The sequence below is a fragment of the Lynx canadensis genome, chromosome F1, assembly GCF_007474595.2.
Source record: "Lynx canadensis isolate LIC74 chromosome F1, mLynCan4.pri.v2, whole genome shotgun sequence".
NCBI lineage: Eukaryota > Metazoa > Chordata > Mammalia > Carnivora > Felidae > Lynx > Lynx canadensis.
Window position 1 is genome coordinate 13,163,188 of NC_044319.2, and position 144,179 is coordinate 13,307,366.

At 40.5% G+C, this 144,179-nt stretch overlaps 1 protein-coding gene and 1 pseudogene across 1 annotated transcript; one reads left to right on the top strand and one right to left on the bottom strand.

Moving 5' to 3' along the window:
- Positions 1 to 25,990: 25,990 nt before the first annotated feature.
- MROH9 (maestro heat like repeat family member 9) lies at positions 25,991 to 106,384 on the top strand. Its single transcript, XM_030303177.1, has 20 exons — positions 25,991 to 26,017; positions 33,331 to 33,410; positions 48,821 to 48,956; positions 49,517 to 49,603; positions 52,009 to 52,113; positions 65,913 to 66,048; positions 71,713 to 71,837; positions 74,013 to 74,162; positions 77,952 to 78,106; positions 80,693 to 80,858; positions 82,012 to 82,154; positions 83,152 to 83,289; positions 85,311 to 85,431; positions 91,887 to 92,024; positions 94,524 to 94,700; positions 97,338 to 97,490; positions 97,592 to 97,708; positions 98,296 to 98,398; positions 104,479 to 104,541; positions 106,098 to 106,384. The coding sequence occupies exons 1-20, from the start codon at positions 25,991 to 25,993 to the stop codon at positions 106,382 to 106,384; spliced, it is 2,607 nt and encodes an 868-aa protein (XP_030159037.1).
- Positions 106,385 to 125,923: 19,539 nt separating this feature from the next.
- LOC115505535 lies at positions 125,924 to 127,104 on the bottom strand (annotated as a pseudogene).
- Positions 127,105 to 144,179: the final 17,075 nt, after the last annotated feature.

Below are 144,179 nucleotides of genomic sequence, written 5' to 3' on the forward strand. Positions count from 1 at the left end.
GCTTTGTGCATCTTCCCATTTTGTTACACAGACTATTAAAAGGACACACACTAGCTTTGTTTTATTTTTCTTTTACTGTGAGTGTATGGTGGTGAAAAATACAGTGCTTGTTGGAACAGCGTGGGGTCCCTGTATTGATTATGTTAAAGGACAAGCAGTCTTATCTACCAATGCTTTTGACCATAAATACATTATTATGAAGATCATTTTGACCTCATGGACCCCCTGATAGGCTCTCAGAGGCCAACAAATCACCCGCTGATGACACTGAAAACTGCTGCCATATAGCATATAGATTCTGACAGACTATAATCTGAAGTAAAAAAAAAAAGGAATAAAGACTAGAGGAGAGGCGAGGAAGAAAAGGCTCTTAAAAAGAGCTTGATTCCTACTTGGGTTCTATCAAAAGTAACCTTTAATGGAAGACAGAAGAGAGTATCTTCAGGGCAGGCTACAAACTGATCCTATAGTTAAGCGGTAAATGAAGAAAGGAAATGTAAATAGATAAAAATCAAATACAAAATGAGAAATTACATTAAATACAATAAAAGCATTTTGCATCTGAAATGTGAAAAATACATTTGGAATTTCTACCATGGGAAGAAATTGGATGTGACAATTCTTAGTCAATCTAGGAATGACTTTAAGTTTTTGTAGAGTATTCAAGAACGATCATTCCTTTTTTGTAGAATTTCACATTAGCATTTCAAAGAACTGTAAAATCTTTGCCTTCAATTTACCAGCATTGGATAGCAACTCTATTGTTAACCTCATAATTGGGGGGAAATTTCCACCAAAGTAATGTAACAGATAAAGCCAAGTTAGGTGCAAATATAGCTAGTTTGATACAATAGGTGTGTGGGCCAACCGGATAGCACAGTTTTGCACATCGATGTATCAAATATTCATCAAGAAAACTTGGTTTTGAAAAGAATTCTCAGATGAACCTTTGTCAGGCAGGTAATCACTTCCTATTTCTTTAAACGTTTACTGGTTGTCTTTTCTAAGCATAAAACTAAAGCCTTTTCCTTATAGAACACGTAGAAAGTGTTTTACATTTTTTCTGGGGGCAAAGGGGGAAAAGGGGGTGAGGAAAGACAATAGAAAAATCATCCTTAATGCCACGTTACCATTTTGTAACTTATGGGATTTTTTTAAGAGGAAAATACATATTCACTATAAAAAAATTTGTGAAAATTTAAAATTTACTAATAAAAGTTGGCATAAAGAAATAGGAATCATTAAAAAAAATGGAAACCACTGTTAACACTTCCCTCTCTCTTTGCCTCCCTCTCATTAAACCAGTTAAGCAGTTAAGCAGTCTGAACTCAGTAGAAATAAAAGCACAAAAGTGTTTTATATTTTTTCCTCATTATTGCCTTTAATGAGGCTAGGTTGCAGCTTTATTTCCTATCTCATGCTGATATACAGGAGACGACACAAAGCTTTACCATTTTAATCTCACAGCCGGTACGGACTTCAGAGCCTCCTGCCCCCCCCCCCCCCCCCCCCCCCCCCCCCCCCGAGCTCCAGCCCTTGGGCCTGGACTCTACTGGAGAGAGTCATGCCTCCTTCACCATTTTCCACTCCTTCCCAACTACAGTTATTGCTAACATTCATTCACTGTGTTTTTGTCCTTTTTGCTTGTTCTTTGTCCATGTGAAAAGGTTAACGTTATCTAAGTATTTTTTTATGTTTTAAAAAATTTTGTCATGGGGGTGCCTGGGTGGCTCAGTCAATCGACTTTGGCTCAGGTCATGATCTCACAGTTCATGAATTCAAGTCCCGTGTGGGGCTCTGTGCTAACAGCTTGGAGCCTAGAGCTGCTTCAGATTCTGTATCTCTCTCTCTCTGCTCCTCACCCACTTGCTCTCTGTCTCTTTAAAAAATAAACAAACATTAAAAAAACCCTTTTTTTAATTCTTTGAGCATAATTTTAATGCCTGCATATTAAACTGTCATATGGTTATTTGATACCTTTCCATTATTGTTGTATTCAATTTGTTTTTATAAATATGATTTCCATACATCAGATTCTTTTTAAACACGCATGCTTCATGTGTGTTGAAACCCCATAGCGTCCTTCTGTAAACCACCCCTACCCTACAGAATTCCAATGTGGCTGCAAAGGTTTTAGTTGAGTGTTGTGTAAAAAAGAATTTGGCTGGTGTTTATCCCTGTCTGTCCTGGGAGGCAGCCTCCAAACACTTAGAATTTCCTTAGTGAGAGGAGTGTCTTGTTATTCATAATGGACCCCTGAGTTTACGCTACCAAGGTGACTCACGGTGGGCCTCTAGATGGTTTCTGGCCATGCCAGAACTGTCACCAGACAGTTACAGGAAGGGAAGAGGGGCTGGAGATCTAGTTCAATCACATGATCAATGATTCAATTAATCATGCCTATGTAATGAAACCCCAATAAAATTCTGGACACAGAAACTCAACTGAGCTTCCTTGTTGGTGATACACATCAATGTAGGGAGACACTCCTATAAGATTCAATGCAGCAGAGACATCGAGAGTGATATGCAGTGCAACTGTCACCAGTGAGACCCCAAGACCTGGCCTCTACTGCCCACCTGCTTGTACTCACTAACCTTTGTCTCACATTTTCCCCCTAAGCTCTCCTTTCGAGCTTTCCCCTTAACTCAAACAAATAAAACCTGAGGGGCACCTGGGCGGCTCAGTCGGTTAAGCATCCAACTTTGGCTCAGGTCATGATCTCGGGGTTCGTGAGTTCAAGCCCCGCATCGGGCTCTGTGCTGACAGCTCGGAGCTTGGAGCCTGCTTCGGATTCTGTGTCTCCTTCTCTCTCTGGCCGTTCCCCTCTTGAGCTCTGTCTGTCTGTCTGTCTGTCTCTCTCTCTCTCTCTCAAAAATAAAGAAACGTTAAAAAAATTTTAAAAACATACACAAATCAAATCTGAAAACCAACCCCCAGTCGATGGCGACTGCCCTGACAAGACCTCTTGCAGGCACAGACCACCCAGACTGGTTGAGCTAACCTGACTCACACTTGCCTAGATGGACCATGGAATGACCTCTGGCATGACCTACAATTACCTTTACCTCATTATAATACTAAAATCTCTGCCCAAGGAGGAGCCTCAGCCTCATTTACATAACATACAATGTATATCTAAGCATGTTTGGTTAAGGCACATATGCCCACTTCTACATAGGATGACAAGGCTTCCTTATCTAAATATTCATCCTAACCCTAAACAAAAGAAACCCATTCACCCTCTCTTGGAGAGTCACAACTTTGGAAGCCATTCCCTGTGATCTCCTTACTGACTGCAAATACAAGTTTACTTTGTGCGACAACTCAACCTGGTACAGTTTCCGACACCAAGGAGTGAACTCATGTTGGCTCTGTTACACAACATGTCTGTTCTGTTAGATATACTAATTATGAAGATCTTGGCCAAGCTTAGCCAGAACAATTTTAAGTAGGTAGAGTTTAAAAAAAAAAAACAACAGGTTGAGAAGCATTTGAGAATCAAAGTATGGATAGTAGGAGTATGAGTCAATTTTCCTAGAATGTTAGCTGAAGGGGAGAAGGTAGAATGGTAGAGACAGAGGTTTAAGGAAGGGAATTTGAATGGAGGGCCATGCATGCTTATATGCTGACTGGAAGGAAACAATTGAGAAAGAATACAAAAGGGAGAGGATGCTTGATGAATCAAATTTCATTAGGATAGAGTCCCCGTAGTTAAATTGGTTAAGCAAAGGAAGTAGGACAACACTTCTCTGAGATAGCAAATGCTTCTCTAGAAGTGTTCATCAGATTGCGTTTATTCACTGCCATTAAGAAGGTTGCTTAATCCAGTCCAGGAGAATATAACTCAATGCCTGGCTATAAGAGCTGCTCCAGTGAGTTATTGTAAAAGACAACTTCAGCTGCCTCTATTTTGACCTCATCTTTTCTAATTTCTTCTTTCCAGCTTGTCCCTTGACTCAGGCAGAAGACCCCGAGGGCAAAGCATTCCAATGGGAAACAAAACTACTCCCTGCCCTGAGCCAGCAAGATGCCACCAATGACTGACTTCAAGGCAGTGACTGATTTGACTTTCGTTGCCTACCTGCAGGCACTCACCCACCTTTGCCCCGCATTTTCTTATATAAACCTGGAAGAATTTTCAGCACGTTGGAGAGTCTTTGAGCCTGTAGCCGGCTATCTTCCTGGTGTTGGCCTCATTGAAATAAATTCTTTTTTCACCAGCCCTTGTTTCTCAGCCTTTGGATTTTTTCAGGGGTGAGCGGGCAAGCCTGGTCTGTTGGTAACCCCAGGAGTCAGGAGCTCTTGCACCCCAGAGCCCCCACTACAATTTTAGTTGTTACCGACAGCCCACTCAGTCAGATGAGGTGATGTGTGCATCGTCCTAAGCCTGGAATCTGTCAACATGTCCAGGACAGTTCTGGTTGTCTCTCCCCACCAAACTAATTCCAAGCTGCTTCAGGCCACCAGGACCTTCTGGTTTCCTTTGTTGAGTTCTACTGAGCATGGGGAGCAGTAAAGCAAATTATCCAGCCGAGACCTATTCGCCCTGTGAAGCTGAATTCTAATAATTTTCCTAGGGAATGTCACTTCGTTGTGTGCTATCTGGGATAGGAAGGATTAGGAACTCATTCTCTTGGTACATGGAATCATGTTTTAAAGACCCACTGGAAATAGTTTTGGAAAACACTGTGATGAGTTAAGTGTAAATGAATCAGAAGCATAAGGATTGGCTTTCCCTGGAAGCATAAATGGGCTGAAAAATGAAGGGAGGGAAAAACGTCCACCAGAGGTCCTTAAGAAACCATTGGAATGTGTTGCCAAAAAATGACAACCTGTTTTTCCAATACCCAAATGCCATTTGAATTCTCTGTCTGCCTTTCCTTCTCAGGTACCTGACAAAAAGTGTTTGATAGTCAGCTGCTTTCCTCTACCCTGAAGTATGACTTTATTCATTCAATTAACTAGGTCCAGTCTTTCTTCCCATTATGCAAACCACAGGGGCACCTAGAATAAGGCAGAGGGAGGCAGGCAATACTCTGGAAGTACTGAACCTCTGATGAGCCTTTGCTCACCGGCTTCTCAAAGGGCCAGGGCAAGATGATGTTACCGCCCAAAGTTAACAGGAGGAAGCTTCCATCCGTGATAAAGCCTGCTTTTCTTGAGGTAAGGGGGTGCACGGTGTGCCTTTTGCCTGCCGGTTCACTGGTACCATTCATCCTGTTGAGAATAAGATCCTTCCTTTCCTAGATGCCATAATCATGGGAAAAAGAACAGTTGCTTTCTGAGCTTGAGGAACTAAGTGTATCCGTTGGCTTTGGTGACATAACAAACTGCACAAAACATGGTAGCTTAAAAGACCAAAGATTTATTATTTTTCAATATTGATGGTTTCTCAATCCTTTGGGTTGCCTGTGAGATTCTCCAGGTCTGGGATGGCTCAGCTGAGGCTTGATGGTCTAGGATGGTTTCACTTACATCTCCGGGTTGTGGGTAATGTCTATCGTCTAGTCTATTACGTACATGGGGCATCCCGTGATTTTTTTTTATATGGGGAACAGTTTTTGACCCACATATTTTTTCTTTAATCTTTATGTCATTAGATTCATGCTGTGCACAGTTTCGTATTCTGATTTTATTTACTAAAAAATTACATTGTTAGAGTTTCCTTTATCTTGAAAAATTCTCCAAAACAAAATTTTAATAGCTGCACAGTATTCTTTGGTTTTAGGTATGCCTCATAATTGAGTTAACCATATTTCTTTTGTTGAGACTTACATTATTCCTATGTTTCACTGTATAAATAACACTGCAACGAAAGCCTCTGTAAACAAGATTTTGAATGTGTCTCTATCTCTCTTAGATCTTCTGAAGTGGGATTTTTGTGATATCACAAAGTAGGAACTCTTCCAAGGGTCTGGATTTATGTCTCCTAGTTTTGTGATAGGAGGTCCAACCATGTCCCCACAGCATTGAATGACAGCATCCCATGCTGCTGGGGACACACGTTTTGATAAGCAAAAAAAGATGGGGAGAGCTATGTAGTCATTTTCATCATTTTGATTATTGGTTGGTTTGAACACTTAGAATATATTTACTGGCCTTTTCTTTTTCAGTAAATTGTATCTTCATGACCTTTGAATTTTTTTTAAAGTTTATTTATTTTTGAGACAGAGAGAGAGAGAGAGAGAGAGACAGAGAGACAGAGAGACAGAGCATGCAGGGGAGGGGCAGAGAAAGAGGGAGAGAGAGAATCCCAAGCAGGTTCTGCGCCGTCAGCAAAGAGCTTGATGTGGGGCTCAATCCCACGAACTGTGAGATCGTGACCTGAACTGAAATCAAGAGTCAGACTTGTAAACGACTGAGCCACCCAGGTGCCCCTCCATTATTTTTAGACTCAGATCTTTTTCTATTCAGGTCAGAAATTTGCTCATATTTTCTGCTGTGATTTTTTTAAAGCATTCATCTCTTTTTTTTTTTTTAACGTTTTATTTTATTTTTGGGACAGAGAGAGACAGAGCATGAACGGGGGAGGGGCAGAGAGAGAGGGAGACACAGAATCCGAAACAGGCTCCAAGCTGTCAGCTCAGAGCCCGACGCGGGGCTCGAACTCACGGACCGCGAGATCGTGACCTGAGCCGAAGTCGGCCATTCAACCGACTGAGCCACCCAGGCGCCCCAGCATTCATCTCTTTAATCCAACTTAAATTTCTGTTGCTGTCCCCTGAATAACCAGTTTTTCCTATACTCTCTGTTGTCTAATCCATACCTTCTCCAGAGCCTTGTAATGCATCCTATGTCATTAAAAAAAATTATCATATCCAATTGTCCACTCAGCATCTCTACTTGAACATCTGCATAATGAACGTATAAAACAGGCCTCCTTTTCTTCTATACCATCCTTGCTCCCGTCCCTCCCAGGCTTCCCTGTTTTACATAATGGCGCATACATTCTTCTATTTGCTCATGACTTCTCTCTTCCTCTCACACCAGCACATCTACTCCATTCAGCTAATGCAGAAGCCCTACATTGAAAACAGTCAGAATCCAACCACTCTTCCTACCAACACTGCTTCCACTCTGCTCCAGCCCCATCACCTCTTGCCTAAGTTATTACAGCCATCTCTTACCTGCTCTGTGTAATTTTGCATTAGGCTAACTTCAAGAGTGTTCTCCAAACAGCATCAGAAAGGTATGTTACATCTGTCCTTCCTCTGCCCAAAGCTCCCAATGGCTTGCCCTTCCCAATGGCATACAATGGTGAGGTCCTTACCCTAGCCTGTGGCATCCCCCTCTTACCTCTCCTAATGCTTGACCTGTCTCTCACCTCTGTCCAACTATAGTGGTCTCCTCGCTGGTCTTTGAGCAGTGCAAGCATGTTCTGGCCTTAGAGCATTTATACTTGTGCTCTCCTCTACCAGAAGTGCCCCTTGGCCAGGTAGATGCATGGCTCTCACTGTCACTCCCTGTAGGCCTTTGCGTAAATATCATTTTCTCACTGAAGCATTTGCTATCCACACTCTTTAAAATTGCAAACTACACTCACTCCTCTTATGCCCCAAATTTCTGCCTCTGATTTTACCTTGTTTTACTTTGTAACACTTAGAACTAGATGGCATACTACCATTTGTATTCATTTACTTGTTTATTGTCCATTTCCCCACACTAGAAGGAGACCATGAGAGCAATAAAGTTTCTTTGTTTCGCTGGTAAATCTTCAGTCTCTATGTTTTTGTATTCATAATCCCATCAAAGTGTTCTTTGAGGGTTTCATTCCTTAATGCTCAGGGGGGAAAAAAACAACTCCAGGTGTTTAAGTAGATCATAGTTTTTAGAGTCATTTTTTGTTTGTTTGTTTTTACTGAATGTAGATGAGTTTCTATGTTTTCTATCTACTTTCGAAATTTGGTAGTATAAAAGGTGAGAAAAATTATTATGTAATGTTCTGTGCCCTACATTTTACCAAAAGTCTTTTAAAAATAAACACTTGGTGTTAGAATATTACAGATTTTTCATATTTAAAGACTTCCACGGGAGAATCTTGTCCTTTTGCAACACTTCTCAAATTTTGCTGTATAATAGGATATAACAAATTGTGTGTTATAATTGTTTATGGACTTTCCTCTTTTTTTCCCATTTCCCGTCACAAGAATTTCATTCTAAATTCAATAATCTGTTCTAAGAATTACCATGTCTAAATGAAAATGTTGTATAACTAGTTGCCCCACCCTCCTCCCAAATTTCCACATCTCTAGAAGGAGAACTTACAAAATTAGGGCCTATGATTTGGGTAATTTTCTTCAGTGCAAAGGTGGGAAGGGGAGTTCTTGTTTTGTTTTGTTTTACCAAAACTTGGCATAATTATTTGCTGTAGTCTTGAAGAAGTTTTTTATTAATTAAAAGCCAAGTTTAAAATGATTAAATAAGGGGCACCTGGGCGGCTCAGTCGGTTAAGTGTCTGACTTCGGCTCAGGTCATGATCTCAGCTTGTGAGTTCAAGCCCCATGTCGGGCTCTGTGTTGACAGCTCAGAGCCTGGAGCCTGCTTCGGATTCTGTGTCTGTCTCTCTCTGCCTCTCCCCTGCTTTCTCTCTCTCTCTCTCTCTCTCAAAATAAACAAGCATTTAATTTTTTTTTGATTTTAAAAAAGTAAATAAAATTGCTAAATGAAATAAGACACACAGTAGAACTGAGCTCTAATGCACATGCCATGGCTGGTGCCAACCTGCTGCTTTCCAGTTGGGTTTTCCATTAGGTATGGTTTTCCACTAGCCATATTTTTAGCCTCACATATTAACTATTCCTATAATTAAATGCTAGGTAATAAAAGAATCAGAACAGTCTCTGCTCATCTTAACCATGCCCTTTCTATTTTGAAACACAACCAAAAAAAAAAAAAAAAAAAAAAGAAAGAAAGAAAGAAAGGAAAATAAAGAGCAAAGGTGGGGGGTGGAACATGGGAGGAGAAAACAAGAAAGTTTCTTTGGGACACTTTAGTTTATAAACATAGGAAAGGTGAACTTTTGAAAGTTTTCATTAATAAGAAACCAATTTCCCCCTCCCATACACAACTGCCTTCCTGCTCCTTCAAAAAAAATTTTTTTTAACCTTTATTCATTTTCGAGAGACAGACTAAGTGCGAGTGGGGGAGGGGCAGAAAGAGAGAGGGAGACACAGAATCCGAAGCAGGATCCGGTCTCTGAGCTGTCAGCACAGGGCCCGATGTGGGGCTCGAACCCACAAACCATGAGGTCATGACCTGAGCCAAAGTCAGATGCTTAACCGACTGAGCCACCCGGGTGCCCCAAGCCTTCCTGCTCCTTCAAATGTCCACCAGTCAACCCAAAAAGTAGTGTTTCTCCAGCTCCTCAGTTGTAGTTTGAGACTTACCATGAAGTAGTATCAAAATGTATTTGATCAAAAATCTGTGAATAATTTTCTAACAAATCTGTGTTACCATAGATGTGTAATATAAAATCACAACTGTGAAAACTGTTACTTTGGAAAAAGAAGCCATGAATCTAAGACTGAGTGGTTGCTTAAAACTTCTCCCAGTAATAATGCTTGGTACTTACTCATTTATCTATTCAAACAGATCATCAGTAATGACACCAAATATGCAAGTGAGATTTATGAAAGAATAATTTTAAACTAAGGAACTTTTCTCCACCTTTTATCCACAAATTGGGAAAACACTTTTGTTGTTCAGTTGGTGACTTTATCAGCAAAAGCGTTCCTAAAATTAAATCTCACTTAGTTGTGTGTTTCTATCGGTTAGAACTTTGTTTGTGTGTGACAAAAACTTAAAACAGAAGGTTGGAAGTTTGTTTGTTTATGAATATGGCCCAGAGGTGGACAGTGCAAGGCTATCAAGTCAGTCCCGTGATCACCGAGGCTCTCGGCACAGGGCTTTCATCTCATTGTCCAGTCTGCAATTACCATGCAGACAATAGGAAAGAGGAAAAAGAAAACAAAGAAAATCTCTCCATTTACTGATGCCTCCAAGAATTTGCATGTGGACCATGATAAGGGCGGTGGGGAAATGTAGTCCTTATTCCAAGCAGCCATGTATTCAGCTTAAATTTGGGGATTCTGTTATTATAGAAGAAGAAAATGCCACACCATTTGATACGTTAAAGGAAAGAAAAGTATATAAATGAAACTGTTAAAGAAAATAAGGTATACAAAAAAAACTGAGGAAGAATGGCCAGCCAGAAATTCTTCTACCTTGGGAAGTGTGCAATTACATGTTTTTAGTAGGAACCTCTGAATATCTCCAAAGCACTGTTCAAAGAAAGAAATTTTACTGCCCTCCTCATTTCTCCTTGTTTCCCACCCTGTCCAACCCATGTTAGGGGTTGGAGGAGGAATTCAACGAGAAAGAGAAGAACCTTACCTTACCCCTTCATGGAGGTGGCCAGACCAACACCAGCCCTAGCCTGGGGAGGAGAAAGCTGTGATTTTGATTGAAATAAGTTCTTAAACAAAATTGGACATTTTTTAAAGTTTATTTATTTATTTTGAAAGAGGAGAGGGGCAGAGAGAGAGAGAGAGGGAGAGAGAGAATCCCAACCAGGCTTTGTGCTATCAGCACAGAGCCTGATGTGGGCCTTAAACCCCCAAACTGTGAGATCATGACCTGAGCCAAAATCAAGAGTCAGACATTTAACTGACTGAGCCACTGAGAAGCCCCCAAATTGGACAGTCTTAATTACTAAGTTGTGACAGTAAAAGTGATTATACGAGAGATCAGAAATGTCACAGATGCACCTGGGGATTTTATCCAGGATCAGGGAAAGAGCTTTTCTTCTGAATAAAGTTTAAAAGAACAATGAGAAATAAAAGCAAAGATCATTCGTGATTATATCCTGTGAGCATTGCTTGTACAAAGCAGTGGTTGCAAGAACTCCCTCGCAGGATTTTTCATGAAGAATGTAAGAAAGTTGCAGAGAACAAGGCTTAGAGAGGCACTAAATAAATGTTGGTTTCCTTCCCTTGATTCTTATTATTCCTTCCACAACTATGCATTGAATTCATACTACTTGCCAATTATGGTTTTCAGAATAAAAACATAGGAGGGGGAAAACATCAGAGCGAACAGTAGAAGTGGATTTGAAAAAGAAGAATCTTTATCTCACATCTCTGGTCTAAAAAGAATTCAATCACTTCTTGTCTAAAGAGAATTCGATGTATCTGCCTCATTACCACCTGGGAGAAGCTGTTGGAATTTTAGACGCAATTCCCAGGAGGGACTCCAGCATTTGAAGCTTGGAATTTTAACTTCATTTTATTAACAGTCATCCTATAACATATCTGTTGAGTTGTGAGCTCATATAGTTATTTTTCGGTTAAAAGGTAATGCCAACCCAAATGGGTCCACACACAGATATGAAAGAAAGAGTCTGAAACCATTTCCTAGGGGTATTGGGCTAGAGAGAGGCCTCTTTCCATTTTCTCACCTGAAGGTATAAATTTCAGTTTTCTCCATTAACATGGTGAATTTCACTTGCCTGTTCTGCTTTCCCAGTTACAATGGCCAGTGCCTACAAGTTTTATCTTTAGTGACATCTAGTGGTTACATATTATAATGCGAACATCTCAGCTTTGATCCTTTACGGGGCTGAAATCACGGGCCAAGAGGAGTTAGGCTTGGGATTTGTTTTTCACCTTTAACCTCCTTGTCAAGTAGTCGGGTGGGAAAAATGTCTTTGTATCATGGAAATTCAGATTCTCCCACTTCCGACTGGCAAAATAGAATGTTTGTGCCCCCACATCATTGATAGAATGTCAAATATCTCTGGAAGAGAGGTACTATGTTCTTTCAAGTGGCAATTATAAAGCAACTTCCTTTCCTACTTTAGGAAACTATGAAGGTGTTACAAATTAACACTATGGAGAAAAGTAGAAAAGCAATGCCAAAATTTTCCATTCCCTTTCCCTGGTTGGAGCAGAGACATGCTATGGAGATTTTTAGAGAGGAAGAAATCCAATGATTCACATTTTTCTGTCTGGTTTGAACTTGTAATTATTTAAAAGCAAAACGAAAACCAGAATTTGGCATTCCAGATTTGAAAGCTATTTCAAAATCATTTTATAACAGATCCAATTGTGGTTCGACTGAAATTTATTTTACTCTTGTCTTTTGTTTTCTCTCAACCCATAGATTACAAAAAATTGGGCAGAGTTAAATGAATTCCCAGAGAACAGAGGAATCTAATCCATTATGACTTTCTTCTTTCTTCCTAACTTGTACGTAGAAAAAAAGCACAAAAAAAAATATAGCATACACTCATGTGTCCCCATTTTCTTTAATAAAATAAAGAAAATATTATGGGAAAAGTTGGTCTTATTTTTTTCCTTCATTCCAATCCCATTCCCCATCACTATCATGCATATGGTATTTATTCTCCTAGCCAATGTTTTGTAGAAACAATTTTCTCTCTATATATGCACCCATCAAAAATATTATTCAGTGTGTGTTTTAATTATATAAATATTATTGTACTGTAGGTATCATTCTATACTTTGTTTTTTATAGCTATTCATGTATGGATATATAATCTTAGTCCTTTATTTGAACTGCTGAATTCCATTGTATAAAGAGATCACAATTTATCTGTCCATTCTCTTTACTGTAAGAAATTTTTTTCCCCAACAGTATTTTTTTTTCCTATTGGAAACAATACTGTGCAGGTACTTTTGTAATGGTGGAGTAAGGACTTCTAAAACTCTGTTCATCCATAAAAGAGATGAGGACACTGGCAAAATTGTCAAAATCAACTTCTTTTCAGAATTTGGGGAACCAGTCAAAGGTTTGCAATCATCTAAGGACTATTTACTAAAAAAAAAAAAAAAAAAAAAAAAAAAAAAAGGATGAAAATCCACAACATTAAAACCACAGTAGCTGTGAAAATTAGGAGCCCAGACGCTGCTAGAAAGGGCAGTATAGCTTCCCTTTAATTCCTCCAAATAACCACCCCTGTTTGATTTGTTTGTTGTCCCCTTGAAAAATACCATTTACCATTTACAGGGCTTATCTTTACCTGACTCAGGCTCCTTCAGTACATCTCTATATTTATAGCAGTAAGTGCATATATTAAGGAAGAAAAAAGGGGACACCTTGGTGGCTCGGTTGAATGTTCGACTCTTGATTTCAACTCAGGTCGTGATCCCAGGATCTTGAGATCGAGCCCTGCATCAGGCTCCACACTGAGCATGGAACCTGCTTAAGATTCTGTCTGTCTGTCTGTCTCTCTCTCTCTCTCTAAAATTAAAAAAAAAATAGGGGTGCCCGGGTAGCTCAGTCAAGCATCTAACTCTTGACTTCGGCTCAGGTCATGATCTCATGACTCAGGAGTTTGAGCCCTCTGTTGGGCTTTGTGCTGTGTGGAGCCTGTTTGGGATTCTGTCTCCCTCTCTCTCAAAAATAAATAAATAAACATTTTTTTAAAAAAATAAAATAAAAAATAAATAAATTTAAAAATAAAGAATGCAAAAGGATCTCAAATCAACAACAAACTTTCTACTTTAAAAACTAGAGAAAAAAAAAAAAGCAAACTTAATCCAAAGCTAACAGAAGTAAAGAAACAAAGATTAGGGTGAACATAAATGAAATAGAGATGGTGGGGAGGGAAGGAAATTAATTGAAACCCAAACTTGGCTATTTGAAAAGATAGCAAAATCATAAACCATTGGCTATATTGCCCAAGAAAAAAGGGAAAACCTGAAATGGCTAAAATCAATGGTAAGAAGCCATTACTATCAACCTTCTAGAAATCAAAAGGATTATAAGGGAACACTCTGAACAAATGCATGACAACAAACTAAATAACATAGATGTAATGGACAGATCTCCAGAGAGACACAAACTATCAAAACTTCTCAAGAAGTAGAAAAAAATTAGATTGGATATAATTATAACAAGAGATTAAATTATTAATCAAAAACTTTCCTGCAAAGAAAAATCTCAAGAACAGACGGCTTTCCTGGTGAACTCTACCAAGTGTTTAAAGACAGATCAACATCAATTCTTTATAAACTCTTCTTAAAAAACAAAAACAAAAAACAAGAAGATTGAACATTGTCCAATTCATTCTGTGAGCCCAGCATTACTCTGAAAGCAACGCCAGACAAAGGTATCTCAAGAAAATAAAACTACAGATCACTAACTCTTATAAACATAGATGTAAAAATCCTCAACAAAAGAGTAGCAAACTGAACCTGGTGACGTATAAAAAGGATTATATCCCATGATCAAGTGGAATTTATTTTATAAATGCAATGGTGATTTGTCATCCAAAAATTAATTAATGCAAAACACCATGTTAATATGATAAAGGACAAAAACCTTATGAGCACCTCAATAGATGCAGAAAAACATTTGACAAAACTTAATATCCTTTCATGATAAAAAATACTTAACAAACTAAGGTTAGAAGGGGGGCTTCCTCAACCTAATAAAAAGAATCTATGAAAACCCACAGCTGACACCATACTTAGTGGTGAAAAATTGAATTCCCTCACTACTTCTATCTATACCTACAAGTCAACACTGTACTGGAGGTTTTAGCCGGGGTAATTAGACAAAAAAAAGAAGAGGCATCCAGATTGGAAGGAAAAAAGTAAAACTCTTTTCACTTGCAGATAAAAAAAAATCTTGTATATAAAAATCACTTGTATTTTTACACATTAGCAGTGAACAATCCAAAAATGACATTAAGAAAAATCAATTTCCTTCAGAATCACATTAAAAAGTATAAACGGTTAGGCGCAAATTTAACTAGAGAAATGCAAGAAAACCACAAAACAATGTGAGATAAATAAATGGAAAGACACATGTTCATGTATCAGAACTTAATATCATTAAGATGGCAACATTCCTCAAATTGATCTACAGATTTGATGCAATCTTTACCAAAATGCCCACTGTATTCATTGTAGGAACTGACAAGTTGATCCTAAAATGCATATAGAAATGGAAGCGACCCAGAATGGCCAGTACAATCTTGAAAAAGGAGATCAAGTTTGGATGACACACACTTAGTGATTTTAAAGCTTACTGAAAAGCTACTGAAAAGTAAGTGATTTTAAAAGTAAAAGTGATTTTGAAGTAAAGTAAAAAAAAAAAATTAAAGTGATTTTAAAGCTTACTGAAAAGCTACTGAAAAGTCGCTTACTGAAAAGCTTACTGAAAAGTAATCAAGACAGTACTGACATAGGATAGGCATATAGACAGATCAATGGGATAGAACCAAGTCCAGAAATAAATAAACCCTTACCATTTAGTCAGTTTGTTTCCAATAAGAATGCCAAGACAATTCAATACAGAAAAAAATAGTCTTTTTAAGAAATGGTAGAGATTGGGGCACCTGGGTAGCTCAGTCAGTTAAGTGTCCTACTTCGGCTCAGTGGGTTTGAGCCCCGCATCAGGCTCTGTGCTGACAGCTCAGAGCCTGGAACCTGCTTTGGATTCTGTCTCCTTCTGCTCCTCCCCCACTCATGCTCTGTCTCTCTCTGTCTCTCAATAAATAAATAAATGTTTTAAAAAAATTAAAAAAAAGAAATGGTAGAGATAAGTAGGTATTGCACATGCAAAGAATAAACTCCTATTTTTACATCATATACTAAAACTAACTCAAAATGCATCAAACACCTAAATGTAAGACCTAAAACTGTAAAACTCTTGGAAGAAAATATAGGTTTAAATCTTAGAGTGTAGTTGGTTTAAGCAATTTTTTCTTAGATCTGACATCAAAAACACAATCAAGAAAAGAAAAAATACAGATAAATTGGAATTTATTAAAATTAGAAACTGTGCTACAATGGACCCTTCAAGAATTCACAGAATGGGGGAAAATATTTGCAAATCATATATCTGGTAAGTGTCTCGTACCCAGAGTATCTGGAAAATCACTTACAACTCAACAATAAGAAGACAAATATAACTCAATTTAAAAATAGGCAAAGGTCTTACATAGACTCATCTCCAAGGAAGATACACAAATAGCTAATTAGTAGATAAAAACATGCACAAAGGAGATACAAATCAAAATTACAGTGAGATATACCACTTCACACCCACAGGGATGGCTATAATAATAATTTAAAAAGAAGATATTAAGTGTTGGCAAGCATATGGGGAAATTGGAACCCTCAGACATTGCGGATGAGTTTCTGAAATGGTGAAGCCACTTTGGAAAGCAGCTTGGTAGTTCTTCAGAAATTAAAAATAAAGCTACCATATGAACCAGCAACTTTCCTTCTCCAGTATATACCCAAGAGAAATAAAAACATAGGCTCACACAAAACTCTGTACATGAATGTTCATAACAGCATTATTCATAATAGCCAAAAAGTAAAAAAACAATCCAAATCTACATTAACTGGCAAATGGATAAACAAATGTGGCCTATCTATACCCTGGAATATTGGTCAGCCATACAAAGGAATGTAGTACCCATGCAGGCCACAACATGGATGCATTTTGAAAACATTATGCTAAGTGAATGAAGCCAGTCACAAAAAGCTATACGTTGTAGGATTCCATTTATATGAAACGTCCAGAATAGGCAAATCCATGGAGACAAAAAATAGATTAGTGACAGCCAGGTGTTAGGGGAAGGAGACAGTGAGTAACTTCAAATTGGCACAGGGTTTCTCTTGGGATTAATGAAAATATTCTAAAATTGGATAGGGACACATAGTTGCCCAACTCTGTAAATATATTTAAAACTACTGAATTGCAAACTTTTAGAAAATGAATTTTACGGAGTGGGAATTGTATCTTTATTTTTACTTATTTGTTGTGAAATGCTATCTTATTATGTACATTCCAGTGACTTCAAGGCAGCTTAAGCATCCCTTAATATTTATTCATTAGTTTTCCTCTTCTGTGAATTTTTATCCATATTCTTTGCCTGGCTTCTGTTGGGCTGGTGGTGTGCAAAACTACCTTTCAGTGCTGGTGATGTATGAACCAGAAGCTTCCCTCTACAGCAGTGACAAGTAAGCATTAGTGGCCACTTGGACATGTCAGTACTTTCGAGAGGGAACCACATCCATTCCACAATGGAATCTCTGAAACACATGGTTACCATGACAAATGACAACATCTCAAAGGATTCCTTTAGTTGACAGAGTGTTTTACTTTTGGCTAAGAGGTAAAGTACTTGAGTTTCTTTTCACTACTGTGCCTCATCACCAATAACAGAGAGGTTACACACAAGTAAGTAATTTTTCTCCTATTAACCCTTCAGTCAGTCAAAAGCCTGTCTTCTTTCTCAGGTGACCACTTTCCTTAGTTTGTATTGTTAAAAGAAACAAGTACGGATACATGAGGATGTACCTCACCATCTACCCTCTTCTAAAGTTCTTACCAAATTTGACGATTGGAAGAGTTCATCTTTGTTCATTGATCTCCTGACTTCATGTCTATCATCTTTTCCACCATCTGCCCACATCTCTTCTGCCTTGCAGGCATTTGAGCTCCTGTGTTAGCTGATGGCCATCTAAACCACCTATTGGCTGGCACCCACAAAATGTGGACTCAACCCAAGCACCCAAAGTCTAAAATTGAATTCCCATCCAGAAAACCTTTCATTTTCCTCAATGAAGCTGGACTTCAAGGAATCAGGAAACAAATCCATCAGGTGGTGAAAAGCCCGTGAGACTAATCAGTGTACACATCAGTTTAAGAAACGCTAATCACAATTTATTAAAATAAACCAGACACAGGGCGCCTGGGTGGCGCAGTCGGTTAAGCGTCCGACTTCAGCCAGGTCACGATCTCGCGGTCCGTGAGTTCGAGCCCCGCGTCGGGCTCTGGGCTGATGGCTCAGAGCCTGGAGCCTGTTTCCGATTCTGTGTCTCCCTCTCTCTCTGCCCCTCCCCCGTTCATGCTCTGTCTCTCTCTGTCCCAAAAATAAATAAACGTTGAAAAAAAAAATTAAAAAAAAAATAAATAAATAAAATAAACCAGACACACATAGAAGCATAGAATAACAAAAATCGGATCAGGGAGAAAATCCTAGATCTGTCCTAAAATTTATTCATAAATTTAAAATTTATGTATTTAATCCCATGAGAATTTTAAAGAGTGAATTTTTCCCAAAGCGAAATCTTTGGTGGGATAGACTAGGCACATTCATTTAGTAAGATGCAAAGTGTTTGGAAATGACAATGCAAACACTCAACAAATGAAAAAAGAGCTAAACCGTGAGCACATACAACATTTCGGGGATGAGGCTTTTGTTCCCATGTTTGGATCCAGACATGCCTCCCTGGGAATGGATAACCTTTGGTTCTGGTTTTGAACCAAGGATAAGTGGTGAAGCTGAACTAAGCAAGGAGTCAGAAAGATAAGCCCTAGTGCAGAGAGGGCTCAGGATGGATACGAGATATTCCGTAGTAGCTTTAAAGCTGACAGGATCAAATAGCTGGGGAAGAATAAGGCTGAAAGAGCAAATTTACACACACACAATTTTGGGTCAGGAAGAGAATTCCTCCACATGAAGGTTCAACAAACATTTGATCAGAGGATAGTTCATCTCATTCGATACTGAGTAATGATTACAAAGGAATCAAAGAAAGATTTTACAAGAAAAAAAGCAGGAAAGTAATATAAAAATAAATGACAAATAATTTTAGAAAAATATTTTCAAAGAGCAGATGACAAAGACTTTACAATTCAATGAAACAATTTTATATATAAAATGTGAGGATAAAATAGAGATATAAGAATTCAAGGAAGAATAGTGCAGCTCAGAAAAGAAATGGAGGAGAGAAATATTCTACAAAAACAAAGGGCATGTCGGAAACAGTACAAAGAAAATAAACATTGCTGCGAACATGATAAGGAGCAGGAAGGACAAATTGAAGTCACCTAGAAAGACTTTTTAAAAGACATTTTTGGGGTGCCTGGGTGGCTCAGTCGGTTAAGCGCCTGACTTCAGCTCAGGTCATGATCTCACGGTTCGTGGGTTTGAGGCCCACATCGGGCTCTGTGTTGGCAGTTCAGAGCCTGGAGCCTGCTTTGGATTCTGTCTCTCCTTCTGTCTCTGCCCCTCTCCCACTCACACTCTGTCTCTCAAAAATAAAGAAACAGTAAAAAAAAAAAAATTTTTTTTAAGACATCATGTGTAAGCACAATTGGTATCACCAAAGAAGAGAACTAAAATAACAGAAGAAAGTATTTAAATACAAATTTTAGTAAAACTTTCCATGAACGTATAGATTGAAAACCAGGCTACGTCCCCAGAAAAATTAACTCAAGACAATCAATGGTGAGTTATAGCCATTGAAAATGGCTGATTGAAATCACATCGAAAATGGTGATTTTCAAAGGTAAATAAAAGATGCTTTGGAAATCCAAGAAAAGGAAAAACGCTCAATTAATCTATTCAATGCTAGAGGACTCTGGAGCTGAGCCTCTAAAATCCTTGAGGAAGATGCTGTGGCCCAACAATGTTGTGACTCAGCCAGACTTTAATTCAGAGTGAATGTAACAAACATTTTTTAACATGGAAGAACTCACGTGATTCCCCTCCTCAATAGACTAACAGAAAATGAACTTTAACCCAACTAGAGATGAATGGGCAAAGTATGGCCGATGACAGTGGATCTAGCTCAATGTAGGGCTAAGACAATGAAGGAAAATGAAGATTATTATTTCAGAACTGAATATAAATATTATAAACTTTGAAAATATAGAAATGATATAACTAATAACATAAAAATTAGAAAACAAAAGGGAAGGTAATGTCAGGACATTGATTTCTTCATTATTAAAGCTTAGGGATTAATAAGTTATCAAGGACAGTCAACCCTTGAACAAGACAGGGGTCAGGGGCATCAAACTCTGTGCCAGTCAAAAACCTGCATATAATGTTTGATTCCCCAAAAACCTAACTACTGATAGCCTACTGTTGACTGGAAGCCTTACTGATAACATACATTTATAGTACTCTATGGTATACACTGAAAAAAATCCACATATAAATGGGCCCATACAGTTCAAACTCCTGTTGTTCAAGGGTCCACTGTAATATAAACAGAAAAGCATAAAGGTTTCACTAAGTAATCAGCTAAAATTATATGGAGAATGAGGGAGGGGAGGAAATAAAAATTCATTGTTGATTTCAAAAATTTCATCTTGGCTTACAGTTGGGACTCGACAGATTCGCTCTAAAGTTTTGAAGAATAAATACATTACAAAAAGTCATATTAATCATAATCACAAGAGGAATATAAGCCTTTCGTATTAAAGAAACACACAAACACATCACATTATACACACACACACACACACAAAGTAAGGGAGAAAATACCAAATCATAAAGGATTTAAAGGTAGCTACAACAAAAGCAGAACTTAAAAATAGGACAAAAGTAAAAACCCAAATCCATTATGTAAATACATCAAAACTCACCTATAAGAAGAAAAGAATCTGGGGCACCTGGGTGGCTCAGTCGGTTGGGCGTCCGACCTCGGCTCAGGTCATGATCTCACGGCTTGTGAGTTTGAGCCCCACATCAGGCTCTGTGCTGACAGCTCGCAGCCTGGAGCCTGCTTCAGATTCTGTGTCTCCCTCTCTCTTCTGCCCCTCCCCTGCTCATGCTCTGTCTGTCTCTCTCTCAAAAATATATAAACATTCAAAAAAAATTAAAAAAAAAAGAAGGAAAGAATCTGGCTGAATTACAAATAAAACCCAGAAATATGCTACATACTAGAGACATTTATAAAACAAAAGATCTCAAAATGGTTGTAAATAAAAAGATGGAAAAAAAGCATTCCAGGAAAATGTACACAAATAATTGTGACAGCAAATTAGGAGTTGAGATCTTAATCCAGATAACTTGAATTCCACACTTGGAAATAAATGCCTGGCTTGCTCAGTCCATTAAGCCTCCAACCCTTGATTTTGGCTCAGGTCTTGATTTCACTGTCTTGAGATCAAGCCCCACGTTGGGCTCCACACTGGGCCTGGAGCCTACTTGGGATTCTCGCTCTCTCTCCCTCTCTCTCTCTCTGCTACTTCCCCACTCAAGCTCTCTCTTTCTCTCTCTCTCAAAAAAAAAAAAAAAAAGACTTTAAAACATTAAATGTATTTTTAAGCAGCACTTAATGAGAAAATGTATAATCCATAATGAAGACAAAATAATTATAAAAATCTATATAAGAAGAATTTTAAGATGCCCCCCAATATTCCTGTCTCTCAGTATCCATGCTTTGAATAAATCCCTCCCCCATGAAGCTGGAAAGGTAAGGCAGGATGTGGGCTGCTCTCTGCCTGTGATGAGATATGACAATGTTCCATAATATGGCAAAAGGGATTTTACAGATGCAATAAAGGTTATTAGGCAGCTGACTTTGAGTTGATCAAAATGGGTGTTGCCCTAGTGGGCCTGGTGCAAGTTTGGGTCTAAACGTGGGAGACGGAAGTCAGAGATTGGAGTGAGAGAAGGTCTTGCCCACGTGGCAAGGGATGGCCTCTAGGAGCTGAAAGGTGCACTCAGACACAGCCAGCAAGAGAGTGGCCCTCCAATCTTAACGGTCTCAAGGAACTGATTTCTGCCAAACACCCAAATGACCTAGGGGAGGATCCTGTGCCTCAAATGAGATTGCAGTCCCTGCCGACACCTCAACTCCAGCTATGTGAGACCCTAAGCAGAGCTTAAACCTTCTGACCTGTAGAAATCGTCAAACAGTAAATGGATGGTTTTTTAAGCCATTAAGCTTGTAGTAATTTGTTACACAGCAAAAGAAAATAAATACAATGTGCATTCCGTATAACATAGTAGCATGAAAACGATAAAGCAATGGAAAATAATACACGTATTCCTGAAATCTACTGAAATTCCTGAAATTTAACTACAACTACAAATCACCAAGCACAAAAAAAAGTCTTACAGGAAATCAAATAGTGTGCAAAAGATACAATCTCACCTACATGAAGTTCAAGAAAAGGCAAAACTAATCCTCTGATGTTAGCTGTCAGAATAGTGGTTATCTCGGGCTGGAGGGGGGGACAGGGAGGGTGCGAGGGAGAAGGGTTCCCACTGAAAAGGGCACAAGGGTACCCTTTCAGACACTGGAAATGTTTTACACCTTCATGGTTACATGGTTGTATAAATATGTAAGAAGTCATTGAGCTGTACTCTTAAGATTTTATGCACTTTGTGTATATTACCCCTTAATAAAAGTACCTTTGGGCAAAAAAAAATGATAGAGCAAAACAAAACTATAAGAACGTTACTAGTTCATATACTAACACAAAACACTCTTTTGCAGTACTATTAGAAGAATTTAATTCACCTTTGTCAGCATGACATCAAAGATTCAGAAAGCAAGTAAGAATTTAGGATACAGCAAAGACAAAGGTAAATATGTATATGTATGTGTATGTTGTGTGAGAGAGATCTGTATATCAGTCTCTATCCATTAAAAACAGAGAATGTATTTTTTTTCCCAGTGAGCACAAAAGGTCTATTCACAAAAGATCACCCTGTTAGGTTAGAAATCTCTGCATAAGTTCCAAAATGTAGAAATAGCGAAAATACTTTCTGATCACAAGGCAAAACATTAGAAAGTAATAACAAACTTATGAGACTAAGCAAAGACGAAAACAAAAAACAACCTACCATTTTGCCATCTGTCCTACTCTATTTTGAACAATTCTTGGGTCAACGAGGAAATTAATACGGAAATTGCAGAATGTTGGTAACACATCGCAGGACCTACAGCACACAGCCAAAACTGCAAACAGAAAAAGATCCATAACCTTAAATATTTAGACTACCAGAAAGAATGAAAGTAATTGAATCATATATCCAAAGCAAGAAGTTAGAAAATAAATAAGTAAGTAAGTAAATAAATCCAAAAAAGGCAGTCAAAAAAGAAGGCATACATTCAAGGGATACAAGAGAGCTGATGCATAGGGGCACTTGTACCCCAATGTTTATAGCAGCACTCTCAACAATAGCCAAATTATGGAAAGAGCCGAAATGTCCATCAACTGACGAATGGATAAAGAAATTGTGGTTTATATACACAACGGAGTACTACACAGCAATGAGAAAGAATAAAATATGGCCTTTTGTAGCAACATGGATGGAACTGGAGAGTGTTACGTTAAGTGAAATAAGTCCTACAGAGAAAGACAGATACCATATGTTTTCACTCTTATGTGGATCCTGAGAAACTTAACAGAAGTCCATGGGGGAGGGGAAGGAAAAAAAAAGAGGTTAGAGAGGGAGGGAGCCAAAGCATAAGAGACTCTTAAAAACTGAGAACAAACTGAGGGTTGATGGGGGGTGGGAGGGAGGGGAAAGTGGGTGATGGGTATTGAAGAGGGCACCTTTTGGAATGAGCACTGGGCGTTGTATGGAAACCAATTTGACAGTAAATTTCGTATTTAAAAACAAAACAAAAACAAACAAAAAAAAGAAGGCATACATAAAGACAAGGCTGAATTCCTGAATTTGATGAGAGGAATAAGAAGACTACTAAGCTCAAATTTTGATACCTTCTCATGATGAAGAGGACACTTCACTTGAGTGACATTCTTTCCTAAAAACCCAGTCTTATTATGAGGAAAACACCCGACAAATGCAAGTCAAGGGACAGTCTGCAAAATACCTGACTAGTCCTTTTCAAAACTGTCAAGGTCGTGAACAAGGGAAAGTTGCAAAAACAGTTACAGGTCAGAGGAAACTAAGGCAGCAGGATGACTGAATGCAGTGGGATCCTGGAATGGGAAAAATGGGTGAAATCCACATGAACTCTATAGTTTAGTTAATAGAACCGTACTAATATTAATTTCTTAGCTTTGACAAATGTGCCATGGTAACGTACAATGCTAACATTAGGGGAAGCTGCGTGAGGGGTATATGAGATCTCTTACTAGCTTTGCAAATTTTCTGAAAATCTAAAATTATTCCAAAAAAAAAAATCTAAAGAACTTCAGAAGACCTGGAAAATCTAGGCAGAGCAATTAAAATGGAAGAAGTAAGAATAATTACCAAAGGGCTATCTCCTCAAACAAACAAAAGTATCCCAGGTCCTAAAGTTTCTATAAAAGAATTTTCCAAATATTTCAGTAACTGATAAACTCCAATCTAACTCGTCATTCTGATAACATAGAGAAATTTAAAGAGCATTCACATTATTGTCCATGGAGTGAGTAAATAAAAAATAATATATTTTTCCTTTGTAATGTATTATTTCTATTTTTAAAAATACTGGATGATGAGGTACCTGGGTGGCTCAGTGGGTTCAGCATCTGACTCTTGATTTTGGCTCAGGTCATGACCTCATGGTTAGTGAGATTGAGCCTCGAGTCGGGCTCTGTGCTGACAGTGCGGAGCCTGCTTGGGATTCTGTCTGTCTCTCTCTCTCTGACCTTCCTCCGCTAATACTCTTGCTCTCTCTTTCAAAATAAATAAACTAAAAAAAATTTTTTTTAAATAAAAATACTGGATGGTTATGTGCAGAAATGGCAAATAGTGGTAGAAATTTTTGTCTCATTCTTTATTTCAATGAGAATGCTTCTAATCATTTCCTTATTATATCTGGTCCTAGCTTTTGTGCTTATATATCACATTGAGAAATTAACCACATATCTACTTTATTAAGAACTGTTATCAAGAAGAGGCTTACAAAACAGGGCGCTTGCGTGGCTCAGTCAGTTAAGCATCTGACTCTTGATTTCGTCTCAGGTCATGATCTCTGGGTACATGAGTTCGAGCCCCGCATCGGGCTCTGTGCTGACAGTGCAGAGCCTGCTTGGGATTCTCCCTCTCTCCCCATCCCCCTTTCCCCTCCCTCACTCGTGCTGTCTCTGACTCTCTCAAAATAAATTAATAAACTTAAAAAAAGAATATGCTTACAATTTTATCAGATTTTTTTGCCTCCACAAAAATTATTATGTAAATTTTCTTCTTTTTAAAGCAATTAATGTTAATAATTGTGTTATGAGCTCTCTTTTATTGAACCATCCCTGCACGTTTGGAATAAATACCACTTGGTTATAGCTTATTATTCTTTTAATGTGTCTCTGTATTCTGTCTGCTAACCTTTTTACTAAGTGTTGTTCAGTATCTGAAGTTTTAGTGTGCGCGTGTGTGGGTGTGTGTGCATACTATCCTTGATGGGCTTTGCCATCAAGATCATACTAGCCTCAAATTTGGGGATACATCCCGCTAAGATGATAAGAGATTAAGTTGATTCCCTTTTAACTAGTCTCCTTCTTCTCCCTGACTAGTAACCGGTCTCCAGTGTCTACGGTCCATCGTGAAATGGCATCGCCTGGTAAGTGAGATTCTCGAAGACATTAATGTAACTGAAATCTCCCGGGTAAATAAAAATAAAGTAAAACAAAATAACTTGTTCACTGTCTCTATTACAAGGGTATCATAATTCGTGTTTAAAATACATGTATCTGGGGGGCGCCTGGGTGGCGCAGTCGGTTAAGCGTCCGACTTCAGCCAGGTCACGATCTCGCGGTCCGGGAGTTCGAGCCCCGCGTCGGGCTCTGGGCTGACGGCTCGGAGCCTGGAGCCCGTTTCCGATTCTGTGTCTCCCTCTCTCTCTGCCCCTCCCCCGTTCATGCTCTGTCTCTCTCTGTCCCAAAAATAAATAAACGTTGAAAAAAAAAATTAAAAAAAAAAAATAAAATACATGTATCTGGGGCAAGGAAAGAGGCAGTTTGATTGAAAACTGGCTTTAGTTTTTTCTTCCCTGAAGAATCACATTCTTGCTTACCCTCATGTGCCCCCTGGAAATGACTTTCAACACTAATTCAAAAGGATGAAAGTTTTGACTCACCATCCCACTGTTTTCCCCACTTGCCCACCCCCCATCTCCTAAATGATCTCCTACAACAGCCTCATATCCTTCCTTCCGTCATCACTGTGAAACCCCTTCCCACCAAACTCGATCAGAAGTGATGCCATGAGCAGACAGAAAAAGAAAACTGTTTTTCCCAATTCACAGCCATGACCTGGAGAAATGAAGACAAGAAGGTGAGGGGAGCCATGAGAGAGGGAACCCCTCCCCTGCTCCAATCATAGGGAGAACAGCTAACACGTCCACAGCATTTATAACACGGTAGTCATGCTCCAATGGCTTTAAATAACTAAGTCATTTAATCCTTGTGACAGCCCTCCACGGTGAGTACTATTGCTATCCCCTCCTGGCAACTGAAGAGACAGGGCAGCAAGTGACCCGCCCATTTAGCTGCCAAGCGGCAGAGCCAGGATACAAACTCATGGAGTGAGCTCCAGGGTCTCTGGAGTCACAGTAGGAATTAGTGAGACAGCTTCAAGAACATGGTCCTACAAAGGTGAAAACTGCACTACAATTCAGGCCTTACTTTGTTTTCAGGAGCAGGGTCTCTGTTTCTCTTAGCTGTGGAACGATCAAGTCCAGAAATCAAATTGTGACATAGACTTAGGTTGGAAATAGTCGAATACAGGAAACAAAAGAAAAAGAAAAACATGGTCAGATGGCCCATAGGATATAAAACAGAAACTTGTTTGACATGGGCGTCGGGGTTTGAGCCTAAATTGAGTTCCTGCTAGGCTTCAAGCACGTCTGGACCACTCCCATTGAGACAGAACTAACAAATGAAAGAGCCTGCAGGAAAAGAGCACATCTCATGTGAAGAGATTATCAAGGTGTGGTTCAAGGGTAAGCAGATGGTGGAGAGGAGAGGAGAGGCTCTCACCGAGGTAGCTGCTGAGTCCTAGGACGATGGGGCTGCTATGAGAGAGAAAAGCAACAAGCAGCCGGAAATGATGATAGTAAATGAGGTTGCCTGTGGCTCTTGCTCTAAAGCAAGAGCCCCTTTTGTGCGACCCCGATTCTCTTGATAACGGCTACCAGCAGCCTTGGGAGCCTATCAGCAAGGATTAGCAGCAGCATCAATGCCTTTGACCAGAGGGCGGCAACAGCCTCAGCAGCATGTTTTGGCTTCCACAGGGATAGGCGATGTCATCATAGCAAGTCAGCAATAAAGGAGTTATCACACTTTAAAACTACTAAAGATAGCTGAACTATATAAACCAAAATCTTTCTGTCTCTAATTAGACAAATCTATCCCCTTATTTCTCTTTTTCAAAAATATATCAGCTAATTTTACTCATTTGTACTTCCAGATGGACTTTGGAATATACTTGTCAAATTTCTCCCAGAATTTCTTTGGCATTTTGATTAGAATTGCACTAAAATTACAGATTAATCTACAGAGAATTTACTTCTTTAAATTACTCTCTTGTCATCTGGCACATGTATGTTTCTTTCCCCTTACTTGAATCTTCAGTAAAGTTTTTTTCTTCGTGTAGACCTTGGACATTTCTTAACCATTTATTTTGGGGTATTTTATAGACTGTACGGTTATTGAGTGTAGATTATATGATTGGCAAATATTTTCTGTCAGTACATTGATTGTCTTATCTTTTCCTTAATGGTATCTTTTGAAGAGCAAAAGGCTTTAGCATTAATCAAGTCTAATTTATCGTTTTTCTCCTTTTATTGACTGTGTTTTGCAGCCATATCAAAGAAAACTGTCCCTGAACCAAAAATGACAAAAATGTTATCCTATTTTTCTTCTAAAGGTTTTACAGTTCTGGCTTTTACATTTAGATCTATCATCCATTTTGAGTTCTTTTTGTGTAGGCATGAGGTAAAAATATCAATATGTATTTTTACATATGAATCTCTGTTGTCCCACTCTTCTGTTTCACGTCCCGCATTGTTGCAAAACAACGTGACCTGCATAATTTCTATCTCTGGGAACTTAAAGAGATTTTCTTTGTGAAGTGGATATACGATAAATTTTCGATGTTCTTCTAGTTTTATGGAAGTAGGACACTCTTATTTTTAAAAATGAGAATAATCAGAGACCCGCACCCTCTTGAGCTGTCGGAGTTGATGCGAACGTGATGGTTTTCATGATCTGTTTTACTCAGTTTCTTTTTTTATATTACATACCACGTAATATCTATTACAAGTTCTAAGGGTTTAAAAGATGGCATTAAAGAGGTGGGAGGGGAAGAAAGCAGGAAGTTATATCAGCAGACTTCTATCAGGTACTGATACAGATATCTGTGAACATAGGGCTGCACAGTGGGCCGCCACCGGCAAGTTTGAGAATTGCATGAATGAAGTCACGTTGAGATTTGGACCCAAAACAACACTTTGACTAACAAGTACCAAGTAGATACGGGACACACTAACTTGGTTATGATATCCATGTATACTTAAGCTTAAAAATAAAGTTCCTCTTTTTGCAGGCCCCAGTCAAGAAAGTGGAAATCCTTCCCATTTAGGAAGTCAGGGATAGTTGGGTCTCTGGGTCTGTAGACACCCTTTGATTTTACAGGCATGCTGTAACTTTTGAGTTACCTCAAGAGAGTGCACTCTGGTGGCCTTTACTAATGCAGTTCAGCAGAAACGCTCACTGCTCTGTTTGGGGAAGAGGAATCAGAGAAAGCACAGAAGTCTACCTGAAAAAAATGATAAAAAGAAAGGTCTGAGGTCTCCAGGCACGCAATGTCAAGGTTTCTTCAGTGAGTATTAATCTTTTTATAAATTTTTTTTCTTAATTTTTGACAGAGAGACAGAGACAGAATGCAAGTGGGGAGGGGCAGAGAGAGACAGGGAGACACAGAATCCGCAACAGGTTCCAGGCTCTGAGCTGTCAGCACAGAGCCCAACACAGGGCTCAAACTCACGATCTGTGAGATCATGACCTGAGCCGAAGTCAGAGCTTAACCGACTGAGCCACCCAGGTGCCCCAATGAGTCTTAATCGTTTACACCAGAATCAGTCAAAAGGCAGGTACACATGGTTTTGATTTTGCCTCAATAATATAGACTTGCTTTTTTGAGCCTCATGTGTTGACTTTGGTCTTATAGAAAGGAAAAGTAACCTTTGGCCAGTAGTGCCTTTTTCTTTGTTCGTTTGTGTCTGAGGATAGCTGAGGATCTCAGATCCAAATGTGAGACCCGCACTGAATGCTCAGCATAGAGAACCCGCCAATGTGAGGATCGACACAACTTTGCACCGAACTCTTCCACCCAAGTCTCCAGTGGCCTTTGTGGCTCCAAATCCTAAAGATGTTTTTCCGTCTTTTTCTTTTGGGACCTTTAAGCACTGTCACCAGTGACTATGTATCTCTTAAATCTCTCTTATTTCCTCTGCCGACACCGGAACCAACCCTCTTCTATTATAGTCTCTCTCCTGAGTAACATGAGCCTTAACTGTTCTCCTTGTAATCAGTTTACCTTGTTCAATCAAGCGGCCTTGTGACCTTGTCCCCCTTTTGATTAAATGACTACGTCTCCCCCCCCCCCCCACACACACACACCCACTTGTTCTTAAAGATGAGTAGCAAATCTTTAGGCCTCACAAGAGGACTTGCTGTGATCTGGCCTCTCTGGGCCCATGACTTAGCACGCTTTGCTCTGGCCAGAAGGCCTTCTTTCGTGTCCTGTAACACAGTGGTTCTCAATTCCGGCTTCATATTACAATTATATATGGGGCTTCAGAAACAAAAACAAAAAACTATTGCTAGGGCCATACCTCCAGAGATCTGGATTCACTGGTGTGGGGTGAGTTCTAGGCATGTGGATCTTTTGAAGGTATCCGAAGATGATTTTAAGGCTCAGCCAGGGTTGAGAGCTACTTCTCGAAAGCATTAAACCCTTTCTCAATGCATGGATATTCATGCCCACAATTCAGATTCCTCATCTCTCTGCACTTTAGTATTTTGCTTTTGTCAAAGAAAGAGACATTCTAGGGAGCTAGAGATGAAGGAAAAGGTGCAGACTCACATTATATTCTAGAGGACCAAGTCCTCTTGGATCCCTTTGGCCATTGCAATGTTAATGGTTGGAATGGAACCAAATGGTTCCCTTTGAGCATTCCCAGGATTGCTTGAGAATTACTAGAAGGGAGTTCAAATTCCCTCAGAATAATGATTATTATGATAATACCATTTGCCCTCGGGCTAAGGTGGCATCAGAAACACATAATGTCTGTGATTTGAAACATCTGAGGCTTAAGGAACTAGTCAAACTGGCACGACTCCAATTTTTCTGGCCAAGAATGACAACAGATATTGAACAAAAATGTCAGTGATATAAGATATATATAAAAAGCAGATGGTCAGCTTAAAGAAGAAAGCCAAAATAATAAATATGGAAGCTTAAGTCCTACCAGGCTGGTCCTAGAAGCTAGTATTATGAAATATATTACAAAGTATAGATTTCCAGGATTGGGACCATCTTATCATTTACTGTGGGTTTCCAGTGAAGAGCCATAGTGATGAAGGAGTAATTGAAAATGAGATGAAAGAGAACTTATCCATATAACAGAAGTTAAAGCCAGAATGATAGTCCTAACTCCCCAGAGGTGGCCCTGAGAAATTTCGGGGAACTCCGGTGAGCATGTTATGTAGTCTGAATAATAACAAAGAGCCTAACTGGGGAAAGCAGGTAAAATTCCTGGCCAATTCCTATAACTTCCTAGGTTCACACCAGTTCAGAACCCACGTATAGATGTTAGACAAACCTATTGCTTACTGAGATGCGCACTGGCTTTGGGTATTACATTAATATCAGTGGTACCTATAGCACAGGCAAAAGCATGTTCACGAGAAGGACGGGGTGTGCTGTAACTCAGTTAATCAACAACAGTGTGATGTGAAGGTAATGTGAGCAGAACAATAACCTGGTGATGGAGTTGTAGTAACAAATTTGGCTCCACGAAAATAAAGAGAAGCTGGCTGACAGATGGGGAACAGAAGTCTGTGTTATTACAGATCAACTAATTGACAATGTATTACTGTGAAGCAAGCTCCAGGGTTGAGTGGAAATAGTTCACTTAAAAAGTGCTGCTCAGGGGCGCCTGGGTGGCGCAGTCGGTTAAGCGTCCGACTTCAGCCAGGTCACGATCTCGCGGTCCGTGAGTTCGAGCCCCGCGTCAGGCTCTGGGCTGATGGCTCGGAGCCTGGAGCCTGTTTCCGATTCTGTGTCTCCCTCTCTCTCTGCCCCTCCCCCATTCATGCTCTGTCTCTCTCTGTCCCAAAAATAAATAAACGTTGAAAAAAAAAAAAAAGTGCTGCTCAATCCTGGATGTACTTCAGAATCACCTGGAAGCCTTGCTGTGTGTGTGTGTGTGTGTGTGTGTGTGTGTGTGTGTGTGTGCGCGTGCGTGTGTGATCTTGAATACAGACCTCTTAAATCTCTGGAGGTGTGGCCCAGGAATCAAAATTGGTTATTTTTCAGGCCCTGAGTGTACAGCCAGGGTTGAGAACCACGGATTTCAATTTGAAGTGTTACAAATTGATTTCCAAGGACTAACACCCAATTAGAACTTTGTCTATGAGGAAAGTTCCCAGTGAGGCAATAGTCCCAGAAGAACATTGCTTATATAGTGACAGAACATGCTATTAGTCACTGCCCAGAGAAATACTAGTGTATTTCTGGCCAAATTGAAAGAAAACAGTGCCAAGGACAAAAATGTCTAATTTCAAACTAGACAAACCACCATTTATAGTTCCCATGTCACAGTGAGAGTTGTCTGCCATGTAGGTTTTATGTTCTCTACGTAATGATAATGTGATATGCTAATAAACAACATAGCAAAGACTTATTCTCTTAAGATTGAATAAAATCACATTTGGTGTTGTTAGGAATCAACGATAGGTATGGATATAAATATTTTAGAGAAAGAAGAATAAGTCTTTTACACCACTCGGTCTCAGCACAGCCCAGGGAGGGGGGTGTTAGAAAGTGTTCAGGGTGCTGTTACCCAGGAAGGTCATGGCAGGATACTTGTGCCTAGTGGGGAAATGCCAGTTTTTAGTTCCAATCCCAAACAGGAAGTTTCTTAAATGTCTTAGTTCTGGCTGATTTAACAAGATTCCATGGACTGAGTGGCTTAAACAGCGGAGGTGTCTCACAGTTCTAGAGTCTGGGAAAGCCAAGATCAGAATATGGTAGATTTGGGGCACCTGGGGGGTTTCGTCGGTTGAGCGTCTGACTTAGGCTCAGGTCTTGATCTTGCAGTTGACGAGTTGGAGCCCTGCAGCCGGCTCTGCGCTGACAGCTCAGAGCCTGGAGCCTATTTCAGATTCTGTGTCTCCCTCTCTCTCTGCCCCTCCCCTGCTCATGTTCTCTCTCTCTGTCTCAAAATTAAATAAACATTAAAAACAATTTTTTAAAAAACAATACAACAGATTTAATGTCTGAGTGAGGTTGGTCCCCCCTGGTTTTCAGAGGGCCACCTCCCCGCATCCTCACGTGGCAGAAAGAGAGAGAAAGTGAGCTCTTTTGGATCTCTCTTATAAGGGCACGGATCCCATCTTGGAGTCCTACTCTCATGACTTCATCTGAGCCTCATTATCTCCCAAAGGCCCATTTCCAAATACCATCGCATTGGGGATTCGAGTTTCAACATATGGTCTTGGAGGGGACACAAACTTGCAGTCCATAACATGGACTTCACAGGCATATAGCCCTATCTACTGGATTAATTCTGACATCCCACAAAGGTAAGACACAGACCCCACAGGGTACTCAATACTGGAGTCAGAGGAGCGGCACTGAGCAGACAGGACAGGGCTTTTTTCAGGGTGATAAGTAGTCAGTGGCAGGTGTTTGCCTATGCATTAGAGAGAATAAATACCCTCAGAAATAGCATTATTTTACAGCAGCACCTAAAAAAGAACGTTGAGTTGTTTCAGAAGTACAGGCTGGGAATTTCCGGAAACAGCACTATTGGTTCCGATGCAAGAAGTGACATTGCCACAGAGGCTCGTATAAACAAGATAAGGATGCACGCAAGAAAAGAGATACTCCTCCACCAGACTTGCCTCAGGTCTCCAGTTTCTTCAATAAAGATCGGGAAAGTCTGCATAGGATCTCACTGATTATAATTGATAAGTTTAAATCACTGTACATTAACCTATAACATGGTTCTCACTCTATAGCAGAAGACATTCTTCACTAAGTCCTGATTTAAATCATCCTGCTGGTATTTTTATCAAGAGACCCCACACCGAGTAGACTGTACTTAACAGTTACGGTGTCGTAGAGGGCATCCTCGACAACATTTTGTCCAGAAATGCACTTATAGAAGCACAGTGGTTGAATGTAAAAGGCCACCATTTAGGCCAAGACGCTATCATGAGTTTAAATTAATTTGGTCTCAACACTATGAACTCTTGGACTTCTAGTCCCGTCCAGTTTGGTCCGTTGCTCTCAGTGAAGGAGAGAACTACGTGTGATGCCTCAAGGGCTGCCATCATTTATTCTTTTCTTTTTTCCAGGAGCACATTGCTACCAGCCTATGGGATGTATACTCAGGCCTTTTCGGTGATCAAGCCATGATCCTCGCCGTGAACTCCAGGTACAAGAAGCTATAATGCTCTCGCATTTCACTGACTGAATATCTTTAAAACACGATAGAGAAAACTCACACTTGTGAAAAACAGAAAATTACTCCAAATCCTACCATCCTAATTCAGCAGCTGTTATTTCTTTCTTTCTCATGTTCTTCCTCAACTCTTCTGTATTGCATAAACAGATAGTCTAATTATTGTAGAAAAATAAGCAGATTGTAGAGGGGAGGAGCCAAGATGGCGGAACAGCATGGAAGTTTTTGTGTGTCTCACATCCATGAAATACAGCCAGACCAACACTAAACCGTCCTGCACACCTAGAAAACGGATCTGAGGATTCACACAACAATCTGCACAACCTGAACCACAGAACTCAGCAGGTACACGGTGTGGAGAGGTGAACTGGGGGAGAGAGAAGCCACATAGGACAAGGAGCCACTTTTGTGTGCGGAGAGAAGATGGAGACAGGGGGGAGAATACGGGAAAGGCACCCCCCCCCCAAAAGCAGTTGGAGAGAAAGTGGAAAAGTGGAAACACCCACAGGGACTGAACTAAAAAGGGAGAAAGGAGAAAGGAGAGGGTTTAAATTCCCTTAAGACTATAAATAGGGGGAGCACAGAGGCTGAAATGCCACAGCTCCATACCTGGCGGCGCTCGGGTGGGAAGGGCGAATCCCCAGGAGCAGAGTGGAGTCCGGGGGTCTTCGGGCCACACGGGAGAGATGGTTCCCCCGCTGGGAGGACACCTGGTAGAGGCAGCCTGGCCCCCGCACAGGCAAAGACCCCGGCAGACCCGGGAGAATGGCCACATTCCTGGTGCTGGAACAAGGACGCTGGGGGCGGAGCCCAGTGCCAGATGCGTGTTGTGATTTTCCATAATCCCTGAAACGCCGCTGCTACACGATCGCGCCAACTTTCTCTGGGGCGGGCTGGCCCCCGGCTGCAGTCTCAGGGCGTGGGCACCAGCAGGGTCCCGCGAACGTTCCCGGGTGCGGCCGGCACCCGGCCATTGCTCGGTGAGACCCTCCGCAGAGGGGCAGAAAGGGTCAGAGCCGCGGTCCCTCAGAAGTAAGGGGTCGGGAGACACAGCCGCATCTGACATAAAACTCAGGAGGGAGGTGCTGCCTGGGGCTTGGTCACGGACAGTGTAAGAGCGGGGAGTGGGCGGAAGCTGAAGACAGAAGACGGGTGTGCGATTGCTGATCAGGGAGAACAGAGTTCCGATATTAGAGAGCGGGTAACCAGGTGACACCATTTTCACCGTCCCGCGCGCGCGCGCGCGCGCGCGCGCGCACACACACCTGCAGCGCCACAACAACCCACCCCAGTAAGCTAGCTGCGCCATCTAGTGGACAACGGAGTCGTTACACTAAGCCCCACCCAAAGGGCCAACCTCCCTCTTCAGGACACAAGTCTCTCTGCCTGCTTAGTTTATGGACTATAAAGCCCTTCATAGTTTCACTTCTAGGGGAAAACAAAGTAATTTCAATCGTATTTCAGTCTGTTTGCCGGTCCATCTATTCAATTTTCTTTTTTTTCTTTTTTCTCTTTTTCATTTCTTTTTCTTGAATACAGAGAGAGAAAAAATTCATTTTTACTTTCAGTTTGCATTAAAAATATTTTTCTTTAATTTTTTTCTACTGTATTTTTTACTTTTGTGTAAGTTTTTTTAAATTCTATTTTAGTTCCATCATTTCATTTTAGTCTACTTCAGTGTATTCATTTTTTCAAATTTTCAAAAGATTTCCTTTTTTTTTCTTTCTCCTTTTTTTCTCTAATCTATCAAGCCCCTTTCAACACACACACCAAAACACACCCAGGATCTAGCATCATTTATTTGATTTTTGTGTGTGTGTTTGTTTTCAATTTTTTAATTTTAATATATTTTTAAAAATTTTAATATATATTTTAATGTTAATTTTTTTACCTCATTAATTCCTTTTCTCCCTTCAAAATGATGAAATTTGAAGGGAGAAAAGGGAGAAAATGAGTCACTGATTTCTCTTAATTCTTAAATTATTCTCCTTTGCCTTAATCTCCCTCTTTTTTTCTGCTTCATTATTCTCCATAAGTTTGTCTATATCGCTGATTCTCTGTCCTGCCTCATCCATCCTTGCCACCGCGGCATCCATTTGACATTTCAGCTCAGTTATAGCATTTTTTAATTTCATCCTGACTAGCTTTTACTTCTTTTCTCCCATCAAATTCCTTTTTCTCCCTTCAAAATGATGAAATGAAGGAATTCACCACAAAAGAAAGAGCAGGAAGAAATGACAGCCAGGGACTTAACTAACACTTGCTTGTATAAGCAAGATGTCTGAATCAGAATTTAGAATCATGATAATAAGAATACTAGCTGAACTTGAAAATAGATTAGAATCCCCTTCTGCGGAGATAAAAGAAGTAAAAGCTAGTCAGGATGAAATTAAAAAATGCTATAATTGAGCTGAAATCTCACATGGATGCCACGGTGGCAAGGATGGATGAGGCAGGACAGAGAATCAGCGATATAGACAAACTTATGGAGAATAATGAAGCAGAAAAAAAGAGGGAGATTAAGGCAAAGGAGCACAATTTAAGAATTAAGAGAAATCAGTGACTCATTAAAAAGGAAGAACATCAGAATAGAGGTCCCAAAAGAGAAAGAGAGAGAAATAGGGGTAGAAGGGTTATGTGAGCAAATCATAGCAGAAAACTTTTCTAACCTGGGGAAAGACACAGACATCAAATCCAGGAAGCACAGAGAACTCCCATTAGATTCAACAAAAACCGACCATCAACAAGGCATATCATAGTCAAATTCACAAAATACTCAGGCAAGGAGAGAATCATGAAAGCAGCAAGGGAAAAAAAATCCTTAACCTACCAGGGAAGACAGATCAGGTTTGCAGCAGACCTATCCACAGAAACTTGGCAGGCCAGAAAGGAGTGGCAGGATATATTCAGTGTGCTGAATCAGAAAAATATGCAGCCAAGAATTCTTTACCCAGCAGGCTGTCATTCAAAATAGAAGGAGAGATAAAGAGTTTCCCAGACAAACAAAAATTAAAGTAGTTTTTGACCACTAAACCAGGCTTGCAAGAAATTTTAAGGGGGACTCTCTGAGGGGAGAAAAGATGAAAAATAAATAAATAAATAAATAAATAAATAAAGACCAAAAGCAACAAAGACTAGAAAGGACCAGAGAACACCATCAGAAACCACCTCTATAAGCAACATAATGGCAATAAATTCATATCTTTCCGTACTCACTCTAAACATCAATGGACTAAATGTTCCAATCAAAATACATAGGGTAACAGAGTGGATAAGAAAACAAGATCCATCTATATGCTCTTTACAAGACACCCACTTTAGACCTAAAGACACCTTCAGATTGAAAGGAAGCGGGTGGAGAACCAACTATCATGCTAATGGTCAACAAAAGAAAGCCGGAGTAGCCATACTTACATCAGACAATTTAGACTTTAAAATAAATACTGTATCAAGAGATGCAGAAGGGCATTATATCATAATCAAGGGGTCTATCCACCAAGAAGACCTAACAATTGTAAATATTTATGCTCCAAATGTGAGAGCGCCCAAATATATAAATCAATTAATCACACACATAAAGAAACTCATTGATAGTAATACCATAATAGTAGGAGACTTCAACACCCCACTCACAGCAATGGACAGGTCATCTCATAAAAAAATTAACAAGGAAACAATGGCTTTGAATGACACACTGGACCAGATGGACTTAACAGATATATTCAGAGCATTTCATCCTAAAGCAGCAGAATATACATTCTTCTCCAGTGCACATGGAACATTCTCCAGAATAGACCACATACTTGGACACAAATCAGCCCTCAACAAGTACAAAAAGATCGAGATCATACCATGCATATTTTCAGACAACAACGCTATGAAACTTAAAATCAACGACAAGAAACAATTTGGAAAGGTAACAAATACTTGGAGAGTAAATACCATCCTACTAAAGAACAAATGGGATAACCAAGAAGTTAAAGAGGAAATTAAAAAGTTCATAAAGCCAATGAAAATGATAACACCACAATCCAAAATCTCTGGGATGCAGGAAAGGCTGTCATAAGAGGAAAGTATATAGCAATCCAGGCCTTCCTAAAGAAGGAAGAAAGACCTCAGATACACAACCTAACCTTATGTCTTAAGGAGCTGGAAAAAGAACAGCAAATAAAACCCAAAACCAGCAGAAGACATGAAATAATAAAGATTAGAGCAGAAATTAATGCTATCGAAACCAAAAAAAAAGAAGAAAAAAAAAAACAACAGTAGAACAGATCAATGAAACCAGAAGCTGGTTCCTTGAAAGAATTAACAAAATTGATAAACCACTAGCCAGTTTGATCAAAAAGAAAAAGGAAAGGACCCATATAAATAAAATCAAGAATGAAAGAGGAGAGATCACAACCAACACAGAAGAAATAAAAACAATAAGAGAACATTATGAGCAATTATATGACAATAAAATGGGCAATCTGGAAGAAATGGAAAAATTCCTAGACACATATACACTATCAAAACTAAAACAGGAAGAAATGGAAAATTTGAACAGACCCATAACCAGTAAAGAAATCGAATTAGTAATCAAAAATCTCCCAAAAAACAACAGTCCAGGGCCAGATGGCTTTTCAGGGTAATCCTATCAAACACATAGGGAAGAGTTAACACCTACTCTCTTGAAGATGTTCCAAAAAATAGAAATGGAAAGAAAACTTCTAAACTCTTTCTATGAAGCTAGTATTACCTTGATCCCAAAACCAGCCAGAGACCCCACTAAAAGGAGAACTATAGACCAATTTCTCTGATGAACATGGATGCAAAAATCCTCAAGATATTAGCTAACCAGATCCAACAATACATTAAAAAAATTATTCACCATAACCAAGTGGGATTTATACCTGGGATGCAGGGCTGATTCAATATCCGCAAAACAATCAATGTGATTCATCACGTCAATAAAAGAAAGGACAAGAACCCTCTCAACAGATGCAGAGAAAGCATTTGGGAAAATACAGCATCCTTTATTGATAAAAATCCTCCAGAAAGTAGGGATAGAAGGATCATACCTCGAGATCATAAAAGCCATATATTAAAGACCCAATGCTAATATCATCCTCAATGGGGAAAAATTGAAAGCTTTCCCCCTAAGGTCAGGAACAAGACAGGAGTGTCCACTCTCGCCACTGTTATTCAACATAGTATTGGAAGTCTTAGTCTCTGAAATCAGACAACACAAAGAAATAAAAGGCATCCAAATCAACCAGAAGGAGGTCAAACTTTCACTTTTGGCAAATGACATGATACTCTATATGGAAAACCCAAAAGATTCCACCAAAAAACTTCTAGAACTGATTCATGAGTTCAGCAAAGTTGCAGGATATAAAATCAATGCACAGAAATCGATTGCATTCTTATACACCAACAATGAAGTGACAAAAAGAGAAATGAAGGAATCGATACCATTTATAATTGCACCAAAAACTGTAAAATACCTAGTAATAAATCTAACCAAAGAGGTGAAAAATCTATACACTGAAAACTATAGAAAGCTTATGAAAGAAATTGAAGAAGATGTACACACACACACAAACAAAAACAAAGAAAAATGGAAAAAGATTCCATGCTCCTGGATAGGAAGAACAAATATTGTTAAAATGTCGATACTACCCAAAGCAATCTACATATTCAATGCAATCCCTATCAAAATAGCACCAGCATTCTTCACAGCGCTAGAACAAATAATCCTAAAATTTGTAGGGAACCATAAAAGACCCCGAGTGGCCAAAGCAATCTTGAAAAAGAAAACCAAGGCAGGAGGCATCACAATCCCAGACTTCAAGCTAAACTACAAAGTTGTAATCATCAGTATGACAGTATGGTACTGTCACAAACGCAGACACTCAGATCAATGGAACACAATAGAGAACCCAGAAATGGACCCACTAATGTGTGGCCAACTAATCTCTGACAAAGCAGGAAAGAATATCCAAAGGAATAAAGACAGTCTCTTCAGCAAGTGGTGCTGGGAAAACTGGACAGTGACCTGCAGAGAAATGAAACTGGACCACTTTCTTACACCATACACAAAAATAAACTCAAAATGGATGAAAGACCTAAATGTAAGACAGGAAGCCATCAAAATCCTCGAGGAGAAAGCAGGCAAAATCCTCTTTGATCTTGGCCACAGCAACTTCTTATCAACACGTCTCTGGAGACAAGGGAAACAAAAGCAAAAATTAACTATTAGGACCTCATCAAAATAAAAAGCTTCTACACAGTGAAGGAAACAATCAGAAAAACTAAAAGATAACTGACAGAATGGGAGAAGATATTTGGAAACAATATATCAGATAAAGGGTTAGTATCCAAAATCGATAAAGAACTTATCAAACTCAACACCCCCCACAAAACAAATAACTCAGTGAAGAAATGGGCAAAAGGCATGAATAGACATTTCTCCAAAGAAGACATCCAGATGGCTAACCGACACATGAAAAGATGCTCAACTTCACTCATCATCAGGGAAATACAAATCAAAATCATAATGAGGTACCACCTCACGAACCTGTCAGAATGGCTAACATTAACAACTCAGGCAACAACAGCTGTTGGAGAGGATGCAGAGAAAGAGGATCTCTTTGGCACTGCTGGTGGGAATGCAAGCTGGTGCAGCCACTCTAGAAAACAGTATGGAGGTTCCTCAAAAAATTAGGGGCACCTGGGTGGCTCAGTCGGTTGGGCAACCGACTTCAGCTCAGGTCATGATCTCACGGTTTGTGAGTTCGAGCCCCGTGTTGGGCTCTGTGCTGACAGTTCAGAACCTGGAGCCTGCTTTGGATTCTGTGTCTCCGTCTCTCTCTGCCCCTCCCCTGCTCATGCTCTGTCTCTCTCTCTCTGTCAAAAGTAAATAAACATTAAAAAAAAAAGTTAAAAAAAATTAAAAATAGAACTACCCTACAACCCAGTAATTGCACTAAGTATTTATCCAAGGGATACAGGTATGCTGCTTCGAAGGGACACATGCACCCCCATGTTTATAGCAGCACTATCAACAATAGCCAAAGTATGGCAAGAGCCCAAATGTCAATCAATAGATGAATGGATAAAGAAGATGTGGCATACACACACACACACACACACACACACACACACACACAATGGAGTATTACTCAGCAATCAAAAAGAATGAAATCTTGCCATTTGCAACTATGTGAATGGAACTGGAGGGTATTATACTAAATGAAATTAGTCAGAGAAAGACAAAAATCATATGACTTCACTCATATGAGGACTTTAAGATACAAAACAGATGAACATAAGGAAAGGGAAGCAAAAATAATATAAAAACAGTGAGGGGAGCAAAACATAAGATACTTAAATATGGAGAACAAACAGAGGGTTGCTGGAGGGCTTATGGGAGGGGGATGGGCTAAATGGGTAAGGGGCATTAAGGAATTTACTCCTGAAATTATTGTTGCACTATATGCTAACTAATTTGGATGTAAATTAGAAAAAATAAAATTAAAAAAAATTTTTTTAAATAAGCAGATTGTACAATTCAATTTTCTGTAATATTTTTCCTTTTGGCACTATGTCTTAAGTTTATTTTTTCTGCCTAATCATATTTTCATTTTATTTTATTTATTTATTTTTTCAACGTTTATTTATTTTTGGGACAGAGAGAGACAGAGCATGAACAGGGGAGGGGCAGAGAGAGAGGGAGACACAGAATCGGAAACAGGCTCCAGGCTCTGAGCCATCAGCCCAGAGCCTGACGCGGGGCTCGAACTCACGGACCGCGAGATCGTGACCTGGCTGAAGTCGGACGCTTAACCGACTGCGCCACCCAGGCGCCCCCTCATATTTTCATTTTAATGGCACTAGAATATTCCCAAATTTTGAAATTTTCTAAATTACATTTTATTTTACCAATATTATGATAATCATCTTTGTATATAAAAGATCGTATCTTCTCTGTTTTTTTGAAATAGCCTTCTGAGGGTGAGGCTACTGATTTAGATGATAGGTAACTACAAAAATGCCCTTTGGCTGGGGACCCTAATTAGTTGACAATCCCAGCTGTTGCCTATGTGGATTCATCAGCACATTTGTCCAGGCAACATGGTGGGCCAGTCAATTCTGATGGGTGTCTTTGAATTGAGGAAACCCATCCACCTCGCTGAAGCCTTTTTGGAACTTGCTGTAGTCTCAGCTACTTTCTACCCAAACCTACCTTCCTTCCTCCCTCCCTCCCTCCCTTCCTTCCTTCCTTCCTTCCTTCCTTCCTTCCTTCCTTCCTTCCTTCCTTCCTCCTTCCCTCTCTCCCTTCCTTCCTTCCTTCCTTCCTTCCTCCTTCCCTCTCTCCCTTCCTTCCTTCCTTCCTTCCTTCCTTCCTTCTTCCTTCCCTCTCTTCCTTCCTTCCTTCCTTCCTTCCTTCCTTCCTTCCTTCCTTCCTCCCTTCCTTCCTTCCTTCCTTCCTTCCTTCCTTCCTTCCTTCCTTCTCTCTCTTAGAAATCTCAGGCATCTCTCATCCTGTTTTGGTGTCTGCTTCCCCTGGACCCAAACTAACACAGATGGGATGAAAAGTTTCTTAGAGCTTTTCATAAGGAGTCAGTCTGCTGTCCAGAAAAACCTCACTAATAATGGCTCTTCAAAGCCTAGCCACAAGAAGATACAGATATATAAATACATTTTTATACTTTACTGATTTAATAGGTTCAAAATTATACCTCATTATTATTTTAATTTGTATTCCTTTCAAAAAAGCAAAACTCAATATTTTCTGTATGTTTATATATTTATAAATTTTCTCATGTGAGAATTTTCTCATTATCTCTGTCACTTCATTAGGGTTTTAGTGGTGGTATATATTTAGTAAGCTTCTCATGATATTTTTATGGTTTTAAAATTTTTTATTCTTTTTTATCTTGTTAGAATTGATTTTATAGTCATAGCTGTATTTTTGTTCATGTTTTATGTGATATCTGGTATAAAATTAATTTTCCATTGCACTTTAATATTATGTTCACTTTCTCCTAGTTTTCTATTATTCAATTTTTGTTACCCTCCAGTCTATAATAGATATTTTTATGTATGAACTACTTTAAAATATCTTTCCAATTCCATAATACAGACCTGAAGTCAACAAACTATGGTCTATGAACTAAATCCTGCTGTTTTTTGCAGCCTCCTGGTTTTGTACATTCTGAGAGAAAAGAATGTCTCTTACGTTTTTAAATAGTTGGAGGGGGTTTAAAAGAGGAAGACTATCTCATAACATGTAAATGCTATATGAAATTCAAATTTCAGGCTCCATAAAGAAAGTTTTGTTGAACACAGCTACGTTTATATATTCACGTATTGTCTATGACTGCTTTTACATCACAATGACAGAAATAAGTAGACATAGACAATTTGGCCAGCAAAGCCTAACATACTTCTTATCTGGGCAGTTACAGACAATGTTGGCTGACCCCAATACAGATAACACTTATTTAAAATGCCTCATTTCCAAACACTCTGTGTTTTTTTTTTTTAATTCATCTGTGTAATGGAATAGCTATGGGTTTAAGGGTTCCAAGCTGTTCTTGAGCATCTTGATGGCAGTGGTGATATATGAGGCTCCATGTGTGATAAAATTGTATAGAACTAAATACACACACACATATGCACACGAGCACAAATAAAACTGGGGAAATCTGAACAAGATTGGTGGATTGAATCAATATCAGTATTCTGATGGCGATATACTATAGTCTTTGGAGAATGTTACCGTTTGGGAAAACTGAGGTGAGCGTGTTAGATGTTTCTCTGTATTATTTCCTTCATTTATTTATTTTTTTATTTTTCATATTTGAGAGAGAGACAGACAGACTGAGGCAGAGAACGAGCAAGGGAGGGGCAGAGAGATGGACACAGAATCCGAAGCAGGCTCCAGGCTCTGAGCTGCCAGCACAGAGCCCGATGCAGGGCTCAAACTCACAAACTGTGAGATCATGACCTGAGCTAAGTCAGATGCCCAACCGACTGAGCCACCCAGGCGCCCCTCTCTATATTATTTCTTACAACAGTATGTGAACCTACAAATATCTCAATAAAATTTTTAATTAAAAAAAGTGTTCTAAAAGCGCGTTCTGACCCAACATGAAATACTATCACAATAAATTAGTCCCACATTTGGCCTGGTAAGGGCAATGGAGTATTTATCTAGATATTTTCTATTCCCATGTTAGGGTGTTCTCTAGAATATACATTCTCTTCCATTGTTTAGAATTTTGTTGTAGTCCCACCACTAAAGTGTTTTGATTTAGAGCTGTTTTGTAATAGATTTTATTATCTGATCAAGCTGGATTTTCCTTATTTTATTGATCATTTCCAGCATGGTAACCTAAGATAAATTTTTATCTTTCTAAGTGAAAGGTAAACATATTTTGTCAACTTCTGGTGAAAATGTCCTGAAATTTTAATTGCATTTTCAGAGTTTGTAAAACGATTTGAGATTAAGTGACATTTATAAATGATCTTCCTCTTTATAAATCTATATTTCTAATTATTCACGTTCTGTTTTATGTTCTTTCTTAAAAGTTGATTGTATCTTTGGGGTGCCTGGGTGGCTCAGTCAGTTAAGCATCCGACCGGCTCAGGTCAGATTTCATGGTTTGTGGGTCAAGCCCCACGTTGAGCTCTGTGCTGACAGCTCAGAGCCTGCAGCCTCCTTCAGATTCTGTGTCTCCCCCTCTCTCTTCCCCCTTCCCCCCCACCCCCGCTCACGCTCTGTCTCTGTCTCTGTCTCTCTCAAAAATAAATTAACATTAAAAATTTTTTTTAAATTTGAGGTATATTTGACATAGATTCTGCACATTACTAGACTAGCTTCTTAGTTATACTATATTTCAGGGTTTACCCCCCATTTTGTTTGAACAGCAATTTCTGATATACTGGGATGCATATGGGATTTTTAGGGGGGCATATTTATCCTGTGTTTGATTGAGCTCACTGAACTATTTTTATTAGACCATGTCTTATTCGAAATACAGCAAACTCTGACATAATATTTTAAATTGGAAATTGAACCCTTATGTTGTTCCTGTTTTTAATAAAAACTCTTCTCAATAAAAATAAAGTAGTTTTAATAAAAACTACTTCTCAATTAGCAAAATGGTGGATCTTGGTTTAAATAAAACCTTTCGAGAAATTATTTTATAGATCTTTTTCCTTAGAATATGATGTTGATATTTATTCCTTTTCCAAGATTGACTAAAGCATGATTTTTTTATTTAATCTATTAATAGGCATGTGCTAATCAATAGTTTTCAAGACATTGGACCATCCTTACCTTCCAATGATAAACCATAATTGGTGGCATTTCAAAATTATTTTATCGTTTCAAAAAAACTCTTATTCTAAAAACTTTAATTTTATACTCGTAAATGAAATTGGTTAATTTTTTATTATTTTAATTCCAGTGTAGTTAACATTCAGTGTTTATTAGTTTCAGGCATACAATATAGTAAGTGATTCACCAGTTCCATATATTATTAGTCAGTGCTCAGCAAGATAAGTATAATGTTAATCTCCTTCACCTATTTCATCCATTCCCCTGACCTCCCTCCCTTCTGGTAACCATCTGCTACCAGACTCCAGTTAAGAGTCTGTTTATTCATTTGCCTCTTTTTTTTTTTCCCCTTTGTACATTTGGGTTTTTTTTTCCTAAATCCACATATGAGTGAAATCATATGACATTTGTCTTTCTCTGACCAGCTTATTTTGCTCAGCATTATATTCTCTAGATCAATTTATGTTGTTGCAAATGATAACATTTCATTCTTTTCATGACTGAGTAATATTCTAGTTGTGTGTGTGTGTGTGTGTGTGTGTGTGTGTATGCACACTTCTCTATCCATTCATCTATGGATGGACATTTAGGCTGCTCCCATAATTTGGCTATTGTAAACAATGCTGCTATAAACATAGGGGTGCATATATCCTTTTAAATTAGTGTTTTCATATTCTTTGGGTAAATACCCAGTAGCACGATTACCGGATTGTAGGGTAGTTCTATTGTTCATGTTCTGAAAGACCTCCATATTTTCTTCTACAATGGCTGTACCATTTTACATTCCCACCAACAATGCAAGAGGGTTCCTTTTTCTCCACATCCTTGCCCAAACCTGTTGTTTCTTGTATTGTTGACTCTAGCCATTCTGACAGGTGGGAAGTGATATCTCATTGTGGTTTTGATTTGAATTTCCCTGATGATGAGTGATGAGGAGCATCTTTTCATGTGTCTGTTGGCTGGATGGCCTCTGGGGAGAAATGTCTATTCATGTCTTCTGCCCATTTTTAAATTGGATTATTTATTTTTTGGGTGTTGAATTTCATGAATTCTTTATATATCTTGGATACTAAACCTATATTGAACATGTCATTTGCAAATATCTTCTCTCAATCTGTAGGTTGTCTTTTAGTTTTGTTTGTTGTTTCCTTTTCTGTGCAGAAGCTTTTTATTTTGATGTAGTCCCAATAGTCTATTTTTGCTTTTGTTTCCTTGCCTCAAGAGACCTATCTACAAATATGTTATGGCCAAAGTCAGAAATTAGTGCCTGTGTTCTCTTGCAGGATTTTTATGGTTTCAGGTCTCACACTTATATACTTAATCCACCTTGACTTTATTATTGTGTATTGTGTATGAAAGCGAGCAGTTTCATTCTTTTGCATGTAGCCAGTTTTTCCAATACCATTTTAGGAGAGACTGCCTTTTTCCCACTCGACATTCTTTCCTGCTTTCTTGAAGATTAATTGACCATGTAATTGTGTGTCTATTTCTGGGGTTTCTATTCTGTCCTATTGATCTATATGTCTATTTTTGTGCCAGTACCATAATATTTTGATTACTACTGCCTTGTAATATAAGTTGAAGCCCAACATTGTGATCCCTCCAGCTTTGTTTTTCTCTTTCAAGATTGCTTTGGCCATTTGGGGTCTTTTGTGCTTCCATACAAATTTTAAGATTCTTTGTTCTAGTTCTGTGAAAAATGCTGGTGGTATTTTGGTAGGGATTGCATTAAATCTGTAGATTCCTTTGGGTAGTGTAGACATTTTACCAACACTTGTTCTTCCAATCCATGAACATGGAATGTCTTTCCATTTCTTTGTGTCGTCTTCAATTTCTTTCATCAGTGTTCTATAGTTTTCAGAGTACAGGACTTTCACCTCTTTGGTTAGGTTTATTCCTAGGTATCTTATTATTTTTGGTGCAATTGTAAGTGGGATTGTTAATTTCTCTTTCTGCTGCTTCATTATAGGGGTGTAGAAATGCAAAGATTTCTGGGTATTGATTTTGTATCCTCTGACTTCACTGAATTCGTGGATCAGTTGTAGCAGTTTTTTGGTAGAGTTTTTAGGTTTTCTCTATATAGTAGCATGTCATCTGCAAGTAGTGAAAAGTTCACTTCTTCCTCATCATTTTGGATGCCTTTTATTTCTTTCTGTTGTCTGGTTGCTGTGGGTAGGACTTACTTCCAGTACTGTGTTGAATAAAAGTGGTGAGAATGGACTTCTTCCTGAACTTAAAGGAAAAGCTCTCGGTTTTTCTGCCATTAAAAATGTTAGCTATGGGTTTTTAATACATGGCCTTTATTATGTTGAGATATGTTCCTTCTAGATGTACTTTGTCGAGGGTTTTTATCATGAATTGATGTTATACTTTGTCAGATGCTTTTTCTGCATCTATTAAAAGAATCAATATAGTTTTTATCCTGTCTCTGATTGACGTGATGTATCATGTTAATTGCTTTGCCGATATTGAACAGCACTTTGCATTTAGGGAATAAATCCTACTTGATTGTGATAAATGATATTTTTAATGTATTGTTGGATTCCATTTGCTAGTATTTTGTCGAGGATTTTGGATCTATGTTCACCAGAGATATTGGCCTGTAGTTCTCTTTTTTTGTGTGTCCACGTGGTGTCTTTATCTGGTTTTGTATCAGGATAATGCTGGCCTCATAGAATGAATTTGGAAGTTTGCCTTCCTCTTCTATTTTTTTTTTTTTTGTTAAGTTTGAGAAGAATCGTTATTAACTCTTCTTTATTTATTTATTTTTTTTAATTTTTTTTAACGTTTATTTATTTTTGAGACAGAGAGAGACAGAGCATGAACAGGGGAGGGGCAGAGAGAGAGGGAGACACAGAATCTGAAACAGGCTCCAGGCTCTGAGCTGTCAGCACAGAGCCCGATGCGGGCCTCGAACCCACAGACCGCGAGATCATGACCTGAGCTGAAGTCGGACGCTTAACCGACTGAGCCACCCAGGCGCCCCAACTCTTCTTTAAATGTTTGGTAGAATATACCTGTGAAGCCATCTGGTCCTGAGCTTTTGTTTGTTGGGAGTCTGTTCAGAGTCTGATCATCCATACACCATAAAGAAGTCAAATTAATCTTCCCAAGATTTGAAAATGATCTAATATATTCTAAGAGCTTCCATTTCAAACAGTGGGTATTAGATATTTCAATTTTCCTGTCCAGTAGAGAAAAGATATTCCGAATCCAGCACAAAATTTCCTGCCTTACCGTCAATATCACCATCTTTTCAAAAAATAAGAAAACATTTTCACCTCCCCAAAAATCAGGAAGGACTGTTATCCACATCACATATATCAAAGGAATAACAATTATGTCATAATTGATCTAACTGCTGATGGGCAGGTTTCTTTTGCCAATAACTGGAGGGATGCAACCCCATAGTATCAGAAATATTAAATGTGAGAAACGTTGTATGGTGGTTTAGAGAAAATGTGGCAGTAATACATTTCAACTAAAGCTCAGCATGGCTTTGTGGGCTTGCCTGGAAATATAACCACTCTTTGCATTATTGTGTCTATGGAGAAATATATTCTGGTTTCTAAATAACTGATTACAGATGATTTTTTACAAAGAAATTCATTCCTTTATATTTACAGTGCCATTGTCATCTTTATGGGAATATTTAAAAGTCCACATGGGGGCGCCTGGGTGGCGCAGTCGGTTAAACGTCCGACTTCAGCCAGGTCACGATCTCGCGGTCCGGGAGTTCGAGCCCCGCGTCGGGCTCTGGGCTGATGGCTCGGAGCCTGGAGCCTGTTTCCGATTCTGTGTCTCCCTCTCTCTCTGCCCCTCCCCCGTTCATGCTCTGTCTCTCTCTGTCCCAAAAATAAATAAACGTTGAAAGAAAAAAAATTAAAAAAAAATAAAATAAAAAAAAAAATAAAAGTCCACATGTTATATAAAGCCAGGAGCTGGGTCTCATTTTCTAGCACATTCTCTCTGACCCAAGGACGAGCCACCAAAGTTAGGTTGCATTTGTTATCTTCTCTGTTGAATAATTGTACCTTTTTTTTCTCATTAGCTTTGTAGATCCCTCACTGCAATTTGAATCCCAACTGAAGATAATAGAGTCATCCTTTAAAAAGGTATTTTCTATTCCAAGTCTTGAGAAAGTGAGGCAAATGGGGAACAGTGAAGATGACAAAGAGGACATAGAGGTACGTCTCCGCTTCAGTTAGGAAGAGGCACTGTTATGCGCCACAGCAGTCCTGACAAATGCCCTTGCACCAAATGCCCTTTGCTACCTCCTTCACTCTTTTGAGATATAATAAACAGTCTACTCCAGTGCCTCTGGACTCCTTGTGAATTCCACAACCCTTGGGATTTAATGGACCGTATAGGAGTTATGAGAACAAATGAGTGAAGAGAGTTTAGGTTAATTGTTTTAGCAAGGACAGAGTTTATGGGCCAAGGCTGCAAAGAAGAAAAGAGGAGCAAAGAAAGGTGGAGAGAGGAAGAGCCCTACAGTAAGGTCAACAACACCTCTGGTCTCCATTTCCTCAGCACAGCTACACAGTGCACCTGCCTTGTAAGATGGGGGAGCGGTTCACGGCACATTGTACTGCGTGAGGTCCCATCTCTATAGCTACCTCGTTCCTTTCTTGCCTTCAGTGTATGGGGAGAACTCAGGGCCCCGGGACACAAAACTATAGACGTGGAGTACAATTACATCTAATTTTATCTGGCCGACTGTTTGTGCAATATTTTTGTTTTTCAGAATTTATATCAAAATATTTTAAACATGTATGAAGACACTCTTCTCATCTTGGTGTCTAAAGACCTCTACAAACTGCAAATCTTAAAGGTAAAGGGAAAGCAAGCACTTTTGTTCTCTGGTCTGAAATCTAAAAGAGCTCACTGTATTTCACTAATCATTTCCCTTTTGTCATATTTGCATCTTCTTCAAGTATTTGGTGGCTGATCTTTTGTTTCCTCCGAAGGTGTAAAATATCCCCCAAATGAAATCACTTCCCTTTATTTGGATTACAGAGACACACTTTTAAGAATGCAATTTGGGGGATGGGGCGCCTGGGTGGCTCAGTCGGTTGAGCGTCCGACTTCGGCTCAGGTCATGATCTCGCGGTCCGTGAGTTCGAGCCCCGCATCGGGCTCTGTGCTGACAGCTCAGAGCCTGGAGCCTGCTTCGGATTCTGTGTCTCCCTCTCTCTCTGCCCCTCCCTCGTTCATGCTCTGTCTCTCTCTGTCTCAAAAATAAATAAACATTAAAAAAAAAAAAAAGAATGCAATTTGGGGAGGATGGCATCACCAGACACTTAAGACAAATGTTATGTGGCAATGTAAAAGTGAATCCAATATGGGTTAACAGAGAGGAGAGGGTGACTGGCCTAAATCGCCTTCAGGTCCGTGCGACATTAAATCATACTTCGATAGTGTCTATATGATTGCTTGTTCCCCCACAGCCCTGGGACTGGAGAATCCCATGAGCATCCCATCCTCATGGACACCATGATAACTAACAGAGGAAGGTGTAACAGCTGCGCCAAACCCCACTTACATCAAGACTTCACTGTTTTTAACATCTCAGTCAGAGACAGGAGACTGCTCAGGATATCTGACGACCTTTAGCTGTGCATTTCTAGCAAGATGGCATCAGGGGAACCTGTCTGAAAATACTGGGGAACCAGAGTGACTGATTCTACCAGGAGCATTATGAGTCTGTGCAAACTATAAAATACGTTCAAGTCAAGAAGCAGAATTGGTATCTATGAAGACAAGAAGGAATGTGAGGAAAAATAAAATCTGCTGAGTTCCTTTGTGCCTAATTTAAGCCAAATATTTTCTGTGTACTTTAAAAATTTCACCTCACAGCCCTTTAAAGTAGTTGTGATTATTCCATTCTTAGAACTATTTCCCCATGCATGCTCTTTCAACCAATAAACCATTGTTTATTGAGCATTTGTTCTACATCAGGCACTAAGCTGAGTACTTCATATATGGGTTATTTCATTTAATCCTTACAATAAACCTATGAGGAAGTTACCATCATCCCTCCCACCCCCATTATGCAGATAAGGAAATGGAAGCAGAGAGAGGAGGAATAGTATGTACAATGCTCATGAATGGGGGAGCTACTCGAACTTGGTAACCTGGTACTTAACCATGTTGCTCTTATACCTTCCATGTCTAGAAACTCTCTTGATCCTCAAAAAGCTGAAAGCCCACACGTAGAAAAGGCAGAGACTGACCTCCAGGGATTTAGACTCTTCTGCCCTGGGAAATGGACTTCAGACCAGTTTTATACAATAGGAGCAAGTGAAAGGAGGACATTTAGCATAAATTCCATGGACTCCAGCAGAGTGCCTTAAGAAATCTGTTGATGGTAGCTGGCATGTGAGGCATAGGCAGTCTTCTTCCCTTCCCAAGCTTGTAAATATGTCCCTGCATCTGGAGATTTAGAACAAATAGAAGTTACAGCAAGATGGAGTTGAATCAAAATTAGCAAGAACCTTCTAACCGAGCTGCCTCCAGGAATATTTTCTGCACCCATGAGCCAGAAAATAACTGAGTGTTGAATCTGCAGAGGAAATTCTGGAGTAAAATGACATTTCAGGATCAGATGACATTTCAATTCTCTTTTAAAATAGAAAGTCAGATCCTGTGATTAAAGAGAGAGGATAGTACTTTGAAAGAAAAAGACGAGGAGCAGCAGATAATCCCATCACAGCCTCATGTTAAGCTCTTTATGATGACTGACAAAGTGACCGTTAGGTTGCACATTAGTAAAGACTCGTTGGATAGAATTAAGTAACATACAACCCATGCTGGAGGGGAGGTGGATGGGGGGGATGGGCTAAATGGGTGATGGGCATTAAGGAAGACACTTACTGGCATGAGCACGGGGTGGTACATGTAAGTGGTGAATTACTAAATTCTACTCCTGAAACCAATGCTACACTATATGTTAACTAACTGGAATTTAAGTAAAAAATATCATAGTAAATAGAAAACAAACAAATAACATTAGTAACATGCTACCCAGGTGTAGTTGCTACAATAGATGAAGTGTGCTAGATAGCTTGCAGCATACAACTAGCCGATTGTCCGTCTTTTTGAGAGCAATGTAGGTTAGATGTGACATAATCAGGAGCCCCCCGGGGACCCTTGACATGGTGGAGACGGAGACTAAAAGGAGGGGACTTGTAGAAACGGAAACACCACGCTCTAGGATGATTCTTGTGTTTCCCACAGGACATGGCCATGTGGATGAATGAAGACAGTTCATACCTGCAGGAAAGAGCCATAGTGGTCATCAGCAGGGTGCTGAGCTTTGCCTCCAGGAAAGTCAGGGGATACGTAAGTGACAGTGCAATTACGCCACCCGCTCCTGAAGGCCGAGTCTCTGTACTGCTGCCTTCCAAGTCTTGAGGCTGGAGAGTTCTAAATGCCTGCTTGGTATGAGCATGCAGGCAGGTTGGGATACTGAGAAGAGTCAATATCCTACGTGATTTTAGATGGCTCTGCAACTCGATTTTTTCACTGAACAATCTGTCCCTCAGATATTTTCATGGCAATGTATGTAAGTGTATCTCATTCTTTCAGCCAAAGCATATATCCCCGTAGTTTTGATGTATTGTAATTTAACTATAGATGGAAATTCGGGTATATTTGGGTTTTTTTTTTCCTACTTCAAACAATATACAAATGGTTATCTTTTTTCAAGTGCTTGTTCACTTAGAAATGCTTAGAAAGATAATAGATCAAAGAGTATGGATAGGTTACAGTTTTAGCATTACATAATTATCCTCCGGTTTGTATTCCTGTGGATATTAGAGTAATCATTTGCCCACACCTTCACCAACACTGGGATGTGATTGGACTTTCTAACGGTTGCCTTTCAGCTAGAAAGCAAACAGGCATCTCATAATTGCCAGTATTTACTGGGGTTTTCTGTATTTTTAATAACATCATTCCTTGCCTCCTAAAAATCCTTGCCATCTATGAACATTTCTCTCCCTTTTGGATAGCGTGTATCCAGTCTCTGTTTTGAAACTCATTCTTAACTGTGATTTTTAAACATAAGTCTTCTAATTGCTCACCTGATTGTTTGAATCATTCAGGAGTTCAGAATAAAGGGGGCCAGAAACATACATTCGTGATGACACCTTCACGTACCCATTTTCTACCTCTTATACAGAGAGCTTTTGACATATTGAGACAAAAAGCCTAGATACACTTTACAATATACCTGAATTTTTACTGTTTTGTTTAAAATCAGCTTTGGAAGGTAACATAATTTACTTACAGGAGGAAATTCAGTCCAGGATGTTCTTTGCATCAGCTAATTCTCTATTTCAAAAGAGAGATGGAGTGATTTGCTTCAATCTTCTGGTTGCCTGGCCAGGGAAGGCAGCCTTCTATTTCTAAAATGGCTTGGTTGTCCGTTCATATGTCTGAAAGGCTAGTCATTCAAAATTTTGCAGCAAGGCTTGAGATTAAGTGCAGTTCGCAACTCCAGCCTGTTTTCTGAACAGTTTCTAAATGTTTCATGCACTCAGCAAGTCTTTGATGGCGACTGTCTGACCAAGATCTATTCACGAGCGGCTGTCTGCTTTTGCATTTGTATTCAGTATACATATACTTGTTCATTTATATTCTAGTGAGTTCCACTCAGGTAGCAGGTATGACATTTTGGAGTTTTGTCATCTTCTGTCACCTCTTCTCAATTTTGATTATGTTCGTGAAGTTCATTCTCCCCTACACACATCTCATCCCTCAACTGTTAAAAAAATAAATCTGTAAATTCACATGTGTGCAGAAGCCTGTCATAAATTGGGTGTCCCTACTTACAACTGAGATTTGAGAAGTCAAACAGGGTAACGGATTACTTTGTTCTGCAATGTTCACTAAGGACCAGCAGGTGGAAGCACACCAGCATTTTCCAGAACATAGAAGCTAAGCTAGCATCAACCAGTTCGTCATAGTCAAGCAGGCATAAAACTTTATTAAGTTAACTTTCTCTTTAGGATAATGTCCTCTAAACATGGCTAAGTCAGTGAAATTAATGGGGGAGAGAGGACAAATATATGAAATAAAACAGATGAATGCATTATTAAATTAAAAACTAGGCTTCCCCCAGGCCTTGTCTCTGTATCTGTGTGTCTGACACATTGTAGATAATCAGTGAAGATCTGCTTTGCCCTTCTCTAATTATATGTAACTACCTATTCTGTGCTCACGTGCTGTCCGTTCACTGGAAAGACTTTTTTTTCTTTCATAAATTACTGTATGCTGGGGTGCCTGGATGGCTCAGTTGGTTAAGCGTCTGACTTCGGCTCAGGATCTCATGCTTCATGAGTCTGAGTCCCGCTTCGGGCTCTGCACTTGATAGTGCTGAGCCTGGAGCCTGCTCCACATTCTGTGTCTCTCTCCCTGCCCCTCCCCGACTTGTGGGCGCTCGCTCTCTCTCAAAAATAAATAAATAAACATAAAAAAATAAATTACCCTATTCTATACCTTCCAGAATCCCAGTGGCCCTTGTATTATTAAATAATCCAAACTACCATTTATATTCTATCAAAAATACTCTTTCCTGTAGTAATTCCCCTTATATGACCTATGTGCCTATCAGGGTGAAGAAAGAACTTCCACACTCAAAGAATATTTGTCCCTTCAATTGAACTATTCAATTTTCAAACAGGCAAAGAAACGTGAGCTAATCGTGTCATCTTATATCATTAACAGAAAGACTTTTCCTGGGTTTGTTCTTTTGGCACAGTCTTTCAGCATTTGAGAGATGGGTGGGGCAGCGCACCAGTGGTCCTGCCAATCTTTCTCTTGCTTCAGGGGCGCCCCTTTTATCAGCTTCCAACCACTCTCCAAACTTTTTTCCAGTTGCAACCTTTGGAGCCATCTTCTTGGCCACCCTCTGCTTCTAGGACCAGCCGATACCCTATTTTGAGCTTAACTCCTTATTACCGATCAACCAGGAGCACCCAGATTCGTCAGAATTATTCCACAGAGGTGGAGGCCGCTGTCAACTGCCTGGTCAACAGACATCTGTGGGCCTCTTACACCTACCTCTCTCTGGGCTTCTATTTTGCCATGAGGATGTGGCTCTAAAGGCATAAGCCACTTCTTTCAAGAATTGGCTGAGGAGAAGTGGGAGGGCACTGAGCGTCTCTTGAAGATGCAAAACCAGTGTGGCAGCCATGCCCTCTTCTAGAACATGCAGAAGCCATATCAAGATGAGTGGGGGTAAAACCCTGGATTCCATGGAAGCCGCCCTGGTTCTGGAGAAGAGCCTGAACCAGCCCCTTTTGGGTCTGCATGCCCTGCGTTCTGCCCATGCAGACCCCCATTTCTGTGACTTGCTAGAGAATCATTTCCTTGATGAAGCGGTAAAAGTCATCAAGAAGATGGGCGACCACCTGACAAACCTCCATAGGCTGGCTGACCCCCAGGCTGGGCTGAATGAGTATCTCTTAAAAAGCCTCACCCCGAAACATAACTAAGAGCTTCTGGAGCCCAGCACCCTTTTTGAGGGTCCCCTCTGGCATCCCCCTGGTGCGAGGGCTTGTGCCTGAGCCTCTTCCTGCAGCCACTAGGCAGCTTTTTAACCACCCTGCAGCCCTCTCCCAAGCTATGGGCCAAATGTAAACGATAAAGCTTTTAGCAGCAATAATAATAATAATAATAATAATAACTAGATGAGTGGGAATCCCCCCACCAAAAGAAGATGGGTGGGATTTACGGAGGAAGATGGGGGTGGAGTAGGAGGACCCTAGGCTTGCCTTGTCCAACACATACAAGTAGGTGACTACCAAATCATCTTAAGTACCCTAGAAATCAACCTGAAGACTGGCAGAATAAACTCCACAACTAAAAGTAGAGAAGAGTCCAGAAGAGCCCAAATCAAAGATGGTAGGAAGTGTGGACACACCATTTGGGAAAAAAACAAATCATGAATTCTGTGGTAGGGAGGGAGATGTGGTCGAAGAGAAGGGCAAGAGACAGACTAGCACAGTGGGTAGCACGCGGGGAAGACGAATCCCCATGGCAATTGGCTTGGAAAGTGAGAGGAGCCAAATTTCATGAGTTCTTGCAATCACTGGGGCTTAAAGCCTGGAGCTTTAAAGGTCAGCAGACTTGGCTCTAGAAGAGCTTAGAGGACATTGTGCTGCTCTTAGAGGGAAAGCAAACAGGCAGCCTATGGACATACAGCATGGAAACAGTGATATGAAAAGCACTTGGGGCACACAGTGAGGAGGTTATTTGCTCTTCTCTGAGTGTGCCCCAGAAAGGCAACGTTCATGCAGAAACCCCCCTCCATGAACAAGGGAACTGGCAGATGTCGTTTCCTTCTCCTTCCCCTCAGCATTAACACAGACCCATGTGCAGCAACCAGGACAGCGCAATCACTACCTAATTTGCTTACATGAAGCCCGGACCCCCCCCCCCCCACCGCCACCATGCTCCAGCAGAATCACCCTTCCCAATCATGCTTGCTTGGTCCCAGCCCAGCAGGTGCCCTTTCCAAGAAAACTGGCTGGCCCAAACCCCTGCCCATGTTGAGTCTCCTGTCCCAAGAGTTTTGCAGGGCTTCAGTTCTGGTAGAGGTGGCAATGGGTATCATCTCACAAGCGGACCAGAGCACACCTAGTTAAAACTTGTCACATTCGAACCAAGGACCAAACACTTCCCACAATAGGCAGAGAGACAGACAATTGAACTTCAGGATAAAGTGGCCAGGACACAACAGCAGAGCACACACAGCACACATTGAAGATACTCCCTGAAGTGACAAGCCCTGGGGAATAAGGGAGCTTACATTATAGGGCACTACAGGACCTCTTCTTCATAAGGCCATTACCTTCAAGAACAGGAGACATAGCTGACTGTTCTGACACAGAGAAGCAGGCACAGAGACTTAGACAAAATGAGAAGACAGAGGAATTTGTCCCAAGTGAAAGAACAGGACAAGGTTACAGGCAGATCTAAGTAAAAAATATCTAAATAACATGCTTGATAGAAAATTTAAAGTAGTGATCATAAAGATACTTGCTGGACTTGAAGAGAGAGTGGAAGGCATCAGTGAGACCATTAACACATGATAAAGAATTACATAGCATAGATAGAGGGCTGAATAAATAAAATCAGAGACATGCTTGAGGGAATGAATAGCAGACTGGAAGAAGCAGAGGAATGAATCAAGGTCTTCCAATGACCTGGAAGACAGAGTAATGGAAACCAATCACACCGAAAAAAGAAAAAAAGAATTATGCAAAACAAGAATAGACTTAGAGAACTCAGTGACTCCATCAAACATAATAACACTCATATTGTAAGGGTCCCAGTAGAAGAAAAGAGAGAAAAAAGTGGGGAGAAAATTTATTTGAAGAAATAATAGCTGAAAACTTCCCTAATTTGGGGAGAAGGAAACAGACATCCAGATCCAGGGAGCACAGAGATTCCCCAACAAAATCAACAAAAGCAGATCCACACCAAGATATATCAAAATTAAAATGGCAAAATATAATGATAAAGAAAAAAAATGGTTTAAATAGCAAGAGAAAAAGCATCAGTCAGTTACAAGGGAAAACCCATGAGGTCAGAAGGAGATTTTTCAACAGAAACTTGGCAGGCCGGAGTTCATGATATATTCAAAGTGCTGCATGAGAAAAATCTGAAGCCAAGAAAGCTCTGTCCAGCAAGGCTATCATTCAAAATAGAAGGAGTGATAAACAGTTTCCCCGACAAACAAAAACTAAAAGAGTTCATGACCACTAAACCAGCCCTGCAAGAAATACTAAAGGGGACTCTGTGAGTGGAAAGCAAAGACCAAAACTGACAATATGAAGGTAGGAAACACAAAAGCAGTAAAAAGGACTATTGCTGTAAAAAAAAAAAAAAATCAGTCAAGTCACAAAATAAAAAGATGCAAAATATGACAACATATGACTAAAACGTGGGGAGGAGAGGAGAAAAGAATGGGTTCAAACTTAAGTGACCATCAACTTAATATAGACTGTGACATGCAGAAGAGGTTATATACAAACCAATGGTAACCATATATCAAAAACCACTGATAAACATGCAAAGAATAAAGAGAAAGAATTCCAAATATATCACTAAAGAAAATGAGCCAACTACAAAAGAAAGACAAGAAAGGATCAGAGAAAATCTTCAAAACCCACCACAAAACAGATGACAAAATGGCAATAAATACATATCTATCAATAATTACTTTGAATGGAAATAGACTAAGTGCTCTAATCAAAAGACCTAGGATGACAAACTGGACAAAAGACAAGAGACTCATTTCAGTCCTAAAGACACGTGCAGATTGAAAGCAAAGGGATGGAAAAACTGTTATCATGCAAATGGATGTCAAAAGAAAGAGTATCAAAACTTAGATCACACAAACTAGACTTTAAAATAGACTGTAATAAGAGACAAAGAAAGGCACTATAAAATAATAAAAGGAACAATTCAACAAGATGGTACAACAATTATAAATATTTATGCACTCAACATGAGACCACTCAAATACATAAAACAATAACAAACATAAAGGAATTAGTTGATAGTGATACACTAACAATAAAAGATTTTAACACCCCCACTTAAATTAATGGAGAGATCATCCAAATAGAAAATCAATAAGAACACAGTAGTTTTGAATGACACACTTGACCATATGGATTTAACATATATTCAGAGCACTCCATCCTAGAAGTGCAGAATACACTTTCTTTTCAAGTGCACATGGAACATTCTCCAGAATAGATCACCTATGAGGCCAGGAAAAAAGTCTCAACAAATGCAAAAAAGATGATCTTTTCTGACCATCACACGTGAAACTAGAAATCAACTACAAGAAAATTCTAGAAAGACCACAAACATACGGAAGTTCAATAACATGCAGCTAAACAATGAATGGGTCAACCAGGAAATACAAGAGGAAATAAAAAATTACACGGAAACAAATAAAAATGAAAACACAGTGGTTCAAAACCTTTGAGATACAGCAAAAGCAGTTTTAAGAAGGAAATTTAGGGGCGCCTGGGTGGCTCAGTCGGTTGAGCGGCCGACTTCGGCTCAGGTCATGATTTCGCGTTCCATGAGTTCGAGCCCCGCGTCGGGCTCTGTGCTGACAGCTCAGAGCCTGGAGCCTGTTTCAGATTCTGTGTCTCCCTCTCTCTGACCCTCCCCCATTCATGCTCTGTCCCTCTCTGTCTCAAAAATAAATAAAAACGTTAAAAAAATTTAAAAAAAAAGAAGGAAATTTATAGAAATACATACCTACCTCAAATATACAACCTAACCTTACACCTAAATAAGCTAGAAAAAGGAGCAAGAAACAAAACCTAAGACCAGCAGAAGGAGGGAATAATAAAGATTAGAGCAAGAATAAATGAATATAGAATAAGTAATAAAATGTAGAAACTAAAACACACACACTGTAGAATAAATCAATGAAACCAGGAGCAGGTTCTTTGAAAGGGTCAATAGAATTGATAGGCCTCTAGCCACGCTTATCATGAAAAAAAGTAAAAAGACTGAAATAAATAAAATCACAAATGAGAGAGAACTAACAACCAACACCACAGAAAAACAAACAATTATAGTAGAATATTATTAAAAAATATATGCCAACAAATTGGACAACCTAGAAGAAATGAATAAATTCCTAGAAATCTATAAACTGCCAAAACTGAAACAGGAAGAAATAGATACTTTGAACAGATCAATAGCCAGCAAAGAAATGAAATCAGTAATCAAAAAACTCCCAAAAAATGAAGGACCAGGGCCAGATGGCTTCATAAACAAATTCTATAAAACATTTAAATACAAGTTAATACCTGTTCTTCACAAACTCTTCCAAAATACAAAAGAGAAAGGAAAACTTCCAAATTCATTCTATGAGACCAGCATTAACCTGATACCCAAACGAGGTAAATATAACCACAAAATAAGAGAACCACAGGCCAATATCTCTGGTGAACATAGATCCAAAAATACTCAACAAAATATTAGCAAACTGAATTCACCAATACATTAAAAAAAATTATTCACTACAATCCAGTGGGACTTATTCTCAGGATGCAAATGGTTCAATATTTGCAAATTAATCAGTGTAATACATCACATCAATAAGAGAAAGGATAAGAACCATATGATCATTTCAATAGATGCAGAAAAAGCATTCAACAAGGTAAAATGTCCATTCATGATAAAAACCCTCAACAAGGTACATCTAGAGGGAACATATCTCAACATAATAAAGGCCATGTATTAAAAACCCGCAGCTAACATTATCTTTAATAGGGGGAAAATGAGAGCTTTTCCCTTAAGGTCAGGAAGAAGTCCATTCTCACCACTTTTATTCAACACAGTACTGGAAGTAAGTCCTACCCACAGCAACCAGACAACAGAAAGAAATAAAAGGCATCCAAAATGATGAGGAAGAAGTGAACTTTTCACTACTTGCAGATGACATGCTACTATATAGAGAAAACCTAAAAACTCTACCAAAAAACTGCTACAACTGATCCACGAATTCAGTGAAGTCAGAGGATACAAAATCAATACCCAGATGTTGTATGGAAACCAATTTGACAATAAACTTCATATATTGAAAAAAATAAAAAAAAATCAATACCCAGAAATCTATTTGCATTTCTACACACCTATAATGAAGCAGCAGAAAGAGGAATTAACAATCCCACTTACAATTGCACCAAAAATAATAAAATACCTAGGAATAAACCTAACCAAAGAGGTGAAAGACCTGTACTCTGAAAACTATAGAACACTGATGAAAGAAATTGAAGACGACACAAAGAAACGGAAAGACATTCCATGTTCGTGGGTTGGAAGAACAAGTGTTGGTAAAATGTCTACACTACCCAAAGGAATCTACAGATTTAATGCAATCCCTATAAAAATACCACCAGCATTTTTCACAGAACTAGAACAAAGAATCTTAAAATTTGTATGGAAGCACAAAAGACCCCAAATGGCCAAAGCAATCTTGAAAGAGAAAAACAAAGCTGGAGGGATCACAATGTTGGGCTTCAACTTATATTACAAAGCGGTAGTAATCAAAACATGATGGTACTGGCACAAAAACAGATACATGTATCAATAGAACAGAATACAAAACCCAGAAATAAACCCACATTTACATGGTCAATTAATCTTCAAGAAAGCAGGAAAAAATATTGAGTGGGGGAAAAAACAGTATCTTTAATAAATGGTATTGGAAAAACTGGACAGCTATACGCAAAAAATGAAACTGACCCCTTCTTACACCATGCACAATAACAACTTATTGAATGGGAGAAGATATTTGCAAATGACATATCTGATAAAGAGTTAGTATCCAAAATACAAAGAGCTTATAAAACTCAACACCCAAAAAACAAATAATCCAATTAAAGATGAGCAGAAGATATAAATAGACATTTCTCCAAAGGAGACCTCCAGATGGCCAACAGACATATGAAAATATGCTCATCATCACTTACCATCAGTGAAATGTAAATTCATACAATGAGATATCGCCTCCAACATCTCAGAATGGCTAAATCAAAAACATAAGAAACAACACATGTTGGCAAGGATGTGGAGGAGAAGGAACCCTCTGGCACTGTTGGTGGGAATGTGAACTGGTGCGACCACTGTGGAAAACAGAATGGAGATTCCTCAAAAAGTTAAAAACAGAACTGCTCTGTGATCCAGAAATTGCACTACTAGGTATTTACCCAAAGAATACAAAAACACTAATTCAAAGAGATACATGCACCCCTATGTTTATAGCAGCATTATTTGGAAACAGCCTAAATGTGCATCAACTGATGAATGGATAAAGAAGTGGTGTCTATACACACACACACACACACACACACACACAATGAAACATTCCTCAGCCATAAAAAAGAATGAAATCATGCTGTTTGCCATGACATAGATGGAGCTAGAGAGTATAAGACTAAATAGAAGAAGTCAGAGAAGGACAAATACCATATGACTTTAATCATATGTGGAATTTAAGAAACAAAACAAATGGGCAAAGGGAAAAAGAGAGAGAGAGACAAACTAAGAAACAGACTCTTAACTGTAGAGAATGAACTGATGGTTACCGAAGGGGAAGTGGGGAGAGGCATGGATTAAATAGGTGATGGAGATTAAGGAGTGCACTTGTGATGATGAACACTGGGTAATGTATGGAAGTGTTGAATCACATTGTACACCTGAAAGTAATATAACCAACCCTGTATATTAGCTACCTGGAATTAAATTTTAAAATAAATAAATAAATAAAAGATGAGTGGAGGATTTCCAGTCAAAGCTAACAGATTATCTGCATGCCTTTCTCTCCTCTCCCTCTAAAGTCCTCACAAAATGGAAGTGATGAAATTTGTCAAATTAGTAAAGTTTTAGGTGGGCTAGATGTCAACAGGATGATAGAAAAGATAGAAAATGGTAACTGACAAAGCCTCACAAAGGAAGCTGAAAGACAGGTGCATGTGAACATTAGGATGGGGTACAGCTTTTTAGGAAGCAGTTTTCCCTATGCAACTCTGGAGAAGCTGGAGCTTGGAGGTCCAAGTAATGATGAAGGGTGAGAGGCAAAGCAGGGTTGAAAATACATGCATTAACTGAAAGGATTCACTGAAAATTTATAAAGAAGACTCTATTGCCTTCCTTCCCCCTTTACACATGTACTATATTCCACAGGGACCTGGGTCCACTGGTAGATAAAATTTGAGGACTTCTTCCTCAAAATGGCTAGAAAATCCCCTGAGAAAATTATCCTGATTGTTCAGAAATATTTCAGTGTAATCCCAGCGTCCCCACCTAACCACTCTAAAGCAAAGCCCACCTGTTGATGAGCCTTGCTCACATACATAAATTCTGCCAAGAAGCATTGCATTTGTAAGTATGACTAGATAACCAAGATTTGTCAGACATTTGGATTAACCCCTCCCAATACCAGAGTCAGCCCAAGATAAATAAAGAGAGAAACATGATTATCAAAATAAAGAGTCAATTCAGGTCACAGGTGAGAATTTAGCCTTGAAAAGAGTAGAGAAAACATAATTATATGCCAAAAGAAAATATAATTAAAGTAAAAAATGGCCTATGCATTAAACAATTTTACTTAATCATAATAATAAGACCACATTATTGATTTTCAACTTTTAGGATCAATCACAGAAAACTCAAATAAGTTATCGAATCCCATCAAATGCTATAAACTTAACAATGCAAAAGCAAAAATGCAGGGAAGAGTTTAGTGGTTCTTCAACAAGTTAAATACACAATTACCATATGACCCAGCAATCCTAGGTATATACCCAAAAGAATTTGAAAGAGCTGGTCAAACAAAAACTTTTACACAAATGTTCATTGCAGCATAATTCGCAATAGCCAAGACATGGAAACAACCTAAATGTCCATCAACAAAGTGAATGGACAGATAAAATGTGGTATATTCATACAATGGAATATTACTCCGCCAAAAAGAGAAATGAGGTCGGATATATACTGCAACATTAATAAAACTGGAAAACATTACACTGAGTGAAAGAAATTAGACCTAAAGGCCTACATGGTCTATGAAATTTACATGAAATGGCAGAATAGGCAAATCCACAGAGACAGAAATCAGCTTTGTGGTTGACAGAGACTGTGGTTACCAAAGCATAAAGACTGACTGGTTAGCGGTTTTCACTTGAGGTGATGAAAAAGATTTAGAGCCAGAGAGAAGTGGTGGTTGTTCCACATTGTGAATGTGATTTATGCTACTGAATTGGGTACTTTAAAAGGGTTAAAATGGTAAATTGTGGGTTATGTATATTTTTTGCCACAATAAATAAATGCAAGATAAAGTACAGGCAAAAGTAGTAAGAAAGTAGAAGACATGGTAGAAAAAAGTTGAAGGGAAATACAAGGGCTCCAAAACACTTACTCTATAAAGCAGAAGATCAACAAGGTATTTGTATACTATGAAACAAGAAATAAAAGTACTGCCATATTATGAAAACAGAAAAGGGAAGGACTACAAATAGTAATGTGCCATAATGAGTAACAAGCTGTATAGAGAGGATGGTGGTAAAACAGAAAGATGTGATAACCCCTAATTTATCACAGCAGGAATAGATAGGCAATGTCCCAAACTGATATTAGAACAGAAATGGGAGTCCATTATTTAGAGATAAAAAGGTGACCTCCAGAAGAAGCAGCTAAAAACACTTAGGAGTGGTTGCCTCTGGAATTTAGTACCTAAACTACCATTATTGTTAAGACAAGGAACCAGAGAGGCCACATCTACAAAGAAGGAATCCAGTAAGAAAGGGTCAGAAAAGTGAGCAGAAATACTCCAGCTTAGGGATGGATTCTGAGAAGTTTTTTTTTTTTTTCTCCAGATCTTAATGCTTATTTTCCTTTCAGCACTTGGATAGATTTTCTATAAAAGCAGGGCCATATTGTATTGGAAGTTCCCAAAGTCTTGTGTTGGAGAGAGTGTAGCTGTTGTTGGTACACTTCTGAAGGGCATAATCAGTGTGCTCCACAGTGCAGAGCCTTTCTCCTATCATGTTCCCCATCCTCCTCAAACGTGCCATGCAATCTAGAAACAGCCACACCTACAATAGAGACAGAAATTAGACAGACCCAACCTGGCAAACAGAATAGATAGACCACTGATAGCTTCATTTACAAAAACACCTGGTAATTGCACATCCACAAGTTCTTGAGGAGGCATAATCAGAAAAGCCATTGGAGGCAAATAAGACTTTAGGGGCAATCCCTTGTAAAGGGTTCCCAACTTCTGTGAACTAAGCTGAGAGGACTACTCCCCCATCAGGCCCAAAAGAGAAGTACCACTCAGTCCCACAGTGTGATGGTGGTTCTTAAAATCTTGCCATTAGATGGAAAAAGAAACCTGGCTGCAATTCCAAAGAAAAGAGCACCCAGGGAAGGAAAACATGTCTCCCTAGAGCCCAGAGTAATGTCTGTACTGTCTGCTTCTAGATTCTCCTAACTCATAGGACTCCTAGAGTAGAGGGACCCCAAGGCCAGCCTTACAAAGAATCCACAGAAGTAAAGGATTATCTCTCCTTCTTCCTCTGAGACCATCACTCCCAGTATCCTTGTTCAGTTATGCCCTTGACCCATGACCCAGTTCACTTCACATTCCTCTTTAGAAATGACTGTGTGTGTGTGTGTGTTTAAGGTTGAGAGAAAGGGGTGGATCAAGCAATATGAGAGGCAGAGCTAAGCAGACATATGAGAGAAGTAGAAAGAAAGAGAAACAGGCCGTGGGATCCTCCCACAGGGTTGACTTGGTTCTAACTTTTACCACCAACATTTGCTCTAATCCTCGAAACATCTATTTAAGAAAAATAATCACCTGTCTTAGAAACAAGAAGGCCTACTAGTTTACCAAACCTACCTGTGAACAGAGCCCCCTTTGTTTAAAAAATATTTGGTAACGGTACTCAAACCTTCACAAAACCAGAATGTCTCTTCCACCTCTCCTTTCTTCTTGACTAGTCAATCAAGATGAAAATCTAACTATTTGAACAGCCTGTGTCACAGGACATTGTAGGAAGAAATACATAAAGGTTGTGATAGTAGCTTTGACATCAAAAGTAAATGCTCTGAATTTTTAGAAAATGAATTTCTTTGGGAAGAATCAGAACAACTCCAGGAGGAAAAGTTACATTTCTCCAGTGGCTTACAGAGGCATCTGAAGTGTGTCATACATAGACAAGAGCACATGACAGTTTTTGGATATCCTCCCTCTGCCCCAATACCCTGGAATGTGCTGCCTGAAAATTGCTACCTGATTTACAGAATAGAAACTAACATTAGTTGAGTTCCCATTATTTCCAAACACTTTGCTAAGAACTTGCTTTTTCGTCGTAAATAGTCCCCACGATAACTATTATAAGGCAGCATTTGTTATCTACATTTCACAGAGGAGGAAACTGAGGTAGTAACAGATTTGAACATAGGTTTGGTAAATTTGGAAGCTCATCCTCTAACCCTAGTCCGATATAGATATTAGAGGATCGGATACCGACATTCAATGTTGACTAGGCACAGAAAATGCATTTTTCTCCCTTGTTTCTTCCCATTAGACAAGTGTTGACGCTCCATGTCTGGGTGTCCTGGCAGCAGAACTGTCTCTTCTGTGTTGCCATAATGACGTGTCAATCACACAACAAGCATCCTTGGGCATGCATCACCTCCTCTGCATTGCAAAGTGTCAGAACGGTAAGAATGATTTACCATCTCTTCTAAGGGGTACTACAAATTGTCCCTAACTGTTCTCCTTGTGGGTCCCAAGAAGGCTCTATGTCTGTAGATTTCTAAAGCCTGCCCCAACATCTATAGCTCCACTTTCTAATACGCCTTTCATAATCTTTTTAGAATGATCAAGATATGCCAATCATGGTTCTTCAAGATCTATAAAGTACTATACTTGGATTAGTGTTGGGTGTTAATGCTGGGGACAGGAATGCTATGGGGAAGAAGAGGAGAAAGAGATGAAATGGTACCAATGGGACTTTTTAAAAAAGGAGGTATATTTTCCCCCTCTAATGGGGCATCAAATGGAATATTGAGATTCTTGCTTCAGGGGTGGGGGAAAATTAGCCACCAGCAGTAAATGCTGCTGTGGCCTGCCTAACAAAGCTTAAAAGCAAGTCCTGAAAGTATCTTACTATTTCCAAATAACTTAGAGAAAAGATTTACCCTCCTGTAATACATGACTAAATGTATAAATATAAACATATATATATGTGTATATATATATACACACAATTTTATATATATATATATAATTGTGTGTAAGGCATTGAACATCAGATAACAAAGGACAATGATTTATGAGAGAGGGAAATAAATAAACAAAATGAGGTGGGGTCTACAGTTGCTTGAGCTTACCACCTAAAGTAAGTTTGTAGACTGCAACCCAATGGTGTCACCAAGAAGAGACAGAATTAGGGATCCAGAGAGGTCATGATAGCTAGAGCTCACAGGTCTGAGGGCCAGAGAGGAGTGCACAAAGAAAGAGCTCCAGAGATTTGCACAGGGTTCTCCTTATTCAGGTATGTAGTGGTCAGAACACACATGTGAGAGGATGCATGGGTGGTTCAGTTAACTGATTCTGCTCAGGTCATGATCTCATAGTTCGTGGCTTTGAGCCCTGTGTCGGGCTCCACACTGACAACACAGAGCCTGCTTGGTATTCTCATTCTCTCTCTCTCTCTCTTACCCCCCCTCTCTCCCCCTCTCTTTCTGCCCCTCCCCCACTCATGCTCACTCTCTCAAAGAAGTAAATAAACTTAACAACAACAACAACAAAAAGAATGCGAATGTGAAGGAAACTACCTGAGGCCAGGGGAGAATGTTTAGGGAGAAAAATCCAATGAACTCGCAAAGGCTAGGAATAGTGCCTATGACGATAAGCCAACATTTAAAACTTCATAATGCACAAGTAATGAGGAAGAGTACTCAAAGGGTTTTGTTTCATTAGAAGGAAAGACAATCTCTAGACTACATTGTTTTAGTGCCACTTAACAGACCTTAAAAATAAGATCTAAAAAGATCAGGTTATCTCCAAATACTTTAAATGTTAATCAGAATGAAGCTCAAACCTACTCCTAGGAATACCAATATTCCAGCAGTCAAGAAGTTAAAATTCACAGTGTCCAATAACAATTATTACACTTGCACAGAATCAGACCACAGCACATAATGAGGAGAGAAATGAATCAAAACTGACCCAGAAATAGCTCAGATGATATAATTTGTAGAAAGGGATGTTAAAACAATTGTTATAATATATTCCAATTATTTAAAGAGTCCAAGAAAAAGATGAACATGTTAAGTAGAGACATAGAAAAATTTCTAAAAGACCTCAATTGAACGTCTGGAGATTAAAAGCATAATATCTGAGGTGAAGAACACTCTGGCAAAAATTAACAGTGTAATTTTCAAGAGGGCCAGAGAAAATAAGACACATTTCATTCACAGGAACAAAAGTAAATATGACAGTAAATTTCTTATCAATAAAAGCCATAAACAATGGAGCAGCCTCTCAATGTACAGGGGGGAAAAAAGGCAATCTAGAATTCTTTAGCCAGCAAAAAATCTTTTAAAAACAAAAGTGAAATAAAGACATGTTTAGATATACAAGAGCTGCTAGAATTCATTGCCAGCAGATCTGCACTAAAAGAAATATTAAAGGAAATCCTTCAAGGAAAAACATCCAGGTGAAAATCTAGATCCGCATAAAGGAATGAAGAGTAATGGGTTGCAACTACGTAGGTAAATATTCTGTCCTCGTTATTTAAAAAAAAAAAATTGTAATGTTTATTTAGTTGAGAGAGAGAGAGAGAGAGAGAGCATGAGTGGGAAGAGGGGCATTGAGTGAGGGAGACACAGAATCCGAAGTGGGCTCCAGGCTCTGAGCTGTCAGTACAGAGCCCGACATGGGGTTCGAACTCATGAACTGTGAGTTCATGATCTGAGCTAAAGTCGGATGTTTAACTGACTGAGCCACCCAGGCGCCCCTTCTCATTATTTAATCTTTTAAAATGATAATCAACTGTTCAAGGCAAAAAATAATAATGTAAAAGCTATATGACAACAATAGAGGCTTGAAAGAGGAAGTAGGATTACTTTTTAAGGTTCCTGCAAACAGAGTGTGACATGTCACTTAACGAGTAAACTGTGATAAGTTAAAGATGTGTAATATAAACCTTAAAGCAGCCTCCTAAATAATATAGCCAAGAGGTACATATAGTAAGCCAAATTGAGATGTAATGTTTTAAAAACTACTTTAAAAGAAGACAAAAAAGAGGAAAAATAGAAAGAACAGATGGGAAAAATAGAAAACAAATAGTGAAGACTTAAAGCCATCTAGAGTAAATGTAAATATTCTGAACACCTCCAGTGAAAAGGTGGAGATTATCAGATTGGATAAAAAGCAAGGCTCAACTATATGCTGCCCTATGAGAAACCCAGTTTAAATGCAAAGCCATAAATAGAATAAAAGTTAAAAGTTGGAAGATAACACAGTAACACTAGTCAAAAAGAAATTAGAGCGGCTGAATCAATATCAAAAAATATATATTTCAGAGCAAAGAATGCTTCCAGGGAAAAAGAGGATCATTTCATAATGATAAAGGGGTCAATTAATTAATAAGACAACAATGCTAAACATGTATGTCCCTAAAATAAAAAATTTATAAAAATTAAAATACATTAACCAAAAATGGATAGAGCTAGGGGGCGCCTGGGTGGCTCAATCGGTTAAGCATCTGACTCTTGATTTCAGCTCAGGTCACCACCTCAGGGTCATGAGATTGAGTCCCGCAACACTCTCCATGCAGAGCAGCGAGCCTGCTTGAGACACTTTCCCTTCTTCTCCCTCTGCCCCCACTCGCTTGTGCACATGCTCTCTCTAAAAATAATTTTTTAAAAAAGGATAGAACTACAAGGAGCAGATGTACAATTATAGTCATAGAATTCAGTATCTCTTTCTCAATAATTCATAATCACACAGAAAATTTTTAAGGATATAGACTTGAACCAACTTGACCTAATTAATATATAGAGAACATTCCACCAATAATGGAAAAACGAACATTCTCCTCAAGGGAAAAACAGAAAACTTACCAAAATAGACCACATTCAAGCCATGAATCAAATCTTAAGAAAGTGTAAAGTCTTTAATTTGTCCAAAATGTATTCTCTGACCAAAATGGAATTAACCTAGAAATAAAACTAGAAAGATACCTGGAAAATTCAAAATATTCGGAAACCAGGTAATCCACTTCTAAGTAACCCATGAGTCAAAAAAAAGAAATAAAAGTAGAAATTGAAAGCATTTTGAACTAAATGAAAAAATACCTACAAAGAAAACGCCAGACTGTAATGTTCTAGCAAACACTTAAAGGTAGAAAGTATTCCAATCCTACCCAAATTCTTCCAGAAATGTGAGAATGAGGAAACACGCCAAATCATTCAAGGAGGCCAGCAACATTCTGATACCAAAACCACATAAAGACATGACAACAAAAACAAAAACAAAAAACTACAGACCAATGTTCCTCAAATACATAAGTGCAAACGTTTTTAAATAGATCCGCACATATATGGTCAAATGATTTTTGATAAAGAGTCAAAGGCAATTCAATGGAGAAAGAGTAAACATCGATAAATGGTGTTGAAAAATTGGTTATGTATCTATGCCAAAGAACTTTGATCTATATCTTATATGTAATGCAAAAGTTAATTCAAAATGGACCCGTATGGGTCCATAACTATGGACCCATCGTTAAAACTATGAAACAAGAAGTCCTTGTACCTTGAGTTAGGCAAAGATGTCTTAAACACAACACCAAAAGCATGACCTATACATTTTAAAAGTGAAAAATTAAGTATTTCTGCTCTTTGAAAGACACTGCTAAGAGAACAGATAAGCCACAGACTGGGAGAAAATATTTGCAAGTTACATATCTGACAAAAGGCTCACACCCAGAATTTAAAAATGAACACTCCAAACTCTGTAAGAAAACAGACAACCAAATTAAAAAATGGTAAATTTGAATTTGAATTACTGAGTCATTTCCCCAAAGAGACACAGATGGCAAAGACACACATCAAAAGATGTTCAATATTTGGTCATAAAAGACGTGTAGCTTAAAAACTGCCCGAGATCCCACTACATATTCATTAGGATGTCTCAAATGGAAACTCTGACCATACCATATGTTATTAAAGATGTGAAGCAGCTGGGACTCTCACGTTGCCAGAGGGAGCGTGACATGGTACGACAACTTTGGCAAACAATTTGGCCGTTTATCCTAAAAAGATAAACACACATCGACCAAATGACCCAGTCATTCCATAACTTGGGATTTAGCTAAGAGAAATGAAAGCAGATACCCAGAGCAAAACATGTACACAAATGTTGACAGCACCTTTATTTGGAAAAGACAAAACCCTGGAAACAACCCAAATGTCCATCAATAGGCAAATGGGTAAGCAGACGATGGAATAGTATTCATCAGTAAAACGGGAATGATAACCTATACCTATACCTATACCTATACCTATACCTATAACCACTTGGGTAAATCATAAAACAATTTCGCTGAGGGCAACATGCGACACAACAGAAGAGTACATCCTATATGAATCCACTTATCTAAGATCAGAAAGTACACACTTGACAGAAAGCCAATGACAGAAAACAGAACTGTGGATGTCTTTGGATCAGGGGTGGGTACAGGGGAGCAGGTGTGGTGGCGGCAATGAATATGATTGGGTTTTTTTAAATTTTTTGTTTATTTTTTTTATTGCAGTAATGTTTTTGTGAGTATATAATATACATATATAAAATCTTACCAAATTGTACATTTTAGACAAACTGGATGTCAATTATATCCCTATGGAGCTGTTAACAAACAAACAAAAATCGTTGCAAGTTACCTTCTCTGGAACTAAAGACATCAGCACCTGAAGCTTTCACTGAGAGCTCGTGGCTTTCCTGCTATATGACTTCCCCAGCTCTTTGCAAAATGCCTCCAAGTCTGGTCTCCTATCAAGAAACCCTCCACCTTAGCGACAGCTTTTCCAGGGCGCTGAATGATGCATTTGATGGCCTAAATATATTCAATATCTGCTGAACCTATTAAAATGATCTATGTCTTTCATTCGTATTTCACAGAGGCCTCACTTAAACACTTTATAGACTCTGAGTCTGTGCTGTCATAATATCTGATGTGATCAAACTGTCAGCAGAGAGTTAAATGTTCAGAACACTTTATATCTCCAGAATCGGATAGGAAGGAGAAATTGGAAACAGCAATGTCATAGAAGGAACTGATGATCAACAAAAACCTTAAACTCTTTTTCTCAATACAGAGGACATTGAAAAAACTAAATCTACAAAGTATGAGAAGCATGGAAATCACTGCCTCCTGTCTCCGTCCTGTGATACAGAATTTGTACCCAAAGTCTTGCAACGAGACAGAGCTAAAATTGCCCAGGTAACTTACCCCCCGCTTTATCCAATGGCTTTTCTTTCATGTGTATTATTACTTTTAGTGACAACTTCTTTCTTTCTTTCTTTCTTTCTTTCTTTCTTTCTTTCTTTCTTTCTTTCTTTCTTTCTTTCTTTCTTTTTTCTTTCTTTTTTTTTTTTATTTTTAAGAGAGAGACAGAGGAGGGGCAGAGAGACTGGGAGACAGCTCAGAGCCTGACGCAGGGCTTGAACCCACCAGGAGTGAGATCATGACCTGAGCAGAAGTGGGATGCTTAACCGACTAAGCCACCCAGGAGTCTGTAGTGGCAACTGATTTCAACAGTTTCTATTTTTAATAAATTTTTCCATGTTTTTAAAGTTCAGTGAAGCACAGAGTAAATAATATGTAGAGTGTTTGCCTTCATGATTTGCATCTCTATGAGTAAGAATGATGACAAATATTCCTGAATATAGCAATTTATATTATTTTTATGTAATCCTTATAGCATGCACATGAGGTATTTTCTAGTTTTATACTTCTTTTGTTTGATTAATAAATATGTCACTAAAGATGGGGAACTCTGGTTATTCAGCAAAGTTAGTGGAGTCATCAATCAACAGGCTTTTCAATAGTATTACAATTTACTCAGCAAACATCAAAATAACTTGCTTTAGATTTTGTTTTAAAACACCTATTAGGGGTCCCTGGGTGGTTCCATTGGTTAAGCATCCAATTCTTAATTTGGGCTCAGGTCATGATCTCACAGTCATGAGATCGAGCCCCACATTGGGCTCTGCACTGAGCATGGACCCTGCTTAATATTCTCTCTCTCTCTCTCTCTCTCTCTCTCTCTCTCTCTCTCTCCCCCTCAGCTCCTCTCCCCTGCTTGTACTCTCTCTCTAAAAAATAAAAACCTTATTAAAACAAATTTTAAGTTGAAGTGATAAACCTCAGTACCGCGTAAATAATTTTTACACTGACCCCAACCCTCGGGGAAACCTATGGGGCTCTGTATACTCCCTCGCTTTCTTCAAGGTACATGGGCTTATCCACACACTTGCGAGGTCACCCAGCTCTGCAGCCTAGGTTGGGCTGTCTGATACCTGGCCCTCTAGCCACACACATGGAGCCAACAGCTCAGCACAGTTGCTGGGGACGCCCTTCAAGGCTAGCTCATCTCTGGAAGTGGGAGAGTCTTTTGGTTCCTGCTAAAAAGTACATACGTGAAGCAGTGTCTTCTCCTCCCATGGCCGAGGGGATAGAATCATGTGAAGCTGAGATGTGGAAGTGATACACCTTACATAACATAGTCAAAAATACTGCATAGATGTCTTAAATATGCACCGTAAATTTGAATTTGAATTACTGAGTCATTTCACCAAAGAGACACAGATGATAGTGCATTTTTCCAGAATCAAGCATTTATTCTCACCCACCCCACACCTCAAAAATCACGAGCCTGGTTGACTATGAAGTTATCCATTTACATGAAGAAACCAAGCATCTAGAATTTATTAGAGGGGCGCCTGGGTGGCTCAGCTGGTTGAGTGACCGACTTCGGCTCAGGTCATGATCTCACGGCTCATGGGTTCAAGCCCCGCATCGGGCTGTGTGCTGACAGCTCGGAGCCTGGATCCTGCTTCGGATTCTGTGTCTCCCCCTCTCTCTGCTCCTCCCCTGCTCATGCTCTGTCTGTCTGTCTCTCTCTTTCTCAATAATAAATAAACATTAAAAAAAATTAGAATTTACTAGAAAGTTCTTCTACTTCCTTCCATCCTCCATCCAGTGCCCTGGACTCGGGACCCTGAGTGCCATGATTAGGCTAATGAGTGGATGGGCAGCCTCCTCTGAGCCTCTTGCAAGCGGTTCATAGTTTTTCATTTCTTCCTGGCCTGGCCCCACAGCTGACTTATCCAGATGAAAATATTTGAGCCGCTTTAAAAATCAGAAGAAAAAAAAAAATGCAATTCCACTTGAATTCTAGTCATCTCAATATCACCACACTTGTGAAATATGAATTTTAACATTTTTGAGTGAAGGAAGAGGGCTAGAACTGCAAAAATGCCTAAGGCCCCCCCAAAACCACGTAGCGGTACCTGGCCCCTGGGCCTGGAGCTTCTCCAGGATGATAGAATTCAGCGGTCTTTCTTATGTTGTTGTTGGTCAGCCCTGAGGTCATGGCTCTCCTTTTGGTTTCAGAGTGTAGGACAAACTTTAATGCCGTCCTTGCTGACCGACTTTGTGTGGAGTCTCCTGATGACACTGTCTTCACCTAATTGTGTAACTGCATTCAAGGCATCAACCATACTGAAACTGACTCTGGAGTATCATGCCCATAAGGTCACCATGGTAAGACACTTGACAATGAGTAGGGGGCATGGAGTTTATTCTCTAACTTTATTCTCTCGTTGCCTTTTTTATATGCTACTTCTTTTCCTATGTACTTCTTGTTATTGTTCAACATGTCGCTTTGATCAAATGAGGGTTTTTTGTGTGTGAAATATTTCAAGCATACGGAAAGTGTGGAAAACAATGGCATGAATGTTTACCTGCCAATCATACCAAATAATAACATTTTGCCACATTTGCGTCAGTTTTTTTAAAGAAATACATTACTAACTGTAGAATAATGCAGATATAATTGAAATCTCCTGCGTAGCCACTAAGGAAAGTTTTCAGGGACCCTCAGCTTGCCGCAGGCCTGGCTATATGATTTGTGGGGCCAAGTGCAAATAAACGTGGGGCTTCCTGTTCAAAACATGTGCTATTATTTAAAGTGCCATTAAAGGGGCGCCTGGGTGGCGCAGTCGGTTAAGCGTCCGACTTCAGCCAGGTCACGATCTCACGGTCCGTGAGTTCGAGCCCCGCGTCAGGCTCTGGGCGGATGGCTCGGAGCCTGGAGCCTGTTTCCGATTCTGTGTCTCCCTCTCTCTCTGCCCCTCCCCCGTTCATGCTCTGTCTCTCTCTGTCCCAAAAATAAATAAAAAACGTTGAAAAAAAAAAATTTTAAGTGCCATTAAATATACAATCATGTCACTAAATTCTATTCCTGTAACCAATATTACACTATATGTTAACTAACTAGAATTTAAATGAAAACCTAAAATATATATACAGTCCTATGAAGTTTTTCCCCCCTTTCCTCCATGGTCTCTCTCTTTCTCTCAATTTGTCATAGCATTTTTATTTTCTACTTAATGTCTTTAAGTTAAAAAAAAAAAACTAAAATTTTAAAGTAGCACAAATTTTACCAGCCATTTTTACATTGTGCCATGCCATTTACAGGTAAAAACACAGAAGTGTTTAACTCAAGAAAATAATGCAAGTGACCCCTCATACATGAATATGTTTTCATTCGCACCAAAAGAGTGGAAGCAATACACAAAACTAACTCGATTGTTTGTATTTCATTTCTGACATTCACACTTTCTATTAACGCCTTCTACCTTCAGCTGATTGATGAGTCACATTTTCCATTTAAGTGGTTGAGGCTTCAATGAACGCTTATCTTATACGCGCTGTGATTTCCCACTGACTGCTACACATCTCGGGTCCGCTGGAAGTCTGTGCACTTAGACTGTGCACGTTGCATGTGAACGGGACTGCACACGGGAGCCACAGCCACCAACTTCCCGGCTCACGTGCATGCTCTATGGTCCCATGGGACCTCACTTCGAAAACACAAGCTCAAAAATAAAATTATTTCAATATTCGAGATGGCGACAGCAAAGCTCTGAACCTTCTAAGTGCGGAACCCTGTCAAATGCATAGGTCACATGCTCATGAAACCAGCCCTGATCTGATGGTGACATGAGGGCTGAACTCTCAGTTTCTGGTGCTGACACGTGGTGTTATTCGACTGAAAACAAACTGAGAGGGGCGCCTGGGTGGCTCAGTCGGTTGAGCATCCCGCTTCGGCTCAGGTCATGACCTCACGGCTCATGGGTTCAAACCCCATGTCGGGCTCTGTGCTGACAGAGCTTTGGCTTCTGTCTCCCTCTCACTCTGCCCTTCCCCCACGGGCGCTCGGTCTCTCCAAAATGAATCAATGTTTGAAAATGTTTGAAAAAAACGAAAAAAGAAAATAAACTGAGAGCTCATACTCAAATTCAGCGAGCAGGAAAGGGGAGGTAAAGCTTTCTCCAGAACTGCCAACATGGCTACATCCAGGAGCATTCCAGAAGGCAAGTTGGACCAAGGGGACAGCTGGAGGGCGACAGTCCTTTCCTTGATAAATTAAGCTCTTCTCTCACGCGGTGAGAAAGAGAGGGTAGATAAAGCCATACCAAGGCCCTGGAGGGGAAGAGGAGCCCAACAGAAAACTAGGCGTGTGAAACTAGCCTCTGCCGCAGTAAAATCATTAAACGCAGAGAAAGCAACTGAACAGAAACGGGGCTCAGCAATTCATCGCTCCACCCAAGCTCCCACAAACAATTAAAGTACTGAGTACGGTGGATTGTCATCTTAAACAGGGCTGGGTTCTAAAATCAGTTATAATGGGAAATGGTGCATAGTTAAAATTATCCCTGGAAACCACTGCAACTGCACATGGAGGCTGTGGGTTTCCAGTCTCTAAATAACCGTTAACACAGCAAGTCTTCTCTTGAGAATGAAAGCAGATCGTTACAGCACACTTGAGCATACAGTGACATAGCTGGCTTGTTGTAGGGGGCGCGCTGCCTGGAAAGGAACGGGATGAGGAGAAAAGGGGATGAGAGCGCCTGCGCTCTCTCACCGTCTCTCAAAAATAAGTAAATGTTTTAAAAAATGTCTATGGAGAAGAGTAATGTTTAATTGTCTCCCACTTCGTGCTCCCCTTGGAGCATATATGGCGGAAGGAATGTCCCGCACTCAACACTTCGCTTATTTTTTTTTTTCTTTTGTTTGGAGTAGAGGGCTGTGCACAGATAACTAACTGAATTGTACGTGAGGCAATCGCAATGGGATGTAAATTTACGTCAACCAACATCTCAGCTTATGATCTCTGAGGAGTATTTCCAAATAAAAAATGCAGGCATCCAGGAAGATGAAAATTGATGTTGAATCTACAACCATTAGCTTGAGACAAATTTCAGGTCTAACTAGAAATCTCCTTGTTTAGGAATGCATAAAAAGGGGAAAACATTGAACACACATAGGACTTATGAATAAAATTTGCAAGCTTATGACTCAGTGTTTACCATTCTGGGCCATTCTTCCAAACACAGTTTCCCCATTCCATATGCACATTCAAGTCTTCTTTAATTGCCAGAAAGTTTTTAAAGGATACAGTTCCATTGTTTTTCTGTTCCATTATTTTGACTTCCTTCTTTTTTTTTTCCATTTTTTTTAATGTTTATTCATTTTTTGAGAGAGAGAGAGAGAGACAGAGCATGAGTGGGGAAGGAGCAGAGAGAGAGAGAGAGAGAGAGACAGACAGACAGAGAGAGGGAGACACAGAATCTGAAGTAGGCTCCAGGCTCTGAGCTGTCAGCCCACAGTCCAAGGCGGGGCTTGAACTCATGAGCCATGAGATCATGACCTGGCTGAAGTCGGACGCCCAACCAACTGAGTCACCCAGGCGCCCCTATTTTGACTTCCTTCTTAAAGGACTTGAATTATACACGTTTTCTACACTGAGCCTATGTGTTTTATATCATGAAGCCTACCTTCCCCAAATAAACTTTTTAATGGGTATTTTGGGGTACCTGGGTGGTTCAGTCGGTTGAGCGTCCGACTCTGGCTCAGGTCATGATCTCGTGGCTTGTGAGTTCGAGCCCAGCTTCGGGCTCTGTGCTGACAGCTCAGAGCCTGGAGCCTGCCTTGGATTCTGTGTCTCCCCCTCTCTCTGCCCTTCCCCCGCTCATGCTCTGTCTCTCAAAAATAAACATTAAAAAATTTTAGTAAATAAATTAAAATTTAAAAAAAACAGGTATTTTTCCACTATAGTAAATAGACAGGCTTCTTCTCATCCAAATAAGTATTTTACATTGTGTAGTCGCACACGTGAATATGCTTTCCTCTAGTGCGTATTTGTGTATAAATTGCTGCCGTGGCCATTCTGAAAAGGACCGAATTCTTACATCCAAGAAATGCCTTGGTTGACAGGTTGCCATGGAACAAGAGGCACTTGTTTGACCCTTGAAATTACTTTTCCAGGTGTCTAAGATTGTGGATGCTATTTATAAGAAACTCCGTGAAAACTCTTCTCATGTGATGAGGCAAGCTATGCTGCGGGTCACTACCTTGCTGACACGTACTTCACCAAAGAAGGTCATCTTTCAGCTTATGGATTATCCAGTTCCAGCGGACGAGTAAGGCCCCCTCACCCCTTCCTACAGTGCTTTGTTCCCAGTCTCCAGAATCAGATGGAGCTAGACTCGGGCTTCTTTTTTTTCTCAAAGAGGGTATCTATGTTTGTAACACACGGGACGATCATAAAGCTTAAATAAGATCATACATGTTATTCATATTCTTGTACGATAGCTACACAATACTATAGACCACTGACAAATGATCATCGTCACTATTTTTTATCTGAGGCTTTAAATTGTGTTCTGCTGCATATACCACGGGAACAAATCACTCCTCAGAGTGATGATGGACGTTTTCCCCATAAGTAATAAAACTTACAGTGCTTTTTTTCTCACTTATGAAGAGCAGATGGAAGGCATTTCCACCTGCCAATAAAATAATGAAACATTAAAAATTCCCAGATATAATGGAGAGTGCCCTGTTACTTACATGTTTATCTGAAATTCATGATCCAGGATCACAGAAAATATTAAGGGGAAAAGAATACCAGTGTGAGCCTATGGGACAGTATGAGCCTAACACACATTAGAGGAGCAGAGTAAAGGACATCACTCCATTTCTACCTTGAGAAGGTACCTTGAGAAGGAAGGTAATACTTCTCTACTATTAGCAGTGTAAAAGGCAGGAAGTCACATTACGAAAAGGATGCAGGCTTTGGAAACGAACCTGAATTCCTTCCCAGCCACACAAGTTTCTAAATTCCTCGATCAGATTTCCCTGTCTGTGAAATGAGGAAAATTCTTTTTGATCTGTAAAGCAATTATTGTGGGTTAAATGAGTTAACATCTGTAAAAGGACATCAAAACTCACAAAATGCCAAACCAATTATATGACTGACTTTCTTTTTCCAACTGAAAGCTTGTATTTATTTAGGAGGTGTAAACTCACAAAGTATTTTACTACCTAGAAAATTCCTGGAAATTAAAAATCTTCATAAGACTCAGCGTTTTCTCATTCAGGAATTAAGCACCCCATTGTATGTAAAATATTACCAGCCTTCGAGCATTTTGTTGAAAATGGGTACAAGTTGCCAGTGAATCCAGTACAAACGATATGAAATGAGGGAGTACAGAAAGCAAGCATAGAGTTAAGTGAACTTCATTAAAATAGTCACCAGCAGGGGCGCCTGGGTAGCTCAGTCTGTTAAGCGTCTGACTTTGGCTCCAGTCACAGTCTCACGGTTTGTGAGTTCGAGCCCCGCGTCGGGCTCTGTGCTGACAGCTCAGAGGCTGGAGCCTGCTTTGGATTCTGTGTCTCCCTCTCTCTCTGCTCCTCCCTGACTTGTGCGCTCTCTCTCTCAAAAATAAACATTAAGAAATTTTTTTTTTAAATAGTCATGAGCAGATCTTGTGTATCTAGGTGAGGGCTGAGGCAGAAAAGAGTGGGATTTAGAGTTGAGCTACACCAGACAAACAGGAGAAATGTCTGATCGGTTAGAAGGTATGATCTGAGAGGTAAGGGAATGAGACAGACCATGTGAAACTGATGTCCGTGTGGGTCTAAGCTTGGTTGTAAGCTGAGCCCCAAAGGCAGGAACAGTTGAGTAACGGATTCTAAAGAGCTGGTATGTCTCTTCCAGGGGACCAGGCCCCCTATTAGGAACCTAAACTCAGAGAGACTGAGCACTAGGATCCAGAACCCCACACGGATTGACAAGGTATCAGGAATGTACCCACACAGAGATGTGTAGCAGTTTTTAAGATGAGCACTAGTAAAAATAATCTTGAAAAGTGGCTAGGTGTGCAGAGGGAGGGAGGGGACTGGAGGTAGAGAAGCCGGGGTGCTAGTGACACCTGTGCCACTAGAATGTGTGTGACCTTTCACTAAAGGGCCCACCCCCCTGAGCTCAATTTTTTAAATCTAATTTTCTAATATTTAAATTTATATAGTTAATCTTTTACTTAGTATTTCTACCTCTTTGGGTTTTTTTTAATTGATATATTTATTTATACGTTAATTTGTATTTCCATACCAGTTTTTTAAATATTCTGTTATTCCTGGAGAAACGAGGTCACAAGATGGGAGGACCAGAGCACGGAGTGGGGAAAGCTGATCAGTTCTTGATACTGAGCTGGATGGATATTTAAATATGGTAGAAAATCACGGCGCCTGGGTGGCTCAGTCAGTTAAGCGGCCGAATTCGGCTCAGGTCATGATCTCGCGGTCCGTGAGTTCGAGCCGCGCGTCGGGCTCTGTGCTGACAGCTCAGAGCCTGGAGCCTGTTTCGGATTCTGTGTCTCCCTCTCTCTGACCCTCCCCGGCTCATGCTCCGTCTCTGTCTCTCAAAAATGAATAAACATTTTTAAAAAATTAAATGTGGTAGGAAATCAACTTGCAGACTTGCAGACTGTATTTTCCATAAGATCTCACGGACACTCTTCCTCTGTTTTCAAGGACAAGAGACTTAATGAGATCATTTGGAAATGAGCATGCCAGTTTGGTTTAGACTTGTCTGTGATCTCTTTGGTATATAAACAAGTAAAAGAAAAAAAAAGACTTCGATTCATGACACTGTATTAAGCAGGAAATGAACAACCTGATTCTCATTGTGATGGTTGGGCGGGGGGTGGGGGCTGTATTTGCAGCACTTTGATACTGATGTGGCACGCGGCAGGTTCTGAGTCAAGCGTGGCCCCTCATGTGCTGAAAACAATCTTATTGATACTGAAAGGAAAGCCTGGGGAAGTGCATGCTAGCCTCCCGGAAAGAAGACGTTTCTCTCTCGATACTACTAATATGATGCCTGTAGCGGTAAGTAATACTTAAGTATTAAGTACTAAGTGCTTCCTTGTCCTGGTGTTGTTTTTCTGATCATGAAAATCCCCATCTTCCCACGGACTCGGTCATACTTCTGGACACTGTCCTCTCATTCATTCATTCATTCATTCATCCAACACATATTTATTGAGCGCCTACTGTATGCCACACCTCGACCAGGAAGCATACATTCGGTAAAAGACACAGACAATGAACAAAAAACTGTGTTATATATCAGATGATATACAGCTGAGAAAAGACATAAAGTGATGTGAGTAAAAGAAAGTGACAGGGAGTTTAGGAAGGTTGGTCAGGGGAGGGGCCTCTGCTGAGGTGACATCCAGTCAGAGAGTGAAGGAGTGATCCTTGCAAATACCTGGGCAAGAGAGAAGAATATCTAGACAGAAAGACAAAAGCCCTGTAGATGGGAGCTTGCCTAGTAAGTGAGTGACTCCAAGGAAACTGAAAGGAGAGAATGGAGCAAGGGCGGAAGTTTGGAGATGGTCTCAGAGACTAGCCACCGGCTAGACTGGATAGACTTTGATATGCATGTGAAGCCCTGATGTCATTTGCGCCCACCATTTTGTATCTCCCAAGGACTAAACTCACCACTCCTGGGAGTAAATTCTAGTCTTACAGAGACATAATGGGAAACAAAATGGGTAGCGCTCCACAAATGTGAGGTGGTGGGATGTGTTTCTCTGATGTGGCAGGTGGGTGTTGCAGTGGTTCGTGGGCCCAACAACTGTTAGTGATCTGGCCTGTCTCCTCTTAACCATCTCACTGGCCTGGATTGTTGAAGCACGGGAAGGACCTGGGTTATTGGTAGGACCATCCTTCATGGCCACATATGAAGGGGACACTGGGAAGTATACTGTCCTTGGGAACCAGCTTGCTTCCTCCAGTTTGGCACGTAGGGGGTTGTTGATAGTACTTTGAGAGTTCATTGCCATAGAATACTGGGCATAGTTCCATTTAAAATGGACTCCACAGCTGTTAGGGAATTAATGAATATGCATGCACTCTCCAGGCTGCCTTCAGGGGGTTGCAGGAGGGATTGCGGTGTTCCTCCCTTCCCCCTCACTAAGGTTGACTGGGTTTAGAGGCAGATGGCTACATTCTTGACTTCTCTTTCCTTCCCTTGTAGGCATCCCAGGCCCTGTGCACATTGCTGCCTGTTGGTTCGTACAAGAAAGCAGTGGCCCAGTTTTTCCCCCAGCTCCTGATGGCCCTCATGCTCCAAGTCTTCTACATCAGTGAACTGAGACTGGTGACAGAGGACAGGCCGTTGTGAGATTGCAGTGGTTATTTCAGAGTCAATAAGAAATAAGCTCCCAGCTGTCAACTATTTCTAGTCCCTCGGGTTCATGTGGAACTCCTTATAATCCTACGCAATGCATTCATTTATTACAGTTTTCTTTGTGAAACTACCCCGAGTACCTAGAAGTGAGCTAGCGCCCTCCCTGAGTGTATGTGGCGTGTATAAAGAAGCACCCCCACTTTCTGCCACAGTCGGAGCGGGTTGGGGGACACCAAGGGGAGAGAGAGCAGGTAGGAGCTTTAGAACCAAAGCCAGGCCCATGCTAGCTCTGCCATTTACTCCCTGAAAGGGATTTCTCAGGGTAATTGTACGTGTGAGATTAAAATAACGCGTGCAAATGTGCTTTATGAACTGTGAAGTTTTATGATTGGTGATGTGACGTGTGGGCTTAAGAGGGTACACATTCTGTCCATGTAAGATTCAGCTGTTCCCTTTCACCCAAGGCGGTACAGTTAGCTTTGCCCCAGGGAAATCTGGACCCACTGCCTGCTATTTGCCCGCATCAGGGGTGGACTTCTAAGCCAGGCAAAACTCCAAAGCACAATGCATCCCATTAAGATATTTAACCCATTCCCTGTCTTTCAAGCAGACATGCACCAAATCATCCCACACAGATGAGAATGTATCTATTTATTTAAAGCCATCTGAAGAAGAGACCCTGCGGACACTTTCAGCAAATTATCACGTCATTTAATATTTTGTGCTAATAACCTGTTAAGCTAACAAATGACTAAGCTGCTCCATGATTAATCCCAGATTTTACATGCCACCATTTCAATTGAACCCTCAATCCCATGTACTGTTAATCAGGAAAGACGGAGAGCACTGAAAGTTGGTTTCCTTTGAAACATCCCCTTTCCCCAAACCAGCATCCTGCCCCAGACGGAATGAAAAGGCAGGTCACATGAACTTCACTATGTGAAGGCCACTGTCAAGTGGTGACTCGGCTCTTCTTTGGGGCCTTAGCTATGCCCGGGATGCCCTGAGAGTTCTGCTGAATTGTTCTGGACTGCAGCAGGTGAATCTTGCTCTAAAGAAAAAGAATTGCTGGAACCAGTTTTCCGAAGAGCTGTTTCACCATCAGGGGGTCTACCTTATTGCCAAGTAAGGACGGGGGCTCTGCACAGGGTTCTCTGTCTCTATCTCATCTTTCTGTCTCTGTCTCCATCTTTCTTCAGTGAAGCCACGTGTGAACGCCATCAATATCCACTCCGACCTCCCAGTCTCTCCTAAATTGCCCTGAATTGCCATTTGATTTCTAATTCTTCCCTTATTTTGAGGAGTTTATTACTTATTGGGATAGTTTTCCCTTTCCTTGTCCTCCTACTTGATGATAAAGATACCTAGTCATCCTCCCTCCAAAGAGCAGGTTTCTCTTTCAGATATGGAGAACCAGGTAAATTTACTTTTTCTTTCCTCTACTGTTAGCTGATTCCCACTCTGCAGGCATCAGACAGTTATGGATGTGCTCCCACTTTAAAGAGGTTCAATAGAGGGGTGCCTGGGTGGCTCGGTCGGTTAAGCATCCGACTTCGGCTCAGGTCACGATCTCGCGGTCCGTGAGTTCGAGCCCCGCGTCGGGCTCTGTGCTGACCGCTCAGAGCCTGGAGCCTGTTTCAGATTCTGTGTCTCCCTCTCTCTCTGCCCCTCCCCTGTTCATGCTCTGTCTCTCTCTGTCTCAAAAATAAATAAACGTTAAAAAAAAATTTTTTTTTAAATACTTAAAGAGGTTCAATAGAAATCTGTTCTCAATGAGACAAATTTGGAAAAGCAGGAAAGAGAAGTTTGATTTTTCTTGTACCAGAGGTTTTTTTTTTCTTTCTAGTTAGCTTCTTAGTGAATAGCAAATTTCTGATTATAGGGATCAGATTTTCTGATCAAAAATCAAGATACATGGACTTGACCACATAATAGACCATTTGAAGTTGTAACAACTCAGAAAGTACAGGCTCTATGGTCTCCGGGCTTTTGCTGCATTTCACATGGCATATTATTTGCACATAGATTTCAGGAACACATTTTATAAAAGTATGATACATCTGCACCCCACAAGTGGCCACTAGTTAAGAACCACAATATCCTTAGTACTTTTGGATCTTCTTACTCGAAGTGTGGTCCACAGACCAGCAGCTACAGCAGCACCTGCAAGTTACAAATAGAAAGCAGAATGGGATCTCACAGGGCCCACTCCAGACCCACTGAACCAGAATCTGCTTTTTAGCAAGATCCCTGGGTAATTTGCATGCACGTTAAAGTTTGAGAAGCCCTGGTTTAGAATGCCAACCCAGAGTCTTCAAATGAAACCTGTCACGGCAACTTTCCCAGGCCTGCCACCACCCATCTGATCCAGACCAGTGTGTCAGGACAACCGTAAGCCTGGTCACTGTCCAGAATGGCTTAGTGAATCGGGACTCACCACCTCTCCTCCTGAGTAACACACGATAGTCCCAAACTCTCTTCTTCATTGTATCGTTCCAAGGAAGGACTTGGTCTAAAACCATGATGGTGACCTATGCAGCCATCTTGGATTGCTAGGGTATTTATTTTGCGCTATTTGTTTTCTCTTCTTTTGGTCAGGCAGGAAGGAGCTTGCGGTATTATAGGGCATTCTGTTACGTGGCACAGGAGGGGAAAGATAGGAAAAGGAGTGATGTTAAGGAAAGAGACATTGTCAGTGATCCAGGTATATATAATTCCCTGGAGTCTGCATAGAATTCAGAATGGGGATGCAGTTTGCCTTGGACTAGGGATTAGAAAAGATCTGTATTTTTTTTTAATTTTTTTTTAACATTTATTTATTTTTGAGACAGAGAGAGACAGAGCATGAACGGGTGAGGGGCAGAGAGAGAGGGAGACACAGAATCAGAAGCAGGCTCCAGGCTCTGAGCCATCAGCCCAGAGCCCGACGCAGGGCTCGAACTCACGGACCGCGAGATCGTGACCTGAGCTGAAGTTGGATGCTTAACCGACTGAGCCACCCAGGCGCCCCTAGAAAAGATCTTTATTTTTACCTGGGAGTACAAAATATGAGGATAATGCTTCTCTCTAGCATACCAGTAGCATTTGCTGATGCAGGAAGAGTTTTCATCGTCTTTGCTAATTCAGTGCCTTATTCTCTTTTACAGAACCCTCAGTGAATACAACTTTCCACAGTTTCCAGAGACTTTGCAGTATCTCTACAAGCTCTCAGTGGAAGGTCCTAGACGGTCAGAAGACAGTGTCATCACAGTAATATTCTTCACTGAAGTGAGTTTTATTAGGAGACTGAACAACCAGGTCCTCTTTCCTTACGCAAACTTAAGGCAACACTCCAACCTTTTATCTCCCTCTCTGAATATTGATTCTTATCAAGGGTTAAGACAATGACGGATAACTTTAGTCGTTTCCTAGAAGATGTGGATTTGCAAAGACTCAATTATTTTTGTAGTCGTATATCTCTGCATGCTTGTGAAAGTATATCAAGGGATAATTGAGTTTACTTAAAGATAGCAGGTAGCATCTGGGAAATGAATGATACTTCAGACTGGGGGGAAAAAAAGGAACGGTCCAAATGACTGAGTAAAATGAAGATATAGAGCTACATTAATTTATGTATAAATATCTACCATAGATTGTAATACTATACTAGAGTCAAGCAAATTGAGGAAGTCCTTTGATTTCTAAAAGGCAGGTAGAAAGTTGTTTAAGTTGAAATTATCTGAGTCAAATATAATTTTTCCATAGAGGTAATATATAATTAAGTACTGGTCTAAGGCACCATATTAAGTATTCTCAAAATTTTGATGTAATTTCGAACATCATAGTCAGCGAAACAGTTAATAAACTATAAAAGATTATATACTACCTACTTCTAAAGCTTTTAGAAATATACATAAATCAGTTTAACTGAACATTGCGGTACCAAATCACCAATGGTTTCAAACTTGCTTGATCCATTTGAATCTCTCATTACTTTTATTATACGATTCATTATTTTCATTGTATTGTCCTTTAAGTATATACAAACATTAAATAGGCCTAAATATGACATACATAATTGCTCCTATAAAATGATACATTCAAAAGAAGTTTACAAATGACCTAAGATTTATTTATATTTATAGATAGAAGCGTTATTACTGTGACAGACGATAGCGAAACCTGATTGCCTGTCTAATCATGAATATGGTGCTTACTGCTATTGGAGATTGGCAGGCCTGTCCTTCCAGGAGCTGAGTAATGACCACATTCTTCTACTGCTTTCTCTAATTGAAGCTTCTGGGCAATCCTCAACTGTCCAGTTGACTATGAGGTGACGTGGCCTTTAGCTGTTCTGAGCGCACAATCTATGTATTTTACCTTAGTTTAGTCTTGTCAGCCAGCAATATTTAACACGGTACTATTGATGCTTATGACATTTATTTATATATGTTATTTCTAATTTTCTACTGATGTAAGTAACCATAGGGTTTACATGTTTGTGCCTAAATCTTCTTTCTTTTAGTATTTTAGCTTACTTCCTTCTAATAGATTCCAAGTATCTGAAATGATAACAGAAGAGTATAAGCATTCTTAAGGCCAAGGATTGTTATTGCTAGACTGATTTCTGGAAGGCTCCCGTGCAGTTTGTGGGTCCTCCCACTGCACTCTTGCCATTATTGATGAGTTTTCCAATTTCAGAGGAGGATGTGATTTGACTTGTCCTTAATTTTTAAATGTTTCGAGAGGTTGAACATTTTAAAACTATCATCATTCAGAAATTAAATTTCCATAATCTGAGCAATCCGATCTCTCCTTTGCCCGTTTGCCTACAAAAGTCTTAGTGTTTTTCTCAATGAATTGTGTGATCCTCTGTCGCTATGTCTCTCCCTCTCTCTCACACAACACACACACACAGAAATTTGTGAAGGATGTTAAGTATGTTACACATTTAATTATAATGCCTGTTGATAATCGGGGCCCAGTTTGTTGTTTGCCTTTTAATTTTGTTTATTAAACATGATTTTTTTTTTAAAAAATTAAGCATTAAAAATCTACTGTGGCTGAAGAATTGACAAATATTCGTTTATAATCTATTCACATTTGTATAATTTTTTACATGTAATGTCGTTTCCCATGAAGTTTATATGGTATACCATGAAGTAGGATATAACTTTAGTTTTCAGTGAATAATTAACTTCTGATCCCAGCATCATTTAATTAATAAGCCTTAAATTCACTACTCACTGGTGATACTAACTTCATGAATTCTATTATTAATTTCATGTACATACACACATACACACAACACACACCCATAGTAGGGTCTACCCCGGATTACACTGTTAGGCTCCATTTATATTTTCACTCCTGTGGAAATATCACAATGGAATTATGGCAGTTTGCAATAAAATAAAAAAAAATTTTTGTTTATTTATTTTTGAGAGAGAGGGAGAGACAGAGCATGAGTGGGGAAGGGGCAGAGAGAGGGGGAGACACAGAATCTGAAGCAGGATCCAGGCTCCGAGCTGTCAGCACAGAGCCTGACGCGGGGCTTGAACCCACGAACCATGAGATCATGACCTGAACCAAAGTCAGACACTTAACCAGTCCTGAGCCACGCAGGGGACCCTGCAGTAAACTTTAATATCTTGCAAAACGACTTTCCCTACACGCTCTTCAAAATGTCTTTAGTCCTTCCTATGTATTTGCCCTTCTGGTTACATTTTAAAGTAATTTTGTCAGGTTTAAAGGAAAAACACTTTCACTGAAACTATGCAGTTGAATTAAAGCTATGTGCTTCTTAGGAATCTTTACAATATTTCCACTTCTCTTTTTTTATTCAATATTTTGCCATTTTCATATAAGTCTTACATATTAGTTTTGGAATTCTTAAGTACTTTGTATTATTCTAAGCTGTTAGTGTAAATGTGGCTTCTTTGTTTTGGTTCTCAAATTTATCTTTATTATCACTTTGGGTACAGGTTTTCGGGTTTGTTTTGTGTTTTGAGATAGCTACCACCCAATATTACAGTAGGTTCAGGTGTACAACATAGTGATTCTACGATGTGTAGCTTTCACTGCGCAACGCTATTACAATACCACTGACTGTATTCCCAGTGCTGTATCTTTTATTCCCGTGATTTATGCATTCCATAACTGGAAGCCTGTATCTCCCACTCTCTTCCACCATTTTGCCTGTCCCTCTCCCCCTCCCTCTTCTTTTTGGCAAACATCAGTTTGTTCTCTGTATTTATGAACCTGATTCTGCTTCTTATTTGTTTATTTGTTTGTTCTGTTTTTTAGGTTCCACATATGAGTGAAACCGTGTGGTATTTGTCTTTCTCTGTCTGAATTATTTCAGTCAGCGTGATACTCTCTAGGTCCATCCGTGTTGTTGCAAATGCAACATCTCACCTTTTTAATGGCTGGATAATATTCCGCTGTGTGTGTGCCACATCTTTACCCATTCATCTATGGATGGACACTTGGGTTGCTTCCATATCTTGGCTAATGTAAATAATGCTGCAATAAACATAGGGGTGCATGTATCTTTTTGAATTCGTATTTTTGTTTTCTTTGGGAAAATACCCAATAGTGGAATTATTGGAGCATATGGTATTTCTAGTTTTAATTTTTTGAGGAACCTCCATACTGTTTTCCCAAATGTGGCCTTTTTCATTCAATTTTCAAGCTCATTATTGCTGGGGATGTTCAGGAAAATTAGACTGTATTGTCTTAAATTCAGCTACTCTCCTGTGCCCTAACAGTAATTCTAATAATATTTTTGGTAATTCCCTTGGATTTTCTAGGTATATGATCCTGACGTATGAAGAATAAGGATACCACATTGTTACTTGTGTTCAAATTACTTTCCTGAATCATGTGTTTTTGCCTTGGCCTTTAAAGTTCCATTTTGTGAATTATCTGACCTCTCCCTTGCCCATTTACCCACTCCGATCTTGGTGTTTTTCTCAGTGAATGGTATAATTCTCTCTCTGTCTCTGTGTCTCTCCCTCAAATACACACATTTGTGAAGGATATAAAGTGATCTATGAACATGTACTTTGACAATAAATATATCCTTAGTGAAATATATTCTAAGGACAAAAAAAATTCTATAAAGAAATATTCACTTCTATCCAGGAGGTTTATAGATACTGTATGTTGATACTATAATTTTAAGACTATGGTATAAATTTTACAGCAGAAAGCAAGTAAGCAAATATATTAATACTGTTGGCACCAAGTTTTTCCAGGTGAGAGAAAGATGAGGCAAACATAAAGCCATAAAAAGCTAATATAAACTCTGTTTTATTAGATTTGAACTGAATATATCAACATTGTCCAAATGATCTCCTGACTAAAAAAAAAGAATACATCATGGTTCAGCATTGAGCTCTCTAATCTCAGGGCAGAGCCTGCTTCTAACCCTTTTCCTCCTTTTCCTCCTGTCCGCCCCCCCCCCCCCCCGCAACTCGTGCTCTCCCTCTCTCTCAAAAATAAATAAACATTAAGAAAGAAAGAAAGAAAGAAAGAAAAGAAAAGAAAAGAAAAGAAAAGAAAAGAAAAGAAAAGAAAAGAAAAGAAAAGAAAAGCTGTCCCAGAAGTGTGCATCTTGGTTGGAAACCATTGACACAGAGAATATCCAATATTCTCTTTAAATTTCAATCTATGTCACACCCCTTTTCTCACTGCTCATTTTGTTTGTTCTTTTTAATATGATATTGGTCAAAATTTGTCAATTATAATGCTTTTTTTCCCATAGCACAGCCATTAGATTGATTAATCCACTGTGTTTCTGATTCCCAAGTCCATAACCCCTGCTTCTCTCCTTGTTATTTTCTTACACCAATTTTCTTTAGCATGTTCTTATTGCTTGTGATATTTTATTTCTCATAATTTCAGGAAATAAACAATGTATTCATTTTTAACACTTCTTTTCAAGCAAAGTCAAGTTGTGCATTTACTTCCAACCACCGTGTACACATCCATTTTATTTTTATTTTCATTGTTCTGCAGTAATCTTTGTTGTATGTTTGAGTTCCTCTGTGGTTTACCATTTTGATCCACAAAAGGGAGAATTCTCTTAAATTTCCAAGTGCTTATGGGCTTTTTTTCTTCCATTTAAACTTTCTTCTTGGTTTCTTCTTTTCTTACATACATCATGATTTTTTTAAAGGTGCTTTTTAAATGATTTGTTTTAGGGAAGTTATTGATTTTTTTGATCTGATAATCAATTTCTGTGAAAGTTGTTTGGAATGTTGAAAAGAATATATGGTCTCTCCTTCCCTCTCACTTTTGCTCTCTTGCTCTCTATTTTTCTATGTACTTGACCTTAGTCATATTTTAGATTCTTGAAATGTTTTTTGTTAAACTGTCACTTGTGTTTCTAAGACATTTTTAAAATATGTTTATTTTGGCTGCTAGTTACTAGATGTATAAAGGCTCGTGGTAATCACATCTTCATTTTGGGTATTAGCTATTAAATACTAAAACTCCATAAACTGGCCTCCCCATCCTTGCCCACCCTCCAGCCTCACTACCTTTCAGTCTTCTCTTCCCTTCTCATCTATCACTCTGGCCTTCTTTCAGATGTTCAAACACACCCTGCTCATCTACCACAGGGCCTTTGCACATGGGTTACCTTCCTTGGGGTTATCTTCTCCAAACACTTTATCTAGCTAATGCCAACTCTGCTTTCAAGTCCAAATCTAAATAACAATCCTCATTCTAATTTCAGTCTACAAATGCACAATCTAAATTCACTTCTCCTTTAAATGTTTTTGTGGCACCTTGTAGCTTTTCTTGCTAGTACTGATCACAATTAGCAACTCTGTTTTCACTGGCATAGTATCCTATCTCTTATAGTGTAGTATAGCATTGTTGTACAGTATCAGCCTTTCTTGCCAGTCATGACCACAAGGTCATAGATTGAGACTGTTTTGCTCACTACTGTTTCCCCATTTACTAGCATAGTGCCTGGCCCATGGTAGGCACGGCCTCTGAGTATATATAACCATTCTCTGTTAAGGAATTCACCTACCGAACTACAATCTGAGAGAGGGAGGTAATTTAAATTGAGTCACTAAGTTCCCGAGAATGGAGAGAAAAACAATATATATATATATACATATATATATATGTATATATATATATTTAATTTCTAACAACATGGGAGTTGGAACACTGACCTCCATGCCATCAAAAATCCACATGTAACTTTGAGTCCCCCCAAAACCTAACCATTGATAGTCTACTGTTGATTGGAAGCCTTTACAATGACATAAACCATCAATTAACACATATTCTGTATGTTATATGTATTATATACTGTATTCTAACAATAAAGTAAGCTAGAGAAAAGAAAATGCTATTTTAAAAAATCATAAGGAAAAGGAAATACATTTATAGTACTGTGGTGTAAAAAAATCTGCATATAAGTGGACCCACAGAGTTCAAACCTGTGTTGATCAAAGGTCAACTATAGACATATACAGATATAGATACAGATGATATATAGATATATATGCACGTATTTCCTATTATGACTGCTACTTCTCCTTCCAGAGAACTCAGAAATTATGAACACAGAAATGTGTGTAGCGATACATATACGCATTTGGAATTTTAGTGACATTCATGCTACGTTTTACCGAGAATGTCTTGATTTTTATGGCTGAAGCAGAAATCGTGCATTGGCCTTTATTCTGCTTATGATCTTGTTGACTATTTTCTTGCAGCTTCTGAATAACTTCTTCAAGGACCCATTCCCAGAAGAATTTTTGGTTCTCTTCAGAAACTGGGTCAATGACTCCAATCCTGCAGTTAGCAAACTGAGCCTCCAGAAAATTGCCACCATGGCACCAGTTATCAATGAGGTACGCGCGAATGTGTGTGTGTGTGGGGGGGGGGAGGGGGGTGGGTGTGGTTTGTGAATGCCATCACCATCAAAGTTAACCTGAGATTTGATATTGCTCAATATCTTTACTGATAAAACATTGATATTTCTCAGTTTCTAACAGCTAACCCAGTATCAAAGCCTGATGTTTTGTCGGCAAGAAAATTGGGTTGAGTAGAACTGGTGGTGTAAGTAAATTCAGGAGCGTAATGACCTTGTTTACATTTTCCCCACAAAATCATTCATTGCCCTCGGAATTGAGCAGCATCGTCCTACACAAACTCTTTTCTTTCAGTCGAAACCACGCACACGTTAAGTTAATTTCCCCTTCAATACACACAGGTGCTGACACATTAATTCCGATCTTGGGGCCCTCGCTCAAGGTTTTTCTTCCACACCTCACAACACGTTCCTCCTTCACCCATACATATTCACATCTGTCTCCTTTTTCAGCTCAAGTCAAATTCCGCGGAATATTCTGACCTGGCAGCCTCGTTCTTCTCAGAGCCACACCAACTGTCAGCACTCGCTTATACAATACTTTATATCAAAAATTCTCTATGGGGCACCTGGGTGGCTCAGTCAGTTAAGCATCTGACTCTCATAATCTCACACGGTTTGTGGGTTCGAGCCCCGAGTCAGGCTCTGTGCGGACAGTGGAGAGCCTGCCCGGGATTCTCTCTCTCCCTTGCTCTCTGCCCCTCCCCGACTCTCTTGCTCTGTCTCAAAATAAATAAATAAACTTAAAAAAAAAATCCTCTATGTATGATGCTTGGGCCAGCCGTGTCAGCATCTCCCAGAAAACTTGTTAGAAATGCAAATTGTCAGGCCCCACCCCAGGCCTGTGGAATCAGGAATCCTGGGGTGGGGGTGGGGGGGACACCAACCTGTGTTTTTGTAAGTCTTCCAAGTGATTCTAACACAGTTTAAACTTGAGAATCACTGTCTTACACTGTTTCCTACTGAATCATGTGAACACTTCTTGCTTTCCAGGAAGATTGAATCTAAGCATACCCTTACTTTTTGTAATTCTCTTATAAATTCCTTTTTCCTTAGTTGTTTTTTGAATTCCAGTCAGTTAACATACGGTGTAATATTAGTTTCTTATGTACAATTTAGTAGCACTTACATGCAATACCCAATGCTCATCACAAGTGCACTCCTTAATCCCCATCACCTACTTCACCCATCCCAAAGTATCTCGCATAATGGCATTATGCTGATTCCATAACCCATTGTTGATTTAATAATAAATTTAATAACAAATCCTTGTTTATCTATGAAGCATAGTCTCTGAATGCTCAAAGCCGGTCAGTGGGCACCCATTTTTGCACTTAGAGAGACATGAGCCATGGTCTGTTTGCTTTAAATAAATCACACATGTCAGTGTATATTCTATTAGTAATCAGAGTTATTTATTGCCTTGTCTGGCACTCTTCCCAATGTTATTAACAACTGAAAGGAAGATTCTATGTCAAGGTTAGCTAGGAGAGAAAGAGAGAAACAGTGGAGAGGGAGCTGGGTTGAGATCACATACTACCTATTGGTAAAGACAACTTTCTAGCCAGATGCAAGGCCTCTGGCTATTTTTTTGGTAAATGGTCTCTGTTTCTTTCGCTTCTTTTCTTTCCAGCCTTTGTTTCTCTTCTTTGAGAAGAGAAGGTGTCTCCTTTTTGCCTTTTTCCTTGCTTTATAATCTGCTGTCTCTGACTCCCAGGCCTTGGCTCAGCAGCTCAGTGGCTCTCACGTCCACACAAGTCACTGGCACCCGGTTTAGAGGTCACACTGTTCGTGATGTGCTGGTGAATGCTTAACGGTCACCTCTCTGGAAATAACACCAATTTCTCTGGTGTAGGTACTCTCCATGCGGCTAATTTCAAGCTGTCAAAGGGGCGTCATTAAACAAAGAATTGGGGAGAGATACACAGTAGCACATCACAATTTAATATTCCTACCATACAGATAGGATACGTGTATCATATACCCTCAATGGCATATAAGAGTAAACTGGAGGCAAAGAAATAGGAAGTGATAAGTTTTGAGTATTTATTACCGTTGTTTTATTTCTTTACAGATTTACCAAACTTGGTTTTTAATAGTGACTTTTTAAATTTTGATTCCAGTGTAGTTAACATGCCGTGTTATATTAGTTTCAGGTGTGTAATAGAGTGATTCAACAACTCTATACGTCACCCATGGGGTGTTCATTGTGATAAGTGTACTCTTGATCCCCTTCACCTATTTCACCCTCTGCCCACCCCCCTCCCCTCTGGCAGCCATCAGTTTGTTGTCTAGAGTTGAGAGTCTGTTTTAACAATCAGCTTACAAAATTTTTGACAATGTGACAGTTGACCGTCTGGGGGCAACCCCCCCCCCACACCCCTGCATGCTGCCCAAACTTTGGTGTGTTTGGTACCAAATGCTACCTCAAGTCTCCTTCTAGCTCCAAAATCCAACCATTTTCCTCTTGTATCTATAGATAGAAAATGTCTGCAGCTTATTAATATCCATCTTGGATGCCTTCCTCTCAAAAGAAAAGACTGTTATAATTCGGGCTTTACTCACCCTTCGAAGACTTTTAGGCAAACTGGACAAGGTGACCTACTCTTCTTTGTGTATTAGGATTGCTTCCAGCTACTGCCCTCTGATGGATCACGTGAGTTACAGTTACATACGTGACATCATTCGGTTTTATAGATAAGCTGAAGGCCCAGAAGATAGTCATTTTGTGCAGAAGCAACCATCTTTTCCAGAGATAACAATATGAGTCAAAGAAGTACAATCTTTCTCTATATAGTTATATACATATAAAACTAACCCGTGAGGACCTGGAAAAGTCGGCCCATAAGAAAAGAGAAGCAAAAAATAGCCTCTGTCTTTGCATGAAAGAGGAATTGTAGCTCAGTAGCTGTATCTCGGCTAACCCTGGGTCTGGATTCCCTGGGTTCAAATCCCTGTTCTGCCTCTTATGAGCTGTGAAATGTTGAGCAGGTGATTTAGTCTCTTAATGTTCCAGCCTCTCCACCTATAAAATAGAGAGAGTGGCACGTGTATTATGGGCATTAGAGATGACGGGTACAATGCCCCAAATGTGTTAGTTATTATCATATAAAACTCTAAGTAAAGGGTCTTTCATCAAAAAGTTGTGCATTTTGAAAATTCTCATTTTGTATAGTAAATGTGTTCCAGAAAAGTTGGGTGAAAGCAAGATATTTTAATAAGCAACAACACTTTGGTATGCCATGGAGAATCTATTTATTTTTAAACACTTCTATGAGTTGTTTGTGAACCAGAGAATTATTTCGTAGAAAATTATTTTGCCAAAATTTATAGGCTCTTAATTATTCAGGTTTCATTGAAGAAGGGCACAGATTATTATAAAAAAAGAATAAATTTAGTGGCAAAAATTATTTTCATAAGGACATAGTAATAATAATGGTAAATGGATTTATTGAGCATTTACTAAGTACCAATCACTATTCTAAGGGATTTACATGGACTACCTCATATAATTCTCTAAACAACTCTATTACTATTATCCAGTTTACATGTAAGGAAAATAAAGCAAAGAGAAATGAATATTTGGCCAAGTTCACACAGCTAATAAGTAGTGGGAATGTCCATGTAATAAATTATTTTCAAAATGAAATCACTTGGGAAAAAAAAAAACTAAACTAAACTAAACTAAACTAAACTAAATAAATAAATAATCAAACCAAACCAAATGAAAAGAGGCAAAATCAGAGAGGAAAGTACCAAATATCGATTTACCCTAAGTCATCCCTCGGACATAGAGTATTTGAAAACTACTGGATATCAATGAAACTATGACACTATGTGTCTCCATTTTTTTTTTATTTTTTTTTTATGTTTATTTATTTTTGAGACAGAGAGAGACAGAGCATGAACGGGGGAGGGTCAGAGAGAGGGAGACACAGAATCTGAAACAGGCTCCAGGCTCTGAGCCCGACGCGGGGCTCGAACTCACGGACCGCGAGATCATGACCTGAGCCGAAGTTGGCCGCTTAACCAACTGAGCCACCCAGGCACCCCACTATGTGTCTCCATTTTAAAAGAAAAGAATAATTTGCTCAAGCTTAATCTATGGGGAATAAAAACAGGATTTCATCAGGTGTGGGGCACTAAAAGCTCTTTCCACTGGTCCAGATAGGCTTTCAATGGTTAGCATATCTTCCTGTAGACTAAGGATACAACAGGTAACCCACAGATGAATGCACTTTGTGGGTGTGTTACATTTGGCTGTCATTTTATATCATTTGTGTTACATTTAGACTGTTGTCTGAGTCCATTATTTTTAAACTGGGAGATTTCTCCAGAAATCTGAATTGTAAATGAAATACCAGAAGATTTGAGAATACTGGAGCCCACAAACCCATTTGGCAACAGTCTGCAGGAGCTTGGTGCCCTCTCTGAGACAGGCCCGAGCCCTCTGCTTCAAGCCCCCCTCCTCTCCCTGCTACCTGCTTTGCTTGTTTACATCAGCTTCCTAGCCCTAAGGACATGACTTGATGACCATTGCTTTAGGTTTGAGCTTTGATCCACATTTGTTACCTCCGGGAAGGAACATACAAAGCCACATTAGCCATTTGTATTTTGCTGGGAATATATCTAATATATTTCTGAAAACAGAAAGGAAAAGCAGTTAATGAAATCATGAACAAAAACTGGGAAGTGATACGATATTTTTAAAGATTAACCTCTTCTCTGACTTGCAGTTTTTCTCTCCTAGCTTTTTATAATCCCAAAACCCTCCTATTTGGCATAAGCAAGCTCTTAGAAACCTGGTTCTTATGCCAATATGCAAAGAGTTCCCATTGGTATTCACCAGTAATCTGCAAAGGCCTACAGCCTTTGAATGCACCATGGTTACTTTAAGCACCTTTATAGAAATTACTTCCAGGTTATACAGATTATTCCAATTTGTATTTTTAGAACGTTCTTAAATACCGTCTTCCTGAATTTAAGAAACACTTTTCACAGGGAATTTTCATAATGCATCTGAATTTGAGTAAGCGAATCTTTATTTTCCAATCAGAAAAAAGCTGACTACTTAGACTGAGATGAATCTTTTCTAGAAATAAATGATAATTATAATTATATATATGTATGTATGTACATATATCTACATGGTATATATACACATATAGTATATATACATGTAAATATATTTAAACATATATACACAAGTGTGAGATATGTATCTCCCACTGCTTAAAGAAAAAAGCCTTAGTAATATCCTCATATGTGACCTTTCTCTGTGTGCATATTGTAGAGTAATGAAGGCATTCGGAGTATGGCCATTCGACACTTTGGTGAATTACTCAGGGACATGAGTCATTACATGTGGATGCTAAATGATGTGGTTCTTGGAGGCTTGGTGCCCCTGATCCTGTTTTTGGAGGACACAGATATCAGTGTAGTTAAAGTAAGTCCTGTGATCTCATTTTTCCTAGTTTTGCAGAGAATCATAGTGTTTTTGGTAACATCAGACGAGCAGATCCTCAGTGACCTTTTTCTGCTTCACAGGCATGTAGACATACATTAACAATCTGTACCTCAGAATTAAACTGGTCAACATCTTATTTGCTCAAAGACAAGTATTACAATTTTGAGCTGGTGGTGCTCAACATCTGTAACAATCTTGTAAGTAACCCCACAATGTGTACTACCTTAGGAGTTCTAGAAATAACTTGAAAGGAGACCCAAAGTGATGAAAGGTGTGGCAGGGACAAGAGTGGACCCTGGAGAAGGAATGTGAAGAAAAGATAAGACATGAATAGTTACAAGCCAGGGCTTAAGACCAGAAAAAAATTAAATTTTCTGCTTCTTCCCCAACATGGATCGCCTCTGATTATCTTTCTCCAACCCACTTACTTTGAGCTACGGATGGTGATAAACGTAGGAACAGCATTTCAGATCACCAGAAGCAAAACTGGAGTTACTTTGTCATCATCTTAATGAGCTGGTGTTCTGGAAACCAGCATGAATTGCAGCAATAGACAAGTGGGGCTGGAAGAATGCTACGCAAAAGTTGGAAACACAAAGTTGGGCTTAGGAATCATATAATAAACTGAATAACATCTCCAAACAAAAGGGTAAAGTGTATACATAGAAATCTCCAAGGTCCTAATTTGGTATAAGCAACCAAGCTCTTTTTTCTGGAAGCCTCTCTAGAAGAAACATGCTTTTGCCAATGACTGAGATTCCCCCCCCCCCCATTTTATTTTCAGCTTGTTTCTCATGAGAACTACATTACAGATTTGATATCTGACACCTTGGGGTTCCTGAGAAGCTCCCGAATATATCTGAGGAAAGCATCAGTTATTTTAATTGGTAAATAAAATTCAATTCTCATTTTTTAATTTGCCTTACAAGGTACAGAATGGGGTAGCAGCTGGAAGTCTTTCTTAAAAAAATACAAATTTTCTTGGTTTATGAGGGGCAGCACCTGCCATGGTGGTATCTATTAATCAAAGTTAGATATGTGATGAGAATAGAGTTCTATTTGCTAACACAGTAAGTATTATTATACAAAGTGCATTCAACAGGATGAATTTCAGATTTTAAGATGGTGGCAAACCATTGCTAATTCTTCCCCTTCACTGCCTAAAAATCTACCCAAAGAGCAAGAAGAATATAAAAAATACAAATACCATCTTCAATAAAACAGGACAACTGTAACTACAAATTACAGATGAGGAAATGCTACTGAATCCAATAAAGTTCTTTCAGAAGTGTTGTGGGGGGAGGGGAGGTGCAGGAAGATTCTAACAGAGGACAACTAAAGTTTTCGATCTTGTACAAACCTGACCAAACAGGGGTTTTGTCCCCCCTCACTAGTTTGTTACCATAAAGATCAAAATTAATAAACCTTTATTTGGAATGACAGGAAGTGAGTTCCCTGTTTGGTAGTGGGATCTTCCCTTGACCCTATTTAGCATCATGGAGTAGCAGGGGCACCCAGGACTGAGGAAATAGTCATGTCAGTCGGACTTGTAGAGAGGAGTCTGTCAGTCAGCGAAGGTAGAAGACAAATCAAACCAGGCTCATCACTAGAGCTCACAATCTCTCTGGGGCTTAGAGGAGCAACGCAACACAAACGTGCAGAAAATCCTGTGTCATAAGAACTTTATTTCAAACCGGAAAGAGCTCCTATCCTGAATTCTACCCTGGAACTTTCTGCAAACAGTCCTCTATAACTAATATTGCAAGATCCCAAAATAAATAATTGAAAAAGGCATTATCTTTCTACAGAGGTATTTCCATGGGGAAAATGGAGGACAAAAAAAAATTAGAAAATGTTTCTACAGACCAGATAAAAACCATGATATATATTTCTGTGAACCCAAAACTTTGTTATGTAAAGATCTAAGGTATAATGTCAACACACGAGCAGTATATGATAGGAGAACGGGAGCACAGGAAAAATCAGCTTTCAAAGAATGGGGGGAAAGCGTAAGAAAAAAACTATATAACCATTAGTACACTATAACCAGCAGAAGAGAAAATATAGATTGTTGAGAACCTTAGGAAGGAAGGAACAACAGGTACAGGGTTGAGAAATGCTAGCAAGAGGAATGAAAACCGGCAAGAAACAGTTTGAAAAGCTAAGGGACAATGAGCAATCCAGAAGATAGATAAAAGAAATGCCAACTATGCATAAATATCCCTGAAGAAGAAAAATGATTAGGGGCGCCTGGGTGGCTCAGGCAGTTAAGCATCCAAATTCGGCTCAGGTTATGTTCTCATGGCTGGTGAGTTAGAGCCCCGTGTCAGGCTCTCTGCGGTCAGCTCAGAGTCTGGAGCCTGCTTTGGATTCTGTGTCTCCCTCTCTCTCTGCCCCTCCCCGATTCGCATTCTGTCTCTGTCTCTGTCTCTCTCTCTCAAAAATAAATAAATATTAAAAAAATTAAAAAAATTTTTAAAAGAAAATGATTAGAGCAAAAAGGCGTTCATTCCAAAGGTATGACTTAAGGGGCTCCTGGGTGGCTCAGTCGGTTAAGCATCCAACTCTCGGTTTCGGCTGAGGTCATGATCTCATGGTTTGGTTAAGTTTGAGCCCCACGTCAGGCTCTGCCTTGACAGTGCAGAGCCTGCTTGGGATTCTCTCTCTCTCCCTCTGTCTCTGCCCCTCCCCTGCTCATGCTCTCTGTCTCTCTCAAAATAAATAAACTTAAAAAAAAGGTATAATTTAAGAAATAAAAGAATTAAATAAACTGAGGTTTGATAAAATGTTTTTCAAGAAACATTTTATACAGAATGCAGCATTAAGACATTTCCTAATGAAGTTATGGAACTTCACAGTTAAAGAATTCTTTGAGCATTTAGTGGGGGGAAATGTCATCTATAAGTTACAAAATAAGTAAATCTGGCCTTAGATTTCTCCACTTCGGTATTCAACCCTAAAATAAAGTAGAATAGTGCCTACAAAATCCTAAATGGAATGAAAAGAAGAGAGAGGAAAGAAGAAGGAAGGGAAAAGGAGAGAGCAGCAAAAAGGGGGGAAGGAAGAAAAGAAAAAGAAATAAGAGTCCCGGGGGGCGGGTGGGAGATAAGTGAGGGAGGAAGGAATGAAAGAAGTGTGGACAGATGAAAGGAAGGAAGGGAGATGGAAAAAGAAACTACAATGTGTGCAATATTTCAATGGAAAAAAAAAAACCTTGCAAGTATTACTGAAAGACACAAAGAAGATCTGAAAAAATAGAAGGGTATAAACCAAATTTTGGGAAAGAAAGAATCAAATTTTAAAATGTGCCAATTCTGGGGTGCCTGGGTGGCTCAGTCCATTGAGCGTCCAACTCTTGATTTCAGCTCAGTTCATGACCTCAGAGTGGTGAATCCAAGCCCCACGTCGGGCTCGACAGAGCCTGCTTGGGATTCGCTCTCTCCCTTTCTCCCTGTCCCTTCCCCCCTCTCTAAAATAAATAAATAAACTTAAAAAAAAAAAAAAAACAAAGAAAATAAAATGTGCCAATTCTTTCCTACATGGATCTATGCATGGAATGCACTGCCAATTCGAATATCAGTATGGCTTTCTTTTTGCAAAACTGACATGTTGATTCTAAAAATAATGTGGAAAGTTAGCACGCAAGAATATCCAGGAAATTCTGACCAAGAGAAAAAAAAAAAGATGGGGCCAGGGGTGGGGGTGGGGGACTAGCTCTATCAGATATTAATACAGCTACAGTACTTAAAATCACATAGAATAAATAGACAAACAAGTAGAACAAAGTTCCATCCAGAAATAACTATCAAAACACGCAGTGTTTTAAAGTGAATCATTGGCTTTAACTAACAGGGATGAGAATATAGAATCTTCCTTAAATAGCTTCGGGACACCTGGTGAGCCATCTGGAATTTCAAAAATTATTTCATTCCTATCTTACTTACTTACTTCAAATAAATTCCAGATAGTCAAAGGCTCATATGCTAAAAATGAAACCATAATGATAAATAAAGTAGAATAGTATGGAAAAATTTATTGTATAGTCATGGGGTGGGCAAGACCTTTCTAAAGTAAAGGTCAAAATCTAGGAACCATGAGGAAAAGATTGATAAACTATGAAAAAAAAGTAAATACTTCTGCAGGGCAAAACCACTATAAACAGTCAGAACCCAAATTGAGATGATACCACAAATGAAGGGTGAGTTCTCACTGTCCGAAGATTCTTTATAAATCCATAAGAAAAGACAAGAAATTCCTAAAAATTCCCATTATTGGCATAGAATTCTGTACAAAATAGCTGACATTTAATAAAATAAAATTAAAAAAAAAACAGACATATAGAAAGAATTTTTTAATGCAAGAAAAAACCAAACAGTGGAAATAGAATCCAGGATATACAATTCTTGAATGAGCTTTAAAATAGAAATTATAAATGTGTTTAAAAGATTAATAAAATGGAATGCATAATTCAGTGGGTAAAATTAACAGCAGATTAGAAAGACCTGAAAAGAGACTTTGAGAATTAGATCTGTCAGAACAAAATATTCAGCTTCAAGATCAAAGTTTGAAGAGATAAGAGTGGAAAATAGGAAAAGAGCATAAGAGTATGAGACATGGTGAAAAGGTGAGAAATACACATCCATAAGGAGAGAGGAAGAAGAATGAGACAAAAATATTTGAAGGGTAAAGGCCAAGAATTTTCCAAAACTGAAATAAGGTAATAACAAGAAATAACACATCTAGGTTTGTAAAAGGAAAATAAAACTTTTAAAATATGTAGATAAATAATTGTATTTAAAAATATTTAGAACACTGGAAGGAATTCAGAAAAATTGTTTGAATTAATACATAAATTTAGCAAGCTTTCTAGACACAGCATCAAAATACAAAGATCAGTCAGATTTCTATATACTAAGAATAAACCATCGGGAAATCAAATTTTTGAAAATGCCTAATACAATAGCACCAAAAAATCCTGAAATAACTCAAAATAAAACTACAGAAAGATGCCCAAGATGGGTACGCAGAAAACCAGAAAACCCTGAGACAATTTTTAGAAACTTAGATATATAATGTTGGTGGACTAAAGGATCAGAGAGTATGGTACCTTCGACTCTTCCCCAAACTGATCTGTAAATTCAGTGCAATCCCAAACAAAATCTCACCAGGGGCTCTGAGTGTGAGTGTGTGTGTGTGTGTGTGTGTGTGTGTGTGTGTATGTGTGTGTCTGCGTGTGAAATGAGACAAGCTGATTCTAAATTTTACATGAAAATGTAATGGTTTGAGAATAGCCAAGATGATTTAAGGAAGAACCACAACGTTGAAAACTTATACTACTGGGTAGATATCAGGACACAGTAAACACTAAGGTAATGTGGCAGTGGCATTGTGATCGAATGAAGTCAAGACAATACCCCCCCCCCGCCCCCGCCACACACACAATTATGATACAAGTGACCCTGCACAGCAATAGGGAAAGGACAGTGTTTGCTTTAACGGTTCTGGGTTAATCACACAGGGATATAAAAAATATCTTGACTCCTATTTTATGCAATATAATTACAGTTGGATCTACAATCCAAAAGTGTAAGAGGTAACACAATAAAGCTTCTAGAAGTAAATACTGAGTAGTAGGATATCAGGATGACCTTGAGACAGCAAAGGTTTCTTATAAGGACCCCAAAATTCACTAACCATAAATAAAAAGATGGTGAACTGGACTACATTAAAATTAAAGACTTCTGTTTATTAAAAAAAAAAAAAAAAAATGGAAAAGTTTAGCCCCAAAGCAGGAGAAGAATTTGTAAGGCATGTAACATTTAAAAAGATTAGTACCCAGAATAAAAACGCCTACAAATATATAAGTAAAAGACAACTCAATATAAAAACAGGCAAGGGACTTGTCAGAACAGGCATTTTACAAAAGAAATATAAAAGTGGCCAATAAACACTATATAAAATTCTTATTAATCATGACCAAAACAGCAAAGAAAATCACAGTGTGATGCCACCAAATCCATGAGAATAACTGAAAGGAAAAAGACTAACAATGTCAAGTGGTAGGAGGCAAAGCAATGGAAATGTTCATAGTTACGGGTGGGAGTGAAAATTGATACAACCACTTTGGAAACTGTTTAACAGTAACGATTAAAGGGGAAGATAAGCATATCCCTTAGCCAATAAGTCTTCTGCTAGCTACATACCAAACATTAATGTGTACAAATGCATACCAAAATTCATGTACAAGAATGCCCATGATAATATCATTATTCGTATAGCCTCAAATTGTTCAGCAGCAGCAGAATGGATTTTTTTAAATGCTGCATTCATAAGATGGAGTATCACATAACAGCGTTCAGCAAACTTTTTCTGTAAAGGAACAGATAGTAATTGTTTTAAAATATGAGTACTGTCTGGTCTCTGTCAAAACTACTCAGCTCTGCCATAAAAGTAGAATGGATAAAAGTAGCAATGGATAATACGTAAGTATATGAGCCAATGAGCTTGGCTTTGTTCCAAGAAAACTTTATTTGCCAACTCCTGATATGTAGCAGTGGAAATGAGTGAACTATTGCTTCATTAAAGAAGTTGGATGAATCTCCCAATAATGCTCAACAACAAGTTGAGCTAAAGAATAATCTAAGGGGTGGGGGAGGAGATTGGGAAGGGCATGCCAGAGACTTCTGGAATGGTAGCAGTTTTTCTATTTAATGACCTAAGTGGAGCTAGAAATGTTCTCAGTAATCATGCACTGAGCTGTGCCAATATGATTTATGCACATTGATACACATAAATATATCTCCATAAAAAGTATCATTAAATAATAATTATTTGAAAGCACTAAAAGGTGTTCCAAGGATAATCTTAAGACACGGTTTGCTTTGAGGAAAGCTATGGAGGCAGCTAGATTAGAGGATGCATTTCCACAATGTATTTTGGGGTCACTCTAATACTACTTTGTGCGTAGGGTACTTGGCAAAATCAGGTGGCCATTTACTGCTCAGAGATGAAATTGAAGTCATGCTTGAAGGTAAGTGTTGAAGTTATAATGAAATCTGTATGTATGAGTTATGTATAAGTCTAAATGAATTCACTGTCTGTGATTCAATTCACATATGTGTTCTATAATGGTGCCAGGGACGGGAGGAGGGTGGTAGGGAGGAATCAATGGAAAAACTAGGTTAAAGGGTATCTTTTTTCTTTTCTTTTCTCTTCTCTTCTTTTATTTCTTTTCTTTTCTTTTTTCTTTTCTTTTCTCTTCTTTTCTTTTTTTTCTCTTTTCTTCTCTTTTTTTCTTTTCTTTCTTCTCTTCTCTTTCTTTTCTTTTCTTTTCTTTTCTTTTCTTTTCTTTTCTTTTCTTTTCTTTTCTTTTTCTTCCTTTCCCTTTTCTGCTTCCCTTTCCTCCCTTCCGTTCCCTCCCCTTTCTCCACTTGCACCGGAGAGAATTAAGGAACAGTGTTTGCTCTCAAGATGTCCGAACTTTGGCATCTCTCTCTTAGCCTCTATTTCCTCATCAGGATCAGATTTACAAACAGGTGGGATAGAAAATAGGGTGGCAGCTTCCCTCCCTTCCGTGTGTGTGTGTGTGTGTGTGTGTGTGTGTGTGTGTGTGCGTGTGTGTGTAATAGACTTTATTTTTTAAAGCAGTTTTAGATTTACAGCAAAATTGACAGGAAGGTACAGAGATTTCCTATATACCTCCTGCCCTCACAATGTTGCACAGCCTCCCCCACCATCAACGTCTCCCCCACTCCAGATGTTTGTTACAACTGATAAACCGACATCGACACATTATGATCTTCCTTTTTTATTCCCTCATTCCCCCCATTCACTCATTTCTTCAATACCTACCTGTGGACAACCTGCAAATGCTAAGCCCTGTAATTCTACCTCCGTGTCCTCAGAATCTTCTTTCTCTCCCCCTTCTCTTCCTGCTCCTTCTCCTCCCTTTTCCACATCTGTCCTCCCCTCCCCCCACCATTTCTTCTTGTTAAGAAGAAAATAACTCCCACAAGCCTGGTGTCTGGATATAATGACATTAGCCTTTTGGTATATGTATTATCTCAGATATTTTTAAAGAATATAAGCTATTATATATTTACTTTTTGAATTATCAAAAAGTGTAACTTTCTCATTTCCTCATATATTCATGCCAATATTCATATATTCATGCCAAGAAACAGGGGTTTGCATCATCGTAGTAATATGTGTGTGCCATTTCATTTTATGATATGACGGATTTTTACATGGTTCTCTGTTGATGAATGTTTAGACAGATTCCAACTTTTCTCATTATTATGAGTACTACTGAGCCTCTTGATGAATATATATTTATGCCATGTAGCAGAATGCTTAGCACATGACAGGCACTCAGTCAATGTTTAGTGAGAATTCCTATTTTTCTTTTAATGAGGTCTGGTGGGGATAGCAGGTATAACTTCCTGGCTGCTTCTAGCCAAAATAGTGAAATTTAAGGGTGGAGAGGAGAGAAGGAGAGACTCTGTGAGACATGGTGTTTGTTCAGGGTTCGAGCTTCTCGACCACGAAAGAGACGTCTTGAACTAAAGGTTCTTCTGCTCTTAACAGCTATTGACAGAGTGCTTTGGGATGAAGATCCCATCATCAGGCAGTTGGCAGAAATCACCCACAAAATTTTTAAGGAAATAGCCCATAGACTGACGTCCTCACATGTTAAACAAACCTTCCGAAGATTATTTCACTTCATCTGTATAAAAAAATTGAAGCCTCTTTACAATTATAACTGGCCCAACAACCTGGCCAGCAGTCCTATGAAGATTAAGGAAACCGATGGTGACAAGGAAGGACTTACCGATGAGAATTATGTATACATGTTTGTAAAGAATGAGACTTGAAGAACTTCCCAGAAGAGGAATGATTTTCCTTTCCCACCTGATAACTTGAGTCTATAGGTACGTGCTTTTCTGAAGGATGCTGGAAGCCTTTCCTGTCACTTCTTAACTCTCTATTCAAATAGAGAAATCTATTGCTTCTTTATGTTTGATGCTGAGCAGAGAGTTCACCTCATCAAATCCGCTAATAAAATTGAAAAATCATATAAGCAAAACATTTGATGAGAAGCTCTTGATTTTGATCAAATCAACCTGCGTCTACTGAACACCTTCCAAGTACCAGGCACGATGGTAGGCGGTGGGGACATCTGGATGATATAAACAGGGTTTCTGTTCTCAGGAGAGTCACAGCATGGCTGTTTCCATCCTGCTTGGGCAAATGCTGCCCAGGGCAGTTTCAAAAAGGAAGGAACGGAACTTGCACTGCAGGACGAAGGGGAGCCCCTGTATTCTTGCATTCTTGTTGGAGACACTGAGGCAAGAAGAGTGTTGGGGGAGAGCTAGAGACTTTGTTAAGGACACAGGCGGGCAAGGAAAGAGTGGGGAGAGTTGAGGCCTGAGGGGAAGATGATGCTGTGCCCATCACTTTAAACTTTTTGAAATGAAAATAGGATAACCCGTCCTAGTTAGTGGTGACCATTGCCCTCAGGATCTGGTGTCCCGCCATCCTGACCCATCAGAAAGTCCTCAATGGTCTTGCCTGACCTGTTGCTTGGGCTCATCTTTCATTCCCCTCACCGTACCTCCCTCCCACCCTGTGCTCCCTCTCTGGCATCAACCCCTCCAGCCGCAGGAAACTACCGGTAACCCCTATGGTTCAGGTGTTGTGTCTTTGTAATGTGTCAACTCGCAACGCTCGCACATTTCCACTGCTTCGTGGGCCCACCGCACTGGTGTGGGGTAGCAGTCACTGCATATGCCCTGGGGTCCTCCTTCCACCTCTCTGACTTCTAGCCAGTGGGTTTAGTTCCATTGACAAAGGACACCAGCTTCTCCTGTGGGACAGCCATGGACGGTAGAAGCCATAGGAGACTACCGCCGCTCCTAGACTGTGGGTTCTACCCCGTCCTTGCTGTCCTACTTTACACCCCCCCTTCCCTTCCCAACCGCATTGAGCTTGAGACTTCAAGCTTGGCATCAATGTGAAGACGACAGTCTTGCAGAGACTACGTCCCCCATGGTTGCTTGCAGTCACATCCTTGGTCGTGCCTCTCTAATTCAACCCTGACCCGTGTATGGGAGATGCCCTTTCCAGGCCCCTTTGGAGTGTTGCTCCTGTGTTTTGCCTTAATGCTCTGTGTGCTCTCGTTGCATTTACCAGCTTGTAGTGAAATTATTGCTTTTTTTCTCTTCCTGCCCCACAACATTGAAGTTTCTTAAAGGTAAATGCTGTATCTTACGCCTGGTGGAGTACTCTAGAGCCCCGCGGTGCCTGGCACGGGATGAATGCTCAGTGAACGCATGCCAATGAATGAAGTGCTAACAGGACATGTTGCCCTCACGCTTCAGTAAGAATTTTCAGATATTAATAAGCGTTGGTTAATATTAAACATAATGAAAGAATGGATACTTTTAATTTACTCCTTAGTCCATATTACTTCATTCTTACCCAGATGTTCCAGACCTCACTTCTCAAAATCAAAGCAACTTCCTTTCCCACCTTTAAGCGAGCAGGATACCTAGTGTGGTAGGCTACATAATAACCCTCCTAACGATATCCAATTCCTGATCCCCAGAATCTGCGAATATTTTACCTTCCGTGGCAAAAGGAGCTTTACAAACATGATCAATTAAAGGATCTTGAGGTGAGGAGATTAGCCTGGATTATCCAGGTAGGCCAAATATAATTATAGGTTCTTTATAAGAACAAAACGGGAGGCCAGAGAGGAAAGAGATTTTTGGAGATGCAACACCCTTGCTTTGAAGCTGGAGGTAGGGACCAGAAACCAAGGAAGGCAACTCTAGAAGCTTAAAAAGGCAAGGGAATGGATTCCCTCCCAGAGCCTCCAGAGGGAGCACAATGCTACCAACACCTTGATTTTGTTCCCAGTGAAACGCATTTTGGACACCTGAACCCCCAAACTGTAAGACAATAAGTTGATGCTGTTTTAAGCCACTACATTTGGCAGAGCAGAAATAGGAAACTAAGATACCTAGATTTCTATGAAACAAAGCAAACCAAAGTAAACTCTAACTCTCCCCACTCAAACACACACGCACACACACGTACGCACACAGACAGCAATGAGTATAATGGACCTTACGCAAATGTCGAGGTTTCTGTAAAATATCTGATATTCTGTGCTATTTATACATTAGACATGCTCTTCGAAGTCCATTAGGCCACCCCATCCTCACACCCAACTGACACTATAGCCTCTTCATCATCTCCCGGCTCTCTCTCCACTTTCTCCCTCCCATCTCTTCTCCCCACCCCGCCGCCCACCACCCTGAATTCCTTGACTTCCCAGGAACCATGAGCTCTTTTCACTTTGTTGTAAAACAGTTGGCTCTCCACAGGTTCCAACTCTAGCCTGAATTTCCATATGCTCTGAAGACATAAAGGCCTTCTTGCAAAACGTCCTATTTTCCTGAGGTCCAATTGTGATTCTAAATAAATAGCACATTCCCTGCTGGCACATGTCTGTGTTACTGCCATTTTCAAAAATTTTAATAATTCTTGCAGGCTTCCCCATGGCAATCATGAATGTGACCTTTGGTGCTGTGCAGAACATGGCCACCATCCTGGAATAATCACCCCTCACTCTCTGCTCTCCAGGGCCACTGGCTTTCTCATCTCTGTGTGACCCATGCATTAGGGCCTGCGCTCATGCTCTTCCTGTGCCTGAAACACATCATCACCTAGCCAGTTAGTACCCATCTTTCTTTCTTTCTTTTTTTTAATGTTTATTTATTTTTGAGGGAGAGAGAGAGAAGAGGAAAGGCAGAGAGAGAGGGAGACAGAGGATCTGAATCGGGCTCTGCAGTGACAGCAGAGAGCCCAAAGCAGGGCTCCAACTCACGAACCATGAGATCATGACCTGAGCCAAAGTTGGACGCTTAATCGTCTGAGCCACCCAGATGCCCCCCTACCCATCTTGCAAACGCCAACTCAAAATTCATGTTCACAGAACCCTCTATATGCCTCTGTAGCACTAACCACAATTACTAGAATAACTAGGGTAATAACTAGGATAATTACGGAACAAATTAATGGAAAAAAGTAATTTATTTTACAATGAGTTGCCTATGCCCTGATCCCATTGCTAAAACGTCAGCTCTGTAAGGTCATGCACCGTGTCTGCTTGGTCGCCCCTGTATCCGCCAGGGGCCTGGCACAGTGCCTTATGCATAATAATATTTAATATATATTTATCACATGGATGGATGAATGAATGAACGAATGAACACATAACCAGGTTTTCTGATACTAAGAGGCTAGATGTGTTGGTAATAATAATAATGGGAAGACTCAGCCAAAGCTTGATTAGGTACATTGTTGTCGCCCCTGGTATAAGGAATGGGCTACCATTTGTTGGATACCTACTATGTGGTCAGCATTTGTCTTATGATTATCTTAATTCATTTTCACAATAACCCTGGAAAAGGTATATTTTTGCCCCACTGTGCAGATGAGGCACTACTGTATACTCTATTAGCTTTGATGTCCATGGAGCTGGAGAGAATGTAAGTGGTCCCCGGTGAGGTCACTGTTCCAGAAAAGACCACCGGCCTCTCTTCTATGCAACAAAATGATGGTGGCACCCGGTCAGGGAAGGAAATAGCCTCCCACTGAGATACCCTCTCTAACTCTCAGTATGTTCCTGTTGCACATTCTGCCCACTTCCTTCGAACAAAATAGCGACAGAAATTGATAAAACTGAGTGGCGACTATATGCCAGACACTGTACAAGGTGCTCTATTGTACGATCCAAATTTATTCTTCCAAATATCTCAGCAGTTGACTCTTATTACTGTTTCTATTTTACCCTTTAGGAATCCAAGTCTCAGAAAGGTCGTGTAAATCGTCACCATCTTAGGGAGAGGAAGATAGAATATTTAGCCTCAGGGACTCCAGACCCAGGGATCTCAATCACTACCACATTGTATTTGCCTTTTAGGGATCGATTTTTCCCACTGGTTATAAAACCTCGTTATATATACTGGAATCACTTGGACAGTTGTTTGTTTTTAAAAATTTTTTTTAACATTTATTTATTTTTGAGAGACAGAGAGAGACAGAGTATGAGCAGGGGAGGGGCAGAGAGAGAGGGAGACACAGAATTCGAAGCAGGCTCCAGGCTCCGAGCTGTCGGCATAGAGTGGGGCTCGAACTCACAAATCGCGAGATCATGACCTGAGCTGAAGACCAACGCTTAACTGACTGAGCCACCCAGGCGCCCCATGTTCGTTTGTTTTTTAAATAACAGCAAGCTGACTTTAATCTAGACCATTTACATCAGAATCTTCCAGTCTGAGGCCTGGGCATCAATGTTTTTTAAGATTCCAGCTGGATGGGGTGCCTGGGTGGCCCAGTTGGTTAAGCGTCTGACTCTTGATTTGGGCTCAGGTCATGATCTCATGCCTCATGAGACCGAACCTCACACCAGGCTCTGTGCTTGGGATTCTCTCTCTCTCTATCTCTCTCTCTGCCCCTTCCCTGCTTTCTCTCTCTCTCTCTTTCAAAATAAACATTAAAAAAAAAAAAAGAATCCAGGTGATCTAGAGGGAAGACAATACTATAAATCAATGTTATGAGTTCATCCTGGAGACTGGATTTAGACATTTGTGTATCCCCAGCGTCCAGCACTGTGTCTGACATGCGAAGAAAAACCTTATAAAATGTATCTATGATTTATTGCGCCGTAGGAACCAATTAGACAGGAACCAGTCATTTATAAACAAACATTTGTTAAGTGTCTAGTGTAAGCAAGGCACTGTCTTGGGGAATAAGGATATAAATTAAGCATTTCCAGACACACGATTCTAATAAGATATTGCCAGTCAGTTCTTCTACAGCGCGGTGAGCAGCAGGAAAAGAGAGTCTAGTTCCCTGTAAAAAGAAAAAGTACCTAAATTCTAAGCAGAGCTCCTGTGTGGACTCGGATAGTCAGGATTCTAAACACTGACGAAGTAAAAATTAGATGTTTACTACACTTATATCAATTTGCTTACTTTCCAGCAGATTTTGCTTTCTTTGCAATATCTAAATAGACATTGATGTCGAGTTAATAGAAGGCAAATTACGCACATGGTGTTGAGGTGGAGGCAAAGATCACGTGGGCACGTCTGATGAAGAACAGAGTGTTTTGGGCAAGGAAGTATTGTGGTGGTCTTAAAACCTGGCGGCATTCAAAGCGAACCACTACTCCAAGGTCTCCCTCTCGGAATAATGATAGAAGAATCTAGACTCGCATTGAGGAGTCGTGGGGTTGAGTCTTGCGCTCTCCGCTTACTAGCTCGAAGCCTTAGGTAATGCATTTCATTTCAGGTTCTCTTGCTGTGAAATGGAGTTAATATTCCCCAGGAAACAGGATTATTATGAAGCTTTCACGGTGTAAATATAGGTGAACGCCTTAGAACGGATTGTGTTAACATAAGGCGTTGGGTCAGTAAAGGCCAAATCCCTAGAGCAGGTTTTCCCCCTTATTTGGATCCCTGAGAGTGGTGGTTATTCCTGGAAGCCTCTCAGCTGGGAGAGACGTTCTCTCCATGCACCTTCCCTCTGTTCACACCCCTCCCTCCATCCTCAGCTATTCAGGCTGCAGGGACTAAGAGAACGTATGGCTGGGTGATCTTTCGCAGCCGAGCCCCCTCCCTGGATTGTGCGCTGTCCGTTGGCCTCTCACTGATTTGGGGGTCACCACTAGAAGTCTTGCTCCTTTTGTCGGATCCCCCAGAGAAAACCCAGGCACGTCATTCTCCTGAGAAGTCTTCAGTGAGTCCTTGTTCTCAGCGTGAAATTCTAACTCCTGAGTTTGGCAAACCTTCCCTCTCCTGGCCCTGCTTATCTTCTCTAGCCTCGTTATGTCCCGACCTCCTCCTATTATCTATGCTGCTGTCTTAAGGGACCACATGCAGCTGTCCCCACACAGCGATTGGGAGCCAAAACTTTAGAATCTGTCGGCCTGGATCCCACCGCGTGCTAGCTCTGCGTGGGTGCGGGCAGGATCGCTGACACTTTTGTGTCTCAGCTTCCTCCTCCATAAAATGGGGATACGGATTGTACCCAACTCTTTTTTTTTTTTTAACATTTGTTTATTTTTGAGACAGAAAGAGACAGAGCATGAACGGGGGAGGGGCAGAGAGAGAGGGAGACACAGAATCCGAAACAGGCTCCAGGCTCTGAGCTGTCAGCACAGAGCCTGACGTGGGGCTCAGACTCATGGACCTTGAGATCATGACCTGAGCTGAAGTGGGACACCCAACCAACTGAGCCACCCAGGTGCCCCGGACTGTACCCAACTCTTAAAGTGTGATGACACTCATCTAACTTGTCCTAAGATAGTACGCAAAGACCACTTAAGTACACTGTCTAATATTTAATCATTCATAAACATTACTACCATTGTTATTACTAATTTTATTATTGTTCCTGCCCTTACAACCCTCTTCTTCCTCTTTCCCTTTAAAATAATAGAATCAAGGGCTCCCATTTATCACAAGGCTATGAATTTCAAGGTACTGCCCCCAGGAATTTTAAACGTAGTGTTTTTATGTTTCACTTATCACAAGAACTCTAATATGGCCCTCACTTTACAGACATAACAACTGAGGCTCAGAAAGGTCAAATGATTTCAGCCTGCTTCATCCGAATCATGTTTTTACTTCATTAATTCCCACTTGATTTGGGGATTTGGCTAATTCTTCACCTCCTCCTGGTGCCTTTCCTTAGCTTCCTAAGACTAGCGGCGGTGTCCCTCTGTGCTCCCTGCCAGAGTCACAATATCTATGATAGCAGATTTTAACTGCTGCATTCAGGGGTGCCTGGGTGGCTCAGTCGGTTAAGCATCCGACTTTGGCTCAGGTCATGATCTCGTGGTCCGTGGGTTCGAGCCCCGCGTTGGGCTCTGTGCTGACAGCTCAGAGCCTGGAGCCTGGAGCCTGTTTCAGATTCTGTGTCTCCCTCTCTCTCTGACCCTCCCCTGTTCATGCTCTGTCTCTCTCTGTCTCAAAAATAAATAAACGTTAAAAAAAAAAAAAAAATTCAACTGCTGCATTCAGATGTTTTGTCCACTAGATGGGAGTCTTTTGAGAAAAAGAGTCTTCTGTGTTCATGCCCGTGCACCTGGTAGAGTGCCAGATTCAATGAAAGAGCAAGCGCAGAATAAAGCAGTGAGACAACCCTTAGGGCCCGAGGAGAGGGTGCTACCAAAGGAATAGGAATTTGTGAGTAGCCGATGCTGCCCTGAAATCGAAAGGAAGCTTTAGCTGACTTGACACCAGCAAGGGCCACCAGCCAGATGCCCCTGGGCTGGGCCCGAGGGCCTGCCGTTGACATCTGGGATCAGGAACGTATATCACAGTGATCGCAACACATCTTCGGTCTTCACAGCCCATCTCCTCTAAAACATATCCGAAGCCCTTTACACATTTGCAGGGAACTGACAAGCACAAAGCGTGCCCATCCGCGTACAAGTTACCTCATATACATTTCACCTCCCACAATCCTCACAGTAACAATTTAAGGCGAACTTTATTATCCCAGGCTTGCCAATGAAGAAAATCTCTAAGATTTGACTGAGGCTAGAGACACCAGATTCGCACACAGCTCTGCAGGATTCCACAGAGCTGGCTTCTCCCAGGATGTGGCTGGAGGTCCTCTGGCCTCCTCCTCTGGCCGTGTGACAGGTTGTTCCCAAGAGCCAAAATGCCAAAGCACCTGGTGTGTTAGTTAACAAGTCAATGGTATCTGAACACTGGGATTCTCAGGGGAAAAAAATTACATAACAGTGTGTGTGTCAAAAGTAGAAGGAGAAAAGGTGGAAACAAACCAAATGCCCATCAACAGATAAATGGGCATACAAAATATGGTTTATTCGTACAATGGAATATTATCCAGCCATAAAAAGGAATGGAGTGCTGATACATATTACAACATGGATGAATCTTAAAAACATTATGCCAAGTGAAAGAAGCCGGCCACACAAGACCACATACTGTATGATTCTATTTATACAAAATTTCAGAACAGATAATTTGAGAACCAGAATGCAGATTAGTGGGGCCACAGCAGGGAACAGGAAGAAATGAGGAGTAACTGTTTAATATATAGGGTTTCCTTTTGGAGTGATGAAAATGTCCTAGAACTAGGCAGAGGTGGGACGCCTGGGTGGCTCAGTCGGTTAAATGTCCAACTCTTGGTCGTAATCTCATGGTCGTGGGTTCGAACCCCACATCAGGTCCCACACTGACAGCAGGGAACCTACTTGGTATTCTCTCTCTCCCTCTCTCTCTGCCCATCCCCTGCTCATTCTCTCTCTCTCAAAATAAATTAAAATAAAAGAAAACCTTAAAAAAAGAAAGAACTAAATAGAGGTGATGGTTGCACAAAATTATGAATGTACTAAATGTCATGAATTTGTACACTTTTAAATTACTTTAGATTGTGTGAATCTTACCCCATATTTTTTTAAGAAGACTGATAGAAAATGGCTCCACTCTCCCTGAGGACTGAGAACACGACCCAACATCCCGACCAAGACCACTACCCTCCCTGAACCACGGTCTGCACACATAGTGATGCTTTTTGCCTCTACTACAATGTACATGACTCCCCCCTGCCCATGATGGCATGGCCTGGGAGGAATCTCTCTCAAATCTCCCTCCTGCTATGCGACCTTAGGTGCATTTCGCCTAGAGGGCAAGCATCTGGAATCAGAGCCTCAGTGTGTCCTTACGAGGCCCGCAGATCAGCCAATGAATGTATTTGGCGAGTGAGGCCAGTCTGCAAGTGAAGGTTTCAGAGCCTAAACCCAAAGACAAGCTACTTTCTACGGTTGTGGACACGCTGCAGGGGATGGTTTGCCTATATTCGGTCTGTGCCTATCATGGCAACTAAGATATCTTCTTCCTTTTGAAAAGAAGGGAGACAATGTATAACTTCTGAATACGGAGTTCTCTGGTGAGGAAGGTCTTAGGAAGTGATTTCAAAGCAGAGGAAAGCCCTCCATGGCGGAGTCTGCTGAATGTCCCCACATAGATACTTAGCTTCTCAAGCAGAGACCAGTCCCTTTAAGACTAGAGGTGGCCAAATTTCACGCCAATGGAAGGCGAGTAGAAGCAAAGTGTACAACTTTGGCATCACTTGCTTAAGAGGAAATCCCACAGCCTGGTCATCTGCTTTGTGTCTTTCGGCTGGTTGCATGTGGAGGTGGAACTCAGCTTCAACCCTGCAGACAGTAACACACTCTTTGGACTAGGGCAGAGCCCCCACTAGCCTGGGCATCTGGATGGCTTCTCAGTAGACCCTGCCCATCCCGTACTTTTATATGACACAGAAATAAACAACTATCTTCACTCCGATGAATATAGCCCCACTCCGAATACCCAGCTCAAACAGCCCGAAGTTACACTTTAAAATCTTTCATCCTTCGCCATAAAAACTTCTCTGTTGAGATGTCAGTGCTCTACCTTAAGGATTATCCTAATGAAATAGTACTCATCAATTGTGTCTTCAAATAAGTGAGTTTAAAGGATTCTTTCTGGAGGAGAATGAAGAACATAACACAAGTCTCCCATTCCGTCAGAACGTACCCTTTCCCCCAAGAAAGACAGTAGTTTCATCCAGTTAATGCTCTCTGCTCGAATCTGGTGACTTCTGGGTGATGCGGCCACTCCTCAGTGGACGTGGCTTCCCGTAGCCTGATCTGATATACAACGCGCTACTCTTCATTGGACAGACAACAGTAGAGCTCTATTCCGATCCTTTTTTTTTTTTTTTTTTTTTTTGCATAGTGCAGAAAGTGGACAAGTCTATAAGAGCTTGGATTTTATTAGCATAATCAGTTTAATAATAGAGTTTGTAGCAGAGTGATGTGATCGATAGCAAGTCCTTGACCCTTTCTAGTACATAGGAAGAGGAAGATTTCCCAGAGTCCTTTGCAGTTAGGTTGGCAAGTGCCGGTCAAATACGAGTGAGCGACGAGTGTCACTTCTGTGTTGAGGTGTGAGCACTAGATATGCTTGCTCTTCCCTTTCTGCATCAAAGGTCATTTGTGAAAGATGATGGCAATATATCATGAAAGGTCCTTGGATCCTTGAGTCTCCATTTGGAGGATAACGTCCCAGAGAAAGTGTCCAACCCACATTATGTGAGTAAAAAATATGCTTTTAATGTTAAACCATTGGATTTCCAAGTCTGTGTATTCCCAAAGTTTATCCTAATTATCTTGACTAACATAGCATCTCGTGTGGAATTCAGATATATGGGCAAATGTTCACATATGATGGCTGTCTACAAATCAAACAATAGATGAGTTGAGACATACGGTCTTCAAAACATTTTTATGTAAAACTTTCATATTTCTCTATCATTACATTTTACCCTCAGTATACACATTCAGTGTTTCCTTAAAATCTTACGTTTCAAATTATCTGTTTACCATTTTGAGTATTCCCTTTAATATCTCAGCAACTGTCAGGGCACCTGAGTGGCTCAGTGGGTGAAGCGTCCGACTTCGGCTCAGGTCATGATCTCGTGGTTGGTGGGTACAAACCCCATGTTGGACTCTGTGCTGAAAGTTCGGAACCTAGAGTCTGCTTCAGATTCTGTATTTCCCTCTCTCTCTGCCCCTCCTCTCTCTCTCAAAAATAAATAAATAAATATTTAAAAAACTTTTTAAAATAATAAATCAGGAACTGTCTTTCAAAAGTATCTTTCAAAAGCATATTTTCAAAAAGTATGTACAGTGAGAATTCTCAAACCTTAAAAACATTACTTGTTATCTTAACAAAACTCTTGCTATGGGCAAGCAAAAAACCTTCAGTATTTTTCAGAGTAATAGTCCTATGAGGTTATCCCTTCAATAGTTTTAACCGATCACAATGATTTATGTCTTTAATTCATCGATCCATAATTGAAACACTTTATTCAAACATCATCGAGACTAGTTTTTATCTCCCAGCGTGCTACACATCTATGTCTACTTTCATTATTTTCTGAAAATGGTCATTTTTATTTTTATTTCATTTGATTGAACAGTCCCCAGCATTCATATGAAGGGAGGTTGATGGGGGCTGGGTCTGTTGTCCAGAATAGCTACCATGACTTTTCTATGTGGCTTGGGCTTTCTCACAGTCCTAGGAGTGAGCCTTCTAAGAGAATGGAAGGAAGCCATATCACTTTTATGACCAAAATGTCACTTGTACAGTAGCCACAAGCAACCGGGATGCTTAAGGAAGGAGCTTAGAACCCATCATTCAATAGGAGTGTCACAGTAAGATTGTAAGAAGAACACGGGGGATTGGGGATAATGCACCCATTCTGGGACAGTACAACCTACCACAGTTCCATAGTTTGTAGCTTGCAGAGTTAAGAAAGCCAACTGCTACCCTACTTCAAACAGAAGGCATTATAAGTACAGGCTTAGGAGAGAAAATCAGTGCTACTTTCATAAAAGAGCAGAAAGCTTCTGGTGTGATCGAATTTGCCATTTTCTCAAATTTCCTCACAGCAGGAGCCATCTGAAAAGGTAGCACAGAAGCCAGTGGGGAAAAGGTCAGAATTGTCACATGTAAAAAGTATGTCTTCACAAGATCTTTGGCCATTGTTTCTGATGTGTGGAAATGACTGGAAGCAAACAGACAGCAGGCTTGCAAAATCTAGATAGAATAAAGTGGTCAAAGGTGCCCTAAACCTGGCCTGTAAAAGCTTTTAGGTGCTAGAATAATCTCAGTGCACTCAAACTGCCACCAAAATAAGTGGGTTTCAAAAGCTGGGCAAACTCCTAGAAGTGCATCCATTATAATCCTCACCTCGGAGAGGAAAGATCGAGGTCCACAGAGGACAATGCACAAGGAAGATGCTCCCAGAAAGCAGACTCGGGAGTTGCCAGCTTGCGTAACCAATGAGCTTCCCCTGTGCTAAGGCCCAGAGTCCTCACCACGTCTGCCAGGCAGAATTTGATGATAGCTATGGACCGGTGACCACCACATGTTTCCCATCATCCCCTTTCCTGAATGGTAGTTTTTTTTTTTTTTTTTTCAACGTTTATTTATTTTTGGGACAGAGAGAGACAGAGCATAAACGGGGGAGGGGCAGAGAGAGAGGGAGACACAGAATCGGAAACAGGCTCCAGGCTCTGAGCCATCAGCCCAGAGCCCGACGCGGGGCTCGAACTCACGGACCGCGAGATCGTGACCTGGCTGAAGTCGGACGCTTAACCGACTGCGCCACCCAGGCGCCCCTGAATGGTAGTTTTTGTTTATTACGTTTACCTGTTCCTTCTCCACTGCTGCATATTGAGTGGTTAGAGGCAGATGACATCTTTCTTCCTGCCTGGAATGTGGTCACTCTATTGGGAAGAAAAGAGCCACCAAGTGTGACCGCCATGAGAAGCAGAAAGACAAAAGGAGTTTGAACCCTGGGGGGTTATTAAAGCCATGCATATACTCTGCATTCTCAACTCCTGAACTTCTTATTAGGTAAGGAAAAATTACATTCCTTTTTTAGCTATTGTTTTTAATCTCTGTTACTCGTAGTCTAATGTAATTAATGCAATCCTGACTGGCTCAGTATTGTGTTCTTGTAGTCAAGTCCTGTACTATTAAAATACCATATTTTATTGACTCAACCCTAAGACTCACCCTGATTTTATGTACCAAAAAGAAAAGAATAGAAGAAAAATATTCTGTCCCTCAGAAATATAAGATGATATTGATTGTAAGACACATACCTATTGCAATCGTGTTAAATATGACTCAGTTAAATACATTGTGTAGAGTTAGAGCTTGATCCATTTGCTTAAAAATAAAATAGTCCTGCATTTGGCATAAGCATAGAACATCTTGGAAACACAAAAAGTCATTAATGATGATTACCTTTGGGAAGTAGAAATGAAAGATATAGGGTAGGAAAGTTAATTTTTGCATTTTCCTTTCTATAGTTCTGAGATGTAGTATTTTTGGGAGTCATCTAAGCCAAAATGAGAGCACTAAGAGGGTGAATATTTAATTTCATCCACCACTGTTACCCCAAGTCCTAGTCCTATCGTTTCATAGACACTCAATGGAAACCAATTTGACAATAAATTTCATATCTAAAAAAAACAGACACTCAAATATATGTTGATCAGGTGAATGATTTTTTAAATAAGCCAGTGTCATTGAAAAAGTAAATGAAGAAATTGCTATAGCATGAATGTTAGTGTTCCCCCCAAATTCATATATTAAATCCTAGCCCCCAATGTGATGGTGTTAGGAGGTGGAGTCTTTGGAGGTGATGAGGTCATGAGTGTGGAGCCCTTCGAGAAGAGATCCCACAGCGCTCCCTAGTCCCTGCTGCCATGTGAAGATACAGTAAGAGTCTGCAAGCTGACCAGGTGCCAGCACCCTGAAACCGGACTTCCAACCTCCAGAACGGTGAGAAATAAATGTCTGTTGTTCATAAGCCACCAACCGTGCAGTACTTTGTTATGGCGGCCTGAACAGACCAAGACAGAAATTGTCTGCTTTCTCCTCATTAGTCTATAAGTTCCTCTGCGATTAGGGCTGTGCCATATTTCTCATTGAATCCCTAGCGCTTTGTGCAATGCCTGGTCCATATTAGGAACAGGGTAAATATTTGGGGAATTAAAAAAATGTTTTGCAGAGACATTTAAGCTCATTCTGTGGAGGGTGCCATTGCAATGTGGGGCAGAGCCGTGATTTAATCAGACTCTCAGGAAAAGCATTCTTTTGGTGGCAATCTGTTGGAGATGAAAGAAGCAAGGGTAGAGTCAGGAAAGTGAGTCACGCCGACAGATGAGGTCGCGTGAGGGCTTCTGTCCAGGCTGACACGGGGAACAAGAGATGGAACTTTACATTTTCCTTTCACTTTGAATATTTCAAAACTCAGCATCACACTTATCACAAAAGGCAGTATCCCTCTCTATTCCTCCCAACCCAGTGAGTTGGGTAGATGCAAAAAAGTAGACGCAAAAAGTACAGCCTCAAAACATTAAGCCAACTTCCTTCAGCCACCCCATGCTCAGTCACAGAGCTGGGCTAGAACTCATAAGTTTGCTTCTAATGCTCTGGTTTCACTAGACTCTGCTGATTCCTTTTCTAGGAAACCTTCTCTCTGGCCCTCTTCCCCCACCACCTCACCACAACATAGAGAAAAAGTCGAGAACTGCGAATCTATAGTTTGGAAGGAGAATGCTAAAAAATATTCTTTTTTGGAGATCCTTCATCAAGAAACACGGGAACCACAATTCTATAATCATATATTGATTGGAACTGGACCGCTCCTTAGAAGTATGTTTTCGAGGCCAGAAGCACTAAGCTAGCCCACAGTGTCGGAGACTTTAATCCCTGGTATTTTGATGTCCTATTTCTTTACAGCTTGATTTCAGTTAATGCCTTTCTCTCTTTTATTTTCCCTTTCACCACCTACAGATATGGAATATGTCCCAGCATAGTTTCCTTCACCAACTGTCAAGCTATAGAGGAAGGTATTCCATTAAGGGGTTATAACTATAGTCAAGAGTAGCAAAAAACAGGAAGAATAGGAAAGTGGAGGAACAGCCCCAAGTAATAGGGGTTATCTGGACCAACAGTGGCTAATGACCATGATGTTCATTGCAATAAATAAGCTAGGAAAGGCTGTTTCACAGTATTCTTTTTTTTGTTTGTTTTTAATGTCTATGTATTTATTTTGAGGGAGAGAGAGGGAGAGCAAGAGAGAGAGAGCAAACAAGGCAGTGAAGGGGCAGAGAGAGGGGGAGAGAGAGAGAATCCCAAGCAGCTCTGCACTGTCAGCACAGAGTCCCATGCAGGACTCAATCCCACGAACTGTGAGATCATGACCTGAGCCAAAATCAAGAATTGGATGTTTAACTGACTGAGCTACTCAGGTGCTCCCACTGTGTTTAAGATACAGAGGGGTGCCTGGGTGGCTCAGTTGGTTGAGCCTTTGACTCTTGATTTTGACTCAGGTCATGATCCCAGAGTCATGGGATTGAGCCTAGCATCGGGCTCCAAGCTCAGTGTGGAGCCTGCTTAAGTCTCTCTCTCCCTCTCCCTCTGCCCCTCTCCCCCTTTGCTCAAGCTCTCTCTCTCTCAAAAAAAAAAAAAAAAAAAAGATATAGAGACCATAAGTCAATAAGGCCTAATATACATGCAATATTAGTAATTACAAAAGCCATTGAATAATATATTGAAGTTTGAGAGTATTTTAGGTCATTCCTTACTCATAAAGTGTCTATCACTTTACAGATGTGTTTAGTGACAAAAAAATTCATAAACTAATCCCAGCAATGAAATATTCTCTACTTCAGAAAAGTTTAAAATAAGCATAATCATGCATTCAGAGGATATTACAGGTATTTCAAACTCTTAAGGCTTTACTAAATGAAACAGTTATAAAAAATACTATTCTCTTGAAGCATAAACATTGACTTCTAAACTTTCTTTGCGATTTTTTAATTTGTTAAGCCAGAATCACAAAATAACAGACACCTGCTTGGTTCTGTCATTTCCATGGGTTTCCCATACCTGTTCCCTGAAGTATGCTTTTGTGTCTTAACAGGTCATAGTAAACTTGTACAGGGCTCTTCCATTAAAAAAAGAAAGAAACAACAAATTCCAAATGGAGTCATTGGCTCCCCAGGACAGCAAACCAAGAACTACGGTTTCAACCTGTACAGTTTCAACCATTTCAGGAATGTGATCCTTTATTTTTTTTATTTATTTTTTTTTATTTATTTTTGGGACAGACAGAGACAGAGCATGAACGGGGGAGGGGCAGAGAGAGAGGGAGACACAGAATCGGAAACAGGCTCCAGGCTCCGAGCCATCAGCCCAGAGCCTGACGCGGGGCTCGAACTCACAGACCGTGAGATCGTGACCTGGCTGAAGTCGGACGCTTAACCGACTGCGCCACCCAGGCGCCCCGGGAATGTGATCCTTTAACAGTCAGTCTCGAAATTTCCTGATCAGTGCTAGAAGCAATCTGCATGGTAAACAAACAAACAAACAAACAAAAAACACAACCAACTCTGTCAAATGAAATATCACCTTGAAATCACCACAGTGAACTATTACCTTACACCTGTCAGAATGGCTAGTCTTAAAAAGACAAGAAATAACAAGTGTTGGGGAAGATGTGGGGAGAAGAAACCGTCACACCCTGCCGGTGGGAATGTAAACTGATGCAGTCACTGTCGAAGACAGTATGGAGGCTCCTCATAAAAGTTAAAAATAAAGCCACCATACGATCCAGTAATTCCACTTCTGGATATTTACCTGAAGAAAACAAAAACTCTAATTCGAAGAGATATATGCACCCCTATGTTTATTGCAGCATCATTTGCAATAGCCAAGATATGGAAGCAGCCCCAATGTCCATCAAGAGATGAACTGGTAAAGATGTATATAATGGAATATTACCAAATCACACACACAAAAATGAGAGCTTGCCATCTGTGGCAACATAGATGGACCTAGAGGGTACTGTGCTGGGTGAGATAAGTCAGAGAAAGACAAATACCACAGGACTCTGCTTATATGTGGAACCTAGAAGGCAAATGAATAAACAAACAAAAAGCAGAACCTGACCCACAAATACTGAGAACAAACTGATGGTTGCGGGAAGCGAGAGGGAGGGGATAAAGGGGAGAGGAAGGCACGTTCTTCCAGACATGGAATGAATACATCACGGGGATTAAAGGTACAGCAGAGGGAATACAGTCAATAGTATTCTAGTAGGTTGTTTGGTGGCAGGTGGTAACTACACCTGTGATGTGCATAGCAGATCGCATAGACTTATTGAAAAACTATGTCGTATACCTGAAACTAATGTAGCATTCTGTGCCAAATGTGTCCCACTTAAACAAACAAACAAACAAACAAACAAACCCTGCCTTTCCCTTCCCTGCCAAAAGAAGATGTAGCAAATCTTTCTTTTCTTTTGCTAATCAGCTTCCTTGCTCCAACCTCTTTCCTGTAAAAACCTTTCATCTTGTACAATTCCTCGCAGCACCTCTCTACTTGCTGGACGGCAAGCTTCCTAATTCACGAATTGCTCAAGGAAGCCAATTAGATCTTCAAAATTGCTGGTTGAATTTTGTTTTATTTTTAACAGCCCCTAAGAGCCAAGCACTTTATATGTGTTATTTCATCTTTATATCGGCCTTCTGAAGGCAAGGAATTTTTTATTCCTTTTTTTTTTTAACGTTTATTTATTTTTGAGACAGAGATAGACAGAGCATGAATGGGGGTGGGGGTGGGGGGGTCAGAGAGAGAGGGAGACACAGAATCCGAAACAGGCTCCAGGCTCTGAGCTGTCAGCACAGAGCCCGACACGGGGCTCGAACTCACAGACCGTGAGATCATGACCTGAGCCAAAGTCGGACACTTAACCGACTGAGCCACCCAGTAGCCCCTATTCCTTTTTTATAGATAAACAAACCAAGGCACAGAGACAGTAATTTGCCCAAGGATACATAACCAGTAGGCAAAGTTCAAATATTCAAACCCAAATTTTCTGACTCTCGCCTACCCAACTTTTGATTGTCAAGCTCTGCTATTTCCAATTGTTTTAGGCTCATGACATGAGGGCATCACACTTTGGTTACAGTATCTTACATTCATCTAAAGATCCTAATTATTATCAACCTTAATGTGGTGCCTAAATGCTGTCTCTCAATTCGATGGGGACCTCCAAATGTGGGGCAACCATCAGGTGGATGCCAGTGGCACGGGAGGTGAAAGAATTCACCCCAGGCAGAACAAAGGAGATAGAAGTTTATGGAATACACCACAGGGGGGCGTCGCAGGACAGCAGAGGAGAGGCAGTCTGCAAGGAGGCAGAGGGTGGAGGCCACTTTCAAGGAGGGAAAGTGAGGAGGTATGGTGACGTACAGAATTTCCCTTTTTGGGTAAGCGTGCCTAGCTGCAAGTCGCCCGCTGGTCAGTTAGAGCCTATGGATATTTCAGGGTGAGTTGCCCGAAGGGCCTGTCTGTATTCAGCCAGGTGGTCACCAAGCCCTTTCTGTATCCCATCGCTCGAGCCTGTTTGCCTAAAAGCGGCCTCCACACTTTACACATCTGTCACCTTCACAACAGTTATTTGTTGTAGCAAGGATCTACAGTAAAACCTTGGTTCGCGAGCATAATTCGCTCCGGAAACATGCTTGTAACGCAGAGCACTTGTCTATCAAAGCGAATTTCAAGAATTATTGGCTCATTTTCGGTCATGTGACTTTTGGCATGACGCACTACTCATATGGCAAGAATCGCTCATTTATCAAGTCAAAATTTATTAGAAACCTTTGCTCATCTTGGGGAACACTCGCTGACAAGTTACTTGCAATGCAAGGTTTTACTGTATCGCTATTTAAAATTTTAAAAATTACCTTTCTTATGACCTGGTCGCAGACTAAGCTACCTTTAGGTATACGGAGCAGAAGTGAGCCCAGGGCTTCAGAAGAACACCCAGCTTCTTTTCCAAAGCCAAGCCTGGGTACACACACTCCCTACAATTCTTTCATTTGCACTGAGTTAGTAGTAAGTTCATGAAGTTTACGATCTACTAGAGAGGCGATATTAGACATATAAATGTACAAATTAGCATACGATTATAAAATGTATGCTGTAAAATATAACAGGTGCTGAGATCATGTCCTAAAGGACCCAATATAAAATGGGGATTTGAGAGGTTTCTTTATGCACAGACAGATTCTATAGGAATGTAGTATCTGGAAGAGTTGGGGATCATCCAGGCAGAGGGGACATCATGTATGAAGGCACAGAGGCAGCATCAGTTGTCATTAAAATAGGGGAGTCACTTAGGAAACAATGGATTTCACTGGACATTGTTTTATATTAACACTGAAACCCTGGTTAACTATCCTACAAAGAAAGCTCCCTGGTGACTCAGAGGCTGGGAGTTGGCCTGGGAGTGGGGGGCAGAAGGGTGCAGCCAGGAAGCTTGGAGGGCCATGGGGGGGAGGTGAGATGTGCAGAGGCCTGGGGCCAACTTCATTCTGCTTGCCTATTTGTGTGTTCAGCTGGGCTCTGGGCTGGATCTCTGGAGGGAAATGGGCTTGTGGTCCGGGGAGGCATGAAGTTCTGCCTTAGACGAAAGGGTGCTAGCCGTGTGACTCTTTTCTACCCCTGTGATGTGCCGAAGTGACGGAGACTGGGCTGTGTTACAGATAGATCATTTTTGGGTTGTTGTTAGAACAGGCAAATGAAAACACAGAGAAAACAGAGTCCAAGTTAACGTAGTTTATTTCTGCATTGTGAATGTTGAGAAATGTGTCATGCAAACAAAAAGTACCCTATCAATTGCAGGTTAACGGCTCTTGAGGTAAAATAAGGCACTGGAGGAGCAAGTTTCCGTGACTCAGTAACAAAAGTTAACAGAGCCAACGAGGATTTCTTGTTTAATTCTCTTCCAACTCTACAGACGTAATTCTGCTTTCAACTTCATGACACCTTCATGTGGTTTTAGCAGGGGATAAACCTCCTCTTCTAAGAATCTCTGCACCTGTTGGGATGCACGACCTGTAAAAGAAGGATCCAGTAGATGGTCCGACTGGGAGTGAATGGGACTGATAGAGGCATCATCCTGGCTTCGCTCTATGAGGTCATTGTCACCCGCTTCCTTCCTGCTTGACCGCAGCAGCTGCCTGTTAGGAAAGCACTCTTATTGTCTCATGGCGATCCTGGAAGCTAGCCCCAGCTTTCACCATGGCCGTGATGACGTTCTCCGTGGCCATGAAAGGCAACTCTTGCTGAACGCACTGCTCAATTACTTTGGGGTATACTGCCAATCCTTCAGAAATGTTCTGCAGCGTATTCAGTGTAACATCTGCAGCGAGAAGTGCCTCAGCCAAACAGATACATAGATCGACACTATCATCCGCTGTGCCCTCAAACCAATGCACAGATGCTGCAGGACCGCTCTGAGCACACAGGGTTCCGCTTGCGTGGCATTGCACGTGTAAGGAGTGACTGATTATATACGAATTTTCTATCCTATGGAGGGGAGGATGACATCAGGGTCCCAAGAAGTTGAATCTACAGGTTTCTGGAAGTTTGCTATGGATAAAATTGCTTTTTACCTTAGGGGCGCCTAGGTGGCTCAGTCATTAAGCGTCTGACTTCAGCTCAAATCATGATCTCACTGTTTGTGAGTTCGAGCCCTGCGTCGGGCTCCGTGCTGACAGCTCGGAGCCTGGAGCCTGCTTCGGATTCTGTGTCTCCCTCTCTCTCTCGGCCCCTCCCCTGCTCGCTCGCTCTCTCTCTCTTAAAAATAAATGAACATTAAAAAAGTTTTTTTGATTGCTTTTTACCTTGTAATCATTAAGATAGTTATAAACTGATGGAGACTCTGTCCTGCATGGCTGGGATCTCTATCAGTGAACCATTAGTTTTTTCCCTTTCCTTGGTTCTTGGGCAGCCAGGAGTGCCCGAGGGATGTCACACTCATCCCACCTGACCTGGGAGGTTCCTCCCCTCTCCCAGGTGGTTGTTAGCTTGTGCTTTGACCTCAGCTTGCCTCGGTTTCCCCACATCATTCGCCACCCTGAACAATTTTAACCTCTAAATCTTCAAGGTTGCTGAGAGTGGAAGGTCTTGTCTTCTGTAACTTCTTCCTGCTGAATAGGGGCGTGGGGATGTCCCTAACTATGGGTCAACACTGTCAGTGGGGGGCTTTTGTAAGTAGGAGTTATGAAAGGAGAAGCAGCGAGTCCAAGGGGGGGGCCACACGTGTGGAGTGGAAAGGATCACCTGCAGCTTGAAGTTATGACAGGGAAGGAGTCTTGGCACCAAGTAGTGAGTTATTAAGAAAGCAACACACTACGATGAGTGTGGCTATAAGAATGAGAAGTCCAGGGGCGCCCGGGTGGCTCAGTTGGTTGAGCATCCGACCTCGGCTCAGGTCATGATCTCACAGTTTGTGGGTTCGAGCCCCGCATCGGGCTCTGTGCTGACCTCTTGCTCGGAGCATGGAGCCTGCTTCCGATTCTGTGTCTCCTTCTCTCTCTCCCCCTCCCCCGCTCACGCTTTGTCTCACTCTGTTTCTCAAAAATAAATAAATGTGAAAAAAAAAAAAGAATGAGAAGTCCAATGAAAAGATCCCTAATTGTTGACCATAACCCTCCCCAGGCCAGGAACGTAACCAATCATTGAAAGAGAGAGAAGGATTTTGGGGTGGCTTAGTCAGTTAAGCATCCGAGTCTCAATGTCAGCTCAGGTCATGATCTCACGGTTCATGAGTTCAAGCCCCACATGGGGCTCTGCCCTTGCACCACTGACAGTGTGAAGCCTGTGTGGGATTCTCTCTCTCCGTCTCTCTCTGCCCCTACCCCACTTAAAAAATAAATTTTTTTTAACGTTTATTTATTTTTGAGACAGAGAGACAGAGCATGAACAGGGGAGGGGCAGAGAGAGAGGGAGACACAGAATCTGAAACAGGCTCCAGGCTCTGAGCTGTCAGCACAGAGCCCGATGCGGGGCTCTAACTCATGGACCGTGAGATCATGACCTGTGCTGAAGTCAGACACTTAACCAACCGAGCCACCCAGGCGCCCCAAAAATAATTTTTTTAAAAAACGAGAGAGAAGGACTTTGTAGAGCCCCAATTTGGATATTCACATTTTTTAATAACCCTGTGACATTTCTGTGATAACCTGGGTTGTGCACACAGAATTCTGTTTTAATAATGGCCTATGTGCCACCTTGTGCTGTGGTTAGAGCATCTGAAGCCACTCTATTTTGTAGAACTGCTTTGCTCATCTGTGCAACTTCAGTATTAAGTAAGGAGATACTGTTCTGTGAATCACTGAGTGCCTTTATGGTGTATTTACTGAGGACTTCCATGTGCCAAATTATACTTTCTAACCCTACAGATGGAGAAAAATGGATGCCAAATGATCATACCATTGAAAACCAGATCGTGTCCATCTTTGTTGTTTTTTTATTTTTTTTTAATGTTTTTATTTTTGAGAGAGAGAAACAGAGACAGAGGGCAAGCGGGAGAAGGGCAGAGAGAGAGGGAGACACAGATCCTGAAGCAGGCTCCAGGCTCTGAGCTGTCAGCACAGAGCCCAATGCGGGCGGGGCTCAAACCCACAAACCACAAGATCGTGACCTGAGCTGAAGTCAGACACTTAACCAACTGAGCCACCCGGGTGCTCCCACCTTTGTTTTAAATTGGGAAGATTAGTCAGGGTAGAGATGGTTTTGTTAATGTGCCCATGAATCCAGGCAAAACTTAGGGTGCAACAACCTATCCACTCTGGAGGAAGCCAGGGCCATAGGTTAGTCCCACATAACCAGTGGGTTCTGTTTGGAGCTGGCTGTCTGATTCCAGGTCGCCTTATCCAATCAGTAGCGAACTTATCAGTAGCCTGGAGCACAATGGTTTGGGAACTTGTTTCTAATGATAGCCATCCTAAACGCCCAGATGTTGGCTATTTTCCCAGGTATCATATGTAAGATTTCTTTGTCCCCAGCATAAAAGTGCCTTTTGACTGAGCTGTCCAGTCGTGGGTGTGAGCCATAAATATACATCCCAAATTTGATATATGCCATTCTCAGCATAGTGATAAGTAGGGTTTCATAACTATGGCACTTGTTGGCAGGCAGCAATTTGTGGGTTTGTAAAATCAGTTAAGATTTTAATAGTTTGAGGGCATGAAAAAGTCTGGTTATGTCCCAGTAAATTCCATATCCTATCGATCATGGGCCAGGCAGAAACATCCTAATTAGTGATAGGTTTATCACAAGACATTGCATCATTATATATCCTCACTGAAATATAAGAATAGAGAGAGAGCCAATCTGTGCCTTGTAAAAGGGAAACCCACCAGGGTAACCCAGATGTACTTGACATGGGCAAAACTCCACATATGCAACTAGCTATTTGATTTTGTAGTTTAGCATCATGTTGTGCCCATTGTAGAAAGGAATTGTCAGCCAAGATAGGTGGACAGAAATCAAAGAGGAAATATACAACCTTCAACATCATTTGAAGAGGAGTTTGAGATCTTCTACAGGTTCACAGAGTTGGAGGTGCATTTGTTTGCTCATGGGTCTCCTGTGAAGGAGGTACAGGTTTTATTCTAGATATATGAGCCCGTGAAGTGTCCCTCTAATTTTACTGCAGGGGGAGTACATAATATGACCCGATATGGACCTTTCCATTTTAGATTTAAATCTCCGGCTGTATTTGACTTCCAATTCTTTCAATAAACTATATCTCCAGGACTTACATGGGGTGGACTTTCAGTTGTAGTTAAATCAGGTTTGGGGAGCATTGATCAGTATACTCATTAAGTAATTTGTGAATTAAACTAGCCTCAAGTGAATAATTTAACAAAGCATTACAATCTTCATCTAATAACAGATCCACTGGAAGAAATGGCTTTCCGTAAAATACTCAAAAGGTTGAGTCCTAGAGGTTGTTTTGAAGCAGTTCTTGCTCTGAGAAATCCTATTGGTAAAAGAGTAACCCAATTTTCCTGGGTCTCTAAGACTAAGTTTAGTAAGGTGTCATTTTAAATTCTTGTTTTTTACATTTATTTATTTATTTTTGAGAGACAGAGAGACACAGAGCCCAAGCAGGGAGATGGGCAGAGAGAGGAGACACAGAATCCAAAGCAGGCTCCAGGCTCCCAGCTGTCAGCACAGAGCCCGTGGCGGGGCTCGAACTCACAAACCGCGAGATCATGACTTGAGCTGAAGTCGGACGCTCAACCAACTGAGCCACCCAGGCGCCCCAGTAAGGTGTCATTTTAAAGTATGGTTAGCTTTTCCTACCTTCCCAGAGGATTGTGGACGCCAGACTGAACACAGAAAATACTTAGTTTTTAAAACTTGCACTATTTGTTGAGTTGTTTCTGCAGTAAAAGAGGGACCATTGTCACTTTGAAGGGGTCGTGGAAGGCCAAATGTGGGAATAATTTCTCGCAACAAAACTTTGGTTACTTCTATGGTTCTTTCGGTTTCACATGGAAAGGCCTCGATCCATCCAGTGACGGTATCAATAAACACTAGTAGAAACTTACAGCCTTTGCAAGGAGGCATTTGTGTGAAATCAGGCTTCCAGTCCTCTCCTGGGTATGATCCAAGTCTTTGGACTGGTTTAAAAGTGGGGGAGGGCGGACGGTGCCTTCTGGATTTACCTGCACACAAACAATACAGGATTGGCGGAACTGCTTTACTGAGGCTGTGAAGTTTACTCCATCAAATATATTTTTAATTAAATGTTTTAAAGCATTTTTGCCCAAATGAATAGCCTGGTGTTTATAAACCCTGTGTTACCTTCTGTCGATTATTCTTGGGTATGAAGATTTTTCACTCTTGTGAATTTTTTGAATATCCTTGTTCCTGGGCTATATGAATTTCTTGGCCTGAATAGACTGGAGCTATGGACTTTATTGGAGTTAAGACTGGTATAAGATCAAATATTTGTTTATCCCACGCTGCCTGCTTGGCATGATGGTCTGCTGAATTGTTTCTTTTAGATTTTAGATCATATCCTTTGGATATCCTTTGAGGTGAATTACAGGTACCTCCTTAGGTAGGTATACAGCCTCAAGAGGAGTAATAATTTCGGGCCCATATTTGATTGGGGAATTATGCCTTGAAACTAGTCCTCTTTCCTTCCAGACTTCTCCATGGATATGTAGCATCAGAAAAACATATTTGAAGCTCCAATCGAGGAGCATGGATAAGAGCTATCAATTCAGTCTTTTGAGCAGAAGTATTTATTGGAAGGGCTTTTGCCTCAATGGTCTTAATTAGACTAACTATAGCATATCCAGCTTTTCTCTCTCCCTCATCCATGAAGCTACTGCCATCAGTAAACTAATTATCATCTGCATTTTCAATAGAGGAATCTTTTAAATCTGATCTGCTAGAATGAACAAGATTGATAATCTGAGCAGTCATGTTCCAACATAGAAGTACGATGGTCAGGCCCAGGCATAAGGGTAGCTGGGTTTAAAATTTGACAGGTTTTGTTTTTTTTAATTTTTTTAATCGTTTATTTATTATTGAGAGACACAAAGCATGAGCAGGGGAGGGGCGGAGAGATGGAGAGACACAGAATCTGAAACAGGCTCCATGCTCTGAGCTGTCAGCACAGAGCCCGACGCGGGGCTCAAACTCACAAACTATGAGATCATGACCTGAGCCAAAGTCAGACGCTCACCCAACTGAGCCACCCAGGCGCCCCAAAATTTGACAGGTTTTAAGTGTTATTTCATGTATCTAAAAGCATAGCCTGGAATTTAGTAAGTCGGCCTCCCATTATCTATTGGTGGCCTTTGGTTTCTAAGACACTCTGGACCGGATGTGGAGTCATCACAGTCAGGGACTGTCCCATACTAAGTTCTGAGGCTCCTTCTACCAGGAGGGCTGTTGCAGCCACTGCTCAGAGACAAGTTGGCCACCCTTGAGCTACATTATCAAGTGACTTTGAAAAATAGCCCACTGGTCTTGTTTCATTTCCTAATTTCTGGGTAAGAACCCCCAAAGCTTGTCCCTGTTTTCCTGCTGCGTTTGGAGGAACGTATTTTGGCACGCATTTCGCGGTCTAGAATGCAATGGGGACGTGAGGGGATGTTAGCCTCCCTCCTCCAGGGCCTTTAATGGCAGGTGGTGATCATAGCAATTTCATTTGATTTCAGGTCACTTTGACACCAGAAACCTCTTACATATCCTTCGTGGGACACTACCTGGGAGGCAGGGGGGATTTTCTTGGTAATGGACCTTCTCTACTTTTCTAGGAGCATAGGAGCTTCTTCTTCAGCCCCCAAGGATTCTTTCTTGGGATGCCTTTTAAACCACTGGAATCAATTTGGATTGCAAGATCTAAGGAAAAAAGAAAAACTGATCTTCTTCTGTAACATTTCCTGGTCTCAGTACTCCTTAGGAGAAGAGGAAAAATGGCCCATTAACAGGACATTAAGCTTCAATACGATCTATCAGATGTCTTCTGCAAGAAGCAGGGCAAATGGACTGTGGTACCCTATGCTCAGGCCTTCATGTCCCTAAATCAGGATCCAGACCTGAGGTCCTCTTGAAGAATTTTTATAGCCACCAACCAGGTTAATAAAATCCCTCTGGACATACTGGATGATGATGTCTATGTAGGCCCATTCCTCCTAATAAAGCTGGGCTTAGTGGAGGAATCACCAGTCAGTCCAGATAAAGAAGATACTGGCTCTGTTGCTATGCCTTCTCCTTATAAACCCAAGACCTCTCTGCTCCCAGCCCAGCTGGGACTTAGTTGGAGTGGGACTCCCTGTCTTCCAGAAGATCCACCTAAATTTGGAATCCGCCCTTTTAGGGAAGTTGCCAATGGAGAAATGGGCACAATGAGAGTCCACGTCTCCATGGCAGACCTGGCTCAGATAAGACAACAATGAGGATGATATTCTGAAAATACTCTCAGTTTATTGAGGACCTTCAACAAATATCTGTCATGTAGGATATGACCTGGATATGTAGATATCATATTAACCCTTTGTTGAATCCTTGAGGAAAAGAACTGCATCTGGGCAGGAGATCAAGAGTTCGCTGATGAACTGGCAACAAGAGACAGGGAACATTATCTGCGGAGAGAGCTGCTGTCCCAAATACTGAACCACATTGAAACTATCAGGATAGTCAGGAAAGGGAAAGACGAGACGTATGGTTTGACAGAAGGAATGAAAAAAGGATTTACTAAACCTGTAAATTTTAACAAAAATCAGGAAGTCACCCAAAGAGTTGATTAAAATCCTGCTCTATTTCAGGGTTGCTTAATAGAACGCTAATCCTAAATATACAAATCTGGACCCAACTATACCTGAAGGAATGACTATTTTAAACATGCATTTTATAAATCAGTGGGCACTTCACATCCGCTGGAAGTTAACAAAAATGACTTTAGACTCTCAAATTCCCACTCAGCACCTCTTAGAGGTGGCTTTTGGAGTTTTCAATAATAGTGACATGGCATTAATACCAGAAAAGGACCAGAGGGCTGTTACAGGGTGTGATAATCGTCTCAAATATTGGCTGCCGCTATCTCGAACTTCCCACAATACCAGACTAGCCAGAAGCCCTTGCTAAGGGCTGACTCCAGATGACAGGTCAGATAAGATCCCATGTTTCAGGCATGGCCAGATGGGATATTGGAGCAGAGATTGTCCCAACAAGGGCTCTCCCCCTGGGTCATGCCCTGCTTGTAAAAACAAAGACATCGGATGAGAGACTGTCCTTCTGTCCAGAGAGAGAGAGAAGGTCAAGCACTTGCCACCCTGCCCAAGAGTTAAAACCAGAGAAACTGGCATGACAGGGCCCTGAGGCTGGTCCGGCTCCCTTTGACATCTAGATGACTGAGCCCCAGGTTGCCCTGGATGTGGGAGGTAAGTTTATCAATTTTCTTATTGATACAGGAGCCACTTATTCTGTTCTTTTTCAGCACACTGGCCCTGTCTTTCTAACCATAAAGTTGTTGGCATAGAGGGGAAAACTAAAATGTGCCATCAAACAATGTCTTTAACCTATAAATATAAAAGTCACTTGGCTGCTCGTGTTTTTTTAGTCCTTCCATCTTGTCCTACTCCATCACTGGGATGAGATTTAACATATAAACTGGGAAGCAGTTACTAAATAAGGAGACAGCTCGTTGTCTTTAACACCTGGAGAGTTAAAACCTTACCCTGATATCCCTTCTAATATCTGGAAGGAAGTAAATCTACAGGTTTGGGATTATGATGTTCCAGGATGGGCTCTGAGAGCCCAACCAATTAAAGTGACTTTAAAGGTCCCAACCACTGTACCGCATAGAAAACAATACCCTTTAATACTTGAGGCCAAGGCCAAGTCACAACCACTTATAGACAAATTTCTTAAACACGGTCAAAGCCTTGTCACTCTCCTTCTAACACTCCAATTTTGCCAGTAAAAAAGGCAAATGGAGACTATCAAACGGTATACGATTTAGCTATAAATGAAGCAATAGTGCCTGTTCATCCCATAGTGCCGAGTCCATACACTATTCTTTTTTTAAATGTTTATTGATTTATTTTCAGAGACAGGGTGGGAAGGGACAGAGAGAAAGGTAGAAAGAGAATCCCAAGCAGGCTCCGCACCGTCAGTGCAGAACCCCATGTGGGGCTTGATCTTATGAAGCGTGAGATCATGACCTGAGCCAAAATCAACAGTCAACCTGTTGTAATGTCCTGTTAATGGGCCATTTTTCCTCTTCTCCTAAGGAGTACTGAGACCAGAAGATGTTACAGAAGATCAGTTTTTCTTTTTTCCTTAGATCTTGCAATCCAAATTGATTCCAGTGGTTTAAAAGGCATCCCAAGAAAGAATCCTTGGGGGCTGAAGAAGAAGCTCCTATGCTCCTAGAAAAGTAGAGAAGGCCCATTACCAAGAAAATCCCCCCTGCCTCCCAGGTAGTGTCCCACGAAGGATATGTAAGAGGTTTCTGGTGTCAAAGTGACCTGAAATCAAATGAAATTGCTATGATCACCACCTGCCATTAAAGGCCCTGGAGGAGGGAGGCTAACATCCCCTCACGTCCCCATTGCATTCTAGACCACGAAATGGGTGCCAAAATATGGACCAAGATACCATGCCATGCCTTGAAGGCCATGCCATAAAAGACCATGCCTTAGTTTACCTTGAAGAACCCGCTGTTTTTAACCTTATGGAAAACACTAGAAAAGTTTTACAAGGGGAAATTACCCAATTTTGTAGTTTAAGTAGTTAGTAGAGGACACTGACAGAGAACGGTAAAGATTGAAATCCATCATGGTCTAGGGGCACCTGGGTGGCTCAGTCAGTTAAGAAATCCATCATGGTCTAAATGACATTCCAGCACATGTAGTCTTTACAGCCAACTTCCCTAGGAAAGGGTCCCCAGTTGGGCTTTAATTCAATCAAGTACTGGTTTCCACCAGCTCTGAGCGGAGGTCTCTAGGCCAGAAACAGTTAGACCAGAGATATAAAGGGGATCACATTAGACCAGTGAGGAGGAAACCTTACACAGGAGTCTTAAGATCAGTAGCCATGCTAGTCACTTAGTTGATGGTCCCGTGTCTAAATAGACAACTTTGGATAAGGACAGGAATAAAGAGAGGGCATCAAGTTTGTGGCTCTTACTACCATTCTGGCCAAGGTACTAGCTTCCAGCTAAAAAGCAGGCTACTTTTTAGAGTGGCCACAGGCTGGAGGATTGCAGCCTGAGCAATCAACATGAAAGTGTTCAAATAAGACCATATTCATTGAAAAGCCCGTGAAATGAAAGCAAAGGGAGAGAAGAGGAAGTACTCATCACATGTGCACCAAGGCTCAGAGTCCAGATGAAAAGACTCAAAGCCCCATGTTGGACACCAAAACTATGTAATCTATAGTGTTGGGGTTCGGAGCCCACGGTCAGGAAAGAATTCTTGAGACATCTTTGGTACAAAAAATGTGGCTTCATAAAAGCCTGAGGACAGGACCCATGGGCAGAAAGAGCTGCATTATAAGTGTAAGAAGTAACTGATTATATTAAGAATTTTCTATCCTATGGGGGGCAGGGTGACATCAAGGTCCCAGGAAATTGAATCTATAGGTTTCTGGAAGTTTGGCTGTTGATAAAATTGCTTTTTTCCTTGTAAACCATTAAGACATTTGCAAACTGATGGAGACTCGCGTCCTGCATGACTGTGACCTCTATCAGTTAACCATTGGTTTTTCCCTTTCCTTTGTTCCTGGGCAGCCAGGAGTGCCTGAGGGATGTCACACATATCCCACCTGGACAACTGTTAGCTTGTGCTTTGCCCTCGACTTGCCTTTGTTGCCCACATCAGGTCGGCCATATGGTGATGAAAACCCTTAAATCCTGCCTTTTCCGATACCATCTTGTCAAGCTGCTGTATCCTCTGGTCACCTCCCTCGAAGAGCTACAGGAAGCTAGCCTGAACACGGGTGGTGCCCTTCATTCCCCAGAAGCACAGGTCATCTCAGGCACACTTCAGGTTCTGGAGATCCAGGCAAAGATCCCGAATCCAGGGTTAATGGAACATAGCTGGGGGTTGGGGGTTGCACAGGATGATACTGGAATTATCGACAGGGGTGCAGGCTGCACCAAGAATTTTGGATTTTATTTTGAGTCCAGTGGGAAGCCAACGAAGCATTTTAGGCAGGAAAATGATGCCCAAGGTGAGCTTTTTAAAAAGGTCATTTTGGCTGCTTTGTCAAGAAAGAAATCGAGGTGGAAAAGTGTGGAAGCAGGGAAACTAGTTGGGTCATTGCACAAGGCCAAGAAAGAAGTGGTAACAAATTATACCGAGACAGACCATACTAAACCATGATGTATGGCACTAAACAAGGTCAAATAATTTTACCATCACTTCATTCAGACCCATCCATATGTACCAAGAGAAGACCACAAATAACTCTGAACAGACCCATGTGTTCTATTAAAAAAACAAAACAAAAAAAAAACAGAAACAAAATTAAAACAAAACAAACAAACAAAAAAACCCAGGAACAAAAACAAAAACAAAAAACAGGCCCCAAATGGAGTCACTTATGGTAAGCTCTACTAGATTTAATACCTAAGGTAACTGCAATGTCAGCCTCTCCCAGGAGTGGAATTTTAAAGCACTCAGTCTGGAATTTTCTGACCAGCACTAGTTAGGTAATCTGCACGGTAAAACACTCCCCCCACCCCCTCCTCCTACCACCTTCCTTTAAGGGAAGTTAATCTTGCCTGAAATAGTCCTTTCTTTTCATTGTTGCCTGAAATAGTCCTTTCTTTTCATTTGCTAATAACCTCCTTGTCCCAACTGCTCTGTTCCAGTCTACAAAATCCTTCCATTTTGTACAACTCCTCAGCGTGCCCCTCCATTTACCAGAAGCAATCATGACCAGCGCATGAGTTGTTGAATAGAGCCAATTAGATCTTCAAATTTACTCCGTTGAATTTTTGTTCTTTAACAGATTCCAAGAGAAGACCAGCATCTCCTGCCAAGTTCACACATTCTAACCAAGACCTTGCTTGCCTTCTTCTGTCTTAAAACCTCCCTTCGATAACCCCAGCCTCCAGAATGTGTAGGTACCTTTCCCTAGCCCCCCCCCCCCGCCCCCTTTTAAGACACTGTCAAAGGTTGTCAAGACAGTCCTCTTTCAGCTTTACACAGTCTGCCTGTTTTCTCCTGGTCTTTATACGTGGCAGCTTTGACCGTAACTTAGACTATGGTGGTACCAGCCAAAATAAAAAGTGGATGGAGTCCATGTGTATTTTGGATGTAGACGCCATAGGTCTTGGAAATTGAATATAAAGGATGAGAGAAACAAGATGATAAACATTAATTCCAAATTTCTGTTCTTTTATTTCACTCCAAGGAGATAAAGCCTGAGGACCCGATGCAAGATACTGGCACAGTTCTTGGCATGTAGCAAACGATAAATGTTACCTGCTCTACTGAAGATGATTCACAAGCACGAATTCTAATATGCAAGACATTTAGTTGTCTATATTAATTGTATTTTCCTATAATAATTTTTGTTACAAGCCCCTTTTCTGCCTGGTAACAGAAGCCTCCTCAGTCAGTTCCAGTGTTGCCCCAGCTCCATCCTGCAGGGGGAGGCTGAATGGCTCCCTAGCACCAAGCCATCAAGGTGCTCGGGGGACAGGAAGGTTGATGCAGCTGGTCCTTGCTCGACATCATCACAGTGATATCTGCTAACACTACCTCATGTCTGTCAGGTGTTCTGTCATTCATCCACTAAGTCATCCCTGGGCCCTGTTTGTTCCCACCTCAAGACCTCACGACACTCAGCTGTCTCTGCCACGCGTGCCTCTCTGATCCATGAGAAAGACTGTTCCTTCTTCTAAACACCAACTATGAGAAATTAGATGGGGCTAGCTCAGGCACTTTGCCTTTTATATTCCACTGTCCCCATTTCATGCCGGACCAGAGAAGCCTGGGACTTTGGGGGGTTGGGGGGAGGGTGCTTATCAGCCTCCTGGTGTTTCCCTGGGTCTATAAGGGATGGGCAGGAGGCTCAGGTCCTTTCGGTCTCACACCTGCAGATCCCTGCAGTACTTTCTTCCCTCTCTCCCATCAAGAGAACTTAAGGGAGGGGAAGCCAGCACCACAATTTCCAGTTCTATCTCCTCCAATGAGAAGATAAGCCCACCTGGCCCGGGGGTGAGATAAAATGGTATTCTTTCAAAGCCTTTGTTTATGCACAGAGCTTACTTTTTTTTTTTTTTTTCCTGTGTTCTATGCCCCCGGAAGATACTAAATCACTGAGATTTGAAGGAGGGCAAGGGTTGTACAGTTCAGGAAATACTGAGAACAACAACTAAATTCTTTAATATATCAAAATACTGTCCCACTATATGGTTATTATCGCTGTTCATATTTACTGTGAATTCACTGATTTCAAGAGGCTCTGTAGAGAAGTAATTAAGCACTTAGACTCTGGAGGCTGAAGGCTTGGGTTCAAATCCCAGCTCTGCTAATTGTGCGCTAATTGCTAGCGGTATGACTTTGGGTGATTGTTTTTAGTGCCTCAATTTCTTCATTTGTGTCCTGGAGATGATCATAATACCTCCCTCACAGTGTTGTTTTGGGAATTGAATGAGATCACTAATGTCAGAACATGTCAGAATAGTGCACATCTTGCCTGCAGTGTGTTTGCTTTATGACTACTAAGCCTGTCGGGCCCTTCTAACACTTGGCAGAAATCCATCACTGGTTCCCGTAATTGTTGGAGAAAACAAACCACTGTGTTGCTTCCAGAAGAAAATGTCGTATGTGAGCCCATAATATGACATTACAATCCCTACCCTTAACAGCATAAAAGGCAGATATGGAACATAAATTTAGAACTATGGAGCCATATACTGTTAGAAAAGACTCCCTATCTTCATTTATTCACTTATTTTCTTTTTATTCAATTAAGTATGTATCTACTAGCACGAGGCGCTGCTCTAGAAACTGGGGGCACAGTCTGGATTCCATGGCCCTCACACTCTGGTGGAGGAAGACAACAGAAATAAACTGAGAAAGAATAAACAGCTGCCCAAATGATACAAAGCCTGTGTTAAAATAATTAAGATTCATTCTCTGCTTGTTCTGGAAGACATTCAAGAATTTTTCGGCAATCCTGATAACAGTTACCAGGCAATGGAGAAAAATTCTCCAAACCCAGGAATATTATTCTGAGAACGCCCAGATTAAGGAGGGAGACACAGATAGATCATCATGCATATGTTGTCACAGTTTGCAATCCATGTTAAATGTTAAGCTAGCTGTGGGGGCACCTGGGTGGCTCAGTCAGTTAAGCGTCCGACTTCGGCTCAGGTCATGATCACACAGTTCGTGGGTTCGAGCCCCGTGTCAGGCTCTGTGCTGACAGGTCAGAGCCTGAAGCCTGCTTGGGATTCTGTGTCTCCCTCTCTCTCTGCCCCTACCTCGTTTGCTCTCTGTCTCTCTCTCTCAAAAAAAAAAAAAAAAAATGTTAAGCTATCTGTGGCTTAGTAGTATTGAGTCACATTAGGGCCAGCCCAGTTCATGTAAAATATCTGTGCTTAGTGTGTCGAGATTTAACATTAACTATGTGCCTTAGGAAGTCACTTAACCTCCTCTGAGCACTGGTGCTCATTTGTAAAATGGAAAAGGTCACGTCTATCTTATAGGACTCGATTAGAGGCAATGCCTATACAATATGTGGTAGGAACTCAAAAATTGTTGCTCTACAATGGATGCTTAAGGGGAACCAGACACTATCACATAGACCTCATTGAATCTGCAGCACGTTGCTGTGATGTAGGTGTTATTATCATTAGTTTGCCCTGGAAGAAACCAAGACTGAGTGAAGTGACCCACCCACCCCACAGACACTTCTAATTTCCCACTATAGCTCTGACATGCTCACAGGTAGCTGTAGGAAGCATATTGCTGTGTAAATGAAAACAGCTTCCAGTAGCCTTGTGGCCTGGATTTGCACAGCCTATTAACTAGTAGTCCTCTAAGAACTCCAAAAACCCTCACTTTGGGGTGCCTGGGTGGCTCAGTTAGTTAAGCGTCTGACTTCGGCTCAGGTCATGATCTCACGGTTTGGTGTTCGAGCCCCCCCTTGGGCTCTGTGCTGACAGCTCAAAACAGGGGCCTGCTTCCGATTCTGTGTCTCCCTCTCTCTCTGCCCCTCCTCCGCTCACTCCTGGTCTCTCTCTGTCTCTCAAAAACGAATAAACATTAAAAAAAATAATAAAATTAAAAAAACAAAAAACCAAAAATCCTCACTTGGTTTAACTCTTCCCTGGGCCCTAAGAAAATTAAAAAACCAGCTCCCAAACCAACTTCCTGATGAATGGGTCAAACCCAGTGAATCGGTCAAAACTCTCAGGCAGAGTTGGGGCAAAGACAATCCATTTTACCGGGGTTTTCGACTCACATTATTACTAATGAGTGCCTGGTGGTGCGTCAGGCACTGTTCTAAGTGCTGAGGATACAGCAGCAAATAAAATCGAAAGGAGTCTTTGCCTTTATGAAGCTTATATCCAGCAGAAGGCAAGAATAGATAATAAACAAAACAAATAAATAAAGGTTAGATCATGGGAAGTTCTGTGGGGAACCATAAAGTAGGGGAAGGGGAGAAATGTGGGTGAGAGCGAGCTGTTCCAAACAACCTCTCCAACTCTGCACAAGTCTGGGGGGTAAAACCAGAAAAGGCCACCTCGGTGCTAGATGCTTCACAGCAGGGCTGGTTTGCTTTGTCCCTACCACTGGAGATCACGGTTACGAGTTACTCTTCTTGGAGTTGCTTGGACGAAGGACGCGAACCTACCTGCTTTGAGAAAAACAGTGACATGGGGGCTTGTAGAAGTTCCAGGGAGGACTTCTCCTATGTGGGTTGGTGATATCCTGTTATTGCCAACGTTGTTTATCTTGGGAGGTTCAGGCAATTGGGCAAGCCCACCACTAGAAGGAGGAATTGGATGGCTCTCCCTTTGCAGAGGCACTACCAGTTCAACAAACACACCATGTTGCATGCCAGGCTCTGGGCTGTCCCTGGGAACTGTGCACCCATATAATTTCATTGCCATATCAAACTGAGTTTATAGGGGAGGAAAAGTCACGGGGTGAGAGCATTTTGTAGGGCAGATAAATCAGATCATTCTTTAGAGAGCATTTATTCTTTAACAGGCCTATATTCATGTATACCAAGCTTCAGAGATTTTATTTTATGGTTTGAAATAAAAAGCCACTTGCACATTGATTATCTCATGAGCATTTTTGTTAGAAAAGACATTTACAAAGCCTATTGTAAACGGATCCCTCAGTTGCCAACAACAGGTTGAATTTCTGTTTCTTATGACATTATGAAACTGGTCTTAAGTCATTTCCCTTTTATAGTGTGTGCTCTGCTCTCTTTGTATCTAGTAACCTTCACCTCCTCACCACTTAGCCCCTGTTCCCACAGCTACGCCCTGGACCCTGTCATCACCAGGAATTACTCCACCACTCGTATCTTAAATTCAAGCAATCCTGCTTTGGGACCTCCACCTCTTATATTTCCAGAACCCTGAACCTCCTATATTACTTTCGTAGGGCTGCCATAACAAATACCACAGATCAGGTGGCTAAAAACCCAGAAATTTATTTCTTCACAGCTCTGGAGGCTGGAAGTCCCAGATGAAGATGAGGATTTCTTCTGAGGCCTCTCCCTGCTGGATTAGTCAGGGTTCTCCAGAGAAACAGAACGAAGAGCCATTTGGAGACACATGTAACAGAGTATAGGAATTGGGTTCAGTAATTCTGGAGGCCACAAAGCCCCACTATCTGCCTTCTGCAAGCTGGAGAGCCAGGACTGAGAACCAGAATCTCCAATATTCAAGGGCAGAAGGGGTTGGATGTCCCAGCTCCAAAAGGAAGAGACCAGATATACCCTTCCCCCCTGTTTCTGTTCTGTTCAGGCCCCCAGTGGATTGGATGCTGCCCGGCCTCCTTGGTGAGGGGGATCTTCACTCACTTTACTGATGCAGTGCTAATCAGAAACTCTCACAGACACACCCAGAAACCATGTTTTACCAGCTCTCTGGGCATCACTTATGCCAGGCAAGTTGATGCCTAAAAATTGACCTACACGCCTGCTTTCTCTCTGTCTTCACACAGTCTTTCTTCTGCATATGTCTGTGCTACAGTCTCATACTGGATTAGAGCCTATCCTAATGACCTCATTTAACCATAATTATCTTTTTTTTTACGAAAAAGTTTTTTTTAATGTTTATTCATTTTTGAGAGAGACAGAGAGAGAGAGAGAGAGAGCACAAGCAGGAGAAGGGCAGAGAGAGAGACACACAGAATCCAAAGCAGGCTCCAGACTGAGCTGTCAGCACAGAGCCCGACACACAGGGCTCGAACCCACAGACCATGAGATCATGACCTAGGCTGAAGTCGGACACTCAACCGACTGAGCCACTCAGGTGCCCCCCCTCTTTTTTTTAAGTTTTATTTATTTATTTTTAAGAAAAAGAGTGCATGCATGTATGTGCACAAGTGGGGGGAGGAGGAGAGAGAGAGGGAGAGAGAGAGAGAGACAGAGAGAGAGAATCTCAAGCAGACTCCACCCTGTCAGTGCAGAGCCTGATACAAGGCTCGAACCCACAAATGGCAAGATCGTGACCTGAGCCGAAGTCAGACACTTAACCGACTGAGCCACCCAGGTGCCCCATAACCTTAATTGTCTTCAAATAGAGTCACATTCCGAGGTACCGGGGGTTAGGATTTTAACAAAGGAATTTGGGGGGGACATAGTTCACCCCATAACCGTCATTCCTACCACACCAGGTCTCCCAATCTGTTGGGACATTCAGACTCTTGAGACCATCCTCTCACATCATTTCCTTCTCTGCAAGGCCAAGGACTCTTGTTTTCCACTTCAGCAACCTTCCTAACAAAAGACACAATTCCACCACTCTTCTGCTGTCGACCCATCTAAAGAAAACACAAGTCTTGGATTAATTCACCTGTTGTGTAACTGAGCTAATTGTGAATTTGCTCCTCGGTGAGATACAGAAAGAGACCACAGTAGCTGGAATCGTCACACAAAGGATACTTTATTAGATGCAAATAAGGAATCATGGGTAATAACTTCCAAAGCTGTGATGCTCCGAGTGGGGGGTGAGTGGGTTTCTTTTATTTAGGGGTAGGATAAACATTCAAGAGGGGAGTTTGGTCACCACACGTAAAGGTGGGTATAAGGTTGCTCACGTGTACTTAGGAAACATGTTTATACATGCATCAGATGCTACATCATTCATAAGGAGATTTGTGTTCCCCTTTGGGCAGAGATTTCAACATTATAACTGGATAGATTTAACCACCGGACACTCCATAATTCCTCTTTTTAATTTTTTTCCTTCAAAGACATGATTTTTTTTTATTCACTTTTCAACTTTTTTCTGTTTTGACAGTCTGGCTAAAAACGAAAGAACATTTCAGAAATTAAAATTTTTAGTGGTGAGCCTACCTACTTTTTATAATCCAACTTCATGAGCAAATTGGATCTGAATCAGGCTCTCCCCCTTCTCTGAAATAAGACATGTGATTCAGCGACCTCACACAATATTCTC

Coding starts and splice junctions, on each gene's coding strand:
- MROH9 (XM_030303177.1), top strand. CDS start 25,991: ATGACCTGGAGAAATGAAGACAAGAAG. Junction 33,411..48,820: donor ATCCTCGCCGTGAACTCCAG/GTACAAGAAGCT, acceptor TTTTCTCATTAG/CTTTGTAGATCCCTCACTGC. Junction 49,604..52,008: donor ACAAACTGCAAATCTTAAAG/GTAAAGGGAAAG, acceptor TGTTTCCCACAG/GACATGGCCATGTGGATGAA.